General features: G+C 41.2%; 2 protein-coding genes and 4 pseudogenes across 5 annotated transcripts; 3 read left to right on the forward strand and 3 right to left on the reverse strand.

Moving 5' to 3' along the window:
• Window positions 1-6,819: 6,819 nt before the first annotated feature.
• On the forward strand, window positions 6,820-42,446 carry ADPGK (ADP dependent glucokinase). Of its 4 annotated transcripts, none has more exons than XM_090270050.1 (7): window positions 6,820-7,099; window positions 13,655-13,880; window positions 17,445-17,507; window positions 23,094-23,214; window positions 34,088-34,284; window positions 34,927-35,025; window positions 40,878-42,446. In XM_090270050.1, the coding sequence occupies exons 1-7, from the start codon at window positions 6,873-6,875 to the stop codon at window positions 41,430-41,432; spliced, it is 1,488 nt and encodes a 495-aa protein (XP_090126176.1). In that variant the 5' UTR covers window positions 6,820-6,872; the 3' UTR covers window positions 41,433-42,446. The 4 variants fall into 4 exon arrangements, with proteins under 4 accessions (XP_090126176.1, XP_090126177.1, XP_090126178.1 ...); XM_090270051.1 differs by having other exon boundaries at window positions 40,881-42,446; XM_090270052.1 differs by lacking the exon at window positions 13,655-13,880 and having other exon boundaries at window positions 7,041-7,099.
• On the reverse strand, window positions 29,185-30,081 carry LOC150015704 (insulin-like growth factor-binding protein 4 pseudogene; annotated as a pseudogene).
• A 12,357-nt stretch (window positions 42,447-54,803) lies between the features above and the next one.
• On the reverse strand, window positions 54,804-121,096 carry BBS4 (Bardet-Biedl syndrome 4). The gene is made up of 16 exons (XM_090270054.1): window positions 121,025-121,096; window positions 97,916-97,967; window positions 80,744-80,823; window positions 75,668-75,731; window positions 69,419-69,530; window positions 68,133-68,205; window positions 66,807-66,860; window positions 65,028-65,155; window positions 62,846-62,900; window positions 61,855-61,923; window positions 60,085-60,237; window positions 59,816-59,987; window positions 57,876-57,945; window positions 56,952-57,093; window positions 56,200-56,401; window positions 54,804-54,901 (listed from the first exon to the last, which is right to left on the reverse strand). Exons 1-16 carry the CDS (start codon window positions 121,046-121,048, stop codon window positions 54,852-54,854), a joined length of 1,500 nt encoding a protein of 499 aa, XP_090126180.1. The 5' UTR covers window positions 121,049-121,096; the 3' UTR covers window positions 54,804-54,851.
• On the reverse strand, window positions 71,576-73,059 carry LOC150015706 (tubulin alpha-1A chain-like; annotated as a pseudogene).
• Window positions 91,557-91,917, forward strand: LOC150015707 (large ribosomal subunit protein eL43 pseudogene; annotated as a pseudogene).
• LOC150015708 (protein FAM118B pseudogene) lies at window positions 98,153-100,271 on the forward strand (annotated as a pseudogene).
• Window positions 121,097-121,896: the final 800 nt, after the last annotated feature.

Raw genomic sequence — 121,896 nt, forward strand, 5'->3', positions numbered from 1 at the left:
TTCTCTCTAGTTCCAATCATGTTGTTGCAAATGGTAGAAGTTCCTTCTTTCTTTCAGTACTTATTCATTGTCATTTTTCCCCTTTGTACTCGTGTTCTTCTCTGTCTCTCTCTGTTTCTTCATCTTCTTAAAGCAGACCCTTTAGCATCTCTTGCAATGCTGGTTTGGTGGAGATGTATTCTTTTAGCCTTCTTTTGTCTTGGAAACTCCTTATTTCACCTTCCATTTTGAATGAGAGCCTTGCTGGGTAGAGTATTCTTGGTTGCAGGCCTTTGTTTTTCATTACTTGGAATATGTTTTGCCATTCCCTTCTGGCTTGTAGTGTTTCTGCTGAGAAATCTGATGATAGCCTTATTGGAGCTCCCTTGTATGTTATTAGTTGTTTCTCTCTTGCTGCTTTTAGGATTCCCTCTTTGTCTTTCAATGTTGGCATTTTAATTATGATGTGTCTTGAAGTGGGCCTGTTGGGGTTCATCTTCATTGGGACCCTCTGTGCTTCCTGGACTTGCATGATTCTTTCTCTCTTCATGTTAGGGAAGTTTTCTGTCATTAGTTTTTCAAAGAGGTTTTCTATCCCTTGCTCTTCTTCTTCTCCTTCTGGAATTCCTATGATACAGATATTATTACATTTCATGTTGTCCTGCAGCTGTCTTAGAGCCTCTTCAGTCTTGTTCAGTCTTTTTTCGTTTCGTTGCACTGTCTGTGAGTTTTTGTCTACATTGTCCTCCAGCTCGCTGATCCGGTTTTCTGCTTCCTCTAGCCTGTTTTTAATTCCTTCTACTGTGTTCTTCAATTCAGAAATCGTATTCTTCATTTCCTCCTGGCTCTTATTGATAGCTTCCATGTCCTTTTTGATGCTGGTATAATTCTCAGTAAGTTCCTTATAGTTCTTCTGGAGTTCACTGTAGTTTTTCTGGAGTTCTTTGTAGTTTCCGCTGAGCTCATTGAGCTTCTCTATAATCCATGCTTTCAATTCCATATCTGATAGTTGGCTCCCCTCTATTTCATTTAGCACTCTTTCTGGGGACTCTACCTTTCCTTTCGATGGGGGGTTGTTTCTCTGTCTCCCCATTTTTGTGACTCCTATTGTTTGTTGGTGCTTCTTAGAATGATCTGCACTTCCTGGATCTGCCCCTGGTGGCATCAGATCCTGTACCAGTCTGGGCCTAGGCAGCCTGTGGGAGACTTCCAGGGATCTACTGCCTTTGTCTGACTCCTTTAGTTGTTAATCTATTCAATCTGTGATTAGCCGTCAGGCTTAAGGACCGTGGGTGTGGCAGCTTAATTCCTGTAGGCAGGGCCTTTGCTTCCCCTCAGGCTGACACCACTTGGCCGGGAATGGTCTGCCTGCAGTGTGGGGATGAGTCAGCACTGGGACCCGGCCGGCCGCTTCCCCAGCTCTCCCCTCAAAGCCACCACACCAAACTCTCCCCAAGCATTTCCAGTCCTCTCTGCCTTTCCTCCGCTTGAGCGCAGGGTAAGTGGGGGCCAAAATATTTTTGTATGTGATCCGCTTAAGAGCTCTTTTTCTCCAGCTGTTTCTCTCCGGCTAGCAAGAAACCCTGTGTCTTTTCGCTTTTCTCAGCTGGATACTATTTTACTTTCCTCTCTGTTGCTGTAGGCTGGGAAGCTCAGCTGGGGGTTTAGACCCCCAGCTTCTGAGCTGTTTCTCAGTCCCTTCAGCTGCCACCCGTGTGAGCCCAGCCAGCCCTTCTGCGTCTCCGCACTCCCTACCGGTCACGTTGTGATGTAGTGTCCTTTTCTGTCTCTCCGTGTTTATCAGACTTCTCTCCAGCTGGTGTTCGGTTGGTTATTCCAGATTATTTCTCCAAAATTATGTTGTAAATCCAGACTAGTTCTGGGAGGAAGTTAGTGTAGCTTCCACTTACTCCTCCGCCATCTTGTTTCTCCAAAAAAAAAAAAAGAATTTCTATATACATGTATCAGCAGTGCATACATAGCAGTATTATACATAATAGTAAAAAAACTGGGAAAATTTTATATGTCCTATTTATAGTAAAATGAACAAATAAATTTTAGTTTTTTTATTCAGTAGAATATCAAGCCAGTAATGAGAGGCCAAAAAATAGAAAAAGCCACTGCAGAGTGATCTATGTAGAGATGTCTGTCCTTACAAGAGATCAGCAGGCTGAGAAGAAAATTACTGTACTTATATTCTCAGGAACCAACGATAGCAATGGCAGGGAATGTTTGGGCATGTGTCAACATGTAGCAGACACTGTGCTAGGCTCTTTTAAGATGCCTCTACTTCCCACAATCATTTGGTAAGGTAGGGGATGGCAGAAGTGGAGTTTAAAAGCAGGCATCAAATCCCACTTTTTTTCCATTGAAGTCTACTTGCAACAGCCATCACCCCCTCTCCTTTCTTTCACAACACTGGTTTGTACTGATGTACCCCTCTTCTGTGCTGTCATCCTAGGGATAGCAGAGCAAAAGATGGAACAAGCCCGGGTCCCTAACAACTCTAGAGCAACACAGTTAGATGTTTTGCTTCCTTTGATTATTTTTTCCTTTATTTGGAGAATAACTGTTAGGCTAATAGTTGTTGAACTTTTAAGCTCATTGAATCAAGAAGGAAATGCAGGTAGAAGGCAAACTTCCCATTTCCTTCCAAATGTACATTGAGAGTATTACAGAACCCAAATCAAATGGGTATACCACATGGTGCATGATCTGCCACAGGGCTGATTCACTCGGCCTGCATAGGGGCGCCAAGCAGGGGGACTTTGAGTGTGAAGGCGCTACACAGGCAGTGTGGTAGCAGTGCTGTGCACTGAGATGTCCGAGAGAGCACTGCAGGCCAGGCCCATGCTTCACCCTGTCCACTTACTCATAAGCCCTGTGAAGTTCAGAGGCCCTTGCTGGACAGGAGCCCAGATAGCTCTGCCCCTCCCACTTTCCCATGCTCAGCCCTTCTTCCTAGTCCAAAGCAGATAATCCCAAAGTGGAAATCCAGGGCCACCACACTGTCACATCCCCACAAGCTAAAAAGTTTCCTTCCCCCAATCTGTATAGGAAGTCCTAAGCACAATTATGCCCTCCTTAAGGCTAATGTTCTTGTCACCGGTGCCTTCAATACACTTCCTACCTTTCCCCATTCAGCCAGCAATCCATCTTTCTAGCTCTTCTGGTGCCTTCCTGAGGACAGGTTAGGGAAAAGGGAGTTTTTTTGTGCAAGGTTGTGGCGGGAGGCACCAAGCTCCCTCTTTTCTGATCCTGGGATTCTCTTTTGTCTCCTGGGAGTTTCCTATAACCATCAAAGCTGTGCTCTCACTCTGGCCTTTGGGTGTTGCCAGTGGTGAGCTGTGTCCTTGCCATCAGCAAAGGTCTGACACAGTGTGGACCTCAGAGAGCAGCTTGGATGAAATCCCAGAGGGCTGGAGCTGTGGGAAAAGTGGGTTAGGCCAGCTTTTGTAAGGATCGTTTGGTCCCACTTTAGTTTCAGTTGCAATGTAGGGACAAACTTGTTCCTTCAAATACTTTAGATCACATAGGTGATATTGACTGGTGTTTCTGTCAAAAACAAAGCCTTAGGCTAATTTGGGAACAAAAAGGACTCTGCTAATTCCATGTATAAATATGAGATCTGCTACTTGGCTTTCCAGGTCAGTGTCTTGATTGGGACGCCTGGAGCCTCTGTTTGCCTCCAAAATTCTGAAACTAAATTGGCTTTTTTTCTCCATATATATTTCAAGGTTCTAGGAGAGAGACCCAATAGCAAAAGAAATGTCTGGAAACAATTTGGGAGAAGAGGGTGTCTTGAGGCCCGCCCAACTCTTCTGTCTTTGTTTAGCCTAGGCAATGGATCCACAGCTGCCCACTCAGGCTATTTTGTATGATTGCCCTGGAAATCTAACTTCTGAAAAAAAAAATTGATTTGCAAAGCATTCCAGACTCAATAAATAGATAGATGATCAGAATCTGACATGACTATTTTTCACTAAGGAAATATATCAAGAGGAACTGTAATACCAAGAGAGCTGAATGCCTGCCCCTGAAACCCTGGTTAGGAGTAAAAAGGAACTAAGGTCATCGTGTGTATGTGACCAGAAGCCACAACAGGCTCCACCAGGACTGGCAGCTGTCCCTGGTATTCCTCACTTTCTGCAGCTCCTGCCTCTTTAGTACTCAGTTTGAATCAAGGTTGGCTCTGGGCACCTTGTCCCACCTTGCTGTCATCCACAATGCAAACCCACCCTGAGTGGCCAACAAACAGGAGTCCCAGAGTGCCTTCATAATGACAGGATTGGGGCTCATTGGCCATTGCAGTCCACAAGTGCCAGCACCCCATTTGGACTTTTATATGAGAAATAAACTTCCATTTTGGTCAAGCTGATTTTATTTTGTTTCTGTGGCTAAATCAAAAGTTCTAGTATTGTATATTGTAAAGTAGCTAAGAGAGTAAAAATAAGCTCTCACAGCAAGAAAAAAAATTGTAACTGCGAGTTCAAGGATGTTAACTAAACTTACTGTGGGAATCATTATGCAATACATATGTATATCAAACCATTATGTTGTACACCTTAAACTTATACAATCTTCTATGTCAACTATTTCTCAATTAAACTGGAGCATGTGGTCAGGCAAGCCTAGGAAGAAGCAGAAGGAATAGATGCAAAGTGCTGTCAGTTCAGCAGCTCTTCCCGGAGCCGGAAGGGTAGGCCGCAGGTGCTGTCTCTCCACATCAGTTTGGTGTGGAGCACTTTCCTGCTCCTCTGGGCCTGTCTGCTCCATGGCCTCCCCACAGTTCAGCTTCCTCTTCTCTCCACAAAACTTCACCTTGAAAACATATTTAACTGGCCTTATCTGACCTTCAACCCGATGTGAAATTGCAGGTCCACAACCAAAACCAATTCACTAATGTGGACCCTAACAAGAAAGATTCATTTCATGTGAACCCTGACAAGAAATTTATCTGCTGAGATGGAATGACTATGCTCAACTGAGGAGCCAAATTTTATAAATAAGAGCCTAGTAGCCATTTGTTGACAGGGGTTCGCAAGTACTCATGTGCGTTTCTTTAGCTATGAGTCAACTATTATAAGGGAGTCAGTTGTCTTTCCACCAATGAACTAAGCTCTACCCTGTCCAATCAGAACTGTTGCATAATGACCAATCAGGATGCGTAATGACAACTAATCATGACTATGAGATTTGAACCAATCAAAAGTGTACAGACTTGGATACCTCATTTACATACAACAGACCTAATTGGGAACACTACAGGGGCTTTTGCTATAAAAAGCAACCTCCCCTTTGTCTGGTGGTACACAGTTCACGTTGCTACTGGATTGTGTATGTTGTGGGATGCAACTCCTTTAGCTCAAATAAATGCTTTTTATTCTTTATTACAATAAAAAATTAATGTTGGTTTACATTACAGACTGTTGACTCTTCCTTGGTTTCTATTTTCAGTAGAGAAAAATGGTCTCTGGCCATTCAGTGGATTCACTGCATTTGAGTTAGGTTCTGGTTAGTCACTTCTGTGGTGATAGGAAAACTTGCCCACTTGGAGCCAAGTTTCTCTGGGGATTGATTGACTTGTCTGCGCAGAGTGAAGGAACAGGCAAATCTAAGGAAGACAGCTTCATGGCACCACAGAGATCTCATTGGCTCCTTAGCTTCTTTCATTTCCATGGTAGTCCAAATTTCTTCCTGTGTGAGCATCTCCTTTTAAATAGATGCTACAGTCAGGTGGGCTGAAGGAAGAGGGAGGTGGCGGATGATCAGGATGGGATGGGTATGTGGTGGTACAGTGGTGCTAGGGGAATTAAGTCAAATGCCCAAGATCCAAGCTAGAGAAATAGTTTCACTGCCAAGTACAAAGGTCAGGCACGGAGTGGAAAATCCTACACAGAGCCAAGTCAGGAGACAGCAGGACTGGAAAAATGGAAACAGGCCAGGGAACAAAAGGAGGCCTGGCATGGTGGCTGCTGAGATTGAGCTGCTGGTAAGCCTAGCTTCACGGGTTCTTAACCTAGGCTCACATACAAAGACGACCGGGCCTGCCAGGTTTAAGCCATTACCACAAGGAAGGAGAAACCAGGGTTTCTTAGTGGAGGTCTCTAACCTCCCTGTGCTGCACAAGATTGTGTGGATTTGTACATTTTCCTGAGTGTAAAAGGAAAACAGCGCCCCAAAAGGGTTATTTTAGGTTTTAATTTGGTCATCCAGAGAGGATGATCCCTGCGGGCTCTCCTCAGTCTTGGCATAGGCCACATGGCTGTAGGTCCTGGCTACCCTCCCAAGGGGCAGAATCCCCCGGCCACGTGTGCCCCAGGGGCTCGCTGCAGCGCTGCTGCCATCTGAGCCGATTCTTTCCGAGAGAGCCAGTCCGAGGCGTGAAAGAGGACGAGCTTAGTAAATGATGGAGAATGCACACAGGTGTGGAGGGACCGATTAAAAGGGGAGAGTGTGATTCGTACCGCTCAGAGGAACTGCAGGCGCAGCTCACATGAGGACACCGACTGGCTCAGATTAATGTAAATGTTGTGCACTTCTTCGTAATCCCTCCGTTTGGTTTTACTGGGGGAAAACCATGGTACCCTTGGCCCTCTATTTTAGGGTATAGTTGCAGTTCCGGAAAAGGATGCAGCGCCTCCATCTTTGCCCAACCTACTTGAGAGTCAAGACACCGCGCGGAAAAATGTTAGGATTTGAACTCAGTGAAAGACTACCGGCCCGTCTGGCGCTCGTAACTCCGCCCCCCCGGGAACCAGTGACGCGCCGGCGTGACGTGTCGCTCGTGTCGACGACTTCGACGCGCGCCGGGCCCGGAAGAGGCGGAAGAGGCGGAAGAGGCGCGGGCCAGAAAAGGAGTCTGGCGGATACGTTTGTGCGTCTCGGTCCCCATGGCGCTGTGGCGCGGCTCTGCGTACGCGGGCTTCCTGGCGCTGGCGGTGGGCTGCGTCTTCTTGCTGGAGCCGCAGCTGCCGAATTCGGCGCTGCGCTTGTTGTGGAGCTCTTTGCAGCTGGGGCCCGCGTCCCCGGGACTCGGCTCCCCTGAGGGCCGGTTGGCGGCCGCCTGGGACGCACTCATCGTGCGACCGGTCCGGCGCTGGCGCCGCGTGGCTGTGGGGTGAGTACCTTCGGGGCCTGAGTCTTTGGGCCAGTCCAGGAGCTGCGAGCGCTCCGGACCTCCGAGGGCCGTCTTGGCGGAGGTCGGGCGAGCTGGGAAGCTGGAGCCTGCGCGAAACAGGGGTTCCCAGAGGTCCCCGGCCCCTCAGCGCAGGTGTCCACGCTCCTGCCTCCTTGGCGAGAAGCGTTGGACGTCTGAAACTAGCCCCCTTCGTCACTGTTGCAGGCACTTACGAGACCACCTATTTCTTTTGGCTGGACCCTGCGCCCTTACTTGATCTCCGAAGTTTAGCCTTAAAGCCTCTTGGAAAAGCCCGCTTAGCCGGACACCTTCCTGTTCGAGCCACCTTCGATCCACTTTCAGCTCCTCCTGTTCTTCTGTCCACTGCTCTTCTGCAGTCTAAGTGATTGGCCTTACCCGCTTTTGACAGCTCTCTTCTTGCTTCTGAACTTCTTGAAGGAGTGGAGTGGTCGCTGCTTTGAGCTACCAACGTAGCCTTGCTTCCCCTTCCTTAACGCCCTGGCTTGGAGACCACCACTCCCCTGAAACTCCTTTCAGAGCTCACTGGTGGTTTGTTGATGTTCACATTCAGCTGCCATTTTTAAGTCTCCATTTAGTCTCTGCGGCTTTCCATACTTTACACATACTCTTGTCTTGGAAATTCATTTCTTCCCGACATCGTCGATATTGTATATTTAGGGTTCTCGCAAATCACAGTGCCTCCTTTCTTTGTATTACTCTCCGGGAATGTAATTATTTCCTTTACACTAACTTTAATTCCTGTCTCAGTTTGAGTTGAAGATCCAGCACCATGATTGTTGGGGCGGGGAACAGCAAGGTAAAGCAAAGTTATCCTGAAGACTAAAGAATAAGTCCATGTAATTAATATATAGCCTCGTGTGTGCTTTAAAGAAGTTAGCTAGTGTTTTATTGTTTCTTTGGATGTATCTCCTTTTACCTCTTTTTTTAAATTTGGGCCTTTTCACACATTTCCTATCAGTTTCATTGGCCTCTCTGGCTTTTTGCACATTCACCCAACTATTCATCAACTACACCGTATGTGTCAGGTCCACACTAGATTCTGAGGATACAGAGATGGATAAAGCAAGGTCCTTGCCTCATTTGTGGGAAACACATATTCAGTATTAGTCTGCTTGGGCTACCATCACAGAATACCAGAGACTGGACGCTTAAACAACAGAAATTTATTTTCTCACAGTTCTAGAGGCAGATGGGCTAAGGTCAAGGTACTTGCAAAGTTGGTTTCTGGTGAGTACTGTCTTCCTGACTTGCAGATGGTCACCTTCTTGCTGTGTACTTATATGGCCTTTCCTCTGTGTGTGGGCACTCTTGATGTCTCCTCTTATATGGATACTAGTCCTGTTGGATTGTGACCTCATTTAACCTTAATTAGTAAATAGCCTCTATCTCCAAATATAGTCATGTTTGTGGTTAGGGCTTCAACATATAAATTGGGGTGGGGTAGGGGGATGATACAGTGCTGTCCATAACAATTATGAAAAGTATTTGCTGAACTAGTAGTAAAAACAAGATAGCCTGTGTCCCAAAGAAGGATTACTAATTCTTCCTTGGATGAGGTTTAAGGAAAAGCTCCATCTGAGAAGGTGATGTTCCATTTACTATTACTGCATCATAAATCACCCCATAACTTTGTAGCTTAAAGCATGGACTTTTTATTATTATCTCTCATAATTCTGAGATTTGATTGGGTTCAGCCAGGAGGTTCTCGCTTGGGGTCTTGTACAGTTTCAGTCAGATAGTGGCTGGGGTTTGTACCTGAATACCCATAGGTTCTCTATGTAGCCATTTGGCTTTTCCACAGCAGGATGAGTGTGGATTAGGAGATAAGGTTCCAAAAAGACCGGACAGAGAGCCTTAATGCCTTTTATGATATAACTTAGAAGCACTTCTGTCACAGTCACAGGTCTAACAGATTTTAAGGGGAGGGGACATAGAATACACATTGATGGGAAGCGTGTCAGCGTCACATTGTAAAAAAGATATGCTTTTCCCTAAAGCATTGTTTATAGGAGCAAAGATTTAATAACTGCTTTTTTCTCTTGGTTGGAAATAGGAAAATGCATAAACAAACTGGTACAGTCACACAATGGAACAGTATATCACAGTTAAAATAAATTTTTAAAGTTTCATCAAATACCTGTGAAAAAAGTTAACTACAGAAGTCTGCATCATGACACACTTGTGGCCATCTAAGGAAATATATTCTGTTGCAGTGACTTACATGGGATAGGACCTGGGGAAGAAATGACATTTCTCCACATGAAGGCAGGGGAATAAATCCGCTTAGGCAGAGAAAGCCAAATGTGAAAAAGTACATAATTTGGGTACACCAAATGTCCTTGTGTTTAGGGCAAGGAAGGAACTTACGGTAGAGAGATGTCAAGAAATGATGCTGAGAAGGGCCTTTAATATCAGGGTAGGTCATGGATTTGTTTATAATTAGGTAAATGATGCAAAGGTCTTTGCTGAGAATAACCGGTGGGAATGTGAACAATAGGTTTGAAGCAGTGGTTCTAACCTGTTTGACTGTTTTATATCATTTTTGTGGGTAACACATCCATTGGTAACATTTCTCATTACCCAAAAGGATTTTTAGCCTAAAGATGGAGGTGTGCAAGGGGTAGGTGAAAGAAGGTGCAGTACTTGCACCAGAATCCCATGTGGGGTGTGCATGTTGTAGTTTGACTTTCCAGGAGAATGTACACACACAGGTTTACTCACACAACACACGATTTAATGTGATTCATAAAGAGGAAAGTACTGAGAACTTGACACTAGTTAAGAGGCCATTGTAGGGTCTAAGTGAAGGGAAAAGCCTTACATAGGAATGGTGTCAAATGTGAGATTTGCTAGGTTGAAAGTGCTAGAGTACAGAATGGCTGTCAAGAATGACAAGTTTTTAGTATTTGCGATCTTAACAACCTTCAGTAGGCAGCTACAGGTATTGGTCGCCCAGTTTTCACAGATGAGTAAAATGAGGCTTAGAAACGTTTATTTGCCCCAGACCACAGTTAGCAAGTGCGGGAGGCCCAACTCTAACCCATTATTGGCTCCCCTGTGTTCATGCCACATTGTTGCCATTAAGAGAGATTAAGAAAAAGGAACATGTTTGTGGTGGAAGGTAAGGAGTTTGATTTCAGAGGTGGGGAGATGTACCTACTATGGGATTTCAAATGAAACTGAGCCACAGCTGCTGACAGCAAGAGGCTGGAGTTGGAGCTACTGGGGAGCAGGGTTGCAGATTTTGGAGACACCGGCACTTAGGTTGAAGCCAGAGAGTGGTCAGCCTCACCCAGGGAGAGAACCAAAAGGGAAGGTAAATGGCAAGGGTGGCATTTGGGGAGGCACCAGCGTTTCAGGGGTCGGTGGATAGGGGCCAGAGAAATAAAAGAGTGGGAGTTGAAAGAAGATTGTCAGTGCCAATCCCACTACCACATCTTTCTAGAATGTGCCCCGCCACCCTGCTTCAAATCGAACCCTGGTACTAAGCCTCACTAGGTGAATGATGAACCCCTCATTCTTGGGAACAATCAGTTTATGTTCCCCCTACCTGGCTTCATCCTGACCTTTGAAACCTATCTTGCTCTTCTCCCCTGTTTAGATCTCCATTCTGACTAGATAAGCATTCTTACTGTGTCCAAACACAAGGTTAATCCCTTCGTTCACATCTTGGCTGAGCATGCTCCCTACATGGGCTTCAGTGTCAGATAAACTAGTTTGAAACTGGCTCCTCCAGTTACGGCCTTTGGAATGTAGGAGGACTCACTTTTCTCAGCTTAAAGTAGTGATGACTAGTTTCCTGTCTTACAACGTTTTGAGGTTAGTGTGATTTATGAGAATGCCTGCCTTATTTCTCTAGTGCACCATCCAGGGTTCAGCCCAGGGACCGCTGCCCCTGCCCTTTTGGATTTCTACTGTTTCATATCTTGTAGTGATTGTCATCAGCTCTTGTAATATCTGAGTGTGGTGTTACTGCTAAAAAATAACCCTAGGACATTCTACAGGTGGTGGAACAGAAGGAAAGTGGTAAGAACCATCCTTTAAGGAACTTAAAACCTAGAAGGGGGACCTGTGTCCCCTTCCCTGCCCCCAGCCTATCTCTAGGAATAGGTCAGGTACCTCCGCTCCCAGCTCCCTTTCTGCTCACCACTTTAGCTTCTTGTTTGAGCATTCAGCATCTGTTGCCTTGCTTTATTTTCCAGTTATTTCATCCATATTTGTGTTTTCTCCAAACTCACATTGTGCTCGTTTACACATTTCTTTCTACAGTGTGAAATTCTGCCTGTCACATGAGCATAGTTTTTTCTTCTGATTCTTATGCCCCTCCTTCCTTTTATTTCCCCTGATAATGAAGCACCTTAACCTGTAAATAATGTGCTTGTTTACATTTTAGTATGCTGTTGAATGAGGTAAGTGCAGAGAAAGATCCTTGCTCTGGTTAGTTTAATAAAATATAACAAGAAAGCACATGTAAAAGTATTGAGATTGGTATCTGGCACTAGTAGATGGTCGGTGATCTTTTTATTTTTGTAAGCTACCAAATACAAAGTTTTCCTCTATATGATTGTTTTCCCGCTAGTATTCATGACATGATTAGGGGGGTGGGTGAACGATGTTCCTATGGTAGTTACATTTAACTCAGAATTAGTCCTGTTGTGTTTTGTCTCGTGTTGCAAAATATGCTAAATGTTGTTCTTTCAGTTTTATATTTTTTGGTAACTTTTGCAAACTCAACTTCCTTCATTATCATCTTTGAGGAATCAAATTTTGTTTAAGGTCTCAGCAGAACTAGATATGAAGGTCATGTGTTTACTGAAGTCGTTATTTCCAAATATGGGTATTGCTCAGTATCTGAATTTTTGCTGCCCAGACACAGGACCGAAATCTATTTGGATATATTTTCTAAATAAAGCCGTTTGGTGGAAATAGTATCTCTCACTATCCAGACACTCTGTCTGAAACTTGGGAACCTGCTAGAGTGTGACAGGGATACCTGTGTTCCTATTAAGATTCTCCCTTCAGATATCTAATGTTGCATTCCATAAAAACACTCTAGGAGGTGGAATTGGGATGAGTTTACAAGGTGCCTTTGGTTTATTATTATGTAAGGCTGTGAAAGGAATGTGTTTTAGACATTGTTCAGCACCTGCCACATGCATGTCGCTGTGTTTTACACTCTGAAAGGCATGTTGACCAGAGTAATTATGTGCCTTTGACTTTAAAAGAATTAAGAAAATGGGTATTTAAATGTTTAAATTTTTGTAGGAAAAATCTTTTCAAAAACATGGGATCCTTGGGGGAAGAATTAATGAACTCTTATGATGAGAATACTATCAGTTTGTATCATGAGGAGAGATATGTCTCATCTTTGTAAGCCTTACTTGTGTGTTGTAAATAATATCTAGCCTATATATGAACCTTTAAAATTGTTATTTGTTAAGTTATAAAAGTAATGCATGCTTGTAAACATTAGAAATATATCTAATGAAAAATAAAATTCCTTTCCCTTACAACAATCTCATTTCTCCGAATTTGCAATCATTAATGATTTGCTGTGTTAATTTCCAGATCAAGAGATTTTTTTTTTTAGAGCACCAGAAGGGAAACATAACTAAAATTCAATCCATTGAGCCTTCTTTATTGATGAGTTTGCCTTCTGGTTTCAAAAGCTGCCCAGTGTTACCCTGGGAACTCAGCTGCCCTTAGCACAGGGGCTGTTTTGGCTGGCCTGCTGTGAGTCTTGCTCTTCGCAGGCTGGGAGCGGCCTGTGTGGTCATCCAGCCCCACTGCCAAGAGGGACATTTCCAAGAGGCAGGGGTGGAGGTGGGGGTGGGGTGGTAGGAAGAACTCATCTAGCTACACAGCTATTTGGCCCTTCTCATTTAAGGGATGACTTTTAGCAAAGAAACATTGACAATATGAGCCCGAACTGTCTATGCACACATAGGAGAGACTGTGCCAGACCACCTTAGTACTTTAGAATTTCCACGGAGCCAGTCTGATGATGCATCGCTTGCCTTTTACTTTGCACTTTTCCTAAGCATATATTATTTAATCTTCACAACAGCTCCATGAGTTAAATACTCATATTATGCCATTTTGTAGATGAGGAAACTGAGACAGAAAAATTAAAAGTGACTTGCCTAAGCCACACAGCCAGTGTGAATCCAGACAGTTTGGCTCTATTAGCATTTTCTCAGAAATGCTAATTTGTGTTACTGTGGTAGCTCTGTTCCGAAATGCTGAGCACCTGTCTTCTTTCTGTCTTTGTAACTAGTGTAAAAGTTTGCCAAACTATCATAGAGTCCTGTGTTCTGATCCTAAGTCATACATTCAGATAAAGTCTTCCCTCTGCTATGTGTTCTTTACTTTCCAGTTCAGTTTCAGATCCATTTCATCTGTTTTTCTGTTTGAATAAGTTCTCTGAAACATTTCCCTGTTGTGAAATACGAAGCAGCTGCCCCCTGGGGCTTCTGCTCATTCCTTTCACGTCTCTGTCCTCCTTCCTTCCAGAGTCAATGCATGTGTGGATGTGGTGCTCTCAGGGGTGAAGCTCTTGCAGGCACTTGGCCTGAATCCTGGGGATGGGAAAGATCACTCCATCCTGCATTCAAGGAATGATCTGGAAGATGCCTTCACTCACTTCATGGGGAAGGGAGCAGCTGCAGAGCGCTTCTTCAGCGATAAGGAAACTTTCCATGACATTGCCCAGGTTGCATCCGAATTCCCAGGAGCCCAGGTCTGTTTGGTTCACCAGTAGTAAGTTAAGATAGGGTGGGAGCCCTGACTGGTTTGGCCCAGTTGGTTGGGCACCACCCCACAAAGTGAAAGGTCATATGTTTGATTCCCAGTTAGGGCACACATCTGGGTTGCGGGTTTGGTCCCTGGTTGGGGCGTGTATGAGAGGCAATGGATTAGTGTTTCTCACATGGATGTTTCTCTTCCTCTCTTTCTCCCCCTCTCCTCCCCTCTCTCAAAATCAATAAATAAAATCTAAAAAAAAAAAAAATACAGGGTGGGAAAAGATGCCTTTTCTACATGTTTCCTAGAAGCAACGAAGCAACTTTTCCTCCGTTTACCCCGGGAGATGATTGTTGGGGATCCAATTCCGCACTGTTTCCTCTTTTGTAAAACTATATATCTGACCTTCCATTACCTTTGCTGCTGTTTTTAGTCAGAGCAATTCAGCCAGCATTTATGAATCATATTTACTAACATTTTGGTTCTGGTTCATCCATTTAAATTGCATGTTACTGAAGTTTAAGGTAGGAATGATATCTGCTGATTTGGGTATTGCTTGTGGGTGGTAACTTGCAGTAATATTAACGTGGCCTAGTCCTCCCTGAGCAAAAGACAAGGCCCCAAACCCACAGGGAACTATTTCCAGCTTTTGCCTGGGGATGGGGCAGCTGGGGCCTCACTCTGTTCTGCTGGTCCAGAGCAAGGTTTCTGCACCTCAGCATTATTGACATTTTGGGCTAGACAGTTCTTTGCTGTGGGGGCTTTCCTGTACATATAAGATATTTAGCAGCATCTCTGGTCTCTGGCCTCTAGGTGACAGTAGCACTTCCTCTTTTCCCCAATTGTGACAGTTAAAAATGTTTCCAGGGTGAGGAGAGGAGGAAGTAAAATCACCCCTGGCTGAGAACCACAGATCTCGATTGGTTCGTGGTTTTCAGGGTTGAGCACCTGCATCAGAATCTCCTGGAGAGGATATTGAAAACACAGATTCCTGGGCCTCACTCCCAGAGTTTCTGATTCAGTGTACATGGGATAGGACCCAAGACTTTTACCCTCCCATGAAGTTTCCTATTTATATTGATGCTTTTGTTCTGAGCACCTTGTCTACAGAGTCTTAACCTGTCAGAGATAGAACTAGGGGACCCCAAGCCCGTCTGGTGATCATACACAAAGCTTTGGGACCAGCATTGTCCAGAAAACTTCTGTGAGGCTCACACAGTAGAAAGCAGTGCTGAAGACAGGAGATCCCACCGTGGCTCTTGCCCTGGGCCTAGCACACCTTATGTCTCTTGAGGTTGAGTTTGTTTTTGTTTTTTGTATAACAAAACAGCATTAATAACTATTACATGAAAAGTGCTTATTTTTTATTAGTCACATGCGATAGGTTTTGCACTCCCCCCAAATGAGATCAAAGTTTAACAGAAACTAAAACTCACCATATTTTCATTACATGTATTCTTTCTGTGTTTCCACCTTCCAGCTAATTTCAGCACCAGATCCTAGTCATGCAGATTAGCCAGTCTGATTCAGTCCACCCTTTTCCCCTTGCTCTCCAGGTTGAGTGTTAGTTGTTTGTTTAAACATTTCTCCACCCCGCCCCACCCCTAATTCTTACCTAAAGCCTTCCTTTGGCTAGTCACCTCAGTCTGGGTGCGACTCATATTAGGGAAGTTCTTAATGCCATTTTTAATTGGTACCTTTCACAGGCTACTTATGACCACTTATTTTGATAATTTTTAAAATTTTTAAGTTTTCTTTTTTCCTTTGAAGCTGCCCATTTGAACATTGGAAATGGGCACGAGCAATACCCACCTGAGTTTCTGAAGGCGACAGCAGCTGTTAAAATTTCAATTATGATCATTTTGCAGCTGAACTCAGTGGTGAGATTCTGATCTCTCATGAAAGGATTTTGATAGCTCTAACATGATTTTGAGTCTGTTGCTTAAAAGTCTTTATGGTGGTATATTCAAACCACCCACTTTATTTCTATTGTATTTTCTTTTACTTGATTCTGGCTTTTGGTTCATAACGAAAATTTTTTTTCTACAGAACTTTACCTAGGTTTTAGATCATCCAAATTATTTCTTAACATTGTAAAATCTAAAATATGTTACTTATCTTCCACTAGGGTGACACTTCATGTCATGCCTTTTCAAGCTCCCTTAAAGTAGATTGACTGATAAGCAGCAGTTAATAACTATCACATGAAAACTCTAAAATCTGCCTCATAGTATCTTAATATTTCCCCTAAGATATTTAGTAAATTCTGCCCACATAGTTAAATAAAAAATTAAGGTAACATGTTAAAAGGCCAAATTTTAGCACTGTAAGTTTTAAATTTACCCATGAAAAGCTGTTACTATCCCACCTGAACCCAGTAATTGGTTGACAAAACCCTGGGATCGCAGTGGTGTCTAGCATCTAGAATTGAATTATTTAGTCTGTGCCTCTGTGTGGGACTAAAGACTAAGAAGATGAGGTGGCAGCATTCTGTTGAAGAGGTTTCTTAGCTTTCATAGTAGAACATCAGCTTTATCTCCTATTTGTCAGGTGTCCAAAGCACATGAACTCATCCTTAGTCAGCAGCATGGAATAATAGCCTTGAATTATCTGTCGTCCAGGTCTAGGTCCTCATCTGAGAGATGTGGTATTTAGGAAACAACATGGTCTCCTACGAAAGCCTTTGTGTTTTCTAACACATCAGTGTGTTTCTTCCTTTCTCAAAATTTATCAGACATTTACTGAGCACTTATTGTAAGAAAAAGACAGTCCCTGTCCTGAAGGAGCTAGATATGTACCCAAATGATAATAGCCCAAGTGGATAGGGCTGGAGTAGGGTTTGTTCAGAGTGTAAGGTTAGCAAGAGCTCTGTAATCCTGCCTGGGTGGGGTTTGTGGAAGCTGACTAGGCAGTGGGGAAAGGGGATTAGAGGGCACTGAAGAGAGGTGATACTGCAGCTGATTATTGAGAAGTGATTGGGATTTACCAGTGTGTATATGAGAGGGACAGGGTCGTGAAGTCAAAAATATGTGCTAAAGGCACAGAGAGAGGAAGGTGGACTTAGAGAACTGCAGGCATGGGGTGGAAGGGAAGGACAGGAGATGGAAGTGGAAGGAGAGCAGGGGCAGATTGGCCTGTGTGCCTTACGTAGGTCTTGGATATTAGTTCATTATAGTATTTATTGGATGACTATGAGGGGGAGAGTGACATAATCATAGACCCATTTTAGAAGGATTACAGTGTAGAAACAAGATCTGTGAACACTTTTTATGTTTATCTGTTCTGGGTGCCTGGAAACTCAAGGCCACACATGATCCACGGTTAAAGCAATTATACTAATTTCCATGATTAGTGTATTTGTTTTCTTCACCTTTCCTTGTAACTCATAGTCAGTTAACTTATGAGTTTAATGTTTTATTAACTTCATCTGTGTGTCCTTATAAAGTCACCTCAAATTTTTTTTTGGAATAAATAGACTAATTCAATGAATGAAAAAATGATTAAGCTTGGGTAACGTAGTTGTGCTTAAAATACTGTCTAATAACCTATAACTATCTTACAGCACTATGTAGGAGGAAATGCAGCTTTAATTGGACAGAAATTTGCAGCCAACTCAGATTTAAAGGTAGGTCAAATTCCCAGATTAAAACCTGTTCCTTTTACTAATTTTAAATAATTTTAGGAGCAAGAATGAATATGTCTTCCTGATTCAATGTATGGACCACCTACTATGTGCCAGACCCTGGGCCTCTTGTTAGGAGCCAATGTAATAATAGTAGGAGAGTTGTAGCAGCTACTCCTTCCTGAGTGCTTACTTTGTGCCTGACATTTCTTTGCATTGTATTGTCTTTAGTGATTTACGTAGATTATATCATGTAATTCTTGCAACAACCTCTAAGGCTAATTCATACTGTTGTTGGTGCTATTCATCGTCTTTCCATGTGAAGCTTGATGTGTAGAACAACACATCTAACAAGAAATGGAACTATTCTAACCTTGCACCCTAAGTTCACGTTCTTAAGTACTGTATCGAATAATGGTTAAGAGTCAGTGCCTAAGACTGGGGATTTTACAGTGATGAGAGCAAGCTTAGTTGGTTGTATTGCTGAACCTAGATCCAGAGGGTTGAAAAATGAAGTGCACCAGGTAGAGGTCAAGAGCGGGGGACGTCTTAAGTCTTCAGCCATTGGTTTAATAGAATTCAAAGTTAGTGCGGTTCAGAATAACATCTGAATAAGAAGGCTTTTTTGCTATGAGTGGAATAGGTCTGAGGGTGGAGGCCAGCAAGGAGGTTATTGCTGTTACCCTACTGTAAAATGGTTAAAGTTTGGATGAGATCAACCAGTAGAGAAGCTCGTCTGTCTAAAGCCTACTAAAGTACAATTACTTGATGCTAGACCATACTTGAGGACAAAGAAGAAAAATTTAACAAAGATGACTTCAGATTAAACAAACATGACAAAGTATAGAATAGACATGACTACTGACAATAGAGAAAAGGAACCACAAAACAGTTTGGGGGAACCAGCCTGAAATAGAAATATGGTCGGGGCAGAGAATCAAAAGCCCAGAGGTGGGCCCACTATACAGATAGATGATCGACAGTTTAAGGGGGAAATTTATATGGAACCACACTGTACAGCAGAAGATGGGTGCACTTAGATGTGGAGAGCATATTAAAGTGTGAACATTCACATTTTAAAAAGAAAGTTCTCATGCAGTATTAGGGTGGAAAATGTAGATTTTTTTGCAGTCATTATCTTTACAGATAGTAATTAACACCCAAGAAGAGAAGATTAGAAATTCCGGGGCTAATCTTCAGAAATTTACCAGTTAATAGATATAAAAAAAGAAAAGATTAATCATAAGCTTATTAGAGCATGTGCCCTTCCCATCAGAATCCTGGATGTTTGTGTGGGTCCCTAAAAGGCTACCGTTCTGACCCTTGAGAAGTTATTCTGGCCTCTGGAAGGACAATACCCTGGAAGTCCTGGGTTAGTGCAAGATTGACCTTTCAATATTGTCCTCCCCTTGAGAGAGCATTTGCTGCTGTTTCCTGGAGAAGTTGGACCTGGGACCAGTCTCATTGGAAAGCATTCTGGTGAAACAAGTCAGACCTTGGTAGAAGATTGAGGAAAGAAAAGGGATATATGTTACTCAATCTTCATAACAATCTGATGAAGCAAGGTGTTGTCACCCTTTTAAAGGTGAAAGACAAGGTCCAGAGATGTTAAGTAATGTGCCCAAGGTCACATAGCCAGGAAATGATAGAGCTGGGATTCAAAGGCCAGGCTTTGCGTTGACTTCACTGCCCGGTGCTGTTCTCCTTCAGTTTAACTTGCCAAAATGTGATCATCTGAGAACTACCAGAAGTTAAGAACTAGGTATTTTCTAAAGGTAATAATAATAATAATTGACATTTATATAGGTCTTACTATGCCAGGCATTCTTTCAACGTGTTATATACGAATATTTATACTCATTTAATCTTCAAAATACCCGGTAAGGGAAGTCATATTATCCCCATTTTATAGATAGGAAAAACGAGGCTTGGGAAACTGTTCAAGGTCACACACTTAATAAGGGGGTAGATCTGGAATTTGACCCAGGCACTCTAGCTCCAGAGTCCATACTTTTAATGACTGCTATATATTGTGTCTCAGAAATAGACCCTAGTGAATATAGCAAAGACAGATTTAGTGGAATGGTGGAATAGTAGAAGGGGAGAGTGCCTTTAGAAAATATATTTGTGAAGCACTTGATAAAATCCAGCACCCATTTATGATTAAAAAAGCTCTAAGCAAAGTAGGAATAAAGGAAACATACCTCAACACAATAAAGGCCATATATGACCAACCCACAGGCAACATCATACTCAATGGGCAAAAACTAGAAGCATTACCCTTAATACTAAAAACAAAACAGGGATGTCTGCTTTAAAAAAGGGCGGGGCAGGGGAGAGGGAGAGAGAGAGAGAGAGAAAGAGAAGGTATTTGTGGAATTTCATCAATAGGAATAATGTTGGATTTCATCAAATGCTGCTTCTGCATCTAATAAGATGATTGTATGGGTTTTTTTGTTTGTTTCGTATATGGTAATTACATTGATTTTCAAATGTTAAACCAACCTTACATCCCTGTAGTAAACCCCACTTGGTTCTAATATGTTTATTGTCTTTTTTATATATTGTTGGATTCAGTTTACTAAAATTTCGTTTTAAATTTTTATGTCAATTTCCAAGAGGGATATTGGTCTGTATTTTTCTTTTCTTGTATGTCTGGTTTTGACATCAGGGTAATACTGACCTTAGAATGAGTTGGGAAGTATTTCAATAATAAAAAAAAAAAGAGCCTGTATAGAATTGATATTATACTGTCCTTAAATGTTTGTAGAATTCACCAGCAAAGCCCCTATAGACCTGGGATTTTGATGGGAGGTTTTTTAACGACTTGGATATTTTTTTAATAGGTATAGAGAACTTCAGATTTTCTTTTTTGAGTGAGCTTCAGTAGTTTTATCCTTCAAGGAATTTGTCCATTTCGTCTTAAGTTGTTGAACTTATTGGCATAAAACTAATGATAATATTGCTATATCCTTTTAAGATCTTTAGAACCTGTGGTGATGTTATCACTCATTTCTGATATTGGCAAATTATCTTATTTTTCTTGATCAGTTTGGCTAGAGGTTTATCAATTTTATTGATCTGATCAATAAATAATGAGTTTTTAGTTTCATTGATTTTTTTCTTTGTTTTTCTCTTCTATTTTATTGGTTTCTGTTTACTTTGACTTTAACTTGGTCTTTTTCTAGTTTCTTAAGATAGAAGCTAAAGTCATTGATTTGAGATCTTTCTTGTTTTTTGATATAGGGTGTTTAGTGTGAAAAATTTCTCCTTAAGAACTTTTATTGGCATCCACAGGTTTTGATGCATTTTATTTTCATTTGGTTCAAATGTTTTCTAACTTCCCTTTGATTTCTGGAAATGGGCTGTTTAATAGCCCATAATGGACTACTTAGAAGTATATTATTTAGTTTCTAAATGTTTGGGGGTTTTCTAGATATATTTCTGTTACTGATGTCTATTAAGTCAATTGTAATCAGAGAATACACTTCTCTGACTCTTGTTAAATTTATTGAGAATTTTTGATGGCCCAGAATTTCATTTATCTTGGTATATTCTGCTGTTGTTGGGTAGCGTGTTCTATAAATGTCAATTAGACCATATTTGCTGAAATTGTTGTTCGAGCCGTCTATATTCTTACTGATTTTCTATTGACTTAACTTATTAATTATTGAGAGAGAGGTATTGACATCTTCAGTTATAATTGGGACTTAACAGTTTTCTTTGCAGTTCTATAACTTTATGCATTGTGTACAGTATTTTTAAGCTCTGTTATTAGGAGCATAACTGCTTAGGATTGTTTTATCCCCTTTGTGAATTGACCCCTTTATCATTACCAGGGATAAAGAAAATTATTTTATAATATTCTTTGCTCTTGACATCTGTTCTGATTAAAATAGCCATTCCAGCTTACTTTTGATTAGTGTTAGCACGATATATCTTCTTTCATACTTCTGCTTTTAACCTTTTTGTGTCTATATTTAAAACTTATTTCTTGTAGGCAACATGTAGTTGGGACTTCCTTTTTAAAAACTTTAAGAATCTCTGTTTTTTTAATTAAGTGTTTAGATCATTTACATTTAATGGGAATGTTGCTATATCAGGTTAGGTTTAAATCTGACATCTTGGTATTTGTTTTCTATTTGTCCCATCCCTTTATCTTCCTTTTTCCCTCTTTTTCTACACTCTTTTGGATTATTTTCTATGATTTCATCTTATCTTCTCTGACTTATTAGCTATAATTCTTTGTTTTTTATTTTAATGGTTGCTTTAGGGTTTATAATGTACATTAGCTTATCACATTATGATTTCAAGAGATATTAATGTACCACCCCATAGAATGTAAGAACTTTACAACAGTGGACTTCCGCTTCTCCCATCTTGTCTTTATATTATTATTGTTATATAGTTTGCCTTTACATATCTTATACATTTCATAGTATGTTAATATTTTTAAGCAGTTAATTATTTTAAAGATATTTAAATAAGAAAGGGACATTACTTATTCAGATATTGCTTATCCAGCACCGTTTCTGGCGCTCTTTATGCCTTTGCTTAAAGCTTTAGTTCCACCTGGTCTCATTTTCCTTCTGCCTGAGGGACTCCTTTCACATTTCTTGTTGTGCAGTCTGCTGGTGATGAATTCTTTTAGGCTTGTGTATCTGGAAACTTTTAAGGTAATTTGCTAAAGCATTTGTAAGGCTTACTTAGTCTTTTTTTTTCTGTTTTTGGGGGGTTTTGTTTTGTTTTTTGTTTTTAGGGATCACTGTCCTTTGTTTCCCAGTGTCCAATGTTTTGAAAACCATTGTTTTATATATTTTATCTGTTTTCCCTTGATATTATTTCAGGTAGGAGGGAAACTGTCCCTTCCCATCTCATCTTAGAAGCTGAGGTTCTAGCCAAGAATTAGAGGGGAAAAAAATAGTAGCGGCAACACTTTTCAGGATTGGCAAATAACTGATGTGTGTCAACAGCAAAAATTTATTCTCTCACAGTTCAGGAGGCTGAAATGTCCAAGATCAAGGTTCCAGCAGGGTTCAGTTTCTGGTGAGGGCCCTCTTGCTGGTTGCAGATGACTGCCTTTTTGCTGTGATCTCACATATCCTTTTTTCAGTGTGTGTGGTGGAGAAAGAGAGAAATATCTCTCTCTTTCTTCTATGGCTCCCAGTCCTACTGGATTAGGACCTTGCTCATATGACATCATTTAGCCTTAATTTCCTTCTAAAAGCTCTATTTATAAATATCACATTGGCAGTTAGACTTTAACATATGAACTTGGGGGAACACAAACGCTCAGTCCCTAACAGAATATATGGGATACAGCAGCTGCATAGGTACCTGTCTAACATGTGTGACGTGGGCCTTTTGTCAGCCTCTCATTTCTGGGTACATTGTAGCCATATGCTGAAGGCCTAAACCCTGGTAATAGCCCCCCATTGCATGCTTCCAAATCAAAAGCTTCCAAAATTACATTGGGATCCCAGTATTTTGTTAAAAATGTAAAGTGGCCTAGATGCGCCTTTTTGGTTATTATACAAATTTCATGGGAGAAGGGACAGGTCTGACAGACTACATATTTCTTGTCTCCAGGTTCTTCTTTGTGGTCCAATTGGTCCAAAACTGCATGAACTTCTTGATGACAATGTATTTGTTCCACCAGAGTCACTGCAGGAAGTGGATGAGTTCCACCTCATTTTAGAGTATCAAGCAGGTAAGAGAAATGAGTAAGTAATGGTGTAAGACACATCAGGGGCGTCTTACATTGTTAGTATGAGGTGTGACTGTGCTAAATTAGTAGGATCCTGTTCTTGCCTTACAAAGGTTTCTGGCACTGATACTGGCCGTTGACTCAAGGGAGAGTGCTAGAGTATTACAACAGTGAAGAAAGTTCCTAGTTCTATAAACAGAATTGATCTGAACCCAAGAGGAATCAGACTATGGAAAGCAGGCATCTTGAATAAAAATGAAAATGTATTCAACACACACCTGTAAAGTTTTTCTTTATTACTAAGGAAAGAGAAGGGCTGATAATATTTGTTAACCCCCTTGGACTCTGCCCTAGGCATTTCTGGCCAGCTGTTTCCAGCTGCTCAGGATTGATTCTAGGCCTCACAAACTCAATTGAAGCATTGTGTTTTCCCCTGGGTGTGTAACAGCACATCATTTCCCATTATATAGTGTTCCAGTGTTTATTACTCCAAACCATCCCCATCCTACCCTCCCCCAGTAGATTTTATGTTACACACACTACAGAGTTGATTCCTGAAAGAATCCTAAATACCTGAACATACTGTATATTTGATTCTGTGTATTTTGCTGTGGTATCTTTGCTCAGAAGTGAGGTCCTTTTTTTTTTCTAAAGTATATTTTATTATGTTGTTACAGTAGTTCCAATTTTCTTTCCCCTTGGCTCCCCTCCGCTCAGTACCTCCCTTCCCTCCAGCAATCACACCCCCTTTAGTTCATGTCCATGGGTCGTGCATAGAAATTCTTTGGCTTCACCCTTTCCTATATTATTCTTAACTTCCCCCTGTCTATTTTGTACCAACCGATTATACTTCTTAATTCCTGCACCATTTCCACATTTCTCCCCCTCCCCACTCCCAGCTGATAACCCTCCAAATGATCCCCATACCTATGATTCTGTTCCTATTCTGGTTTGCTTAGTTGGATTTTGTTTTTATTTTTTAGATTCAGTTGTTGATAGTTGTGAGTTTGTTGTCATTTTAGTGTTCATAGTTTTGATCTTCTTTTTCTTAAGTAAGTCCCTTTGACATTTCATATAATAATGGCTTGGCGATGATGAGCTCCTTCAGCTTTACCTTATCTGGGAAGCGCTTCATCTGCCCTTCCATTCCAAATGATAACTTTGCTGGATAGAGTAATCCTGGTTGCAGGCTGCCTTTCATCACATTGAATACTGCTTGCAGTCCCTACCTGCAAAGTGTTCCCTGAGAAATCAGCTGATAGTCCTATAGGCACCCCCTGTAGGCAACTCTCCACCTCTCTCTTGCTGCCCCTAGGACTCTCTCTTTATCTTTCACCTTTGGCATCTCAATCATGACACATCTTGGTGTGGTCCCCTTTGGGTCCAGCTCACCCGGGACGCTCCATGTTTCCCAGCCCTGTATGTCCATCTCTTTCATGAAATTTGGGAAATTTTCCTCATTTTTTTCAATGCTTGTTCCTCATTCTGCACTGGTTAACTGTTTTTTTCTTCCTTATGTTCCAAATCATTGATTTGAACCCCAGTTTCCTTCCCTTCACCATTGGTTTTATGTGGATTTTCCTTCGTTTCACTTAGCATAGCCTTCACTTCTTCCCTTATGCGTTTGCCGTACTCAAGCATATCTGTCAAGCCTGTGAGCATCTTTATCACCAGTGTTTTGAATTCTGCGTCTGTTAGGTTGTCTGTCTCCTCGTCACTTAGTTTTCCCACTGGAACCTTGATCCATTTCACCTTTTGGGCCATACTTCTCTGCTCATTCTGACAGGCCCCTTTGTTTGTTTGCCTCCGATTCCCAGGTAGAGCTGTCACTCCTGTTACATTGTAAGGGGCGGAGCCTTAGAGATTGGTCAGTGCAGGGAGACCTGTTTCACCACGTTGTGGCGATATATGTGGGGGAGGGGTTCAAGAGGGAATAATGCCACCTGCCCAGCACTCACCCCTTTTCCAGGCACCTCTCCCACTTCCACACCAGACTGGCACCCCTCTCGCTGCTGCCCTGGCCATCATTCCCAGAATGGGTGGGTCTGCGGACGTTCTAGGACCGTGGGGGCCCTTTAAACAGGAGGACTGCTGAGACCAGCAGTTTCTGCCTCCACCCCAACCCCCACTGGTCTGCACAATCAGAAGCAATGAGGCTTGATTTTTCCCGGTGCTGGGACTGTGTGCTGCGAGATCCAGTGAGTAGCTGGGAACGCTTTCTAGGTATCCCTCCTGACTTTAAAACATGTGACTGCGCTTTCCGCTGGCCTGCTGCTGCTGCTGCTGCTGCTGCTGCTGCCACTGCCACAACCACACCGGGTCCTCTCTGCCCCGGCTCCTCCCCTCCTACCTGTCTGGATGAGTATTTCTTCTTTATATCTTTGTTTGCTGGACTTCCATGTAGTTTTATTTTTGGAACTTCTGGTTGTTTCTAGTTTTGAGGTAGTTGTAGTCCTTCTTAGTTGTGGAGGGAGACACAGTGTGTCTGTCTAGGCCTCCATCTTGGCCAGAAGTAGAAGTCAGCTTCTTGAATTTCTGATTCAACGCATTAATTCAAGTTAAAGACTCAAGCATAAAAACAGTTAATTGGTACCTTAAAGCAGTACTTACTTAATATGGTTCAGTGAACTGCTTCCAAGTCAGACAATTAAGAGAACTTCACCTACTAGAGTAACTATAATTAACTTTAATGTAAGAGAAATATAGTGCTTGTTTAAAATTATGCCTTTCTCTAAGAACGAAAAAGGAACTGTTTCTTGTTTTTGGTTGTCTTTTTGGGTGTTTACTAGAGTGAGTCAGGAAGTTAGGAAGGGCAGGGTCTGAAAATCAGGGACAGAATGTTGGGGTAGGCAGTTCACATTTAATGATATGCAAGTTTCGCCTGAAGGTTGTGTTGAGGATTAAGAGGTTAGTGTATTTAAGGCACTGTGAGCTGCTTAAATGAAAGGCATGAACGAGACTGTTGCCTGGAAGGGCCTAGGATAATTAAAGGTATGGCTTTGATGTGCTGCCAGTTCCTTATTCTCCTACTTCCATTTCTGTTGGCTCTCACATCATGGACTTGGGACCTTTCTGGTTCCTGGTTTCTGTCATTTACCCTGGAGACAACAGAGTGGAGAGACCGGTTTCCTCACCAAGACAGTTGTTGTATTTGACATGTGTGCCTTGTATGTAATTCGGAGGATGGCACACCTCATCTTGTCAGGAGATTGTCTTTATCCTTGGGTTGATAAGCTTCACACTAGTTTTTTTGTTTTCTCAGCCATATTTTCTTAAGAGTTTTATTAAACTTTATGTGAAGTTATACTTTTATCAGCCCCTGGAGGGAACCTAATCTAGTGGTTGCAGCCATTGGGTCAGCTCTCTTAACAGAAACCCATTCCCTTCTTCTCTCTAACCTGGATGAATAAATTCCCAGAGGGAGTTTGTCAACTTTTTCCTCCTCCCCTTCTGCCAGACTTCTCTAGGGAAGCTTATTTTCAGGCTATGGACTACAGATCCAATGAGTCATTATGTAGGTTTTGCTGACTTACTGGCTGAAGGACAGGTTGATAAATTGAGAGAAATAATCACTTAAATAAATTCAAAGCTTTGTAAGAAGAGAGGGTCATTAGCTATTGTTAGAGGCTCACCCTGTCAGAATTTTAGTCACTTTGCTTCTCAGGCCACTCCATCAGTCCTGTGTCCTGTGGAAACAGCCAATGAATAGCTCTTCACATCCCTCCTTGTCTTCACTTTGCGGAAGCCCATTTATTTTTGCTTCTCACTTTTATGCTGAAGGAATTGATTTATTTTGAATGCTGTGTGGCTCTTTTTTTCCTAAGTTAGTCAATGCTTCTTAGCAGCTTCACTTTTTAAGGGCCAATGCCAGGTCTTACCTTATGGAGAAATGCAGTAGTCCCTCTCTTTATTGAGGTTCACTTATCGCAGCCTTACTGTATTGCAGGTTTTTTTAAAATATTATATTTAATTAGTTATCGTGGATTTTTTGCTATATCATGGGATTTTGCAGTACTGTATAGGTATGTTATTAAAATTACATGGTTTAAGAGTAGAATAAATATAAGGTTCCTACTTCACGGGGGGTCTAGAACATAATACCTGCAATAAGTGAGGGAATACTGTACTAATGTCGTGTATTTTTCCCCTTGCATAGAGTCTCATTAGCTGGGGTTCATACCCATATTTTTTGTTGTGGGCATTAGAGTCATCAGTCTGTTCTCTTATTCCTGTATGTTGCTGTTCATTCATGTGGCTGTGTGCCAGGGACAGTGAGGCAGTAGGAGTATGACGATAGTAGAAGACATGGCTCTGTCCACTGCAGGAGGTGGACCCCTGAACAAATGATAGCAAGGTCATGTGCTGAGTCCTATAACTGGGTGCAGCTGTGGTCCAGGAAGGAAGTAATTGGGTCTTCTTGGGGTGACAGAGTTAGTAAAGGCTTCATGGGAGGTCGTCCTTATGTCCAGTCTTTAAATGAAGCTGAGCTAGAATACTGCACTGAGCTCTGTGGACCACTGTTGAGTATTTTCTTTGACCTGGGCCAGGAGCTAAGAACAGAATTCAGTTTTAACAAATATAGCCATTGCGTTGGGATTTAGTAAATAGGTACTGTCTTTTGTTTTTGTTTTCGTAGATTTTTATATAAATGAACCACATATAAAATGTTTTTCAGAGGAAGGAATTCAAGAAAGCTGAACTCAAAAGCAAAGGAAGGATGAGTTCTCCCAGCTTTAACACTTGTTCTAGAGTAAGCCCTACACAGTCGTGCGTACACACACTCCCCACACACAGGCAGAGCTTCAGTTTGGAGAGGCCCATTGCATAAAGGAGGAAGAAGGTTGCTCACAACAGTTCACATATCACCTGTAAGATGAGGAGAAGCCTTTCTGTAGGAATATCCAGTAAATGTATTAGGATGGCCAAATAGTCCCTTATGTTTTTTCCATATGATGGCTTCAATAGTGCTTAGTAGTCTTTAACTTCATTCAGAACAATTTTGTTAGATTGTATTGTGACAGCTGTCATAACAGCATGCATTTTTTTTTTTTTTTTTTGTCTAGCATTTTTTATTTTGTTTTCTGTTTTGTTTAAAAAAAAGAAAGAAGGACAAAACATTATGGCCAACTGGTAGATCTCCTTCCACCAGTCAAGCCAGAAAATGCCCAGGAGGCAGGGTGCAGGGGAGGGAGGTGCAGAGGAAGCTGGTGTGGAGCAAGAGGGAGCCACAGGCTGGGAGCCACCGAAGGATGGAGTCATCCTGGTGATTTCATGGCTCTGACCACAAATGGAAGGAAGCAGAACCCAGGCACGCCCACCTCTACCACCCAATCCCAATATGCTTGTCCTTTTCTCCATCAGGCACATGCAGTCCAATCACATATTCTTTCCTCTCACCTTGACTGTTCAGACATGGACCCCACTGCCCAGCCCTGTTTTGCAGGCCTTCCTCTGACCCTCTTCCTTGCTCCATAGCAGGAACTCAGTTGCTAGGCAATTAAGCAAGTGGCACTATATGCAACCCAAGAGTTGGCTGGTCTCTGCAGGAAGAGAAGAGGAGCCTGGCAGCCCTTAGCTTTGGAAGTGGGTCTGGTTTCCTGACCATTGAGCCATCTGCTACCCCACACCTCCCCTATGGCCTCCACTCTATGACTAGATTGAGGGGAGGGATGGTGGTCAAGGTACATGTCTACTTTCCTCCTCTGGTGACAGGAATAGGACTTCTCCCCCAGACTTGTGCCCATCATATAGGAGGTGGCCTCTCATGTTCAAGTCAGAGAAAGTCAGAATAAGAGCCCCCAGGGCTGAAAACCAGAGCTGGTATGTAATTAATATGTAGTCAACATATGTTTTTAGTTGGCTGAATGAATGAATGAATCCAGGATCAATTTGGAAATATACAAGTGCTCCCCATTGCCGCTCTCAGACCTCTCAGGCTGTCTAAGCCCAAAGAGGATACCCCTAGGCTCTGGCTCACCCCAAGGACACACCCATGCTCATAGACACACACACACACACCCATGGGAACTTCTGGGCCAGGGAGCAGAGCCAGGGCTCAGACCTAGGCTCCAGGTCAGCTCTGCAGACTCCAGGGGAAGCGGTAGCAGGGGACACACAGCCCCTGCCCACTGGTAGGACTCGTTCATGGAAGCTTTCAGCCAGCTGGTGGCAGTCCAGCTCCCCCTTTGGCTCCAGGTCCCCCGAAAGCCTCCTTTCTTGCCGCGCTGTCCGTCCAGGGCCGAGTGGCATTGCTTGGGGTGGAAGTTGCCGTTGCAGTCCCAGTTGGGGACGGGGATGATGTTGAGGTCCTCGTCGATGTAGCTCTGTGAGGCGGCCAGCCGCTCCAGGGCCCGGCACAGCTCACCCTGGCAGGAGTCCTGGGGCATAGGCCGGGCTTCCTCCCGGGGCACCCTGATAACCTTCATCTTGCCCCCACTGTTGCTTCGGTCTCAAATTTTGGCCAAGTGCTTCTGCAGGCCCCTGTGGTCGTGGGCACTGCAGGGGCCGAGCTTTTGTTGGGTGGCCGTCCTCATCCTGGCAGAGGGCCGCAGGCTTTCCTGGATGGCCTCGGTCTCCGCCAGCTCCATGCGCATGCATGTCCGTGCAGCAGCGTGTGCAGGGGCTTCTCTGTCCCTCAGGGTGGGGAGCTGCGCAGGCCTGAGCCACAGTGGGGGGTGTACACCTGTCAGGGCATCCCCTTGCCCAAGGCACAGTGGCACAACAGCCACAGCCGGGTTCATGCACCAGCCCCTCCCAGCCCACGGAGGTGAGGCAGTGTGCCAGCTTCTCCTCGGAGCAGGGCAGGCAGCAGGGGGCTTTGTCTCCCAGGCTCGGCCCAGGCCCAGTGGCCACAGGGCAGAGGGGCAGCATGATTGGGCACAGACCGGGCGCAGGGACAGGCGGGGATTGCGTGCGCATGGACTGGCAGCAGGGAGCACACGCATGCTGTACCCCACGTACCTGAAGGACCTGACTGGAAGAGGGCAGGGAGATGGGGCGGCCCCGCTGGCGGTCCGACTGAACTGGGGAAGGTAGTAAGCACGCTGGCGAGGGGTAAGGGGGCTGAGTGGCTCACAGCATGCATTTTTTTTTAATGTTTTATTGATTGTTGTTACCGTTGTCCCAATTTCCCTTCCCTCTGCTCCCCTGCACCCGGTGGCCCCCCTCCCTCCAGTTGTCCCCCCCTCTTTAGTCCATGCCCATTGGTTGTGCGTATAGTTCTTCTCAGCCTCTTCCTGTCTACTCCACTCCCTCCTACTATGCTTCTTAATTCCTGTACCACCTCCCTCCCCCTTCACCTCCCCCCTCCCTGCTGACCTCCCCCCAGTATATTCCCCATACCTGTAGTTCTTTTCCCACTCTCGTTGCCTATTTAATTTACCTTTGTTTCGATTCCCTAGCTTCTGTTGTTGGTTCTTGTGATGCAGTTTTCATTTTAACGTTCATAGTTTTGATCCTCTTTCTCCTAAACAAGTCCCTTTAACATCTCATATAATAGTGGTTTGGATCTAATGAACTCCTTCAGTTTTACTTTGTCCTGGAAGCACTTTCTCTGCCCTTCTATTCTGAATGACAGTTTCAATGGATAGAGTATTCGTGGCTGTAGGTTTTTGATTTTCATTACTTTGAATATTTCTTGCCAGTCCCTTCTTGCCTGCAGCGTCTCCTTTGAGAAATCATCTGATAGTCTAATTGGGACCTCTTTGTACATGATTCATTTCTTCTCTCTTGCTGCTTTTAAGATTCTCTCTTTATATTTAATTTTTGACAATTTGATTATAATGTGTCTTGGAGTGGTTCTCCCTGGGTCCATTTTCCTGGAACTCTCTGTGCTTCCTGGACCTGTAAGTCTTGTTTCCTTCCCCAGGTTCAGGAAGTTCTGGTTTATTATATTTTCACTTAATTTTTCAATTTCTAGTTCTTCTTCTTCGTCCTCTGGCAATCCTATAATCCATATGTTCGATCTCTTATAGCTGTCCCAGAGGTTTCTGATCCTCTCCTCACTTATCCTTATTTTGTTTCCTCTTTCTGCACTGGTTGACTGTTCCTTCCCTATGTTCCAGTTTGTTGATTTGATCTCTGGATTTTATTTCCTCACCACTTGTCTCGTATGTGTTTTTGTTCTTTTCAGTATGAGTGGCTTTCTTTCCTTCCCTGTCCTATTCCATATCTTTTGTTAATTCTGTAAGCCACCTAATAACAATAGCTCTGAACTGAGCCTCTGAAAGGTTTCTTATTTGTTCGTCTGTCAGGTTCTTCATCTGCTGCCCGATGAGCTGCATCACTGGGATTTCAATCATTGTCTCCTTCATTTTGGCAGATTTGTGTTTTGTTTTGCTTCCTGGGTAGGCTGTGGGGGGCGGAGCCCCGTGTACTCGTCACTACCCGGCGGTCACTACCCAGCGACCGGCGGCGATCCCGACCTTTTTCACCGCGCTGTGACGCTTTGTGTGGTGGCGGGGGTCCAAGATGGATTCCTGCTGTTATTCTCTGCTGGGAGACCGGGATCCTTCCCCCCACCCTCTGGGCCTCACCGTCTGATGCAATGGGGCGGGGGGGGGGGGGCCTGCCTTTCCCCACGTTGGGGTCGTGAGCTGCCGGGGCTTGACTGCAGCCCGGATTGCTCCCCCTGCCGCTGTCCCCTCTGCTACCACAAACAGCACTGCCTGACCTTTCCATTCCAGTTCCAATTTCTACCCGTCCAGGCGAGCACCGCTGGTTTATAACTTCATACGTTGGGCTTCCATGTAGTTTTATTTTCTGGAATTTCTGGTTATTGTTTGTTTTGAGGTAGTTGTATTTCTTTCTAGTTGTAGAGGGAGACCAAGCGTGTCTGTCTAAGTCTCCATCTTGGCCGGAAGTCCAGCATGCATTTTTTTTTTTTTTTGTAATTATCAAAATTGGTGAATTTTTGTGCAGCCCCTTTAATATTGAAGATGAAAGAAAATAATGCAACATTGTCAGTGTATTATGCTTTATAATTTCAAGAAAGGTGAAGACGCATCTGAAATGCAAAAAGATTTGTGCAGTGTATAGAGAAGGTGCTATGATTGATTGAACATGTCTAAAGTGATTTGCAGTGTTTCTTGGTACTATTGACATTTTGCCAAATAATTCTTTGCTGTGGGGCTGTCTTATGCATTGGAAGATGTTTAGCAGCACCCCTGTCCCCCACCAACTAGAAGCCAATAGCAGGAGAGAGCCAACATATTCAAAATATCCAAATCAATAGTTATTGGTGAAAATGAAAAATGTGTTTTTTATTTTACAGAAAAAACATAACAGACTTTTTGGCCAACCCAATAATAGAAACCTAGTTTTTCTACTAGGTCAGCATATGGACTTTCATTTTATAAATGGGAGGAATCCCTTATGTGGAGGAAAAACCATGTAGACCTGGATTGTAAGTCCTTGCTCCAGAGTGTTTATGCTGGTGGTGACTGGCTTCTCCCTGCCCTCTTATGGGCAAGATGGTGAGCTCTACGTAATAAAGCTTCTGATCGCAAAGCTTTGCCAAGTGAGCTCGGAGAGAGCCTCTTTTTTCTTCCCTGCTTTAGGACTCACACTCCTCTCAAATACTTGGCAGGCTGCGGGGTCTTAATCAGTTAGTTCTCCACCTACTATACATCAGGATCTTCAGTAGTGGGACCTTGCCACCTGCACATGAAAAAAATTTTTTTTAATTGATTTTAGAGAGAGCAAGGAAGAGAGAGAAACACTGATTGTTGTTCCACTTGTTAATGCATTCTTTCATTGTTTCTTGTATGTGCTGTGACTGGGGATGAAACTACCACCTTGGCATATTGGGATGATATTCTGACCAACTGAGCTACCTGGCCAGGGCCAACCACCTGCACATTTAAAGCTGGGTTTCCCAGGGGGTTCTCATGCAAGGCCAGTACTGAGAACCATTCCTAAAGATGAGCAGACTCCAAAATCCTTCCTTCTGCCAGGGGACCTACCCAATGATGGATCTAATGCCCTGTGCGCGGGCTGTGACAAATGCTGTGGGAACCAGACATGTCTTGTTCCCTTGAAAGCTGGCAATCTGTTAAGGAGATATGGCACAAATGTTTGAAAAGTTAAGTAATGATCTAGGTTCAAAATAGTAGATAGTAGAAGAGATAACTCAAAGCACAATGATTATCAGACCATAGGGAAATCTATGCGGGTGCTTAAAATAGTGAAAGTATACCTCGGACTGGAGCAAGCAGAAACTATTCAGGGAGGAAGTAGCACTTGAACTTCATTTTGAACAGTCATTATTCCACAGCAGCTCTCTCAGGATGTTAGAGCAGCCAGAGGCTCTTACCTGCCAGACCAAGTGCCTGGAAAACATGGGTAGGGAAGAGGGAGTGCAGTCAGCTTGACTGCTGAAATTTCAGCCTGCTTAGGCCCCACCTACATGAAAGATGCTCCAGGCAACTGCTGTGAGGTGCAGACAGGGAGGCAGCATTGCAGGATGTGGGGACACTCTTGGTATGCACTGTATGCTGGTATTTGGGAGTTGTGCTACTTTTCGGTAACTGGTAACGGACACAGGCATCCTGTGTTTGAAAAGCTCAATGGACAGCAAAGCTTTTCTTGGGACTTGAAGGGAGCTAATTGCCAGCCTTTTGACAAAGGCATATAGCACCCATACTGTATTTCTGTGTTTTTGTTGGGTTGGGGTTTGGGGTTGGTTTATTTCATTACTGACCACCGTCTTCCTGAATGTAGTCTGGTGCTTACCTTAGCCCATTTTAGCGAGGGTCCACTCAGCCAGAACCCAGCCTGCCCAAAGCAAATGTGCCAGTGGGGCCCCTACAAGGCCCTGCAGCTAGGAGACTTAAAGCCTCTTCCTTTTCTTTCCATTGTGTTGACTGGGCTTTTCTAGGGGAGGAGTGGGGCCAGTTAAAAGCTCCCCATGCCAACCGATTCATCTTCTCCCACGACCTCTCCAACGGGGCCATGAATATGCTGGAGGTGTTTGTGTCTAGCCTGGAGGAGTTTCAGCCAGACCTGGTGGTCCTCTCTGGATTGCACATGATGGAGGGACAAAGCAAGGAGCTCCAGAGGAAGAGGCTCTTGGAGGTAACAGCACTATTAAAGAATTGCACAGATCTCAGCTAGTGTGTTTCTTCAGAATCCTGCCTCTTTTGGCCTCTGCAGTTTATGCTGCCTTGCCCTCAGTCCTGGCCTTCCTGTGACATAGCATGGCAGCTGGCTGTGAACCTGCCTTCTGCTCCAGGGAGGCACCTCACAGTATTCTTGCAGACATGTGCAGCAGCTTGAGTGGAATAGGTCAGAACATCTTACCTGAGTCTGTGTATCTGGTGCTAAACTGAATGTGGCTGAAAGCTACAGTGTCTGTAGTTTGTGTCCTTTGTGTTACGTGTGTCACCTCACTTCCCATCAGCTATTGCTGCAGATTCAAACAGCAGTTGAAGCCATCTGCTCAATTTAGATCCCCAGGACCAGGCTGACTACATGAACATACCGGGGCAGTCCTTTGTGCTCTCTGAGTCTGTGACCCAGCGCATCTCTGCAGAGCATAAGTGTCCCTGTTGGGAAAAGCATCCCTCATTCACAGATGCTGTGGAAACCTACCTGGCTCGGAGCTTTCATGAGGTTGCAAAGAAGACAGCGACAGTACACATTGCCTCTTAGGGCCTGAACTTTTCTTCCTCTTGCCTGACTTCCATATCTAATGGCAGTGCTGTCCTCTTCTTGCAGGTTGTGACCTCCATTTCTGACATCCCCGCTGGTATTCCCATTCACCTAGAGCTGGCCAGTATGACTAATAAGGAGCTCATGAGCAGCATTGTGCATCAGGTAACCATGTGGGCAGCACGTGGTACTCTCTTTGGCCCTGACTCATGGGGCCTTGCAGTGACGTGCCTTTGCCCAGCAGGACCAGCTCAGTGTGGTGTGGCTGTCATGTCACTCAGACCTAGGTCCTTGGAGATTGAAATAAGGAACCAGAACTGTTCTGAAGCAGGACCTCCTCCTAGGCTATAAATATGGCAGTGTATCAGTGGGTTCATGGGCTGTTTCTTCTGAAAAGGGAAAGTTGGGAGTAAATGGTCTACAGTAGAACTCAAAGGGGAAAACTGAAAGCCCCGCTCAGCTGCTTTCAACTGAACGTCAAGAGCTCAGAGAAAGGAAACTTGGGGAGCTTTACTCCTACACCACCAAGCATCCCATGTTCAACTCCTGCCTTGGGACAGCACCAGTGTTGAGCTAAACTTGAGAGGGTAATGCTTTGGAACACAGACCTGGGGAACTTGGGTTGGGATACTGGCTTTGCTACTGGCTAGCTTTATGAACTTAGGCAAGTTAATTAACTTTTTATTTTATTATTTAACCTTTTTAATGGGTGATATATTTATATTAAAAGCTATACAATGAAGTCACCCTCCCTTTTTCCCACCACCTGTACCCACTGTTAGTAATCTTAGTTTCATCTGTATCTCTCCAGAGTCACTATGTACAAATATATGCAAATATAGGAGTATATCCTTATTTTTCATCTCTTTAATTACAAAGGTAGCATAGCATACTGACTGCACTATTCTGCACTTTGCTCTTTTTCAGTAAGTGGATTTTTAAAAAAATTTTATAAGTTTATTTGAGCCAAACTGATAGCATATGCTAGGGAGCAAGATCTCGGATGCTCCCCACTACGTGGATTTTGGAGATCTCTCATTACTTGGAGAGCATCCTCAGTCATTTCACAGCCACGTGGTTAAAAGGGATGTGGGGTATCTCAGTTTATTGAACCTGAGTCATCTCCATGGGCATTTGGTGTGTTGTCCTTTGCTATTCCATACAGTGCTGCCACCAGTAAGTTGGTCCATGATTTTATTTTGCCCATTAGCAAGTACATGTGTATGATAAATTCTAAGAAGTAAAATTGGCTGGATTGGAGCAGAAAAAGCATTTGTAAGATTGAGATGGTCAAATTACCTTCCATGAGAATTATACCAGTTTACTTCCACTAGAATTCTTTATAAGTGCTTATTATTATTATTTTTTTCATATCCTTGAGACCAGAATGTGATTAAAACTATGCATTGTTACCAGTCTGACAGGTTAAAAAAGGTATTACAGAATACTTTCTTATTTACTTATTTTTTCTAATTCCAATATTATAAAATATTCTTTTTAAAAATATTTTACTGTTTATGCTATTGCCATTGTCCCAATTTTCCCCCCTTTACCCCCATTCCACCTAGCCTTCCCCCACTACCTTAGGCAATCCCACACCATTGTCCATGTCCATGGGTCATACATATATGTTCTATAGCTAATCCCTTCACCTTCTTATAACCAGTCACAGCCCCACCTCTTACAGCTGTCAGTATATTCCATGTTTTTATGCCTCTCATACTATTTTGCTCCTTAGTTTATTTTGTTCGTTAGATTCCACATATAAGTGAGATCATATGGTATTTGTCTTTCACTTACTGGCTTACTTTACTTAGCATAATTGTCTCCAGGTCGATCCATGCTGTCTCAAAAGATAAGGGGTCCTTCCTTTTTTCACTGCTGCATAGTACTCCATTGTGTAAATGTACCACAGCTTTTTGATCCACTCACTGACTGATGGGCCCTTAGGCTGTTTCTAGCACTTGGCTATTGTAAATAGTGCTGCTATGAACATAGGGGTGCATAGGTTTTTTTTGAATTGGTGTTTCAGGATTCTTGTGGTATAATCCCAGCAGTGGGATCACTGGATCAAAAGGCATTTCTGTAGCCCTGAGGAGGAAAGTGCTAAGTAAGAAAGATAGTGAGGTGGATATAGTGGTTCCCTTTAAGATAGAAAACAGGCTGAATGGACAGTTCCAGTCAAGATGGCTGTGTAAGTCAACACAGTATTCAGAACCACCCACAACCACATCAGAATTACAACTAAATTACAGAATAACCATCATTCAGAACCATCTGAAATCTGGCTGAATAGAAGTCCTGCAACTAAGGATATAAAGAAGAAGCCACATTGAGACAGGTAGAAGGGTGAAGGCATGGTACAGGCTGGTCCCACACCCACGTTGGCTCTTAAATATTGGGAGGGATATCTTGGCTGTAGATGGTCCCCCTAAGGAGTAAGGGTCCCAGCCCCACATCAGAACCCCCAGCCCAGGGTTCGAGTGCCAGGAAGAGAAGTCCCTAAAGACCAGTGGGAATTGTGGCTGATTGAGATGGAGGGCTTCTGAATCCCAGGTGCTCCTCTTAAAGGGCCCACAAACACATGAACTTACTCAGACTCATTCACTCTGAGCTCCAGTGCTGAGGCAGCAGCTTGAAATGCACCAGGGACATATGAGGAGGAACAGCCTTCTCAGAAGTGCTGGCAGATACCATTATTCCTTTGATAAGCCCTCTCCCCACAGAGCTGGAAGGTGAGTGCTGTATCTGAGTCTCCATCAACCTGGCTAACATTGGTAGCCCCGCCCTGGCTCCACCAAACTTGCAGACCTGCCCAAGCCATTTCTAGTAGTCTTCATACAAAGAGCCTCTCTTGGCTCATGCTTCGAACTTTCCTAAAATTTCTCAAATAGGCAGTATTAGGCCCATGAATACTTATACCTCGTACTAAGTGACCCCAGACCAGGCACTAGCAATAGCCAACTTCAGTTAGCAGCTTGGCCTCTCATGGGCACATCCAAGTCCAGCACAAGCAGCAGCCATCTGCAGATTGCTCTGTAGCTCGTGCCAAGTGGCCTGAGGCAGAACACAGGTGGTGGCTGACCTTGCACTTCCTGGGAGGCCCCAGAGCCAGTGATTCTGGTAGACAGCTTCAGACCACAGGAGATTACAACTCAGTCACCTCCATGAGTGACACATTCAAGGGGCACACTTGGCAGGTACCAAAGCCCTAATGAAGTGAGTCGGTCTCTATGGGGTTGAGCCCCTGCACAGCATTTCCTCTGCTGTAATTGTAGCTGGTCAGCCTGGGAATAAATCTCTCCCAGTGACATGCCAGCAATAGAATAGTGCACACAACTTGCATGGGGTGCACCTGGAGCATCCAGCTCAGTGGTCATGGAGGCTGCGCCACTGGTCTATCAGATACCTACTACATAAGGCCACCCTACCATGTCTGGAAGACATAGCAGCTCTATCTGTTACATAGAGACAAACACAGGGTAGCAGCCAAAATGAGGAGACAAACAGGTTCCCAATGAAAGAACAGGAGAAATCTCCAGGAAAAAAAACAATGAAATGAAGGCATGCAATCTACCAGATACAAAATTCAAAACAATGATTATAAGGATGCTCAAGGAAATAATGGCATAAAAAGGGACATGAAAACCATAAAATGGACAAGGCAGAAATGAAGGATACATTAAATAAAATGAATCTTTTACATGGAATTAACAATAAAGTAGAAGAAGCCAAGAATCAAATCAGCAGTTTGGAATATATGGAAGCAGGAAATACCCAGTCAGAACAACAAAAAGAAGAAATAATTTTTAAAATGAGGACAATTTAAAGGGTCTCTGGAGCAAACATCAAATGTACCAACATTTACATTATCAGGGTACCAGACGGAAAAGAGAGAGCAAGGGGTTGAAAATCTATTTGAAGAAATAATGACGGAAGACTTCCCTAACTTGGCAAAGGAAATAGACGTACAAGCCCAGGAGGCACAGAGATTCCCAGACAAGATGAACCCAAACAGGCCCACACCAAAACACATCATAATTAAAATACCAACAGTTACAGACAAAGAGAGAATCTTAAAAGCATCAAGAGAAAAGCAGATAGTTACCTACAAGGGAGCTCCCATGAGATTGTCAGCTGATTTCTTAACAGAAATTTTGCAGGCCAGAGGGAGTGGCAAAAATTCTAAGTGATGAAAAGCAAGGATCTACAACCAAGATTACTCAGGAAAGCTATCATTTAGAATCAAAGGACAGATAAAGAGCTTCCCAGACAAGAAAAAAGGTAAAGGAGTTCACCACCACCAAACCTGTATTATAAGAAATGTTAAAGGGTCTTCTTTAAGAAGAAGCAACATCAAAAATGTGAATAATAAGGGTAATAAATTCATATCAACAATTGCTTTAAATGCAAGTGGATTAAATGCTCCAACCAAAGGACATATGGTGACTGAATGAATAACAAAACAAGACCCTTACTTAAGCTGTCTGTGAGAGAATCACTTCATATCAAAAGGCGGACTGAAAGTGAAGGGATAGAAAGAGATATTTCATGAAATGGAAACAAACAGCTGAGATAGGAGTAATTATACCAGGCAAAATAGACTCTAAAATAAAGGATATAACAAGAGACGAACAAGAACTCAGCAGCTCCAATTCTGGATATTTATCCAAAGAAAACAAAACGCTAAATCGAAAAGACATACATCCATATGTTTGTTGTAGCATTATTTACAACAGCCAAGATATGGAAGTAATTTAAGTGTCGTCAGTAGATGAATGGATAAAAAAGAAGTGGTGCATATATACAAGGGAATATAATTCAGCCATAAAAAAGAAGGCAATCTTGTCATCTGCAACAACATGGATGGACCTAGAGGGTATTATGCTAAGTGAAATAAGTCAAAGAAAGACAAATGCCAAATGATTTCACTTAGAAGTGGAATCTGAAAAAACAAGCAGAACAGCTCTGGATGGGTAGCTCAGTTGGTTAGATCATCATCCCAATAAGTCAAGGTTGTGGCACATAAGAAAATCAACCAGTGAATGCATAAATGAGTGAAACAACAGATCGCTAGCTCCCTCCGTCCCACCCTGTCTCCTTTTCCCCTCTCTCCCTGCTTCCCTCTCAAAAAATCAGTAAAAAAGAAAATAATTCTATTTTTTAGTATATTTTATTGATTATGCTTACAGTTGTCCAACTTTCCCTCCTTTGAAAAAGTAGTCTTAAACAGAATAGAAACAGACTTACAGAGAACATTTTGATGGTTGCCGGATGGAAGGGTGGTTGGTGACATGGGTGAGAAAGGGGTAGGGATTAAGAAGTACAAAATAATGGTGACAGAATAGGCGTGGGGATGTAAAGTATAGCATAGAGAATGTAGTCAGTGATATTCTAATAACTGTGGTGTCAAATGGGTCTAGATTTATTGGGATAATCATTTAGTAAGTTATATAATGCCTAATCATGGGGTTGGACACCTGAAACTAATATAATATTGTACATCAACTATAACTTAAAAATAAAATAATTTTTTTAATTAAAAAAAAGTTCAATGACTCTGGTGTAGTCCCCTTTTTCATACAGTGTTATTACTGAATAAAGTCTTCACCCACACCTGCGTAAAAAGCTTAGCTCTAACATGAAACTGTTCTTGGTCCTTGGTATTGTTATACCCAGAACCGCTGACATTCAGGAACTGATAGTCACATCCCATCAATGGTAAGAGGGTCTGCTTTATATGCAAACTCATTTCTTAAGTACTGTTACGTAGGCACCATGGGAAGAAACACAAAATATGTACACCTCTGCCCAAGTGATAATGAAGGTGCAGATAGAGGTGTAATAGTGAAAACAGTGACTTTTGATCTGTTACTTCCCCACCACAGACTTTAGGGGCAGGGAGACTTGTAAGGAAGAAGTTATCCGTCCTACCATCCTTCCCTGACTGTAGTCATTGGCTGTGTCCTAAGATACTTTTCTGATGTGAATCAGAGACATCATTTTGTTTTTGTTAGCAGGTCTTTCACACCGTGACTTCCCTTGGGCTGAATGAACAGGAGCTGTTATTTCTTAGCCAGTCAGCAGCTGGACCTCACTCTTCTCTGTCTTCTTGGAATGGTGTTCCTGATGTGGGCATGGTCAGTGACATCCTCTTTTGGATCTTGAAGGAACATGGGAAGAGCAAAAGCAGAGCTTCGGACCTCACCAGGATCCACTTCCACACGCTGGTCTACCACATCCTGGCCACTGTGGATGGACACTGGGCCAACCAGCTGGCTGCCGTGGCTGCGGGAGCTCGCGTGGCGGGGACACAGGCCTGCGCAACAGACACCATAGACACCAGCCGAGTGTCCCTGAGAGCACCACATGAGTTTCTGACTTCCCATTCGGAGGGAGGCTCCAGGATCATATTCAACCCCGACAAGCCAGTGGTAGAATGGCACAGGGAGGGGGTGTCCTTCCACTTCACACCCGTATTGGTATGTGAAGATCCTATTCGAACTGTGGGCCTTGGAGATGCCATTTCAGCTGAAGGTCTCTTCTATTCAGAAGTATACCCTCACTATTAGGAAGGTTGTTGTGGATAATTTTCTGAAGGAGGACTAGCCAATTTAAGAATTATAGGAATTAAGTGGTTTGGAAAGTATGATTGAGGCATCAGAACAGTTTCTAGATTAAATCAAAGACAGCCAAAGAAACAACAGCAGAATACATTGTATCAGCTTCGTTTCAGTCTGTTGACAATTACACAAAAACATTTCAGGTTTTAATCAGAATTGATCTAATGAGACTGGATTTTGGTTTTTTATGTTGTGTGTTATAGAGCTGAAAACCTGATTCCCATATCCCCAGTGTATGCAGCACTCTCAAGCGTTTTATGCTGAACTTCACCCTGGAGCGCATGCCAGCTGGACAAAGCCCCTCCCGCCTGCTTCCTTCAGAAGCACATGCTCACTCGCTATGTCTAGGAAAGCCCAGTGTGAGCTTGTATTCTCTCTCCACTCGGTGCCCGTGGGCAGGGTCATGAGTTCCATTCAGTGCTATAATGAAAATACTTAATGAGCATATCTTCTCAGTCTTCTGCTCTCAAACATAAGACAGAGCCACAAGTGAGGACAAAATCCTTCCTCCTGTGTTTAATAGTCACAGTGAGGCGGGAGCCTGCGGGTGACTGAGGGAAGCAGCCAGTCTGCACCGGTTCAGAAGCATGGCTGGTCGGCAGGGTGGCCCTGCCCACTGAAAGGTGTGCCCTCCAGATTGTATGCCGGCTGGTCAGAGACCACTTCGCCTGCTCAACCTCATTGCCCAGCCCTGGCTGTACTTTCTCCAGCAGAAAACTGATCTTTGTTCATTCTGATCCTTGAAGGAATTTGCTTTTACAAACTGGAATATGCTTCTGTGCGTATAACTGATCGTGTGTGTTTTATATTGACACATCACATCTATTAAAGAGTTTGACCTCATAAGAGCCCCAGGATCATGAAGAAATTGGTCACATTATGTATTTATTTATTTTTATAAATCAAGGAGACTTCTATGTGCTTTCAAATATATTAAAAACAATTACATTTCAGGAATCCTAAGTCTATTTGCAATTGATTTTGTTTCCTCCACCACTCTGGAGCCAGATACAGTAGAAATCATTCTAACCTTGACTTGTGAGTTCTGTGTTACTCTACTCATGAGGTGTTTGGTTGTCTCGCCTTCCCAGTCACTGGCTGGGCAGTCCCTCACGCTGAGCCTGAACTATAGTTTGTCCTCTTATGTTTTAAAGTGACAGAAGATACTAGTATCAAGTAGCTAATCTAGTATGAAACTGCAGTTTGAAAAGTATGGTGAGCATTCTCAGTTTGTTCAAAGAGCAGTCTCGATGTGGCAGCTGGTGGCAGGGCGATGGTTTCACCCCCAGCTCACAGCAACAGCTTCTGGAATCTCAGATCTAGCTCAAGTTCTTCATTTGCGATCTCTCCTTCCCTACCTTGGGTAAGAAGGAAAGGCTTAATTACTCCTTCAAAGTTAACAAGCCTAACCCTGACCCATGTGGTTCAATTGGCTGGGCATCATCCTGCAAATCCAAAGGTCACTATCTCAATTCCTGGTCAGGGCACATGCCTGCGTTGCGGGTTCAGTCCCCAGTTGGGGCACAATCAGTGATCCTGTCTCACGTCAATGTTTCTTTCCCTCTCTTCCCCTCTTTCTATCAAAAATGAAGTTTAAAGAAAACACAAGTCTAGAGATTTACACAGCTTGAAATTCAAAACAAGTAGCTTCTTTAAGGAAATCTCTGGCTGCTACCTCAGTCTTCCCCCAAGCTCAATTAAAAATCATTAAATACGAACATTGTAGCCTACTTTTATTGGAAATAATTAAGCGAAAAGGAATTTATTTTTCCCAAGAAGAACTGGAGTAAGTCTTCATTAATGTTCTAAATCCGAAAATACTTGGAGGGTTCCAAAGTGTTCTCCGTGTGACCTTTTTCTCAGTTGGTCTCTTAAATTGTGTCTGCTCAGACGCTGTTATCAGTATATTTACAGCAAGTTCTCCCGTTTTAACTGGTGGTGTCAGTAAACACTAGTCAAGCAAATGTAGGCAGCGGACACCACAGAGCAGTGTTTTTCAAAAGATGGGTCTTAAATTTTTTAATAGTTGCTAAGACAGTTTAGTGGTTATCACAAAATATCAAAATATACTATATAGGGGTATTATGAATATTGTTTGGTAGAACTTTATATATGCCTGCATGAGCACATGTGTGTGTGAATGACCATCACCTAGAGCAGATCATGCAGAAGTGAGTGGGAAAGGCAGGGCATCCGGCCCCTCAACCCTTGGCTTTGACCTTATTTTACAATGGTTTTCACATAGGATTTTATGTGAAGAAAAGTTTGAAAATCCACTGGACTGGAAAGAATAGCTGCTGAAAAATGAGCCTTCCTAAAAATATTCTAACACTCGCTCTTGCAGTCAGTTGAAATTCACTTAACACTGGTGGGAAAGCTGTAATACACACACACACAAAAACATTATCAAGAGATAAAAATTTGACCAAAAATCAGTAATATCTTGTCATGCAGATTCAGTTTGCAATTTCCGTCAAGTTTGAGTGGGGCGAGGATAATTATTCATCAGTAGAAATCCCAATTCTATGGAGGGTTTTGAGATGGCAAGTATTGTGTGATATTGGACCAGTGTGCCTTACTTACTGAGCCTCACTTTCCTCATTTGTAAAACAGGTTAATAGTGGTCCCTATCCTTATAGGGTTCTTGATGACTGAAGGAGAGAATGATGTGCAAATAATTACTACAGCACATGGCACATAATTAAAAGTTTGATAATTGTCATTTACTATTATCATACCAGACAGGCAATTTTCTGGAACTCTAGAACTATTTTAAATCATTGAAAAACTGCCACAATTATAATTTCACATTTTATTTTTTGGTTAAAAATTTCATAACAGTGAAACAGCACAAGTTTTAATTACCATTTGCTAAGTTTTGACAAGTGCATATACCTATCTAACCCAAATGCCTGTCAGATACAGAATTTCTATCACCTCTTGCAACTTTCAAGTTATCCCTAGCACCACCCCAACCCCCAAAGCAACCCGTTATACAGCTTTTCACCATAAATTAGTTTTGCCTGTTTTGGAACTTCATAGAAATGGAATCAAAGTATTTAGTCCTCTGTATAAAGCTCTGTTCATTCAGCCTAATATTTGTGATATTAATCTATGTTGTTCCATGTAGTGTGTTGTTTTTTATGGCTAAATAGTATTCCACTGTGAATACAGTGTTTTCCACTTTGGGGCCTTTGTAAATAATGGTAACAAGTCTGTGTAGACATTCTCATTTTTCTTGGGTAAAAATTCATAGGCGTGGGATTGCTGGAATAAATATATATCTTGTGGTAGGTGATGGATCTTTCTCAAAAGCAGTTGGACCATTTTACTCCTACCAGATCTGACAGTTCATGTGCTTCTCATTTGTGCCAACATTTGGAGTTGTCAGTGATTCATTTCAGCCATATGATGGGTGCATTAGTGGTATTTCATTGTGGTTTTATTTTGCATACCCCTGATGATGACAAGCACATGTTTACATGTGTATTGGCCATTTTTACACAGTGTCCCAAGTTTTTGCCCACTTTTTTTTCAGTTGAGTTGTTTTATATATGTTGTTGCCTTAGTTGTTAGTGTTTTTTTTTTTCTTGAGTTGTAGGAGTTCATCATATATTATGGATATAAGTCCTTTGTCAGGTATACCAGAATATATTCCCATTTTATTGATTGATACCCATATTCTTCATGGTTTAATGATCTTCTGTGTCCTAAGAAACTCCTTGTAATGAATAAAGTCTCATACTTTTTTCTAGGAACTTTTTAATTTTAGATTGTACCTTCAGGTCTAGCTAGAATCCACTCCGAGTTATTTTACACGTGGTGTTAGGCTGGGGTCAGATTCATTTTTTTCCACACAGGTATCATCGTTTTCAGCACCATTGTTAAAAAGACCCTCCTTTTCCCATTGCATTGCTTTGATGCCTTTAAAAAGTCAGATGACTTTGTAAGTGTAGGTCTATTTATGGACTCTATTCTGTTTTATTCCTCTATTTGTCTATCCCAGTGCCAGTACCACATAATTACTGTTATGGTTAAGTCTCTATAAAAGTTTTTATTTGTTGATTTTTAGAGAAAGAGGAAAGGGGAGAGAGAGAGAGAGGGAGAAACATTGATTTGTTTTTCCACTTACTGATGCATACATTGGTTGATTCTTGTATGTGCCCTGACTGAAGACCAAACCTACAACCTTGGCGTATTGGGATGATGCTCTAACCAACTGAGCTACCTGCCAGGACCTGATTAAGTCTTGAAGTGAGGTAGTTAATATAAGTTGAATTTTGTTCAAAATTGCCTTGGATGCTCCAGGTCCTTTGTATTTCCATGACATTTTAGAACCAGCTTGTCGATTTCTACCCCAAAACCTGCTGGGATAATAATGATAGGAATATATGCTCGTAAACCAATTGGGGAAGAATTTTTACCTTAACAATATTTAGTCTTCCAGTGCATGAACATGGCCTATCTCCCTGGGAATATTTGCTCCTAACTATCCTTATGGTTAGAGCCTACCATAAAACAATTCATAGGACTTGATCTCATTAGCTTCCCTACCAGTCTTCATTTTCCCTTCATTCACTTTTCAGGCAAGTCTACATTTCATCAATTTTAAAGTTAAAGAATAAGATCAAAATAAGAAACCAGTAATTTTATTTGAATCATACAAATGTTTGCAACATCTTAATAAGAAACTCAATTTTGTTTTATCGTGTGTAATGCTGTATCTAACATCTCTATAATTACCATATATGAAGCTATACTACATCTCTCTCTTTTTTGTTTTGAAGTTCACCCATCTCCCATCCTGCTCCCTTTTGGCATCCACAAGCTTGTTCTCTATTTCTATGGGAATCTTTGTTTTGTTTATTCATTTATTTTGCGATTTTTTAGGTTCCACAAGTAAACAAAATCATATGGTATTTCCCTTTATCTGACTTACTGCAATACCTTCTAGGTCCATCTATGTTGTTGCAAATAGTAAGATTTTGGGTTCTTTTTGTTGTTGTTGCTAATATTCCAGTGTATATATCAACTAAATTTTCTTTACCCATTTATCTCTTGATGGACACCTAGGTTGCTTCTGTATCTTGGCTATTGTAAGTAATGCTGTAATAAACATAGGGGTGCATATGACTTTCAGTTAGTGGGCTTTTTTGTTTTTTTGTTTGTTTGTTTTTTGTTACTTGCAGATAAATACCCAGAAGTGGAATTGCTGAATGGTATGGCAGTTCCTATTCCTAATTTCTTGAGGAATCTCCATACTGATTTCCATAGTGGCTGCACTAATTTACAATCCTACCAACAGTATAAGAGGGTTCCCTTTTCTCCACATTCTTCCCAGCACTTGTTATTTTTTGATTTTTGATGGTAGCCATCCTAACAGGTGTGAGGCAATATCTCATTGTGGTTTTGGTTTGCACTTCCCTGATGATTAATGATGATGAGCATTTCTCCATGTCTATTGGCCATCTGTATGTCTTTGGAGAAATGTCTATTCAGGTATTCAGACCATTTTTTTAAGTATATTTTATTGATTATGCTGTTACAGTTGTCCCCAATTTTCCCCTTTTGCCCCCCTCCACCTGGTACCCCATGCCTCCAGCAATCCTCCCCCCTTAGTTTATATCCTATAAGTTCTTTGACTTCACCCTTTCCTATATTATTCTTAACACCCGCATCTCTATTTGGTTCCTACCAGTTATGCTTCTTGATCCCTGCACCTTTTCCTCCTTTCTCCCACTTCCTCCTCCCAGCTGATAACCCTCCATATGATCTCTGTACCTATGATTCTGTTTCTGTTCTGGTTGTTTGTTTAGTTTATTTTTGTTTTTACTTTTTAGATTCAGTTGTTGATTGTTGTGACTTTGTCATTTTTATTTTCATAGCTTTGATCTTTTTCTTAAATAAGTCCCTTTAGCATTTCATGTAATAATGGCTTGGTGATGATGAACTCTTTCAGCTTTACCTTGTGTGGGAAGCACTTTATCTGCCTTTCCATTCTAAATGATAGCTTTAGAGTAGTCTTGGTTGTAGGTCCTTGCTTTTTATCACTTTGAATCTTCTTGCAAGTGCCTTCTTGCCTGAAAAGTTTCTTCTGAGAAATCAGCTGATAGTCTTCCTTTGTAGGTAACACTCTGCTTTTCTCTTGCTGCTTTTAAGATTCTCTCTTTATCGTTAACCTTTGGCATTTTAATTATGATGTGTCTTGATGTGGTCCTCTTTTGGTCCAACTTGTTTGGATCTCTGTGCTTCCTGGACTTATATGTCTATTGCCTTCACCAAATTAGGGAAGTTTTCTTTTATTACTTTTTCAAATAAGTTTTCAATTTCTCCTCCTTCTGGCACCCCTATGATTTGGATGTTGGTACATTTAAAGTTATCCCAGAGGTTCCCTAAGCCTCTCCTCATTTTTATTTTTTTTTTCATTCTTGTTTCTTTCTTGTTTGGCTGAAAGTTTATTTTTCCTTTTGTTCCAAATCACTTATTTGAATCCTGGCTTCCTTACCGTCACTGTTGGTTCCCTGTGTATTTTTCTTTATTTCACTTCATATAACCTTCACTTCTTCCTTTATTTATTTATTTTTTTGCCACACTTAATGAGTTCTCTGAGCATCCTTATCACCAGTGTTTTGAACTCTGTATCTGATAGGTTGACTATCTTTGTTTCATTAAGTTCTTTTCCTGAGGTTTTGTTCTTCTTTTCATTTGGGCCATATATCATTTCGTCTTCAATTTGGCAGCCTCCATGTGTTTGATTCTGTGTAGTATTAGGTAGAGCTGTTTTTACACTCTGCCGTAGTAGTATGGCCTATTTAGCAAAGGCACCTGTAAATTGTGTGGGGTGGAGCATTAGGTAATTGTCAGGGCAGAGCAACCTATTTTACCACTGTGTGGCCCTGTGTGTGATGGGGTGCTTGGAGAGGAGACAGTGCCACTGCCTGGCTTCTGGTGATTTGCCTGGCACTTGCCCTGTTTCCAGTCACTTCGTCTACTTACCATATGCAATTGGTGCCCTTCCAGCTGCTGCCCTGGTGTTTGCGTATGTTCTAAGACCATGCTGACCATTTAAGTGGCGAAAATCTGGCCATTTCTTCTACCACCTGAACCCCCACTGATTTTTAGAGCCAGAGATAATGGGGGTGTATCTTCCCAGTGCTGGAACTCTGGGCTGTGAGGCCTGGCCTGGGGCTGGGGTTGTTTGCTCTCAGGGTACCCCTCCTGATTTTTATCAGCCACATGGGAATGTGAGACCATCTGTGCCTCTGCCTCTGTTTCTCCATGCCACATCGCCTCTCTGCCTTGTCTCCACAACTCTGCCCCTCCTACCTGTCTGAATGAATATGGCTTCTTTAAATTCTTGGTTGTTGGACTTCCATATAGTTCAATTTTCTGATTGTTCTGGTTATTTATTTTTTGAGATCTGGTTGTAATTCTTTCTATGGTTGCATGAGGAGGCAAAGTATGTCTGCCTACACCTCCACTTGACAAGAAGTTCCGGCCATTTATAATTGTATTATTTGTTTTTCAATATATGTTATTTTACTTTATTGTTGTTCAATTACATTTGTCCCAATTTTTCCTGTAGCTCTCCCCACCCCTGCCTACTGCCCAACTCCCACAGTCAATCCCCACCCTGTTGTCCATGTCCATGGGTCCTTTATTTGTTCCTTCACTAGACTACTCCCCTTCTTTCCTCTTTATCCTTGTCCCCTCTTCCCTCTGGCCTCTGTCAGTCTGTTCCTTATTTCCATGTCTCTGATTCTATTCTGCTCATTTGTTTGTTTTGTTCATTAGGTTCCTCTTGTAGGTGAGATCACATGGTGTTTGTCTTTCACCGCCTGGTTTATTTCAGTTAGCATAATACTCTCCAGTTCCATCCATGCTGTCGTGAAAGGTAGAAATTCCTTCTTTCTACTATGTAGTCTTCCATTGTGTAAATGTACCACAGTTTTGATCCACTTATTTACTGATGGGCACTTAAGCTGTTTCCAGCACTTGGCTATTGTAAATAACATTGCTATGAACATAGGAGTGCATATGTTCTTCTGAATTGATGTTTCAGAATTCTTGGGGTATAATCCCAGCTGTGGGATCACTGGATCAAAAGGCAGTTCCATTTTAAGTTTTTTGAAGAAATTCCATACTGTTTTCCACAGTGACTGCACCAGTCTGCATTTCCACCAGCAGTGCACTAGGGTTTCCTTTTCTCCACATCCTCGCCAGCACTTGTTGTTTGTTGATTTGCTGATGATGGCCATTCTCACTGGTGTGAGGTTGTATCTCATTGTGGTTTTAATCTGCATCTCTCTGATGACTAGTGATGTTGAGCATTCTTTCATATGCCTATGGGCGCCCTGTATGTTCTCCTTGGAGAAGTGTGTGTTCGGGTCCTTTGCCCATTTTTTAATTGTATTGTTTGTCTTCCTGGTGTTGAGTCCTATGAGTTTTTTATCTGTTTTGGAGATCAAACCCGAGGTATCATTGGCAAGTATACTTTCCCATAAGGTTGGTTCCCTTTTCATTTTGCTGTTTTCTTGATTCATGCAGAAGCTTTGTAATTTTATGTAATTCCATGTGTTTATTCTTTCCTTTATATCCTTTGCCCTAGGAGATATATCAGCAAAAATATTGTACTGAGGGATACCTGAAATTTTACTGCCTATGTTTCCCTCTAGGACTATGGGTTTGTGTGTGTGTGTGTGTTAATGTTGAATGAGTTCCTTATATATATTTGATATTAATATTTTATTAGATATATAATTTGCTAGTATCTTCTCCATTTCAGCGTTTTGTTTTGTTGATATTTTTTTTGCTTTGCAAACACTCTTTAGTTTGATGTAGTTTCATTTGTTTATTTCTTCTTTAGACATCCAAAAAGATACAAGACCTATGTCAGAGTTTACTGCCTGTGTTTTCTTCTGATTCGAGTATATCCTTCCATTTATTTGAGTTTATTTGTATATGGTTTAAGAAAGTGTTCCAACTTCATTTTTTTTTTTTACATGTATCTGTTCAGCTTTCCCAGCACCACTTATGGAAGAAATTGTCATTACCCCATTGTATATCCTGCCTCCTTTGTTGTAGATTAATTGACTGTATAAGTGAGTGTCTGTTTCTGGGCTTTCTATTCTAGTCCATTGACCTACATACCTTGCTTTTTTTTTCTTTTGCCAGCACCAAATGATTATTGTAGCTTTGTAGTCTAGCTTCAAATCAGGAAGGATGGCACCTCCCACTTTGTTTTTCTCAAGGTTTCTTTGGCTATTTGTGGTCTTTTGTGGTTCCATGTAAAATTTAGAATTAGTTCTAGTTCTGAGAGCAATGTCATTGGTATTTTAATAGGGATTGCATCAGATTTGTGTATTACTTTGGGTTATAAGGCTTTTAAACTATTAATCTTTCTAATCTATGAGCAAGGTATATCCTTCCATTTATTTGTATCTTCTTCCATTTCTTTCTTTAGTGTCTTACAGTTTTCAGGATACCAATCTTTCACCTCTTTGGTTAAATTTATTCCTAGGTATTTCATTTTCTGATGCAGTTGAAATGGGATTATCTTCTTAATTTCTGGTGATTGGTTGTTGGTATATAGAAGCACAACAGATTTTGTATCCTGCAACTTTATTGAGTTCATTTATTCTACTAGTTTTTAGGTGGAATCTTTAGTGTTTTTTATATATAATATTATGTCATCTGCAAACAGTGAGGTTTTTTTCTTCCTTTCTGATTTGGATGCCTTTTATTTCTTTTTATCTGATTCCTGTGGCTAGAAGTTCACATACTATATTGAATAACAATGGTAATAGTGGGCATTGTTGTATTATGCCTGATATTAGAGGAAAGTCTTTCAGCTTTTCTCCATTTAGTATGCAATTAGATGTAGGTTTGCCATATATGGCCTTTATGATGCTGAGGTATGTGTCTTCTATACCCACTTGGTTGAGAGTTTTTATCATGAAAGGATGTTGAATTTTGTCAAATGTGTAGGGGACCACTCCTTGTGGTTTTGGGAATTGTAGCCCAAGCCGTGAGCCCCCCACCCCCCGGAAGGCCTCTTAAGTCTTAGCAGAAATTTGAAAGGCTATGCGGCAGACAGGACCGAAAGCCACTCAGAGGGCTCCCATAGGAATTGGATTTAAAGAATGCATATTATGCTTTAGAGCTTGCTCTGCTTGTCTTATCTCTTAGTTAACTATAAACAATGTGTAACTAAAAATGTATGAAGCCTTGCACCTGATGTCAGCAGGGCATCAGGATGTTTAGCACACCCTGACACAGACTGGTCACTGTGTTCTGTATATTGATATCTGTAATCAGTAACTGTCAACTGTAACCCAAGCATCTGAAAGCTTATTGATGATTAATAAGTCTTGACCTTGTATCTCCCAAATCCCCTCTTCAATAAAAGGCACAGGGAATGGAAATAATGCATAGTTTTGTGCTAATATTATTCAGTAAGAAGGGCATTCTTTTCCTTTACTAGTCTGTACTTCTTTCCTGCCTCTAATGTAAGCCATCTAAAATCACAGTTTTACCCGCAGCTATGTACTTGGACTCCTTTTCCTTTCTGTTTAAAATTGTGATGACATGAGCAACTCCCATACTAGAAATTAGAATAGCTCCTTTCTCACCAAAGTGAATGAGAAATTGCAACTCCACATGCCCAAATGACTGTACAGATACAACCTAGTTTTTCTTTTTTAAGAAAATCTATGCTCAAATCAATGTAGGAAGCATGTGTTTCTCGATTGCTATCCCTGAAATGCAAGGTGCCATTATGTTCTTGCCCCAAGGAGGATAGAAACACTGAAGAGTCCTGGGGGGACTTCCGACCAAGATGGAGGCCCAGACAGACACGCATCTGCCTTCACAACTAAGAAGGTATACAACTACCTCAAAACTAGAGACAACCAGAAGTTCCAGAAAATCAAGCTGCATGGAAGTCCGACAAACAAAGATATAAAGAAGAAATACTCATCCAGACAGGTAGGAGGGGCGGAGCTGGGGTGGAGAGGACATGCTGTGGTCGCAGCAGCAGCAGACTGGCAGAAAGCACAGTCACATGTTTTAAAAAGTAGAGAGGGACACCTGGGGAGCACTCAAAGTTTGCAGGCAAGAAGGGACTGGCAAGAAGTATTCAAGGTGATGAAAAGCAAGGACCGACAACCAAAATTACTCTCTCCAGCAAAGCTATCATTTAGAATGGAAGGGCAGATAAAGTGCTTCCCAGACAAGGTAAAGCTAAAGGAGTTCATCATCACCAAGCCATTATTATATGAAATGTCAAAGGGACTTACTTAAGAAAAAGAAGATCAAAACTATGAGCACTAAAATGACAACAAACTCACAACTATCAACAACCAAATCTAAAAAATAAGAACAAAATCTAACTAAGCAAACCACAATAGGAACAGAATCCTAGGTATGGGGATCATTTGGAGGGTTATCAGCTGGGAGTGGGGAGGGGGAGAAATGTGGAAATGGTGCAGGGATCAAGAAGCATAATTGGTCGGTACAAAATAAACAGGGGGAAGTTAAGAATAATATAGGAAAGGGTGAAGCCAAAGAACTTATATGCATGACCCATGGACATGAACTAAGGGGGGGATAAGATTGCTGGAGGGAAGGGGGGTACTGGGTGGAGGGGAGCAAAGGGAAAAAAAATTGGAACTACTGTAACAACATAGTCAATAAAATATACTAGGAAAAAAAAAAAAAAAAACTGAAGAGTCCTGCTCTTTGCATTCTCTCAATTTCCACCCTGCTTTGCTTAAAAAGAAGACCTTTTGCCCTTATCTCCCCAAATGCTGAATTTTTTTCAGATTAGTGTAATGAATTCAGTTCTGCCCTATAAAAATCTGTCTCTTCCCTATACTTTGACATAACAGCAGTTTAGTCTCTACTTCTTCAGTCTTCAAGCCTTGGGTCTCTGTTGCTGCCACTAGTTACACCAAAAGTACATCACTGTTTGATGGTTAATGGTTAAAAACAGGAGCTGTGCATTCTGACCTGGTTTAAAATTCTAATCCTGTCACTTACCTTTCCCAGCTTCAGCTTTCTTCGTTGGAAAATGAGAATACCAGCCCTTCTCTGTTGGAAGGTTTCGGTAAGATGGGTCATACCCTTCCTGAACTTCTCTTCCACCCCCTTTCCTAACACCACTCTCCTGGTTTTCTCTTACATCATCTGCTTCTCCTGTTTCCTTTGTGGGCTCTTTTCCCCTTCGGTACCGGGTTTTCATTTTTGGTCCCCCATCATCTTAGTCCTAGCTTTCCTAGGGTGACTCCTTTCAAATCTATGGTTTCAACTATCACCCAAATCCCAATTACTCCTGAATCTATCTTTGAACCAGATTTCACACCTGAAATCTAGCTATACAAGTATCTAATGGCTATGAGGATTTGGATGTCTCAAAAATAAAAATATAAAACCAGACTCCACACACTTGATCCCAGTTCTCCAGTGTCCCTGTGATCTGTGTAACTCCCCAGCAACGGGTATCCATCCTACTCCCAATCAGGTCCCAGTTTGTGTTGATTTTACCTCCTAAATCTCACACCTCCTTCCTCCTCTCCGTCTCTCTTATTTTACACCCTAATTATTTCTCACCAAGACCTTTTTGGTCATAGGCACACCAGATTCCACAGTGATACAGAAATGAGTTTTCTCAGTTGCTCAGGGTACCAATCCCAGTTCTATCACATACCAGCTGCATGGATAAGGGTATCGCTTCTGTTACCTTACTGTTTATTTCTGATATGAGAACTAATGAGTTTTCTGCTCAGGTAGCTGCTACTTCAATGTTAAAACACACCCAGTCATAATATAAAGAATTCCAAACATAGTTCGATATAGCAGTAGGTCAATCCTCCACCTTCGAATTATGATGATTAAAGGGCACTTTAAGTACAAAATGGGGACTGGCCCTGAAGCAAATTGCTGACCTACTGTCCATCGGGGTTGCAGTAAAGGCTGTGCTGGCACCAAGCAGGAACTTGGCATGAGGTTCCTTCTCCAGTTTCAAGCTTGATTTTGAAATAGGTAAGAGAAAACTATAATCATAGCATCTTTTCAAAAGCTTTTATTATAATCTCTTATTTTTATACCTGAAAAACAACTTTCCCAAAGGGATGATGATACATAATCTTTATTCTAAAAAGGATATATAGTGTACTGATAGCATTTCATCAGTGGTATCATTGAATGTCTTAAAATTCCTTGATTAAGCCCTGACTGGTGTGGCTCAGTTGGTTGGGCATCATCCCACAAAGCAAAAGGTCAGCAGTTCAATTCCTGGTCAGGGCACGTGCCTGGGTTGCCAGTTTGGTCCTTAGGGCGTGTGCAAGAGTCAACCAATCAATGTTTCTCTCACATATCGATGTTTCTGTCCTTCTCTTTCTCTCTTCCTTCCCCTCTCTCTAAAAAAGAAAAAAAAATTCCTTGGTTAAAAAGTTCTTCCTTTTATTTTTTTAACCCTGGGTGCTGATATCAGAGCAGCCCTTCCCTCCTACTTCTTGTCATCCTGATATGATCTGGCTCTATATTCTGACCTCTATCAAGAACAAGATACAGGCACTTGTTCTGGATTCCCTTGGGCAAGTACAACTAGGATACTCAACAGGCTCAGCTTCCATTTACAGAGTTTTCTTTCTTTTCTTTTTTTTTTTTTAATTAAGACTTCTAGAGCTAAATTATAAATGCAAGATTTGTGTTTCCCTTGGGGACTGACATCCACAGCCTGATGATCACCTCAGCTAAGCCAAGGCTTCGTCATGACAATGCTACTGCACAAAGATCTGTCTCTAACTTTCCTCCCACAAAGAAAGGGGTCAGTCAGCCAGGAGATAAAAGTCCTTTCCAAAGCAAGGAGCATCAGGTACCCTGCTGGGTCTTGAAGCTACATACATAGAGGCATGAGCCTTGCTCTCAATTCCTAAAGAACCTATCTGGGATGGCTTCTCTTTATTTACTGGGTGATAGGGCCAGTGGGAGTTGTAGTGGCTTCAGGATCCTCATGATCATCACTACATACCCTGCATTCTGTGGTGCCCAAGAAACATGCTGGCCTCCACTCTATTTGTGTCATGCCACCTTTGTTAATCTGGTACATCCTCACCAGAGAAACCCCTACTCTGGGGTCATCCTATCCTTTTTCTCTTATTTGTGTTGGTGCTTCAGCTGGACGTGCTTCTCTGATGGTGGCTAGGGTTCTTGGTTCCACAACTCCAAAAGAAATCATTGTTTTCACTGTTAAATTTCAAGACATTCTGTATATTCTGGGACCAGTGGTGTATCTTTGCAGCTGTGAAGTAGGACCACAACTGAAGAAATAAAGCAAGTATCGTGTTTGCCTTCAATGACTCACTGAAAGAAATATTTAATTACCTGCACCATGCCAACTCATAATAAGGCAGTAAGGATTAAGGCAAGACTACATAACAAAGTACTGTGATATATTTCTAAATACGAATATTGTAAAGTCCCAGTGTATGAACCATCCAATTAAGCCAGTAACTGTTAACCTAATACACAGCTTGCCTTATAGATAACAAGAGTACATTTGGCCACCCTGTGGGTTTTCTCCCTCTTCTAGGCAACATTCCATTGGACATTGCTCCAAGTCTGAAAAGTGCAGGCTTCACTCAAAGCAGTAACCTCTTTGTTGGTACATGTGGCTGTACCCATGCGGTCTTCATGTTGCTCTGTGACCTCCTACCTGAGGGGAGCTTCCTGTATGCCGCCGCTGAAGACATGGCCTGTCCTAGAGCTTGATTAGAGCCCAGAGGCTGCTGGAAGCAGGCAGCTTTGCTGTTTGAAGTGGTCCGGTGCTGTGATTTGGGATCTTTAGCTGGTTTAGTCCAGACCAGTGCCTCCCCAACCTGGAGAGCAGCGCCCAACTTCTGAGCCATCTCCACCATCTTATGCCCACATGGGAAGAAAAAAAGAACCAAGGTATGACCAGCAGAGACAAGCCCACCCGCCTATTCTTAGGCCTTTCACCTGGGGGAGGGCATTAGCTCAAATAGTGACTACCGGTACTAGCATTTATGGGAAAAAGTACTTATTGCAAGAAAATCATTCTCAAACAGTAGAAAACACAGACTGCCCTTAGTGGATGGCGAGGGAGTTCACACAGGATCTCAAACTCAACAATTCAAGTTTGGTGTGTTATTGAGCTCAACTCTACCTTTCCTAAAGTGGGAGGAAGCTGCAGAGACCTAGGCCTCACCTCAGATAAGTGGTATTACCAATAACAGATTCAGTAAGCCTGAATTTCCTTTTACTGTTTTCTTCTAGAAAAGGTTTTTTTTCTCTGGCTGTTACTAATTGAATAATTCATGCTGCCAGGAACACCAAAGCCAAAACAAGCATGAGCTTGTAACAGGTTATATTTGGATTATTTGGGCCTGATTCAAAAGTTTCCTGACAGCTTGCTTTATAACTCCTGGGAGCTAATAAAAGACATACCTCAGAGTCAAATTCCAGAGAACTACTGTCCTTGATTTGGTTGACTTTCTTCTCCATCTCCTGATACTGGGCCAGGGCGTCCCTCTTCTTGCCCTGGTTGTACAGCAGCACAGCATAGTTGAGGTTCACTAAAGGGTTATACCTGTGGCAACCAGACAGGCATTCTGTGGAGCTTAGGCTTTGCAACCAATGGTCATTTGGAGATGCTCATGACACAAGACAAAGCAAAACTGATTATAAGTTGAGATTTCTCCACTGTGCAGTAAGATAAGAACACACATGCTGTGTGGACTTGGAGGGGGGGGGGGACCAAGAAATAATTGCCCAGCCAGCAAAGAGAGTATTTAATTACCTGCACCATGCCAACTCATGATAAGGCAGTGAGTACTAAAGCAAGACTGCATAACAGAAAGTACTGTTAATATATTTATAAACATGAATATTGTAAAGTCCCAGTGTATTAACCATCCAATTAAGCCAGTAACTGTTACCTAATACACAGCTTGCCTTAAAGAAACAAGAGCCAGTTAGGCCACCCTCAGCAGAGACCACCGAAGGTGAGTTGAAGAAGGGACCCCAACACCGCTGCCTAGCCGATGCCAGCAGAATAAATCCCAGGAGAGTCAAGGATTAAACTAAGCCCAGAGTCACATCTCATATTCCAGCTAGCCCATGGGTATCAGCAATCCAAGTCCACTGCCAGCTCAGACTTCCTCTGGCCTCCTGACTGCTAACCTTGAGACTGGAAGCACTTGCTTAGGCAATGCCAGAGCCAGTGCCAGCTCCTGCTGGGCCACTGCATGCTTAGTATCACATGCACACTTAGGCGGTGCGCAGAGGCTACAGAGAGCAAGCACCTGGCGCCACCTCGTGGCTCTGGAGCCTGGAGCCCTCCCCAGTACCATTTCCTACTGAGCAGCTTACTTATCCAGGTGGACTGCTTCTTCGTAGGCTTTCTTGGCATTCTCTGTGTCTTTGAGATTGGTCAGAGCCACTGCAACAAAGAAAGTGAGGACCGTGGCTGGAGAGCCCCGCTTAGAAAGCAAAAGGAGTATTTCAAGACCACAGTTCATTCACCCCCGCCACACTTAACTGCCCCTTTTCCCTCTCAGCTCCTGGCGCCACCATCTACTCAGTCACTCAGTTGTCAATTTCTCTGAGTCCCACTTTCTGCAGTTTCTTTTTCTGACATTGCACAAATTGTTTCAGGCTGTGGCAATATGCCCATCTGCCTCCACCCACCTGCCACCATGATGCCAGGTTTCTCGCTGATTTACAAACAAATCTGCACATGTCACTATCCCACTTAAGAATCTTCACTGGTCCTCCATCACCCATAATCATGCTGTTTAAATTTTGTTTAGCACCAGGACACTCTCACCTTTTTAATCAGTATTTTCTGGAAGCCTCACCTATAAAACAGTAACAGAGCCGCTCCTGAAGCCCTGCCCACTCCACCTCCCCACCAATATGCCCTCAATTCTAGAAGACACTTAAGAGGAGATCAGGAACAGAGCTGGGAAAAGATGGCCTCGAGGATCAAGTCTAAAGCCCTTGCGCTGTGTTTGTGGCCCTCCATCAGGTGATGCCCAAGGTACTGTTCCTGACGCATCTCCCCACTGACATCTGTAACTCTACTGCCCGCTAATTAACGGCGGGGTACATGGTGCGACTGAATTCCAGCTTATCCTTCAGAACAGTGTCAAGGCCCTCTCCATCATGTGATATTAGAATTGCTGCTTGTGCCTTACAGTGTGGCAATTTGTTTACCTTCCTGTCCACATTACAACTAGGCTAGCCTTGTATTCATCACTCAATTTACTTTTGCAACTTTTCTCTTACAAATAAGAACCCCACAATAATGACCAAAAAGCACCTGAAGACCAATGTCAGTGAAAACATGCAAACTGCTTTGGGGCTTATATTTTAGTAAGTTCAGTATATGGAGAACTATCTTCTAGAAAGAACATTTAGTGAATACTTTTGTATTACAGTTGTTGTTGTTGGCAGCCGTCGTCTCGAGAGACGATGGTGTAGCTTCTGAAGAGTCTATCTGCACCGCCGAGAATGGCTGTGCAGTCCGACTCGGGAGTGACACAGTATCTGTCTCCTTCCGTGTTGAATCGACATCTTGCGATGACGCTGGAGTGTCCTCTCCAGTGAAGCTGAAGCTACAGAGCCTGGGCAGGGTGATATGGAGGGTCTGCTGTTGCCCATGCAGCAGATCCCCCCTCTCTTCGCAGCTGAAAGGTCCAAGGGAAAGACGGAGTCAATACAGCTTGGCTTCAGGTGCGCCGCAGGAGTTGCCGGTGTTGACTACAACGTCAAACCGCCTTAGGGACTCCGGCTCCGGATTTTCTGTCGGGGTTTACTCCCCTAGCCTTTCCCCTGGAGAGGTATGCCGCAAGGCAGTGGAGGTTTTTTGGAGTCAGAGTTTTCCTTCTCTGTGTATTACAGTAGCTAACAATAAAACCATTAGTTAATATTCACTGGTTATTTAATCATGTAATCCCCTCATCAAACCTATAAGATATATCTCTTACATTTATGAAATCTGGAACTTAGCTGGAAGATATATATACTGTCAAGTCAAGGGAAAACATTTTGGTAAAAGATAAACTAGAGATGATCTTGATTTAACCTATTGGTCTCTGAGTGAAATTCCCGCAAGTTAGAAGCAACCAAGTGCTTCGTCGTCATTTTCTTCATTGTTTTTCAAGCTCTAATACAGCAATCCAGATTCCTACGGGATCTATAAGAGAATGGCTTCTATAGGACATTTAGCCTCTGACCTCCAGTGATTCTAATTCATTTCCCCCTTATTACACACTGTGGAGAGGGTTCTCCAAATAATTGTCTCTTACCAGCCAAGAGCATGTAGAGCTCCCCCACCTTTGGCTGGAACCTGATGGCCGCACTGAGAAAATGGAAGGCTGACGCATACTGCTGCATGGTCAAGTGGACAAGGCCCAGATTATAGAGGATCTTCCAATCAAAGGGCGCCAAGTAGTTGGCTCGTTTCAGGCAGCTGATAGCCTGCAGGAGAGAGGAGCACTCAGTGAGGGTGAGGCAAGCTGGGCAGACCCCGAAACGGCGTGCGTGGACACAAACAGGAAGGCGAGGAGACACTCACTGCTACGTATTTCTTCTTGCCAAAGAAACACATTCCAATGTTATTCCAGAGTGGAGGACTTTCTGGAACAGCACAAGCTACAACTCTGTATTTGGTGAGGGCAACATCATAGTCTCCATGGGTCTGCATCATGCTGCCTGCTGCCAAGATGGCCTGAAAATATAGGACATGGAAAGCTGATAATTCAGTCATTCCCAAAAGGCTACAGCAGCAAAGGGGCCTTCCTGGGTATGGATACTCTGCATAACATGATTGAAAAACTTCCAGGGACATATTATAACATAGTCAAGCTATTGGGACAAATGATCATAAGAAATGTCCCTATACCCGACACTGTGGCTCTCTTTGGCATGGTATAGAAAAAGAAAAGATAAAATGTCACTGACTTGCCCTGGTGGGTGTGGCTCGGTGGATTGAGTGCCAGCCTGTGAACTAGGGGGTTGCCAGTTCGATTCCCAGTCCGGGCACATGCCTTGGTTGCAGGCCGGGTCCCCAGTTGGGGGGTACATGAGAGGCAACCACAGACTGATGTTTCTCTCCATCTCTTTCTCTTCCCCTCCCTCTGTTTCTAAAAATAAATAAAATCTTTTAAAGAAAAATGTCACTGACTTTACCCAGCTCATTTGTTTCCTACTTCTCACCGGGGAAGTCAGTATTTCTGCGCCTCAGAGCCCTTTCAGTAACCACTGCCTTTAACCTGCTCCCTGCAGCCCCTACTTGGTACACCGAGTGCTGCTGCAGACAACTCAAATACTCCTCTCTTTGTCACTTAAGGCACAGCTCCTTCTGCCACAGGACAAAGGGTTACTCAGCTTTAGGCTTCATCAGTCCAGGTGTCAGGTGGGGAGCTCATGGAGTCAGGCTAATGTGATTCTAAGACAGGACTGAGGCTATTTCCTTCACAGCCTGTTTTGCTGCGTCTCCCTCAGTGACACTCATCTACTTGATGATCTTCTCATCCCTAAAGACACATCTGAATAAGGGTTCTAATAGCAAATTCATTACGGATCTGGAAGTCATTTCACCAGAAGTTATTTTTGACAGTCGTTGTGGAAGCAGTGCTAATTTCCTAAATTTGGTACATAAAACTTTACCAGCACTACAATGTCACTTTCTGCATAAGTTACCGGCCTGTCATAACAAATGTGCTCTTTTTTAAAAAGAGTTTTAGAAAGAGGGGAAAGGAATGAGAAAGAGAGGGAGAGAAATATAGATTGGTTGCCTCTTACACGCCCCCAACTGGGGACCTGGCCTGCAACCCAGGCATGTGCCCTGACCAGGAATTGAACTGGCAGATTTTCAGTCCACAGGCTGGTTGCTCACTCCACTGAGTCACACCAGCCAGTGCACAAATGTATTGTTCAAAAAAAAAAAAATTTTTTTTTTAATGTATCGATTTGGGAGAGAGAGGAAGGGGGTGATGGGGAGGGGGAGAGAGACAGAGAGAGGAGAAGAGAAACATCGATCTGTTGTTTCACTTATTTATGCATTCATTGGTTGCTTCCTATATATGTGCCCTGACCAGCAAACTTGGCGTATTGGGACAACACTCCAACCTATTAAGCACAAAGGTGCTCTTTTGAAAAACAGGAAACAGAGCATCAACACTTTACAATATTTTCAAATAAGAAGAGCCATGTTTATTTATAATTTTTCTCAGAAAAAGGTAATTTCTCAGGTATTCAAAATGCTTTCTTGGGCCAGATCATCTCTAGGAGCAGTGGGACCATCTATGTGAAGGCTCTGGGGTTTGACAGCCTACAGTAGTACCTTGTAGTTGGTTGGGTCATAAGTCAGTGCATTTCCAAGGTGTTCAAATGCCTTCTGGTAAATGCCAAGCTTGGAGAAAAAGCAAAGCAGAGAATTATATCAGCAGGGAGATGGCAGTTTAAGGAGTCTGGTCAAACACAACCTGAAGTACCTGACTTTTCTGAGTTCTCTTGACAAAAAGAAAGCTACACATACCAAATAGAAAAAGAAAACTAAAAATCCCCACATTTGTCCCCTGATAAAATCAAAGTATCTATTTGCCAGGGGCCCTCTCTGCCACACTGGTGCTGCTCCACACTAATGTCTCTTGGCAGGAAATGGGCTAGTTAGCCTCATCTCTCCTGGGGCCAACCTCCGAAGCCAAAGCCAGGAAGGCCTGGGGTTAAACTCCTAATTCCTTTTAAAGAAAAATGAAAGAGGCAGAGCTGGAGGCAGGATCAGCAAAGCAGGGAACTAGGGAAGTAGATGGGGAATGGGATGGGTAGAGAGGTCCCAGAGGAATGCTGGGCTCCAGTTCTCAGGCTGATAAGGAGAACTGATTGAGCTAAAAGAACTTCGTTCACACTCAGGAATGTGGAGGGGAGAGGAGACAGACTTCTTATTCTAGATAAATGCTTTGCCTTCTCTTTCCCGTAGGACCTGGCTGGGAAGAAGGAACAACAGAAATGGCCTTAGCCCCAAAGCCCTGACAGTGCTAACTTGTGTCACAGTTTCTCTCCCCACAATAAAATAACAATTCCCATGACCACAGTTATTTCACATGTGCTCTTTCCTTTAAAAATTATAATTGCAGTTTTAATTTGAATGCAGAAAATTAAGTCAATTCCTTTAACATACAAAGAATATAATAACGCAGGCAGTAAGGTTCATGTGCTTCTTATGAGCTTTAGTGAAATGTGTTAAAGTAAATCAAAATGCAAGGAAACCACAATACACAAATCCAAAAGCATTTCTAGCATCAGTGCATGAAGGAGTAAAGAGTTCTCCTTACCTGTAAGTAGAGTAATCCTAAAGTTGTAAGAAGTTCTGTATTTTCTGGTGAGAACCTGTAACACAAAGATCAACACAGAGACACTCAGAGGGGAAACAAGATGTGAATGAGACTCAGGCACATGGACAGTAACATGCCCTGTGGCACACCTGAGAAACACTACTGCCTGTCCCACTCCCCATGGAAATTCCCCAGGGTGACTGGGAATTGCCTTCAATAGTAGGCCATCTCAACCCTGGCTACAGGGAGGATGGCTCAGCAAGAAAGAAATGAGACTTAGAATCCAGACTCCTTTACAGGACCTTCTCTTAGGGTCAAAGTCCTAAGAAAGAACCCATGGAATATTTTGTGTGACTGTCAACTGTCTTCATTACACCGACAGAATGAAAGAACAATGCTTTATAAACCAAGTCAGTCTGTAACGTATCTAGTCTTAGCCAGTTCCCTTCTGGTTGGATTTCTTTTTCTTTCTGTTCTCACTCTACTCACAATGGTAGCCTGCATAATTTTTTTTTTGTAATTTAGGATCCCAAGGCCCTAATGCTCTGCCCTCTATGTAAACAAAAGGCCACATTAAATAACCAAATTAAACAGAAGAAGAAAGACATACCAGCTCTAGGAAAGAATTAGGCATTAGAATTTGGGGAGTAAACATTGATATTTATCCTTCACTGATATTTCTCTTTGTTACAGAACCAAAGCAGCACTTAGCTGAGCTGACCTGACTATAGGATCATCAGAAAGTTTCAACAGTAAAAATGCCAAAAGCAAGGAACAATGTCTCACGCTTCTAAGGCATGAGTTAGGCCTCTGGTTACCTATGAGGAGACCAGATCAGAAGGGCCAGAGCCCCACCCAGGGAGGCCTGAGCTGGCCAAACAGAGCTTACTTAGTTCAACTGAGTATTTTCCCTTCACTCTTTGCCATAATAAATATCAATTTTGCTCACCTCCCTCCCCCAAACTAAGTAACTTCCACGATGCTGGTGGCGTCCACCCCCCCACCAAAACATAACTGCTGTCTCCAAGCTGTGGGTCTCCACATTCTCATTGAGACTCCGAATGCTTGGCTGTCCCCTTTTCTGCCTTTGAAATTTTTGTGACTTAAGTCACCCTTCAGATTTATGTGAGCTAATCTTCCAGAAGGCAGGGATCACAGATCAGGGCTGCCACCAGCCCCACAGAAGCTTAACATATGCTATGTGGGCGCCTTCCTGCTTGTCCACATACACTTAGCCTCTTAATGACAGAAGTTCTTTCCCATAAGTTAACAAACCAAGGGATTTTTATATCTTTTTAGACACAAAATATGACTGAAGAAAATTCAGAAAGCTGTGCTGTGACTGATATAACCAGAAAAGTGACTACAATGCAACTATGGTAGAAGACAAAGGTAATTAACAAATTAACAAGTTAAGTTTAGTTCAAGGTCTAATTACAAGAAATACTAGACTCTGTGACCAGGCAGTCTATTAAGTGACCAAACAAATGAGACACTAAAGCATTTTGCTACAGCTATCCCACTTAAAACAAGACAAGGTCCTATAAAGAAAAAGCAAGACAGCATGAGTTTCTAGAGGAAACTTGGAACACCATCCTGGCAGAGCCTGTCAGTTCCATCATCAGCAGGGGTTTGGCCTCCTCTAAAAAAACAAGATATTGGTCTCATGCTAATAACATCCTCCCCCAGAGCATGTGTGCCCATTTCCCTTGGTTATGGCCACCTCACTAATTTTGAACCATGGAATGAGAACCGGAACGCTGTGTGCAACTTCTGGGCCATTTGAAACACTACGAGCTCTTTATTCAGTACTTAGTTTCCTGCACCACCTCCCCCAACCGCAACCTGACATGGATGCTATAGCAAGTAAGCCTCAACCATGCAGTTAAAGACAACAACCTAAGGAATGGTGGGTCAATAAGGAGGGAACCTGGATCCCAGACTGGCCATGTCAAGCAGAGCTGCCCAGCTAGGTTAAACCAGCCATATTAATAAGTGAGAAAGAAACATAAATCTTCCTTATTTAAGCCATTGGGAGCTCTTAACCTTAGCTTAACATTTACTCTTATTCATACAACTAGTTATCAGTTACACATATTCTGTATTAGGCTTGGGAGTTCATACATCTGCTCTCATTTTTGAAAAAGTTTTTCCTTGCTCTGAAGGAACCAGACACACTTACTCCACTGCTTTCTTATAGATTTCGACGGCTTTGTCCAAGTTCCCCTCCAGCAAGTGAATCTTCCCCAGCATTATGTAAGTCAGATCATGCCTGTTAAGATGTAGAGCCTGGTGCAACTGGTCTTGTGCCTAACAAGATTGATGAGATAAAGAAAACCAAATCACTACCACGAAAGGACAGTGGGTTTGTGTGGCTAAGGTAAAAACAGAGCTCTGCTGTACCAGTGTAGGAACACCACATTTAAGCACAAAGCCCTCACTACTCCAAAACAACACATGCCCAAACTGGACTTGCTCACAGGACAGCTGGAAGCATGGAGTATCGGCTCTGGAACCACTTGGAAGAGTTTATACAAGATGATTAACCTTTTAGAGTGTTTTCTGCCTCTTGCTAATCATACCCATGACTAATACTTCACAAGTCAGAAGGGACATCATAGTATAGTGCACAGCACTGCCCAGCTGCACCGGTGACCGACTGCACAACCTTTCCCAGAGCGGACCTCATTTTCCTTACCGATATTTTGATAAATGGATCGTTCTCATTTATTCACTCAATATGTATTCACTGAGTGCCTTTTGTCCTAGGTGCTAGGAATACTAGAGCTAACAAGACAAACTCCTTGCTCTGAAAGAGCTTATATCCTTCTAGTAGATGGCCAAAGGGGCTTTTTTTAGTCATTCACTGATTCAACAAGTATTTACATAAATGTCAGATGTTGTGTTTGCTCTGTTAGCTTTACAGTAAGATCTAAATATAATCTCTCCTTTACAGGTCTGACCAAAGACCAATCCTGCCTCTCCCTTAATAATCCTACTAACGGAAATGTACTTGCTTGGAATGTCCTCTAAAGAGAAAAATCTCCTAACCAAGTATATAACACTGTAAGATCTGACCAGAAAACCTAAGAGATACACTAAATATATATATTTTAATTTATATATATTATTATATATTTCACAGGAGTAAAAGTTACTCTCACACCTCAATTGCTGATGTACAGATTTTGTTTTCACACCCCTGAGGGACAGATTAAACACTGTCAAATGGATATTAACCAACTCGGATTCTCAGTCCTGTTGGCACTGGAGAAAAGAAAGTAAGACTTCACAATCACTAAGTGGAAGTTTTATGAAGGAAACTCTATGCAACCCCACTGTCATTAACTTCCAGAGCTCTCAATAATTTAGTCTGTCCTTCAGTTAAGATACATTTTTTTTCATATCTGAGTACCAAGGTAAGCTAAAATGTTTTATCTGATATAGAACCTTAGAGCCTACAGCTTAATCACAATGAAATATAAATTCTCATGTGGAAAATAACCTTAAAAACTGAAACTCTTAGAAACCAGGTCTACTTATAACTTAAAAATTCATCTCTAATGACCTTAAAAACTAAAACCAGTTGCTGTCAGTGCATAAAAGAGCTCATATGGTCATGATTACACTTTCTGTTATCTAAGTTTTATTGAACTCTTGTTTCTATACTAGAAAATTAAACTGGGGGTAGAGAAAAAGAAGAGAGGAAAAAGCAATTAGAGTACCATTCCCTCATATTTCTAGAATGTTTCATTTTCTTGTTAAAAGCAGGGCGGAAAAGGTGGATAATGACAAATAGAAAAATGGGGATAAATGTAGGTGGCACTTTCAATTTTTACTTCCAAAAGTCTCTGCAAGCAGTAGGAATAATAAATACACAATGAGCACCTTTGTAACACGTGTACCCTCAGTGAAATCACCAGCTAACTGCTCAACTGCCCCCACCATTTCTATAAATTACCTTGTTGAACTGTTTCAGATAAATGTAGCAAACTCCTAGATTATGACAGATCTCCTATACACAAAAGAAAAGAAAACAGCTTAGGTGTAAATTCCATAGTATGCATTAGAGTGAAACAACAAACGCCTAGAGATTGTTATTGTTCAGCAAAGTTTGAACTAAAATATGCATTACAGTAGTTTTTTTACTGTATTTCATACTTAAAATAAATTTAATTCTAAAAAAATGGGTTCCTTAATATTAAGAATCCCCACAGATTATAAGAGATAAAAGCAGAACAAACAGGTGATATCTTGGGGTACATACCCAGCCCATCCCCATACTTTTTTTCTCTAAGAGATGCCCCTGCCCCACCATAAGGAGACAGGTATACGTATATGTGTCTGTCAGTCCTCTTCCTAGGGACCTAAGAATGCACTAGGCGATGTGGGCTTGGGGACTGACAGCACCATCTGGAGGGCACTATGATGGAGTATCCAAATCTGTCTCTGCCTTTTCTTTTGTAAATAAAGTTTTATTGGTATTGTCTATGGCTTTCACACTAGAACCTCAGAGAGTTGAGTAGTTGCAACAGAGACTATATGAAGCCACAAAGCTTAAACTATTGACTAGCTGGCCCATTACAAAAAATTTTTACCAACTGTTGATCTACAAAAAGAAAAAATGAAAAAATGCAGAGTAGCTAGCCTCGTTGCTGGCAGCTTTCCATTCTAGTTCATTCCAAGACCAACCTGTATTCCTTGACCTTGAATTCTATAGAATTTCTTGAATTCTCTTCATTAAATCTCTCTAAATTTAGCCCTGACCAGCATGGCTCAATTGGTTGGGCATTCTTTGGTACACTGAAAGATTGCCAGTTCGATCCCTGGTCAGGGCACATGCCTGGATTGCAGGTTTGTCCTCAGCTGGGGCAAGTAGGAGAGGTAATCAATCAATGTTTCTTTCCCTTTCTTTCTCTTTCCCTTCCCCTCTCTCTACAAATTAAAACTAAAAATCTTTAACAACAACAAAAAACCTCCCTTAATTTAAGACAGCTTTAGAGAAAGAATGCTTCTAGAAGAAAAGTGAGGTTATCAAGAGGAATCAGACTAATAACAAACTGCTCAGTAGTAACACACTCACTACTAGAAAACCATGCAGCAACGTTGCTAAGTAAAATGGAAACATGATTTTTGATCTTATACCTAGCCAAATCACCAATCTAGTGTGAGGATAAAGGCATACTTGGGCATGTAAGAATTCAGTAATAACAACAAAGACAGCAATATGATAAATGGAACCATTAACATGTTACTAATAACAAAGAACTTAAAGTTCCCTACTTACCCAATCTTCCTGGTTAAGTTTAGCTGCTTCATTATACACTTCAGTGGCAGCTTTATGTTTTCCCAGAAGAAATCTGTAGAAGAAATACATTTTCCATAATAATTGCTTTTGTTTTAAATCCACACCCAACGATATGTTTTTATTGATTTTAGAAAGAGAGGAGGGGGAGAGGGAGAGAGAGAGACATCAATCGGCTCCCTCCTGTATGCACCCCGACCGGGAATCAAACCCACAACCTAGGTATGTGCACTGACTGGGAATAGAACCCTCAGAGACAGGTCACTGGCGTATAAGATGATGTTCCAACCAACTGAACCACTTGGCCAGGGCTACATTTTTCCATAATTATTAACTCAAAGCTTTTCTAACTCTAACCCCACTAGTCCTACATTTGACTCATAGTCCATCTGGCAGAGAATTCTGGAAGCCTCATCCCTATGAGTTAGTTGTGCTGGTTTAGCCAGTGAGGCTTCTATATGGCAAGAGCAACTTTCCAGGTAGGGACTACACTGGTAGCTGTTCCAGGGCCTTGGTCCCAGTCTACACCAATGTAGTGAGTCTTCCGTAGTTTACTTTCCACAGTGTACTACAAATGGAGACCAAAAAAGAAGCAAGGTAAATAATGTAGCATGTTAAGCAAGAGCTGCCATCATTTATCACTATCACCTATGAGGAACATGACCTGCCCTCCCAAGCCTAAGTCTCTATCCCTGATATTGGATAATGGTTCTGGAGAAACAGGGGAAGAACAGGCTTTATGCAAAGATAGTGCATGTATAAATCACAATGTAGGTAAGAAAATAGGGACAGGAACCCACAAAACACTTTCCTGCACTAGTAAAGCTATTAGCTATATAGCTTAGAAAGACTCTGGAAGTTGCTTGCATTCAGGAACCTTCAGGGCATCCACTCAATGAACACGTATTAAAAACCTACTGGTGTCAACAGAATATTATGCTAAGGGTTGGATGAGAAAGTTTCCATGGGTTGGCAATAAAATTAGAGGACTAGGGGCACAAAATGTCACTATTTATATGATAACCAGTATCAGTGTTCCCCTGTCAAAGTAGAATAATACAGTGTTTGAAATATTCAGTTTCTTTAAACAAGTTATTTTGTCAAATTTTAAAGTTAATCTATACTCTTCAAAGTGAATCCCACTATACCTATTAAAGAGCTCTCTCTTATGTATGAGCCTGAAGCGGCCTGAAGCGGCCGCTGCCTGAGAATGCTCATTACACAGTTTTCTGTGAGCACCCCAGGGTCTACAGGTTGCCAATACTCACAACGATCTGGCCACCTGCTTGAGGTTATCAGCACACTGAGGGCTGAGAACAGCACAGGTCTGAAAGAGTTCTAGGGAGTCTTGGATATTTCCTTCCAGGCGAAATATCAATGCTGCCAAGAAACAAAACAAAGAAAATAAAATCATGTTCTGGGAAGAATGGAACCTGGTATCAGAAAAATTAAAGAAGTGGAAGTAGGGAATCATAACAAAGAAATTCTTTAGAAAATTGTATCTTTAATACAGTTGGATATGACTTCAGATGGGTTGAAACAAATAGCAAAGTTGTTGACATGCTAAAACCTTTCTCCCTTTTATTTTTTTGAGACCTAAATGTTTTCATTTTTGTTTTTAATTTTATCTATTTATTGTTAGAGAGAGGGTTAGGGAGTGAGAAAGAGAGGGAGAGAAGCATCATGTGTGCTTGCTTCTCATGCATCCACACCTGGGGATGTTCACCCACAACCCAGGCATGTGCCCTGACTCGGAATCAGACCAGCAACCCTTTTGTTCGCAGGCTGGCGCTCTGTTCACTAAACCACACCAGCCAGGGCTGAATGCTTTATTGTAAGAAATACCTTTACTTTGACTCAGTTAACAAGGGAACTTTCAGTATGATGAGTTCTTCACTTTCCCTTTCATTAAGGGAATAAATATGGTCATTCTTAAAAGAGGGCTGAGAAGACATTTAAATAGATTATTTTTCAGAGACCGAAGGGGGAGGAGGAATATATCCTTTTCAAGTTTGTTACTCAATAAAATTGGCAAATCTTTCAGTTCAGTGATGGCTAAAAGGTATGCATTGGCTTACCTTTCCTAGTATTGATAGGATTTACAAGCTGACCAGCTTCACAGGCACCATTAGGCTTAACAGACAACAGTTTTTCATAGTCCTCTAGTGGTCCATTGCTTGTGTCCCTCTTCTCAGAAGCAAGAGAGCCAGTAGGGACCTCCTTAGAGGTCTTACCAGGCTCTTTCTTCATGGCCTTCATTCATGTCTTGAATCTCAATTTTCCTTCTCTCGTTTTCTTTGTTGAATGATGCCCTATTGTCTTTAATATTAAGGAATCTGGTCACCATTTCCACCTTCGCCTCAATAATGCTTGAGTCTAGCAGGAGAACTTGATTCAGATCGTTTAAACTTTTCTGATTATTCTTGAGTCCTTTATGAGCAAGAGCTTGTCTACAGCATCACATTCCCGTTATCTGAAGCACCTGCTCACAATCCTGCTTTGCCTCTTCAAACTGCCACAGCTTCAAGTAACAGAGAGCTCTGTTTGTATAAATGGCACATTCCTTGTTAATCTGTATTTACATTATTTACCAAGGGCATCTCTATAGTTTTTGCCCTTTACACATTGATTTCCCTCCTTAAGTATACATTTTAAACACTTTTTCATCTGTGCTGTGCAGTTGACGATGGCTCTAGGAATCTCCCACTTGGCCACAGGTCACCACGCTCACAGTTGCATGGAAGTGGGCGCAGAAGGAATGGGAGACAGCTTCTCCTGCCGGCTCAGTCCATCCAGACCCATTAAAGTTCTTGTTCTTCTGTTAACACTGTTATTTGCTATGTGGATTCCGTAGTCTGTTTGCGAGACACGGTTCTATAACCCACGCAAGCCTTTGGACGTGGCTCCCAAGGCCACAGACCACCGCGCCCTGAAGGAGCGGGTTGGTTCGGAGCGCTGTCCCAGACCCGTTACAACCTTTTTTTTTTTTTTCCTTTTTTAAAAATTATTGACTATGCTGTTACAGTTGTCCCAATTACATTTCCCCTGCTCCCCTCCACCCTGTGACCGCCCTCCCCCCAATTGTACCCCCTTTTAGTCCATGCCCATTGGTTGTGCATATGGTTGTTCTCAACATCTTTCTGGCTATTCCACTCCCTCCTACTGTGCTTCTTAATTCCTGTACCACCTCCCTCCCTTTCCCTCCTTCGCCCTCCCTCTGACCTCCCCCTAATATGTTCCCCCTACCTATGGTTCTTTTTCCACTCCCGTTGCCTACTTAGTTTGACTTTGTTTCGATTCCCTAGCTTCTGTTCTTGCTTGTTGTGATACAGTTTTCTTTTCTTTTTCTTTTTTTTTTTTTTAAGACAGGGAATACTTTATTCAAACCCTTCAGAGACGCGGACTAGCTGGGTCTGTAACAAAGCTTCATGTTTTAAAGCATAGGCCAGTAATTGTATACACTGCTACATACAAGTTAACTGATCAGACCACAACTTTTCATGTTTGAAACAGAATAAGCTTCCCTGTAAAAGCAGCACCGTTGATGTTTTAACTTTAGTATTCCTCTCCTTCTTCCTCACCCTCTCCTTCAACAGAATCCACACCAACCTCTTCATAATCCTTCTCTAGGGCAGCCATGTCCTCACGGGCCTCAGAAAACTCTCCTTCCTCCATGCCCTCACCCATGTACCAGTGGACAAAGGCACGCTTGGCATACATCAGGTCAAACTTGTGATCCAGGCGAGCCCAGGCCTCAGCAATAGCTGTGGTGTTGCTCAGCATGCACACAGCTCACTGTACTTTAGCCAGGTCTCCACCAGGCACCACAGTGGGAGGCTGGTAATTAATGCCAACTTTGAAGCCAGTGGGGCACCAGTCCACAAACTGGATGGTACGCTTGGTCTTGATAGTGGCAATGGCAGCATTGACATCTCTGGGAACCACATCACCACGGTACAACAGGCAGCAAGCCATGTATTTACCGTGGCGAGGGTCACATTTCACCATCTGGTTTGCTGGCTCAAAGCACACTCTGGTGATCTCTGCTACAGAAAGCTGTTCATGGTAGGCTTTCTCAGCAGAGATGACAGGAGCATACGTGGCAAGAGGGAAGTGGATGCGGGGGATAGGGCACCAGGTTGGTCTGGAATTCGGTCAGATCGACATTCAGGGCTCCATCAAACCTGAGGGAAGCAGTGATGGAGGACACAATTTGACCTATCAACCTATTCAGGTTAGTGTAGGTTGGGCGCTCAATATTGAGGTTTCTACGACAGATGTCATAGATGGCCTCATTGTCAACCATGAAGGCACAATCAGAGTGCTCCAGGGTGGTGTGGGTGGTAAGGATGGAGTTGTAGGGTTCAACTACAGCTGTGGAAACCTGGGTGGCTGGGTAAATGGAGAACTCCAGCTTGGACTTCTTGCCATAATCAACAGAGACTCTCCATCAGCAGGGAGGTGAACCCAGAACCAGTTCCCCCACCAAAGTTGTGGAAAACCAAGAAGCCCTGAAGACCTGTGCACTGGTCAGTCATTTTCTGAATTTGGTCCAGGACGAGGTCAATGATCTCCTTGCCAATGGTGTAGTGTCCACGGGCATAGTTATTGGCAGCATCTTCCTTGCCTGTGATCAGCTGCTCAGGGTGAAAGAGCTGGCGGTAGGTACCAGTGCGAATTTCATCATTGACTGTGGGTTCCCGGTCTACAAACTCTGCCCTGGGCACGTGCTTGCCAGCACCTGTCTCACTGAAGAAGGTGTGAAGGAGTCATCTCCTCCCCCAATGGTCTTGTCACTTGGCATCTGGCCATCGGGCTGGATGTCATGTTCTAGGCAGTAGAGCTCCCAGCAGGCATTGCCAATCTGGACACCAGCTTGGCCAACGTGGATGGAGATACATTCATGCATGGTTGCTGCTTTGCGGCTGCCGAATGGATGATGGAGAGGAAGAAGAGAGATTGTTGCTTCTTACAGCGCGACTCTTAAGCGGTCGATGTAAGAGAACATTACAGTTTTCATTTTAATGTTCATAGTTTTAATCCTCCATCTTCTAAACAAGTCCCTTTAACATATCATATAACAGTGGTTTGGATCTAACAAACTCCTTCAGTTTTACGTTGTCCTAAAAACACTTCCTCTGCCCTTCTATCCTGAATGACAGCTTCGCTGGATAGAGTAATCGTGGTTGTAGGTTTTTGCTTTTCATTACTTTGAATATTTCTTGCCAGTCCTTTCTTGCCTGTAAAGTATCCTTTGAGAAATCCGCTAATAGTCTAATTGGGACCCCTTTGTACATAATTCTTCTCTTCTCTCTTGCTGCTTTTAAGATTCTTTAGCTTTAATTTTTGACATTTTGATGATAATGTGTCTTGGTGTGGTCCTCCCTGGGTCCAGCCTATCCAGAACTCTCTGTGCTCCTTGGACCTGTAAGTTCATTTCCTTCCCCAAGTTAGGGAAGTTCTGCTTCATTATTTTTTCACATAATTTTTCAATTTCTAGTTCTTCTTCTTCACCCTCTGGCAATCCTATCATTCGAATGTTCGTTCACTTATAGCTGTCCCAGAGGTTTCTGAGCCTCTCCTCATGTTTCTTACTTTTTGTTTCCTCTTTCTGCACTGGTTGACTGTTTGTTCCCTCCCTATGTTCCGATTTGTTGATTTGATCCCTGGCTTTCCCTTCCTCACCACTTGTCTTGTATGCATTTTTGTTCATTTCAGCAGGACTAGCCTTCATTCCTTCCCTGTCTTGATTCAGCCCCGCTGTTAGGTCTGTAAGCTGCCTTATGACTATATCTCTGAACTGAGCCTCAGAAAGATTTGTTATTTGTTCATCGGTCAAGGCTTTTATTTGGTTTTCGTTAGCTGTGTGACTGGTATTTCAATCATTAATTCTGCCATTGTGACCATTTTGTTTATCTTTCCTTCTTGGGCAGGGCACTGTCACACCTGCTACCCTATATTGGGTGGAGCCCCTTGTGCTTCTCACAACCTGACAACCTTTCTCATCACACTGTGGGGCTTTGCGTGGGGGCGGGGGTCCAAGATGGATTCCTGCTGTTACTTTCCACTGAGGAACAGGGCCGCCTCCCAGTGGGGTCTGCCTTCCCGGGCGTTGGAATCGCGAGCCGACGGATCTAGTCTGCAGCTGGGGCCGGCTCCTGGGCACTTCTCTCCTCCCCCCAAATACAGGTGTCTGCTTACCGGGTCCTGCTGTTCGCTGCTGCGGCTGCTGCCTCCAGCACAGTTCAATTTTTCTTAGCTGCGGGTTCGCACTTCCTGCCCGTCTGGACAAGCACCACTTGTTTATGACTTCATACGTTGGACTTCCATGTAGCTTTATTTTCAGGAACTTCTTATTATTTTTGGTTTTACAGTAGTTGTAATCCTTGTTAGTTGTAGAGGGAGACAGAGCGTGTCGGTCTATGCCTCCATCTTGGCCGGGACCCTGTTACAATCTTAAATGCAGTCACTGCAGTTTCCTTCCTTTGGGTGACCTGCAGTTCCATTTGAATATAAGATACTTAGATCTCCACTTGCACTTCCTGCAGGCTCCAGCTACACCTTTGCGACCTGCCTGGTTTTGAACAGTTCAGAGGCAGCAGGCATGGGAGGAAGGCAGGGAGTAGTGGCAAAAGGACTAGATGTGGCTTTCTCCAGCTGCCTGCCACCCTCACTTTTGCCCATCAGCTTCCAGCTGTTGCTCCTATCAGCTGGGAGACCTCAGTGGGAAGTGGATGCGGGAAGTGGGAATCACGTTTGCATCAATCACCAGGAGCCCTGGCTGGTGTGGATCAGTGGATTGAGCACCAGCCTGCAAACCACAGGGTCACTGGATCAATTCCCAGTCGGCACATGCCTGGGTTGTGGGCCAGGTCCCCGGTTGGTGGTGTGCAAGAGGCAACTGGTTGATGTATCTCTCACACATCAATGTTTCTCTCCCTCTCTTTCTCCCTCCCTTCCCATCTCTTTAAAAATAAATAAATAAAATCTTTTTTTTTTTTTAAGTGAGTTTGCATCATAAGGAGACATGATCTTGGTGGCTGAGGGGTGTCCAGTGTGGAGGTGCAGCCAGGCTAAAACCTTTTTAAATAAGGTGTCTGTGCTTTATCCTGTATATCTCTAGGGTTCTTCTCTTCATCCTGTCTGACCTTATTAAAAATCCTCAAGTCTTTCCTCATCTCTTTTAGCTTGACTACAAGGAACCCTTTCAAAAGCCTCTTCTGGGCCTAAAACTGCTGCATGAGGCAGGAACCCTAACATCCATTCTGAAAAACACCAACCAGAAACTAGAAAAGGGGTGAAGGATGGTAGTAAAAATTTTTAAACAAACCAGTCATTTCTGAGGTCAAATCTAGCAGAGGAATTATGTTCTGATTTCAAAAACAATACTTAAAAAGATCTTTGTGGCACACTTACTTGAATTTAAGCATTTCATAAGTTTTTTGCTTTTTCCAGAACCTAGGCAAAGTGTGCATTTCTCTAGCAAGAAGAGAAGAAATATATACAATATGTCTTACCTTTGACATAGATAGCATATTCACATAACCCCTGGGTCTCTTGAAGCTGTTCTTTGATAACAGCCTGAAAACGGATAAAAAAAATACATCTGAGAAATGGTTAACTGTCTTTAAGTGTTTTTAAGAAAAGGCAGACATGGGCAAAGAAAAGGTGTAAGAATCCAGGATACTAATAATTACTAATTTAGTAGTTCATTCCTATTTTCTTAAAAGTCTCAGTTCTTTTGTTATGATCACTTACTCTAGAACGGGTTGGCAAACGACAACCCACAGGAGAACACTAACCCGCAGAACTACTTTTGTATAGCTCGTAAGCTAAAAGGGGTTTTCATTGTTTTAAAGGGTTATAAAAAAGTAAGCCCTGGCTTGGTGGCTCAGTTGGTTGGAGCATTGTCCCGTGCACCAAAAGGTTGAGGGTTCGACGATCTCCTGTCAGAACACAAACCTAGGCTGTGTGTTTGATCTACAGTCGAGGCATGTGCGGGAGTTAACTGATCAATGTTTCTTTCTCACATCGATGTTTCTCCCTCTCTCTCCTACCATCTCTCTTTAAAATCAATAAAGCATATCCTCTGGTGAGGACTTAAAAATAGATAAGCTTATTAGACAGAGATTGTATGTGGCCTACAAACCCTAAAATATTTACCATCTGTCCCCTTGCAGAAAATGTTGGCTAACCCCTATCTAGAATCTATCTAGTCAAGCTAAGAAAAAGAAGAAAAGATCTCCAAGCACCACTGTAGATGCTAGGGGCTCTCTGATGAGCAAAACATAGGCTCTACCTTTCTACTTATGATGGGATAAGCTGCAGGTGCTATGGCAGCTCAGAGGGCAAGCACCTGATTCTAACTTGGAGAATCAGGTAAAGCTTTCCAGAGTAAACAGTTTCAAATCCTGTGCTGGCAGGGGGTGGAGAAGCTGAGGTAGCCAGGAGACTCAGAGACAGAAAGGCTTCAAATGCCTTGCTAAAAGACTGATGGCAATGGGAAAATATTGATAAATTTTAAGCAGTAAGTAACCTGATTCTATTTTCTTTATTAAATAAAAAACATTTTTTGGAGACTTCCAACCAAGATGGAGGTGTAGACAGACACGCTGCATCTCCCTCCACGACTAAGAAGGAATACAACTACCTCAAAACTAGAAACAACCAGAAGTTCCAGAAAATCAAACTGCATGGAAGTCCAACAAACAAAGATATAAAGAAGAAATACTCATCCAGACAGGTAGGAGGGACAGGGCCTGGGCAGAGAGGATGCAGTGTGATGACAGCAGTGGCAGCAGCAAGCCGGCAGAAAGCACAGTCACAGGTTTTAAAAAGTCAGGAGGGACACCTGGGAGCGTTCCCAGCTCCTCACTGGACGTCGCAGCTCCCAGTCCCAGCACCAGGAAAATCAAGCCTCATTGCTTCTGACTGTGCAAACCAGTGGGGGTTGGGGTGGAGGCAGAAACTTCAGGTCTTAGCAAAGTCCTCTTGTTTAAAGGGCTCCCACGGTACTAGAATGTCCGCAGACCCACCCACTCTGGGAACAACAGCAGGGAAACAGCTAGAGGGGTGCCAGTCCAGTGCGGAAGTGGGAGAGGTGCCTGGAAAAGGGGTAAGTGCTGGGAAGGCGGCATTATTCCCTCTCAGACCCCTCCCCCACATACAGCGCCACAACGTGATGAAACAGGTCTCCTTGTACTGACGAATCCCTAAGGCTCCATCCCTTACAGCGTAACAGGAGCAACAGATGACTCTACCTGGGACTCGGAGGCAAACAAACACAGGAGCCTGTCGGAATGAGGAGACCTAGAAGTATGGCCCAAAAGGGGAAACTAAGCGACGAGGAGATAACCAACCTCACAGATGAGGAGATAGACAACCTAACAGACGCAGAATTCAAAATACTGGTGATAAAGATGCTCACAGGCTTGACAGATATGCTTGAGTACAGCAAACGCATAAGAAGAGGTGAAGGCTATGCTAAGTGAAACAAAGGAAAGTCCACACAAAACCAGTGATGAAGGGAAGGAAACCAAGGTTCAAATCAATGATTTGGAACATAAGGAAGAAAAAAACAGTCAACAAGTGCAGAAAACTTCCCAAATTTTGCGAAGGAGATGGACATACAGGTCCAGGAAGCACGGAGGGTCCCTGGCGAGCTGGACCCAGAGGGGACCACACCAGGACACATCATGATTGAGATGCCAAAGGTGAAAGATAAAGACAGAGTCCTGGGGGCAGCAAGAGAGAGGCAAAGAGTTGCCTACAGGGGGGTGCCTATAGGACTATCAGCTGATTTCTCAGAGGATACTTTTCAGGCAGGAAGGTACTGACAAGCAGTATTCAATGTGATGAAAAGCAACCTACAACCAAGATTACTCTATCCAGCAAAGCTATCATTTAGACTGGAAGGGCAGTTGAAGTACTTCCCAGACAAGGTGAAGCTAAAGGAGTTCATCATCACCAAACCATTATTATATGAAATGTCAAAGGGACTTAAGAAAAAGAAGATCAAAACTATGAACATTAAAATGACAACAAACTCACAACTATCAACAACTGAATCTAAAAAATAAGAACAAAATCCAACTAAGCAAACCAGAATAGGAACAGAATCCTAGGTATGGAGATCATTTGGAGGGTTATCAGCTGGGAGGGGGAAGGGGAAGAAATGGGGAAATGGTGCAGGTATTAGGAAGCATAATTGGTTTGTATAAAATAGACAGGGAGATGTTAAGAATAATATAGGAAAGGGTGAAGCCAAAGAACTTATATGCATGACCCATGGACATAAACTAAGGGGGGGTGGGATTACTGGAGGGAAGGGGTGTGATGGGCAAAGGAGAGCAAAGGGGGAAAAAAATTGGAACTACAGTAATAACATAATCAATAAAATATACTTAAAAACAAACAAACAAAAAAAAACTTTTTTGTCCCTGGCTGGTGTGGCTCAGTGGATGGAGCACCAGCCTGTGACCCAAAGGGTCACTGGTTCAATTCCCAGTCAGGGCACATGCCTGGATTGTGGGCCAGGTCTCCAGTTGGGGGCACACGAGCAGCAACCACACATTGATGTTTCTCTCTTTCTCTTCTCCCTCCCTCCCCTTCTCTCTAAAAATAAAATTAATAAAACCTTTAAAAAACCATTTTGAAAAATAGAAGAATAGGGGGCAAGATTAGAGGAAAGGTTGGTATAAGAACTCATGGTAATTTAAATTAAAATAAAGGGTATTAACTAAGGTATTGAGAGTGAGGGAAAGCTGACAATTTCAAGAGACGGTAAGAGAAGTATCTCCAGAATTTGATGATTATCTATATTAGGGAAAGTGTGTCAGGGGATTCTGACACAGACAGCTGGGTACCTATCCTTGAGACAGGGCACAGGAGAAGAAATAGGTTTGGAGGGAAGCAAATAAATTCAGCTACAGAAAAGATGAATTTGAAATGCCTGTGAAATATTCACTAGGTATCAGATTGGTCTGGAGATGAGGACGAAGTGTGGGGAATAAGCAGAAAAAGGAGTCAAGGAAAGGACCTAGGAATAGCCCCAATTCTTAAGAAATAAGCACAGAATGGCCTTTATTAACAAATCAACAAACAAGTGCTAGTGAGGATGTGGAAGAAAGGGAACCCTAGTACACTGTTGGTGGGAATGCAGACTGGTGTAGCCACTGTGGAAAACAGTATGGGATTTCCTCTGAAAACTAAAAATAGAACTGCCTTTTGATCCAGTGATTCCACTGCTGGGATTATATCCCAAGAATCCTGAAACACCAATTCAGAAGAACATATGCACCCCTATGTTCATAGCAGCACTATTTACAATAGCCAAGAGCTGGAAACAGCCTAAGTGCCCATCAGTGGATGAGTGGATCAAAAACCTGTGATACATTTACACAATGGAATATGTACTATGAAACAGAAAGAAAGAAGGAACTCCTACCTTTCACAACAGCATGGATAGAACTGGATAATATTATTCTAAGTGAAATAAGCCAGGCAGTAAAAGACAAATACCATATGACCTCACCTATAAGAGGAACATCATAAACAAAACAAACAAATGAGCAAAATAGAACCAGAGGCATGGAAACAAGAAACAGACTGACAGCTACTAGAGGGGAAGGGGGAGGCAGATAAGGGGGAAAAGAAGGGGAAGGGTCTAGTCAAGGACATGTATAAATGACCCATGGACATGGACAACAGGGTGGGACTGACTGTGGGAGCAGGGGGTTGGGCAGGGCAAGGGATAGCAACAGGGGAAAATTGTGACAACTGTAATAGAACAACAATAAATTTTTAAAAAGAAAAAGAAATAAGCAGAGTAAGAGAAGCCAAAAAAAGGAAACAGAGAGAGTGGTCAAATAAGAAAACAGGAAACAGAGGATAATACTATAAAAAGAAAGAAATCTTTCAAGATTCAGACTGGTACTAAACATTGCTAGTTCTGTGCATTGCTATAGGTATAAATGCCACAGGTATTAATTAAAAACCACGACCTCAGAAATATTACAAATCTCTGAATACCAAGAATGTATTTTGCTTGTTAATATTACTGTCTGCCAGCAAATGTGTAACACATAGTATGTTATATAAAGATACAAACAGTTTAGAGAAAAGGAAAAACAGTTGGTTTTTAAGGATACAAATAATGATCAAGCTTACCAGAATAAGACAACTGTAAAATAAAGCTAAATAAAATAGCATTTTTCACCTATCCAGAAATCAAAAAGTGAACTCTGTTGAACATCTGCCCTCCACCGTGAGATTAACAAATCCCAGAGAGTGACTGCCCTTCAGCCTGGTCTTTAAATGAGAAGACATATGGAACATACTTGATCCTGACCCACAACTTGTACTCAAACCCCAGCCAGTTCACAGCCAATATGAAGACCCATGAACAATAAATAAATGCCTATTATTGGAGGCAACTGACATTTTGAGGTTGTTAAGCAGCAGCAACATAGCAAAAGCTAACAAGTACACCAAATGTGGAGAAACAGAAATTCATACATTATTAGTGGAATAGACACTGTAACAAACTATGTGACAGACACTACCTCTACTTTTCTGTCATTGCAATCTCTCACCTTGCACGCTTCATAATCCTTCCGGATATAGTGGAGATGTATCAACCAGTTCTGCTTCTCCAAAATAGGAAACTCCAGAGCTAGGCAGCATATTTTGACAAAACAAAGAACACGGTCATTATTAGGTTTTCTCCTTTATCACTGTTCCTCACATCTAAACTAACCACATTCATTTTGCAATATCAAATTAAACTCTTCATGCTGCTGACCATAAGAATACAATGCATCAAAAATGTATGGACAATTTAAAGATACATGTCCTACTATTACACATTAAATATATGTTTCTGCCTTGACCAGTATGGCTCAGAGGGTTGGGTGTCGCTCTGCAGACCGGAAGATCACTAGTTTGATTCCCAGTCAGGGCACAAGCCTGGGTTGCAGGCCAGGTCCCCAGGTGGGGGCACACAAGAGGCAACCTATAGATGTTTCTCTCCCTTTTTTTCCCTTCCTTTTTTTTGCCCTTTGAATTCAAAGGTTTAAAATATAGATAAAATTCATTAAAAAATATTTTCTATGCTACCAACTAGAAGAATTAATACCAACCTTAGGACAGTGGTGAACTCAAGGAAGGGAGAGAAAGGAATGGTATTAGAAAAAGATAAAAAGGAGACATCAACTCCTTAATACTTTATTTCTCAAAAAAGTAAAGAGCTCAAAAGTATACATGGCTAAATGTTTTCATTTGTCAAATCTGACCAGTGAGTAGTACATGAGTGCTTGTATTTTTTAATGTACTTTAATACATGTTTGAGATTTTCCTTGATTTTTAAAAAAGTTCAAGAAAAAATAAGCAGGGGAAGAGAAGGCAATTGTTTGTAATCATCTGTAATCATTCTCTTCCAGAACCTTAGAAGATACATCAACAGAAAACCTAAGACTGATATGTCCAAAATATGACAGGAAGGGAAAAAAGCTTATTGTGACCCAGAGTTAATGCTTCTGGAACACAAAAATTAAGAAATGAAGTTGCTTACTCCTTCCCAAGAATAGAGACTATCAATGGACTTTGTAAGATGAAATCATGGATATGATTTTACATGCCAAAAGAAAAAGATAAAAATTTTAAGCCACTGCCTTTCCCCCTTTCAATTACCCACCTTCTCCGAGTGGGACCACTCTTCCTGTTGTCAACAAGGGTCTATTGCTATTGTTTGATGACTTCTGCGTCCTCCTTTCTCTTCCTCCTACCCCATCAGTCATCAGATCTTAGCCATGCATGTTCTGCCTAACCATTTCCAGAATTAAAATTTCCTAATAAAAATGTAAAAATTACCAAGTTTAAAGTCCAGCGTCTACGTGTGTGTGTGCATATGAAGTGGGTAAAGAAATATACTGTAATAAATAGTTCTTGGAACAGTGGCTTACTGAGAAATCTTGGATCAAGTCTCAATTTTATGTATGACCAATGACTCTGTCACAAATCCTCTAAAGGAAAGAAGTAAAAGAGGAGACAACGAACCTTTTAATTTACAATTTCACTAAGTATCATTATTTCTACAGCTTAAAGAACAAAATTTATAAAATGCAAAGTGGGGTCTTGCCTATTACTAGAATCTTAAAATAAAAGATGAGCAATTTTAACCCCAGGGCCAGTGCACCCAGTAGAAAGCTACAGACCATGTTGGAGCACCACCACCCTGCCCCTGCATAGCTAATCCTCCACAGAGGATGGAGGTTGGTTGTCAGTGATCACAGCCAATCCTTGCAGCTGACTGGCCTGGGCAATTCCTCCCATTGACCTGCCTACAGTATCCAAGGCTCAACTACAGGAGGAGGGTATACTCAGCCCACACAAAGGGCACACCTCGAGTACCCAGCTTGAGTGATAGGGGAGGCTGTGCCACTGGATCCTACAGGACACCTAATACATTAGGCCATACTACAAAGGCACGGAATCATAGCAGCTCTAATACATAGAAACACACACAAGGAGTCCTCCAAAATGAGGAGACAAAGGAACACAACGCAAATGAAAGAAGAGATCAAAACTCCAGAAAAAGAACTAAATGAAATGAAGATTAAGCAATCTATCAAATGCAGACTTCAAAACACTGGCTATAAGGATGCTCAAGGAACTTAGTGAAGACCTCAACAGCATAAAAAAGATCCAGTCAAATTCCCTCCACACCCAACCAGTACCACTTCACCCATGCAGAGCCTTCCTTCCACACAGCCAAATATTAATCTGTTTTAGCCTGATGGACTCTACTGGCCTTACCCTGATGACTCCCCAAGACTCGAAGATTATGCCCCACTACAAAGGTCCACAGGTCCCAGGAGGGTGGTGGCTGGCTTTGGTGAACTCTAAACTTTTGCTGAGTGGCTGCAGACCCAGCAATGAGTTTGAATTTCTGTCGTCCTGATAAACATAACTTGCCCTTACCTGGTTACTCACTGAGAACCTATTTCATGTAACTCGTGTACTGCCAAAAGCTCTTTCAGTGACTGAGCCTAAGAGGCAGCCAGCAGGTAGAGGCAGATCTCGGGGTGCCTTGGTCCTTTTGTTGACCTGCCCTAGGCTCAAAGGGGTGGAAACCAGCCTCAGTACACAGCTTGGCTCCTATCACGTGCACTCAGGCCCAGCAGAAGCAGCCACCTACCATGGATCACTTTGTAGCTCTTAACAGGTAGCCCAGGGCTGGTCACAGGCAGCATCGGACATTGACCTGAACCAGAGGCCCTCCCAGGAGGACCCCAAACCAACACACCCAGTGACAGGCTTCAGAACACATCAGAACATGACTGTATTAGTTCCATGAGTGGCCTACCAAAAATGAGATCTTGGCAGGCACCAGAATACATTGAGGCAAATTCTACTTTGTGAAAGGGTCTTAATATCTGAGAGGGGGGGATAGTTATTTTTTACGAACCAGGGGTATGGACTTGGGGGGGCGATTGCTGGGGGAGGGAGATGCTGGGTGGAGGGGCATAAAGGGGAGAAAACTGGAACTGTTGTAACAATATAATCAATAAAATACATTTAAAAAAATATTTTAGTAAAAAAAAATTCTACTTTGTAAGGTCAGCCCTGACATAGGAGCTCATACACTGTGCTGTGGGTCAGTCCTCACAGTCAGCCAGCCTGAGTCAATCCCACTCATGGACAGGCCAACAAATCAAAACTCAACTATAATAGGAGTACTTACATAACTCACACAAGGGACATTCCTGGAGCAGCCAGCTTAGGTAATTTGGTAGATTGTGCCACTATGTCCCAGAGGACACCTACCATATAAGGCCACCCTACCAAGACTGGAAGACATAGCTTATCTATCACAGAAACAAACACAGAGAAGCAGCCAAAATGGGGAGACAAAGAAACATGCCCTAAATGAAAGAACAAGAGAAATCTTTGGAAAAGGGACTAAATTAAATGAAGGCAAGCAATCTACCAGATATAGAGTTCAAAACAATGGTTATAAATGTAACAGAGGGTTCAGGCCAAACCGCCAAGAGAAGGCAAGGGTTGGAGAGAAAACGCCAAGAGACTTGCCCTCCCTGTGAAGGGAGGGGGCCCCAGTGGACAGAGGTTGCCCGAGGCAGCTCAGCAACTCGTGACTCAGCAGAAGGGAGCTTGTACAGAGCTTGCATGACTGGAGACCTTTGCCCCCTTGCTAAACATGGTGGCCAGAAGAGGGGCAAAAGCAAATATGGCCAAGAGTGGCCCTCATTGTTTGGAAAGCTGGACATACTCACTGGCTCTGGCACACATGGAATTCTTGGAGAGAGAACATTAAAAACAGAGTGTGCCAAGAAGCACGAAGTTGGTTGGCTCTTTCCCCTCCTCCAGCTAGCCTGGTTGGCTGCAGGGAGCCTGAGTTATGGTACTTTTACGAGTGGGAGAAGGAATTTCAGGTGCATTCTCGAATGGACAGAGGGTGGCAGGGCTGTTTGTCTTTGGGTATTTTAAATGGAGCAGGGCTGTGAGGCAGAAACCTGCCACTGTTGCAAAACTATATAACCTTTAAATAACCTCATTCCTTTTCACCAAACTCCTGTCTCCAGAGTTATTCTTCTAGATGGTGAGCAACAGAATCACACTGACTGCTCTGGAACAGCACAAGGCTGTCCAATAACAAAAATGGCAACACATCAGCAGAGTGTGGGCCTGTAAGCAGAGCTTAGATCTGTCAGACTAAAATATTCATTTTAGGGGTTTAATAGAGGGTGAAAAACAAAACTGAACCAAAGTTTAAGTGCCTTCTTCTGCTTATGGCAAGTTTAATTCAACAACCTGAGTCATGTTTCAGAGAACTGAGATATTTGTCTGGTCCAATGATCTTGGTGATAAAACTAAATGAGACCAAAGTTTATGTGCTGCCTTCTGCTTACAGCAAGCTTAATTCAACAACCTGAGGCATGTGTTTCAGAGAACAGTGATATCTGTCTGGTCCAATGGCCTTGATGATAATATTACGATAAACAGATTTCTGTTACAGATTTTTGTTCTTGTGTTATTTTCAGTTCTTGAATTTATGTAGTGGATGTAATACAAATATCTAAATAGCTACTTTTTATGTCATACTCTGGCCTTACCCCCCTTACCATTGCTACTCAGATGTTTTAAAAATTAAATAAATGATTCCTTTTATCAAACTCTGCCTCCAGACTTTTTTGTCTGTTGGCAGGAGTGGTAGGACCCTACTGGTTGAGTTTGGTAATAAAAATAGAAAAAACAATGGTTATAAGGATGCTCAACAAACTCAGTGAGAACTTCAAAAGCATAAAAAAAGACATAGAAACCATAAAAAAAAAACCAATCAGAAATAAAGAATACAGTATCTTAAATGAAGAATACACTATAAGAAATCAGCAGCAGACAAGCTAAAGTAGAGGGCTGAATCAGTGATTTAGAAAACATGGTAGCAGAAAACACCCAATCAGAGCCGCAAAAATAAAGAAATTTTAGGGTTTACACCTGAAACTAATAAAATATTGTATGTCAACTATAATTAAAAATAAAAAAATTATTTTATCCCTGACCAGTGTGGCTCATTTGGTTGGGCATCATCCCACAAACTGAAAGGGCATGTGCCTGGGTTGCAGGTTGAGCTCCCAGTCGGGGCATGTTCAAGAGGCAACTGATCAATGTTACTCTCTCACATTGATGTTTCTCTCCCTCTCTTTCTAACTCCCTTCCCCTCTCTCTAGAAATAAATAAAATATTATTTAAAATAAATAAATAAAAATAAAAATGACTTTTAAAAAAATGGAGAATTCACACTACCCAATTTCAAAACTTACAAAACTTTAGCATTCAATACAATGTGGTACTGGCATAAAGACAGACATACAGACCAATGGACTAGGATTAGAAACCCTGGAAATAAATTCTCACATGACTTTTGACAAGGGTGCTGCGGAACAGAGACCGTTCTACGACATGACCGCTGTTTGTTCTGCAAGCTGAACTCAGGCCTGAATGGTGGTTGCTTACTGCAAACATCTGAGGCTGTCTGAAGGTAACTGATGTTCATTCTAACATAAACCAGCACTCCTCCCTTGCTTCCTGCTACACGCTGGTTTCTGGAACACAATGTTGTCCCGACCTGGTCAACCATGTCAAGTATTTTCCCACACTTGGTAGCATTCACATACTGGTACTTGTGACTCTTCCTTCTGTCTACCTTTATCCTTTATAATCCTTGGGTGCCTGCTAAGTGCTCAGAGAAATATCCACTTCATCTTTCAGCCACTCAAGGCACACCTCATATGTATGTTTCCCTTAATAAACTATTATTTGTCAGGAAAAAAAAAGTATTTTACAAACAAGTATATATTAAGGGACCTCTGAGACAATGTAAAGCATAACTATATCCCCATCACTGGGGTACCAGAAGAAGAAGAGAGAGAGTAAGGGATTGAGAACCTCTTTGAAGAAATAATGACTGAAAACTTCCCTCACTTGGTGAGAAAAAAAAAAAAAAGACACACAAGTCCAGGAAGCACAGACAGACCTAAACAAGATGAATACAAAGAGGCCCACACCAAGAGACATCATAATTATAATGGCAAAGGTTAAAGACAAAGGAAGAATCTTAAAAGCAGCAAAAGAAAGATAGTAGCCTCCAAGGAAGCTCCTATAAAACTGTCAGCTGATTTCTTAACAGAAAGATTTCAACCAGAAGAAAATGGCACAAAATATTCAAAGTGATAAAAGGCAAGGACCTATAACCAAGACTACTCTTCCCAGCAAGACTATCATTTAAAAATTAATAACTTCCAGTCAAGATAGCAGCAAAGGTAAACACAGCTCGCCTCCTCACACAACCACATGAAAATTACAACAAAAATATAGAACCACCATCAACCAGAACCATTAGAAATCGAGTTGAATGGAAGTCTGACAACTATGGAATTAAAGAAACTACATCTATCCAGACTGGAGGGATGGAGATGTTAAACCGCTGGTCCCACATCCATGTGTGGTGGATAAAAATTCAGGAGAGATATCTTAGGAGCAAAGAGTCCCAGCCCCACACCAGTCCCCCCAGCCCAAGTTTCCAATGCCAGAAAGATAGGTCCTCATAAATTCTGGCTGCAAAAACCAGTGAAGATTGAGTCAATGGAAGAAATTTCTGGAGTCTCAAGCAGTTCCCTCTAAAGAACCCACACATGGACTTACTCAAACTCACTCCCTCTGAGCTCCAGCAGCAGGGCAGCAGCTTGAAAGGCACCAGTGGCATACAGGGAGGAAATGAAGTGTCTGGCATCAAGGCAAGAGCTGGGGGACAGCTTTCTCCCAGACAGAAAGGTGGACGCTCCCCCTGTTGCCCCCACCACCGAAGAGCCATAGATCCACAGAGCCACAGAGCTGGCAGGAAGGTGCGATACATGAGACACCATTAATCGGGCTAACACTGTTTGTCCTGCCCTAGAGATCTCCTGACACTTCGTCCCACCCAATCTATAGGCCCACTAAAATTGTTAACTGATATTTCAGTATGAATGGCTAGTCTTGGCTCATGCTTCACAACTTCCTAAATCATATCAACAAGCAACAACTGGACTCAGTAAGCCCCCAATCCCTATACCTCTTGCTAAGTGGCCTCAGGCCTGGCACTAGCAGCAGCCAGCAAGATTCACAGCTTGGCTTTGCCTGAGAATCCCAAGCCCAGCAGAAATAGCAGCCACCTCAGATTGCTTTATAGCTCAGGCAGGGTGGTCCCGGGCAAAACATAGGTAGGGACTGACCTTGCCCTGCACCACCTCGTAAACCGCAGAACCTGTGCACCCAGTGGACAGCTACAGATCATGTCAGAGCACCACCACCCTGCCCCTGGACAGCTCATCTTCCATGGATGGTGGAAGCTGATGGTCAGCAGTCACAGCCAGTCCCTGTAGCTGACTGGCCTGGGTAAATCCCTCTCATTGATATGCCAACAGCAATCAAGGCCTAACTACAAGAGGAGGGTGTACTCAGCCCACACAAACAGCGCACCTCAAGTACTCAGCTTGGGTGATAGGGGAAGCTGTGCCACAAGACTCTACAGGACACGTACTAAATTAGGCCACACTACCAAGACAAGGAGTCATGGCAGCTCTACCCAATACATAGAAACAAACACAGGGAGGCTGGAAAAATGAGGAGACAAAGGAACATGGCCCAAATGAAAGATCAAAACTTCAGAAAAACAACTGAACAAAATGAAGATAAGCAATCTATCAGATGAGGAGTTCAAAACATTGGTTATAAGGATGCTCAAGGAACTTAGTGAGGACCTCAACAGCATAAAGAAGATCCAGTCAGAAATAAAGGATAAACTAATTGAAATAAAGAACAATTTACAGGGAAACAACAGTAGAGTGGATGAAGCCAAGAATCAAATCAATGATTTGGAACATAAGGAAGCAAAAAACAACCAATCAGAACAACAAGAAGAAAAAAGAATCCAAAAAAACAAGGATAGTGTAAGCAGCCTCTGGGACAACTTAAAGCGTTCCAACAGTCTCATCATAGGGGTCCAGAAGAAGAGAAAGAGCAAGAAATTAGATACCTATTTGAAAAAGTAATGAAAGAAAACTTCCCTAATTTGGTGAAGAAAATAGACATGCAAGTCCCAGAAGCACAGAGAGTCCCAAACAAGATGGATGCTAAGAGGCCCACTCCAAGACACATCATAATTAAAATGCTAAAGGTTAAAGATAAAGAGAGAATCATATAAGCTACAAGAGAAAAGCAGTTAAATTATGTACTGGGAGTTCCCATAAGACTGCCAGCTGATTTCTCAAAAGAGACTTTGCAGGCTAGAAGGGATTGGCAAGAAATATTCAAAGTTATGAAAAGCAGGGATCTACAGCAAGATTGCTCTACCCAGCAAAGATATAATTTAGAATTGAAGGGCAGATAAAGAACATCCCAGACAAGAAAAAGCTAAAGGAGTTCATCATGACCAAACCATTATTATATGAAATGTTAAAGGCACTTATTTAAGAAAAAGATAAAAAATATGAACAATAAAATGGCAATAAATACATATCTATCAACAATTGGATCTAAAAAACAAACTAAGCTAACAAGAACAGACACAGAATCTTGGATATGGAGGGGGTTTTGATGGTTGCCAGATGAAAGTGCGAAGATGGGGAATGGGTGAAGAGGTGAAGTAATTAAGTACAAATAGGTAGTTACAGAATAGCCATAGGGATGTAAAGCACAGAATAGGAAATGGAGCAGCCAAAGGACTTATATGCATGACCCATGGACATGAACAATGGTGTGGGGATTGCTTGAGGGAGTGGGCAGTGCTGGGTGGCAGGGGGAAACAGGGAAAAATTGGGGCAATTGTAATAGCATAATATACTTAAAAAGAAAATAAATAAAATAATATTGAAGGAGAAATAAATGCTTCCCAGACAAGAAAAAGCTAAAGGAGTTCATCGCCACCAAGCAAGTATCATATAACAAGACATGTTAAGACTTTTTTAAGAAGGAAAAAATAAGGAATATTAATATGTATTATAAAATGGCAATAAATATGTACCTATCAATAATCACTTTAAATGTAAATGGATTAAATACTCCAATCAAAAAACATAGGGTAGCTGAATGTGTAAGATAACAAGCTATATATACTGTCTACAACAGACCCACTTCAGATATAAAGACACACAGACTGAAAGTAAAGGGAGAGAAAAAGATATTTCATGCAAATGGAAATAAACAAAAGACTGGAGTAGCAATATTTATATCAGATAAAACAAACTTTAAAACAAAGGCTATAATGAGCCAAGGACAGTATGTATAGGACAGGCAATTACACTTTTAAATAGAAGGCCCAGGGAATAAATTATCATCCTTACAGAGTTGTGATGATTGCATGACTGTACATATAAAGGGATTCAATTAGTGTATGATATATAGTAAGCCCTAAATAAGTACTAGCTGTTGTTGCTGTTATTTTTATTACTATTACAATTAGTTATTTCCAAAGATGAGGGAATTCTGTATGCCTTAGAAATCACTAGAACCTGTGCTTCCTGAATTTATAGTTAGAATTTTTCCTGTAGAAGTTGGAATTCTTATATTCCAAATCATTGCTCATTCCAATTTCTCAAACAAACAGGAATACTGGTTCTTATATGCTTTCCCAAGTATTATAAGACTTACTGATGTGAAAGAGCCTCTTACAAAGGTAGGCATGTAAGTGTAAAGTACAGCCTCGTCTATTTTACAGCAGAGCAAATGGTCATCTCCAGTGGTACAGTTTAGGTACTTGAATTACCATGGGTCAGGAGGCCTGCTAATGAGGTGAAGACAAGGTAAGTCCTGTCAGCTGGTTGTAAAAAACGCCTCACTCCCACAGGGCCCCTTCCCACCAACATTGATGAAAACAGGTCAAACCTTTCCATTGGTTGTAAAAAGACCTCGTTCATATCCCCAGCTCTCACACTACCGCTCCACCTTTACCAAGACAGCTGGACTAGAAGGCTGGCATCCTGGCAACAATAGTCCCTTGGCCCTTATCTTCTCCTGCACCCGTTCTACTCTTGGGACATCTCTTTATTTTCTTCCCCCTGTAAGGATGCACCAAACTTTATCTTAAACAATTCCATAACCGAATAAATATGACACCATCGCAAAAAGTTTTCTTGACTGTAATGTGCTCTAGGTGCTATATTCTCTTAGGAATGGCTCAAATTCAAACTTACATTAAACTTTGATTAATGCTAGGGAGTAGCATCCTGGCTATATGAAGGCTGAGAAGAAAATTATTATGCTTTGAGTTTATAGCTGAAAATTTTTCTAAAATAACTAAGGCTTTGCGTGTACAGTATAAATGAATGCTTCTTCGGCAAAGGATCTCTTCCAGAACTAGCAGACACAAAGCACATAGAACTTTTACATGTAGAATTCTGATCTTGATTCAGTACCAACCTTCTACACAATCTACAGTAAGTTATTTAACTTCTCTGATCCTCCATTTTACCTTCTATAATTTTCACTGGAAAATTATTTACCAAAAAACCTGGAAGTGGTCATTCAAGAAATGGTAATCTCCTAATGTTATAATAGGAATTATAAAATGTTTCTACCTCAATATGTTATGTAGGACCTCAAAAGTTTTAACAGAACTTGAAAAGAACATAAATGCAAGACATCTTTATTACTATCAATTTGAGCTCTGTGTAAGTCAGGGTCTAACAAGGAAACAGAAACCACTGCTGCCCAGCTTAGGAGCAGAAAGTGGAAGCTAAGGAAAAAGAACCTGAGGAGTCTGATGATAACATGGACTAGGGTCTTTTTGACTAAACCTCTTTTGTAACATGTTCAGTAAAAAGCCAAACTCAAACAAAAGAAAAGGTCCTCATGGGTTTCAACCAGGTTTGTGGCAACAGGACACAACGCACCACGGAGGTTGAAATCGTTGGTAAATAGGGGACCCCATATGGCCCCTCTCTAAGGAAAATGGTGAAGAAAATTGAAATCAACCAGCACCCAAGTTCACTTGTTGTTTCTGTGGCAAAACCAAGATGAAGAGACAGCAGTAGGGCCTGACACTGGTTCCTGCATTAAAATAGTCACTAGTGGTAACCAGACCTACAACACTACTTCAGCCTTCACAGTAACGTCTGCCATCAGACAACTGAACAAATTGAAAGACCAGTAGAAGCTCCACAATTTGAAACATTGCTAGCCTATAATAAATGGGTTAATTTATGTAACAAAAAAAAAAAAAAAAGAAGAGGAAAGCAGCAACTCAAACAGATACTTGTACACCAATGTTCATAGCAATGTTATTCACAACAAGTGGAACAACCCAAATATGCAACAACAGATAAATGGATAAACACAATGTGGTACATACATACAGAAGAATACTATTCAGTCTTAAAAAGGAATGAAGTTCTGACCCATGCCACAACATGGATGAACCCTGAGGACATTATGCTTAGTACAATAAGTCAGACACAAAAGGACAAATATTTTATGAATGTGCTTAAATGAAATATCTAGAGGAGGCAAATTCATAGACAGAAAGTAGAATAGAGGTTATCAGGGACTGGAGGGGAAGGGGAAATGGAGAGTTTTTGCTTGATAGGTAGTCTCTGTTTGAGGTGACTGATGAAAGAGTGTTGGAAATAATAGTGATAGTTGCACAACATTGTGAATGTAATTAATGCCACTGGATCACACACTTGAAAATTGTTAAAATGGCAAATTTTACATTGTATATATTTCATTACAATTACATAAACCAATAATATTATATACCAAAACCACCAAATTGTGCACTTTAAATGGGTGAATTGTATGGTTAAAAAAGGAAAAAAATGAGGCCTATCTATATGTGAATGAAAATAAACAACTTGTTATATGCTTGTGAATTTGATTGGAAAGGCTCTCTCCCATAAGAAATACATTTTTTTAACCTTTTATTTTAAATAATTTCAGGTGTAGAGAAAAGTTGAAAAAATAATGCAGAGAATTCCTACAAAACCTTTGACCACAGCCCCCAAATATAAAGACTTTACCCCATTTTCTTTATCATTTTCTCTCTATATATAAATGTTTTTATGAAATATTTTTCAGGGTGTTACAGAGCAGATTCCCTCTTTACTCCAAAAAACTTTATTTCCTAAAAAACAAATATATTCTTACTTAACCCCACTAAAATTATCAAAATTAACATTGATACAATACTAACATCTACCTTTTTCAAATTTTAACAAACATCCTAATAATTTTTTGTCACAAAAGTCTTCAATTTTAAAACATTTTAGCCCTGGCTGGTGTGGCTCAGTGGACTGAGTGCTGAGCTGCAAACTGAAAGGTTGCCTGTTCAATTCCCAGGCAGGGTACATTGCCCAGGTTGCAGGCCAGGACCTAGGTTGGGGGCTTGTGAGAGGCAACCGACTGATGTATCTCTTGCAAATTGATGTTTCTCTTCCTCTCTTTTTCCCTCCTTTACCTTAACTCTAAAAATAAATAAATATTTAAAAATTTTTGTTTTAAACTTTTTAAAAGATGTTTTTTTGCTGTCATGTCTCTTTAATCTTTGTCTTTCATGACCTTGACATTTCTTTTTAAATCAGGCTGGTATCTTGTAGCCTACTCCTCAATCTGGGTGTGACTAATATTTACTCATGATTAAGACTGAAGGTATTATTCTTGGAAGAAATACTATAGTAGTGATTTAAAAGGCATAGGATATTGATTTGTCCATTACTGTGTTTAACTTTTATCACTTGGTCAAGGTGGTGTGTGATAGGTTTTCCACTGTAAGGTTACTAAGAAAGCATATTATGGAGAGATACTTAAAGACTTATGAAAATATCCTGTTTTCTCATCAAACTTTCACCAAAGATCATCTTTATAGTGAGTGTGTGTGTGTGTGTGTGTGTGTGTGTGCATAAATTGAGTTTGTGTTTTATCCATTTGCTATTGAGTGTTTGGTCTTCTTTCCCCATGCCCCAAGTTTTAAGAGGTCTTTACACATTATGAATATTAGCTACTTTTCTGTACTGTATGCTGCAGAGATGTTCACCCAGCATTTAATTTCACTTCTGTCTTTCCTTATTGTGCCTTTTTCATGCAAAAAAAAGTTTATTAAGTAATATTTATCAATCTTTTACTACCTCTGTCAATATTTTTTCCTTACTGATCTCTGACCCATTTAAAGTTTATTCTTATGTATGGTGTGAAAGTATGTTCCCAGCCCTAGCCAATGTGGCTCAGTTGGTTGCGCGTCATCCCACAAAATGGAAGGTTGCCGATTGATTCTGGTCAGGGCACATGCCTTGGTTGTGGGTTCAGTTCCTGGTCAGGGTATGTACTGAAGGCAACTAATCAATGTTTCTCTCTAGCATTGATGTTTCTCTCCCTTTCTCTTCTCTAAAAATAAATAAAATATCTTAAAAAAAAAAAAGTATATTCTCTAACCACTATAGAATTAAACTAGAAACCAATAACAAAAGATATCTGGAAACATCTCCAAATATATGGAAATTAACCAATACTTTTTAAAATAGTGCACGGTCGAAGTGGAACACAAAGGATATTTTTTAAATATTAAGAACTGTATATTTAATTTATCAGACAATCAAGAAACTGTGAACAATGACTATTTGGTAATATTAAAAAATTACTAATTTAAAAATAAAAAGTGTTGTGCAGTGGCTGGTGTGGCTCAGCTAGTTGGAGCATCGTCCTGTAACCAAAGGGTTATGGTTCGATTCCAGTCAAGGCACATATCCAGGTTGCAGGTTTGATCCCTGGTCTGGGGCATGTATGATCCCAGGTCCAGGTGCATACAGGAGGCAACCGATCAATGCTTCTCTCTCCCATCGATGTTTCTCTCTCTCCCTCTCCCTCTAAAAAGCAATTTAAAAAATGTCCTTGGGTAAGCATAAAAGTAAAAAGAGTTGTATAAAAGTTAAAATATAACACTTGAAATGTGTATGAACCAGTTAAGCAGTGTTTAGAGGGACATATAAATGTTTATAACAGAAAAAAAGAAAGATCTCAAATCAATGATCTAAGTTTCTACCTTAAGAAACTGAATAAAAGAGAGCAAATGAAACATAAGAAAAAATTAGATGAGAGCAGAAACCTATGAAATTGAAACAGAAAAACAAAAGAGGAAAAAAATAATAAAGTCAATAGCTAGTTCTTTGAAAAGATCAATAAAATGTATAAACCTGTAGCCAGACTAATCAAGAAAAAGAGACAAAACAAAAATTACCAAAAGCAACAAGAGGGAACATCATTACACATTCTACAGCTACTAAAAGGAAAATAAAGGAGTATTGTGAACATAATGCCAATAAATTTGATAACTGAGATAAAACTAACAAATTTCTTTGAAAGAAAAACATTATCAACACTCTCTCTAAAGAAATATATAGCTCTGGCTGGTGTGGCTCAGTGGATTGAACACTGGTCTGCAAACCAAAGGGTCGCCAGTTCAATTCCCAGTCAGGACACAAGCTTGGGTTTCAGGCCAGTCCCCAGTTGGGGGCACTCCAAGAGGCAATCACACATTGATGTTTCTCTCCTTCTCTTTCTCCTTTCCTTCCCCTCTCTCTAAAAATAAATAAATAAAAATCTTAAAAAAGAAATATATAACCGTGACAGTCCCATATCTATTAAAAACATTTATTAAATAAATTTAGTTTGTACTTAAAAACCATCCAACTGAGAAAAATCCAGGCCTAGATTGCTTCACTGTCAAATTCCAGCAAACATTTAAGAAAGAAAGTAACACTGAGCCCTGACCAATGTAGCTCAGTTGGTTGGGCCTCATCCTGCAGAGGGAAAGGTCACAGGCTGATTTCCCTGGGTTGCGCCTAGTCCCTGGTGAGGGTGTGTACGAGAAGCAACTGATTGATGTTTCTCTCCCACGTTGTTGTTTCTCTCCCTCTCCTTCTCCCTCTCTTTAAAAATAAATAATAAATGAAACCTTTATTAAAAAAAGAAATAACACCTATTTTATACAATATCTTCCAGGAAATAGAAGCGGGAATAGTTTCCAACTTGTTTGAGGCCAGCATAACCCTGACGCCAAAGAGCCAAAGTATCACAAAAGAAGAAAACTAAAGACCAACATCCTTCATGGACACAAATGCAAAAAACCTTACAAAATATTAGCAAATTGGATCAAGCCATATATAAAAAAGGTTAATACATCATGAATATTTGATTTTTATCCCAGGAATGCAAGGATAATACAACTTTCCAAAATTCAATGTAATCCACCATACTGATAGATAAAATTATGGGTATGGAAGCCAGAAACTAAGTGCAGATTAAGAGCCAGAAATTACGTGCAGATTAAATATCCTTGATGTTTTAGGGGACTGTGTCACCACCTTGCACAACTCCAAAGGCATCATTTTTATTGCAATCATTGTATTCTATGTGAATGATACCCCTGCCACTGTACAATACAGTGGTATAGCAATTGTATAAAATGATTGCACAAAAGGCAATGCAACCTTGAGCTGGGCTAACAGAAATAAAAGATCCAAATGAAGAGATTTCATCTTCCAGATGAAGAGATTTTATCTTTCAAATGTTCCATGTGTCCCTGTTCACACCATACCTGGAATACTCTATTTAGTCCTGAATTCTGTACTTACAAGAAGGCCAACACATTTCACCAGAGGACCAAAGCAATAATAGGAAAGAGTTCCAAACATCTCATGAGAAGATTGTTGAAGAAACTGGGAAGTGTTTAACTTTCAAAAGAAAGGACCTAGAGAGCACACACTGCACTTTAATTATTTGCTTATAGTCATATGCCCTGAAGACTGTCAATACCCTGAGGGCCAAATCCATGCCCCATTTATTTTTGTATTCCAAAAACCTATCACTGGTCCTGGAACCTGGTAAGTATTCATATTTATGAGGGGTTCAAAAACAGGAAAATTTAAACTTTAATAACAGAAATCAAAAAGTGGTTGCTCTGCATTGGGGAAAGGAGAAAGAATTGATTCCAAGGGGTACTACAACACTATTAAATTTTATAGCATAACATGTAAATGGGTCCCTTTTCCCCATAGCTATAGTTTGTATCTCATTAGCCTGGAATGTGCATGCGCCAATTCTTGATTGATGTATACTAATTACAGTTCTCCTGGTCTAGCAATCAATGGAACCTCTGGGTTTGACTCTGATGTAAGTGTGAAAAGAATATTGGAGATACATTAACTAGCCCCACCTAACTAGTCAAATCACCATGGTGATTAAATGAAGTGACAGGAAGATGACTTTCATCATGCCCAGAAATGATGTAAAAAATATTAGCAATTATGTTAAATATTTGGCAGAATTACACTTAATTTCACAAATAATCTAAATTACAGATGTACTGCTCTTCCAGTGAAAGATGTGTTCTTGAAAAACTCTTCGAAAATAAATTCCTGAGAGGCAATCATATTTCCCTACAACTTGCATTATAATTTCAAATAGTAACAGAAATGCCCAAGTAAACTAAACAAATTATTGGCAGAATCAACTTTAAACTCAATAGACAACAGCAAAGCACATGCTGCAAAGGAAGTATAGCCTGATGACTATAACTCAGATATTCAGACAAGAGTAACACACAAGGCTGTGACCAAGACATAGCCCTTCCACTCAGCCTTGGTTTCCTTATTTAGTAAATAATGAATAAATAATAAAATAGATGGCCTCTTCTACTAAATAAAAACTTCAGGAGTGGGAGAAGATCCAATATATGTAGTCACCTACAACTAGATGAAAACCCTCCTAAGACTATAGGTTAACAAATGAAAGAATCTTGTTACGCTATATAAAGTATATATCAGACCCTTATCAGAGTGTAAAATGCAGTTCTTTACAGTACAGGGCCTTACCAAGTTAGGCTTCCCAGATTCAATTTTCATAAAACTTCACACTTAACATACACATGAGATTATTGAAGCCTGATATGTACTTATGGGAATTTTAGAGGGGTTTTTCCACGAGTAGAAAATTAGTATACATTTACATAATAATAAAACTCCACTTAATGTTTACAGGTAAAACCAATATCCTAATATCTAAAAACTCCATAAAAGAAAAGCTAAATATGGCAAACATTTATACTAATAGTGCTTTTGTCAACAATCACAATTTTAAAAGACCTAATGCATATAGAATAGAACAAAGAAATAATAAAAGAAATCTCCAAACACATATATACAATGAAATTGCACACAGACCTTTTTTTAGCCCAGGGTTTTGAGATTCAGCAGATGCAGGAAACTGAGTTCTCTGAAATGAAAGAAGCCTATGTTAAAGCACCACCATAAATCTTGCTAACTTAAGCATTCAAATAACAATCATCAGTAAGTAGCTCTCCAATCATGCAATTAATCCATTAACTGCATTTAGGTACAAATAATTATTCTGAATATCATTTAGAAAACAAATGTCAAGCCAACTATTAATAATGTAAAATGCATATTTATTATAAATACATGTATAATGTATAATTATGATGCCTGATAAAATGTGCACAAATAAGTGTACTAAGTTCTTAGACACTATATATTAGTATTATACTTAATGCTATAGCCCTGGCTGGTTTAGCTCAGTGGATTGAGCGTCGGCCTGCGAGCTAAGTGTCGCTGGTTCGATCTTCCAGTCAGGGCACATCAGAGAAGGAAAACTCTGACTCCAAAAAACCTCCGCTGCCTTGCGGCATACCTCTTCAGGGGAAAGGCTAAGGGAGTAAACCCCGACAGAAAATCCGGAGCCGGAGTCCCTAAGGCGGTTTGACGTTGTAGTCAACACCGGCAACTCCTGCGGCGCACCTGAAGCCAAGCTGTATCGACTCCGTCTTTCCCTTGGACCCTTCAGCTGCGAAGAGAGGGGGGGTCTGCTGCATGGGCAACAGCAGACCCTCCATATCACCCTGCCCAGGCTCTGTAGCTTCAGCGTCATCACAAGATGTCGATTCAACACGGGAGGAGACAGATACCATGTCACTCCCAAGTCGGACTGCACAGCCATTCTTGGCGGTGCAGATAGACTCTTGAGAAGCTACACCATCGTCTCTCGAGACGGACGGCTGCCGACGACGACGACTTAATGCTATCCTTCTCAGCAACTAAACCAAAAAAAAGTGACAACTTTAATAAAAGGAAGCTTATGAGTTAGAGCGGCAGCCTTTGGAGCAGACACAAGTATACCTTCTCAGAAGATTCACACCAGGGAAAGCAGTGACAATGAAATTCTCATTCTTTACACAAAACTGGATAGCTTCTACGGGAGCCAGGCCTCTGATATAGACAAGATTTTTGGATTCTTCAGTGATGGTGCCTCCTGCCCTCACCTCCAAAAAACTGCTTCCAAGATTAAAAGTCAGAAGCCTTAGGAACTTGTCAGTGATTGGAAGAGACATTAATGCTGCAGTTGTACCTCAGGTTCCAGGCCTGAAATCCTAGAAGAGGTTACTTAAGGCCTTACTGGATGCTGCCATTGATTTTGATCTTCCAAATGAGGAGAGCAAAAAGTTTCAGAAATATCTCCATGAAGACAAAAATCTTGTTCACGTTGCCCACGACCTTATTCAGAAACTCTCTCTTCATACTAGTAATGCCAAGCCATGTTTTTCAAGGACTGTTTATTTTTATGTTTTAAAGATTTTATTTATTTATTTTTAGAGAGAAGGGAAGGGAAGGAGACAGAGAAGGGAAGAAACATCGTTGTACAAGAGAAACATCAATCGGTTGCCTCTCACACACCCCAATCAGGGACCTGGCCTACAACCCAGGCTTGTGCTTTGACTGGGAATTGAACCAGTGACCTTTGGGTTCATAGGCTGGCACTCAATCCACTGAGCCACACCAGCCTTCCAGGACTGTTAATATGAAGTATTTGATGACTTGGAGTTCAAGATGGAAGATTCTGGAAAAGAGCTATTTCAGTCAGTTCCCCACCTGATGGAAAATGGAGCTGTTATTGACTACAGATTTTAACAATCAAATCCCTTGACCTTACTGATAGAGAAAAGGTCCTAGAGTGGGCTCAAGAAAAGTGGAAGCTAAGCATGTTACACATCTATGGGGCCTGGTGGCATGTCCTCCATCCAGCTGGGTATCAGAATGTGCTCAGGAACACTCAAGTTACAAGAGAAATTCAGAAACTACAAAAGCCAAGTAATCTCTTTTCCAGGGTTGTGACTGGACTGTGGATGACACCACTTTCCAAGCCCTTTTTTTGGTGGCCATCAAGCCTAAATCTGACTTAGGACATCTCCTGCTGGTTCAGAAAGGAGATGTAGATGAGTTCAAGAAGCTTCACAAAAGCATGCTGGACAAAGGGATTAAGGTCATCTGCTATGGAAATGAACACGCTGATTTCCACAAGGGGCAGTTCAGTGGGGATGATGAGAGAAGGTCAGCTAAATGCCTCTCTGTAGCACACAGTGAACGAGAGCCCCCAGTACATGAGAGCGCTTCAGAAGTCACCACCGTAGATCAAGCTATAAGGCCCTACTGTGGACAGTGTTTAACAGTCACCTTACAAGAACCCAACACAGTTCCTAGGAAGAACCAAAACCCCAAAAGTTAAAGGTTGGGAGTAGAGTAGGGAGAAGGGAATGTTTCAACTTAATCCTTCGTGCCAGCTGGTTCTTGATCGTACGCAGCCTGTTCCAGCTCAAGAATACCCAAGTGACAACAGCACCCAGGTGTAGCCCCCACCCACACCCCTAGGCTGGACGTGTCAACACAGCAGATTAGTGTGATATCCATGGACTGAGGCTGCTGCTCTGTGTGAAGGACTTGGGATGTAGATGGCATGGAATCACCCTGGCTCTTGTTGCAGTTTTGTACTCTGTTCTTGGTTTTTCACTTAAGTTTAATGGTTTTTTAAAAACAAGACCTGAAGCTTTAGTTTTCTAGATCTTTTACTGTATACAGTATTTTACATACTTGAGCTGTATTAAAAGCTTGTTCATCTAAAAATTTAAAAACATTTTTAATTAAAAGGGAGCTTAGAGGTTATTTATACAGAAATTATCTAGCACTCAATACTAGGAGGGAGTTTTTTTTAAGGGATACATCATATTAAATAATATAAAACATAACATCTTACATTATAACCTTGCTGAAAATCTTCAAATGGATTTTCCTACCTCCTATGTTTGATATGATATGAACAAAAAAATAATGGCTGAAAAATCTCCAGAAGTAATGAGAAACACTAATTTTTTGATTCTGGATACTCAACCAATTCTGACCAGGTTACATGAAAATAAATTCACCCTTAGACACATCATAGGGACCTGCACCAGAGACAACAGAAAATTCTTAAAAGCAACCAAAGAAAAAGCTATGCCCACATTACCTACAAAGAAAGTATAATTATTTTGACAGATGACTTCTAAATAATTAAAACTGAAAGTCAGTATCACATTTTAAGACACTATAATTACTGAAACACCAATTCAGAAGAACCTGTGCACCCCAATGTTCATAGCAGTACTATTTACAATAGCCAAGTGGCGGAAACAGCCTAGGTGCCCATCGGTGGATGAGTAGATCAAAAAATTGTGGTACATTTACACAATGGAATACTACTCAGCAGAAAGAAAATAGGAACTCCTGCCATTTGTGACAACATAGATAGAACTAGAGAAAATTATGCTTAGCAAAATAAACCAGGCAACAAAAGACAAATACCATATGATATCACCTAATACAAGAACCTAATGAACAACACAAACAAACGAGCAAAACTGAACTAGAGGCATGTAAACAAGGAGCAGACTAACAGTGACAAGGGGGGAGAGGGGAAGGATCTAGTCAAGGAACAAGTATGAACATGAACAACAGGGTGGGTACTGACTGTGGGAGCTGGGGGTATGGGGCAGGGGAGAGCAATGGAGGAAAAATTGGGACAGTTGTAATTAAACAACAATAAAATAAAATAAAGAGAAAGAATAATAATTACTTCCAAGTGTTAGATGCTAAGTAAAATAAATGTTAATCTAAAAACAAGGTCAGCAAAAACTATAGCCTACAGGTCAAATCCAGCCTGTTTTTGTACAGCCCATGAGCAAAGAATGGTTTTTACATTTTTTAATGGTTAAAAATACTTAATATTTTGTAACATGAAAATTACATAAAATTCAAATCTATCAACAAAATTTTCTCAGAACACAGTAACACTCACATGTTGATACATTGTCTGCAGTTGCTTGTACACTACAAACTGCCTAGCTGAGTTACTTGAGAACCTGTATGGCCCACACATTTTTTTAAACATATTTTATTTATTTATTTGTTTGTTTATTTATTTATTTTTAGAGAGAGGGGAAAGGAGAAAGAGAGGGAGAGAAACATCACTATGTGGTTGCCTCTCACTCGCGCCCCCAACTGGGGACCTGACATACAACCTAGTCATATGCCCTGACTGGGAATCGAACCAGCGACACTTGGCTCGCAGGCCGACGCTCAATCCACTGAGCCACAGCAGCCAGGGGGTTGGCCCACACATTTTAAAATACTTATTACTGGTCCTTTAAAAAACACTTTGCCAACCCCTGTTCTTTTAAACACTTAGACCAATCAAACTAACTTTCAAGAACAATGGCAGATTAAAATAACTATCAGACAAGTAATATCTGAGTTTTTAAACTCACCAAATAGACTCAAAGGCTATACATTAGGGAAAAAGGAAAATAGCCCTTGAATGAAGGAGTGAACAAGCAAAGGAAACTATTCTAAGTATCTACTGACTGAATAAAACAGAGTCAAAAAGTATAATTTGTGGTGTTGAGAAATATAAAAAGCACAAAAATGAACAACAATAGCATGAATTGGCAGAAGGCAATGAGCAATAAAGCATTCAAGGATCCCTGTATTATTCAACTTTAAGTTTGAACTTTAAGTATATACTATTTTAAAAACTGAAATACTCACTAAAGGAAGACCAAAGAATAGAATACGTAACTTCTTAGGAATGAAATGAGAGAAGCACAGGAAGAAAATAAGAAACTCAGCCCAAAAGAGGAGGGAGGGGTTGCATGAACAGAAGAAAAAAAAAAAGAAATTTCCCAATGAAAAGACAGATTATGAGGATGAATTTTTTTAAATATAGATTTATGCTATTTGTATAAAGACAAATCTAAGGGAAAAGAAACACAAAGTAAAAAGATGGCAAAAGTTACACCACAGAAATAGAAACAAAATGAAAACCAAAGTAGCAATATTAATATTAGACAAAATAGACTTCAAGAGAAAAAGCTTTATCGGAGAAATGATAATGAAGTAAAATAGATTGAAGACTGAAATGAAAAAGACAAATTTTAAAACCTTTCAAAACATAAAGTTAGGGAAGGATTACTTCAACAATATATAAAAGCAGAAACCAGTTAAGAAAAAACATTAAGAAAACAACCCCATTTACATTGCATCAAAAAGAATAAAATACCTAGGAATAAATTTAACCAAAGAGGCAAAAGACCAGTACTCGACAAACTATAAGACATTGAAGAAGATACAAATAAATGGAAGCATACACCATGTTCATGGACAGGAAGAATAAACATCCTTAAAATGTCCATACTACCCAAAGCAATCTATAAATTCAACGTAATCCTATGAAAATACCAATGGTGTTTTTCACAAAACTAAAACAAATAATCCTAAAATTTATATAAAACCACAAAAGACCCTGAACAGCCAAAGCAATCTTGAGAAAAAAGAATAAAGTTGGAGATATCACGTGAGTGGATATCAAACTATACTACAAGGCTAGAGTAATCAAAGCATCTTGGTACTGGCATGAAAACTAAAATAGGTCAATGAAACAGAAGAGAGAACCCAGATATAAACCCACGCCTTTATAGAGGCAAGGATATACAATGGGGTAAAATACAGATAGTCTCTTCAATAAATAGTGCTGGGAAAAATGAAACTAGACCATTTTCTTACACCATATAAAAAATAAGCTCAAAGTTGATTAAAGATGTAAATATAAGAGCTGAAAACATAAAACTCCTAGAAGAAAACACAGGCAGTAAACCCTTTGACATCACTCTTACCATTTTTTTTTTTTTTTCTGGATAGGCATCCTCGTGCAAGAGAAAAACAGAAAAAATAAGCAAATGAAACTTTGTATATCAAAATAAAAAGTTTCTGCACAGCAAAGGAAGCCATTAACAAAACAAAAAGACAATGTACGAAATGGGAGAATGATACATGCTATAAAGGGTTAATATCCAAAACATGTAAGGAACTCATACAATATAACACCAAAAATAAATAAGGAAAAAATGGAAGTGGAGTAAGTAGCAGTGTTGTCCGCTTTCTCCTATCGTGGAAGGATTCGGCTTTCAGATAGAGTGAACAGGGATGGGAACATTGGAGCAGCGTGGGAGAGGGCAGAAACCAATGCCCACACTCTCCAAACGGAGTCATCAGGCTTCCCAGCCCACAGCCTCCACTGCACCGAAAGGGATCTGCTTGGAAACTGCGCTCCCACCATAGGCGCCCTGACCAGCAATGTCTGGGAGGGAGTCAGTGAGGTTTGGTTAAACAGTCAGAGGCGCCAGAAGACAGAAGCCAGCTCTGACTTCAAGAAACTGTGAATTGAGACTTGGTAGGGACCTCCTAGACAGGCAACCCTGCGCCTGAGGATGTGCACACAAAGGTTCTGTCAAACAAAAATGCAGACTAGTGCTGCAGTTTGGAAACTACATGGAGACTTTTTTTGGAAGGGGAGCCGAAACAAGAACTGAGACTGGGCAAGGACCACAGGTGTGCACACCAGCTTGCCAGCATAGTAGCGTTGCTAAACAAAAATGAAGAGCACTAGAGGGTACCACAGGACCAGCAGGGGGGACCCTACTCAGTGTAGCTCACAGCAGATCTCACAGCCAGCCAGCCAGAAAGGAAGATATGAAACCTGTGGAATTTCGACCAGGGGCAGATCCAGAAAGAGCAGAAAGCGGTAAAAACCAGATATTACTGGGACAAATTCCACCCCAGTATTTTTCATGAGTTATTTTCTTGTCCTCCCAGTTTATGCATTTAAAGTCACTAGTTATATTACAGTTTATTCCAAATATCGTATGTTGCTCCTCCCTTCTTATCTTGGTCTTAAATTCTATTTTCTCTCCTACTACCACTAGTATCCATTCTTTCAGCTTAAATTTGACAAGATTTTCCCTCTCTTAGCCTGGTTTCGACTCCCCATTCTCAGTATACCTACCCCCTCTATCATCTCAAATTCACTTCCCTTTCCTTCGAATAACTCTTAAACTTTTCTTTCTTTCTTTTTTCCTTCTTATTCCCATTCCACCTATATCAATCATAGCCCAAAGGCTGTACTGAAGAAAAGCTCTTTCTTTAATCTGTTTCCTACCTTCTCTCCCTCTTTTCTTATCTTTGTTTGTTTGTTTTGTTTATGTTCCCTCTTGCACTAAATATATAACATAATTTCTGTATAAACCTAATACTAACACTTCCACTCTCTCACTTCATTCTGCCTTCTCCCCTCCCTTTTTCAACATACAATGTAAATATTACTTACTGTCTCACAACGCCTTGTCCCTACTCACTACTATTATTACTATTATTACTCTTCCACCTGCCCTCTCAAAAATCATCTTTCTTTCAGTTAGCCAACTCTAATTTGTTTTTCCTTTAGTATAAGTCATAGTCTCTTTACATTTATACTAATACTGGCTCATTTGCTGCTGGTAGTGTGATTGTGGGTGAGGAATATTTTTGAGGGTGTGGGTTTCTTTCCTGGGTTGTGTGTTTATGTTTTAACAGCATCTCCACAAAAGAATTCAAGACATGGTGGGCAGAGTGACTCTCAGTCAGCTAGCCAGAGGGAAGTTTCCACCAAAGAGCAACAAAACAACAACCAAAACAGAAATACAACCAGACATCCTAAACAAATGGCATAAAGGGCATCCCAAGAGCATCAAGCTCAGGAGATCAAAGAGACTGCACCACTGAATCACCCAGGTCTCTTATTACAGAAGGTCACACCACAAGGCAGGAAATCAAATTAGACAAATCTAAGAAACAAAAACAAACAAGAGGAGTCACTTAAAATGGGGAGACAAAGAAACAACCCTCCAATGAAAGGAAAAGAGGAATCCTCAGAAAGAGTGCTTAGATGAAACAAACACAAGCAAACTATCAGACATGGAATTGAGAAGAATGATTATAAAAAAGCTCAATGAACGTGACAAACTCAGAGAAAACTACAAGGACCTCCAGAGGAACTCTAGAGAACTCCAGGGAAACTACAATGAACTCCAGGGAAGCTAACAAGGAACTTACTTCAAACTACACCAGCATTAAAAAGGACATAGAAACTATCAATAAGATCCAGGAGGAAATGAAGAATATAACTCTGAACTGAAGAACACAGTAGAAGGAATAAAAAGCAGGCTAGAGGAAGCAGAGGATTGGAACAGCGAGCTGGAGGACTACATAGAAAAAAATTTCCAGACAGTGCAACAAAACTAGAAAAGACTGAAAAAGAATAAAGAGGTTTTAAGAGAGCTGCAGGACAACATGAAACATAACAATATCTGTATCATAGGGATATCAGATGGAGATGAAGGGGAGCAAGGGATAAAAAATGTGTTTGAAAAGTTATGACAGAAAACTTCCCTGACTTGAGGAGAGAAAAAGTCACACAAGTCCAAGAAGCCCAGAGGGTCCCATTGAAGATAAACCCAAAGAGGCCCACTCTAAGACACATCATAATTAAAATGGTGACATTCAAAGACAAAGAGAAAATTCTAAAGGTAGCAAGAGAGAAACAGCAAATAACATACAAGGGAGCTCCAATAAAACTATCAGTGGATTTCTCAACAGAAACACTACAAGCCAGAAAGGAATGGCAAAAAATATTTCAAGCAATGAAAACAAAGGCCTACAACCAAGACTACTCTACCCAACAAGGTTCTCTTTCAAAATGGAAGGTGAAATAAGGAGTCTTCTAGACAAAAAGAAGGCTAAGGAATACATTTCCACCAAATCAGCATTGCAAGAGATGCTAAAGGAACTGCTTTAAGATGTATAAAAAGAGTAAGAAAGAGAGAACACAGATATAAAGGGGAAAAAAAATCACAATGAGTAAGTACCTATCAATAATAACCTTAAATGTAAACGGATTAAATGCTCCAATAAAAAACATAGGGTAGTGGAATGAATAAGAAAACATGACCCACATATATGCTGTCTACAAGAGACCCACCTCAGAACAAAAGATCTACACAGACTGAAAGAGAAGGGATGGAAAAAAGTATTTCAAGCAAATTGACATGAAAAAAAAGTGGGAGTAGCAATATTTATATCAGACAAAATAGATTTCACAGCAAAGGCCATAAAAAAAGACAAAGAAGGACATTTCATAATACTTAAGGGAACAATCCATCAAGAAGTTATAACCCTGGTAAACATATACACACCCAATATAGGAGCACCCAAATATGTAAGGAAAATATTGGAAGACTACAAGAAGGATATCAACAGCAACACACTCATAGTAGGGGACTTTAACACCCCATTGTCAACAATGGACAGATATTTGAAGCAAAGAAACACCAAAGATATTGAGGCATTGAACAACACTCTAGATCAAATGGACTCAGTTGATATATATTGAACTTTTCACCCTAGAGAAGCAAAATATACATTCTTTTCAAGTGCACATGAAACATTTTCAAATATAGGCCACATGGTAGAACACAAAACAAACCTCAACAAATTCAAGAAAATTAAATTCATATCAAGCATCTTCTCAGATCACAAAGGCCTGAAACTGGAAACCAACCTCAAAAAAAAAAAAAAAATTAAAAACACTCAAATTCATAAAGAATGAAAAATATGCTATTAAATAATGAATGGGTTAACAATGACATCAAGAAAGAAATCAAAAATTTCTGGAAACAAATGAAAATGAACACACAACAGTCCAAAACCTATGGGACACAGTGAAGGCAGTCCTGAGGGGAAGTTCATAGCAATATAGGACTATCTAAAAAGGATAGAGGAAACTCTAATAAAAAATCTAACCCAACAGCTAAAAGAACTAGAGAAACAACAACAAACAAAGCCCAGAGCAAGTAGAAGGAAGGAAATCAGCAAGATCAGAGGAGAATTAAATGACATAGAGACTAAACAAACAATTCAAAAGATCAATAAGACCAAGAGCTAATTCTTTGAAAAGATAGACAAAATTGACAAGGCTTTAACAAGCTCGTCCAGAAAAAGAGAGAGAGATAGAGAGAGAGAAAGAAAGAGAGAGGACCCAAATAAATAAAATCAGATATGGAAGAGGAAAAATCACAACCCATACCACAGAAATACAAAGGATTGTAATAAATTACTACGAACAACTATATGACCACAAATTTGACAACCTGGGTGAAATGGACAAATTTCTGGAAACATATAACCTTCCAAAACTGAATTTAGAAGCAGAAAGCCTGAGGAGACCAATAACAACTAGTGAAATTGAAGCAGTAATCAAAAAACTCCCAGCACACAAAAGTCCTGGGCCAGATAGCTTCACAGGCAAATTTTACAAAACATTTAGGGAAGAACTAACTCCTACTCTTCTCAAACTATTCCAAAAAATCCTAGAAGAGGGAAGACTACCAAACTATTTCTATGAAGCCAGTATTACCCTAATTCCAAAACCAAGTAAAGACACAACAAAGAAAGAAAACTACAGGCCAATATCACTGATGAACATAGATGCTAAAATCCTCAACAAAATAGACTTCCCGCCAAGATGGAGGCCTAGACTGACATGCTCTGTCTCCCTCCACAACTAAGAAGGGAGACAACTACCGAAAAACCAGAAATAACCAGAAGTTCCAGAAAATAAATATAAGTTCAACATATGAAGTTATAAACAAGTGGTGCTCGTCCAGACAGGTAGGAAGGGCAAAGCCAGGGTGGAGAGGTCAAGCTGTGCTGGTGGCAGCAGCAGCTATGCCAACTGTGGCGGGACAGCGGTAAGCACAGACAGCCGTATTTAAGGGAAGGCAAGAAGCACCTGGGGAGCACCCCCAGCTGCAGACCAAACCAGTCAGCTCGTGATTCCAACGCCGGGGAAGGCAGACCCCCATTGCCTTGGTTGTGAGGCCCAGAGGGCATGGAGATGTACGAAGAGGCTCCCAGTCTATCAGCGGAGAGTGACAGCAGGAATCCATCTTGGACCCCACCCCCACACAAAACACCACAGTGTGGCGAGAAGGGTCGCCCGGTAGTGATGAGTGCACGGAGCTCTGCCTCCTATAGCGTAGGAGGTGGGACAGCCCTGCCCAGGAAGTAAAGGTAAACACAAAACAGTCAGGATGGCACAGATCATGATAGAGATCCCAATCATGCAGCTGACCAGACAGCAAATATCTAATCTAACAAAGCAGCAGATAGGAAATCTTTCTGAGGCACAGTTCAGATCTTTGGTAATACAAATGCTTACAGACCTAACAGCAGATCTTAACAAGACGGGGAAGGAATGAAGGCTAGTCCTGCTGAAATTAATGAAAACACATATGAAACTAGTGGAGAGGGAAAGAAAACCAGGTATCAAATCAACAAATCAGAACATAGTGAAGGAACAAACAGTCAGCCAGTGCAGAAAGAGGAAACGAAAAGTGAGGAAAATGAGGTGAGGCTCAGAAACCTACGGGACAGCTATAAGCAGGCCAATGTCAAATCATAGGGTTGCCAGAAGGTGAAAAAGAAGAACTAGAAATTGAAAAATTATGTGAAAAAATAATGAAGCAGAACTTCCCTAACTTGGGGAAGGAAACAGACTTACAGGTCCAGGAAGTACAGAGAGTTCCAAAAAAACTGGACCCAGGAAGAACCACATCAAGATACATTATAATCAAAATGCCAAAGATTAAGGATAAAGAGAGAATCTTAAAAGCAGCAAGAGAGAAGAGAAGAATTATGTACAAAGGGGTCCCAATTAGACTATCAGCTGATTTCTCAAAAGAAACTCTGCGGGCAAGAAGGGGCTGGCAAGAAATATTCAAAGTAATGAAAAGCAAAAACCTACAACCATGATTACTCTATCCAGTGAAGCTGTCATTCAGAATAGAAGGGCAGAGAAAGTGCTTCCAGGACAAAGTAAAACTGAAGGAGTTCATCAGACCCAAACCACTGTCATATGAAATGTTAAAGGGACTTGTTTAGGAGAAAGAGGATCAGAACTATGAACATTAAAATGAAAGCTGTATCACAACAACCAACAACAGAAGCTAGGGAATCAAAACAGAGGCAAAGTAAGTTGGCAATGAGAGTGGGAAAAGAATTACAGGTATGGGGAACATTTTGGGGGGAGGTCAGCTGGGAGGGGTAAGTGGGGAAAGGGAGGGAGATGGTACTGGAATTAAGAAGCATAGTAGAAGGGAGTGGAGTAGACATGAAGATGTTGAGAAGAACTATATGCACAACCAATGGGCATGGACTAAGTGGGGGGCAACTGGAGGGAGGGGGTGGTCACTGGGTGGAGGGGAACAAACGGAAAAGAAATTGGGTCAACTATAACAGCATAATCGATAAAGCATATAAAAAAAAAGAAGAAGAATGCTCAACATCACTAGCCATCAGAGAGATGCAAATTAAAGCCACAATGGGATACCACCTCATACCAGTCAGAATGGCCATCCTCAACAAATAATAAACAAAAAGTGCTGGAGAGAATGTAGAGAAAAGAGAACCCCAGTGCACTGTTGGTAGAAATGCAGACTGGTGCAGCCACTACGGAAAACTACATGGAATTTCCTCAAAAAACTAAAAATGGAACTGTCTTTTGATCCAGCAATTCCATTGGTAGTATTACACCCGAAGAATCCTGAAACACCAATTCAAAAAAACTATGCACCCCTGTGTTCATAGCAGCACTATTTACAATAGTCAGGTGCTGGAAACAACCTAAGTGCTCATCTGTAGGTGAGTGGATTAAAAAATTGTGGTACATTTACGCAATGGAGTACTATGCAAGTGAAAGAAAGAAGGAACTTCTACAATTTGCAACAGCATGGATAGAACTGGAGAGTACTATGCTTAGCGAAATAAGCCAGGTGGCAAAAGACAAATGCCATATGACATCACCTAATACAGGACACTAATGAATACCACAAAGAAATGAGCAAAGTAGAACCAGAGGCAAACAAGGAACAGATTGATAGTGACCAGGGTGGATGGGGGAGGGGGAAAGAGGGCAAAGAAGGGGAAAGGTGTATTCAAGGAAGTAGTAAAAATGACCCATGGACATGGACAATGTGCTAACAGGGTGGGGATTGACTGGGGGGTGAGGGGTGGCGGGGTGGGGGGAAGCAATGTGGGAAAAAGCGGGACAAGTGTAACAAAAATAAATAAATAAATTTTTTAATTAATTAATTAAAAAATGGCCAGAAGACCTGCTTCTCCAAAGAGGACATTCAGATGGCCAAAAGACATGAAAAAATGCTCAACATCACTAATCGTCAGAGAAATACAAATTAAAACCACAATGAGATACTACTTCACACCTGTCAGAATGCTTATCATTAATAATAAACAAACAACACGTTTTGGGGAGGATGGGGAGATAAGAGTAACCTCAAGCACTGCTGGTGCAGTTGTAAACTGGTGCAGCCACTGTGGTAAACAGTATGGAGGTTACTCAAAATATTAATAATAAAACTACCATGTGACCCACAAATTCCACTTCTAGTTATTTATCCAAAGAAATATAAAACACTAATTGAAAAAGATACATGCTCCCCTACTTCACTGTAGTATCATTTATGATAGCAAAGATATGGAAGCAACCTAGATGTCTAATGATAGACAAATGGATAAAGATGTGGTACATATATACAATGAAATATTACTCAGCCATGAGAAAAATGAAATCTTACCATATGTGACAACATGGATGGACCTAGACAATATTATGCTAAGTAAAATAAGTCAAACAAAGAAAGATAAATATATGCTTTCATTTAATTGTGCAATCTAAACAACAAAATAAACAAACAAAACAGAAACAAACTCACAGATACAGAGAACAAACTGATGGTAACCAGATGGAATGGGCTTGAAGGGATGGATGGATGGAAAAGATAAAAGGGATTAAGGAGTACAAGTTGCCAGTTATAAAAACAAGTCACAGAGACATAAAGTGCAGCACAGGGAATATAGTCAATAACATTGTAATAACTATGTGTGGTGTCAGATGGGTACTAGGCTGAGCAGGGTGATCACTTCATAGGGTATGTAAATGTCTAACCACTATATTGTAGACCTGAAGCTAACACAATATTATATGTAAACTGTGATTGAAAAAAATTTTTAAAATAAAAAGATCTAAATATTCAACTACATTAAAATTAGTAACTTCTGTTCCAAAAAGGAAGTAAAGACAGAAAACTAAGATATTTGCAATACAAAACACAACTGAAAAAAAAAAGCCAGAAACTGTAAATAACTACAAATCAATAAAAAGAGCAAATAGAAAAAAAAGCAACACCTGAACCAGGCACAGCACAGCAAAGAAAATGTGAAAACCAACGGTGCTCTACCTTATTGATAATCAGGGAAATGTAAACTAATCTCACATAAATTCTTCATTTCATACCCTCCATATTGACAAAAGGTTAAATTGAAACAATATCGAGGATTTAAGCAACAGGAACTGGTGGTAGAAGTATAAATTGTTATAACCACCTTAGAATTTCCTATAAGTAATGAAGTTGAAGATGTACATACCCCATGGACCAGCAATCCATTTGCAGAAATACACTAGAGAAACTCTTATATAAGGAGACATATATGAAGTCTCTCTGGAAGAAGTCCAGCCATTGTTAATAAAACGAAAAGAGTTTGTGCAACATCAATGTAACCTGGAAGCCAAGGAGAGTGGACTGGAATGTGCATGTGTGAACAATAACAACTTCACTGTACTAGTCAGTGGGGGTGGTATGCCGTAGAGTGAGCATGTGTATTGCATGACCATTGCATTCAAAATAATTGAGCAAGTAAAGCAATGAATCTGCATCAAATTTTGCATTAAGCTTGAACACTCCATGGTGGAAACCTATCAGATGTATCAGAAGGCTTTTGAGGATGATGCAGTGAGTGCAGCACAAATAAAAGTGTGGCACAAATTGACTTCCGGCCAAGATGGAGGTATAGGTAGACACGCTTCACCTCCTTGCACAACCATAAGAATAATAATTACCTCAAAACAAAAAGCCAGAACATCCAGAAAATCGAACTGTATGGAAGTCTGACAACCAAGGATTTAAGAAGAAATGTTCATCCAGTTGGGTAGGAGGGGCACAGATGGGGAGCAGGGGTGGAAAGGCCATGGTGTGGTGAAAGTAAGGCGGTGATGGCAGGACAGTAGCTGCGGTTAGCAGAACAAGTGGTCCCACATTCACCTGTGGCAGATAAAAGTCAGGAGGAACAACTGGGGAGTGAACCCAGCCCCAGGCTAGACCACGCAGCTCATTGTTCCAGCACTGGGAAAATAAAACCTCAGTTTCTGGCTGTGAAAACCAGTGGGTGTTGGGGCAGCAGGAAAAACTGCCCATCTCTCAGGAGAGTCTGTTTTGAGGGCCCCCATGGTCCTAGAGTCTGAAAACCCACCCACTCTGGGAACCATGGCCAGAGCAAGTTAGCACGGCACCAGTCACATACAGGAATTGGATAAAGTGACTGGAAAATAGGCGAATGCTGAGCAAGCAGCATTGTTCCTTCTCTGATCCCTCCCCCACATACAGCACCACAACGTGGTGAAACAGGTCACCTAGCAGTGACAAATACCTAAGGCTCCACCCCTTACAACGTAACAGGTGCAGCAGCTCTACCTAATACACAGAAGCAAATACAGGAAGGCTGTCAAATAGTATGGCCCAAATAAAAGAACAGATCAAAACTCCAGAAAAAGAACTAAGTGAAAAGGAGATAGCCAACCTATCAAGATGTAGAGTTCAAAACACTGGTGATCAGGATGCTCGGCCACAAAATAAAGGAAGACGTGAAGGTTATACAATGTGAAATAAAGAAAAATACACAGGGAACCAACAGTGACAGGAAGGAAGCCAGGATTCAAATCAACGGTTTGGAACATAAGGAAGAAATAAACAGCCAACTGGAACAAAATGAAGAAACAAGAATTCAAAAAAAAAAAAAAAAAAACGGGGAGAGTGTAAGACTCTGGGACATCTCCAAAAGTGCCAACATCCAAATCATAGGGATGCCAGAGGAAGAGGACAAGCAAGAAATTCAAAACTTATATGAAGAAATAAAGGAGGAAAATGTCCCTAATTTGGGGAAGGAAATAGAAATACAAGCCCAGGAAGCACAGAGAGTTCCAAATAAGCTAGACCCAAAGAGAACCACACCAGACACAACTTAATTAAAGTGCCAAAGGTTAAACATAAAGAGAAAATCTTAAAAGCAGCAAGAGAAGATATTACCTACAAAGGAGTTCCCATGAGACTATCAGCTGATTTCTCAGAAGAAACTTCTCAGGCAATAAGGGACTGGCAAGAAGTATTCAAAGTGATGAAAAGCAAGGACTACAACCAAGATTACTCTATCCAGAAAAGCTATCATTCAGAATGGAAGGGAAGATAAAGTACTTCCCAGACAAGGTAAAGATAAAGGAGTTCATCATCACTAAGCCATTATTATATGAAATGTTAAAGTGACTTATTTAAGAAAATGAAGATCAAAACTATTAACAGTAAAATGACAACAGACTCACAACTATCAACAACTGAATCAAAAACAAACTGAGCAAACAACTAGAACAGGATCAAATCATAGATATGGAGATCATATGGAGGGTTATGAGTGCGGAGGGGGAGAATGGGAGATATGGTGCAGGGATTAAGAAGCATAATTGGTAGGAACAAAATAGATGAGGGATGTTAAATATAGGAAAAAAAAAATGGAGAAGCCAAGGAACTTATATACACTACTCATGGACATGAACCAGGGGGGACTGCTGTAGGGAAGTGAGTACTGGGCGGTGCGGGGCAAAGGGAAAAAATATTGGGAAAACTGTAATAGCATAATCAATAAAATATACCTAAAAAAAAAAGAGTGTGTCACAAACACTTCAAAGATGGTTAAGAATCTGTTGAAAGTGATTGACATTCTGGAAGGCCTGCAACAAGCAGTACACATGTTGAATGTGTATGAGCTGCAATCAACAAAGATCGGCGACTGACAGTGCAAAAACTAGAAGATGATCTGGAGATTCCATAAATTACTGTGTCCGAGATTTTGATGCAGGATTTTGGCATGAAATGTGTCATGGCGAAATCTGTTCTGTGGCTTCAGCTACCAGAGCAGAAGGAACATCTTGCTGCAGTTGCTAATGACTTGATTCAAACTGCTACCAATGAACCAGAGTTCCTCAAGGTCATAACAAGAGAAGAATCATGGGTCTATGGCTATGAGCCAGAAATGAAGGCCCAGTTCCCAATGGAAGTCACCTGGTTCTCCATGCCTGAAGGAGGCAGGGCAAAGTCACAGCAAGGTCAAGACCATGTTCATTGTGTTTTTTGATTGGAAGGTGTCGTCCATCACAAGGACACCTCTCCAGGAAAAACAATTAATATGGAGTACTACCTCAATGTTCTTGGTCAGTTGAGGGATGCAATACAAGAACAGCAACAGCTGTGGGCGACTAGTGACTGGCAGCTTCATCATGACAACACATCAGCTCCTGCGTCACATCTCATGGAGAGTTTTTTTGAAAAACATCCAATCACCCAGGTTACTCAGCCCCTCTACAGCCCAGATCTGACACTCTGCAACTTCCGGCTTTTCCCAAAACTAAAATCACCTTTGAAAAGGAAGAGATTTCAGACTGTCGATGAGATTCAGGAAAATATGATGGGGCAGCTGATGGTGATTCTAACAAAGGATTTTTCAGTGTTTTGAGCAGTGGAAGACATGCTAGCAGAACTGTGTGAGGTCCCAACGTGCCTAATTTGAAGGGGAGTGAGGTATCATTGTCCTATGTACAATGTTTCTTGCATCTTGTATCTTCTTCATGAAATGTCTCTATTTCTCATATTATATGGCAGGATGCTTTCTGGACAGACCTCATATAAGAATGTCTATAGCCAGGTCTGAGACACTCTTACTTTTGAAATTTTGCCTTACTCTAGTCCTAGCTAGCCCTGTTCATAGCAGCATTCTTTTTAATAACTAAAAATCGGATTAAAAAATAAAAAGGCTGAACTTAATAGGAAATAGAAAAGTGGTTCCTAAGGTTGGAAGAATTTCAGTTATAGGATGAACAAAGTCTAAGGATCTAATGTATAGCATGGTGATTATAGTTAACAATGTATTGTGTTGTAAACTGAAATTTGCTAAGAGAGTAGAACTTAAACGTTCTCACACAAAAAAAATGGGGGCTGAGGTGACAGATATGTTAATTAAATTGATGGTGGGAATCCTTTTACAATGTATCAATATATTTATATCAGGTTATCTTCATGCACTTTAAATATCTTACAACTTTGTCAATTATACCTCAATACAGCTTAAAAAAAATCAGAACCAACCCAAATCTCTATTTAGTATAATGGATAAAGTAATTGTATTTTCCTATAATGGGATACTACACATCATTAAGAAATGAACAAACTAAACATTAGTTTTTAAAATCCAGTATAGGCCCTGGCCAGGTAGCTCAGCTGGTTAAGAGTGTCATCCTCATGTGCCAAAGTTGTGGATTCCATCGCCGGTAAGGGTATATACAAGAAGCAACCAATGAATGCATAAATAAGTGGAACAACAAATCGAAGTTTTTCTCTCCCCCCCACTTCCTCTCTCTAAGAAATAAAATAAACTCAATATATTGTTTAGGGGTATTAAATATGGTAAAACCATTTTTAAAAAACAAAATAACATAAAATTGAGGGACAAGATTACTTCTGATGGGGAAGGAGGAAAATGCAGCAGGGGAGAAATATTCAGTGGATTTTAAAGTTATTGTTAATGACTTATTTCTTAATCTGTGTGCTAGAAACACAAGTTTCCATTATATTGTTATTTAAAACCTACATACAACCTTTTATTCACTCTTTTAGAAGATACAGTTCATAACAACAAAAATTAATCCTCAAAATACAAGATAACAATTTGTTCTTTTAGCTATTTTATTGTCTTGATTTAAGAAGCAGAAAACTTAATACTAAAACAACCCATTTAAAAATGGGAAAAGAAAAATATGAAAAAATATAAAAATTGGCAAAAAATTTGTAGAGACAGCTCACCAAGAGATATGGACAAATAAGCACATTTTAAAAAGTACTCAGTATCATTATCCATTATGGAAATACAAATTAAAACCAAAATAACTATGAATACACATCCACTACAATGGCTAAAATTAAAAAAAAAAAAAACAAGCGTTAACAAAGATGTGGAAAAACTAAAACATTCTTGCATTGCTCATGGAAATGTAAAATGGTACAGCCAGTTTGGAAAAGTTTTGGCAGTTTTAATTTAAAATATAAATTTACCATACAACCGAGCAATCCCATTCCTACAGATATGAAAACATACCCATGCATAAACTTGTATGCCAATATTCATAACATTATTCATAATAGCCAAACCAGGAAACAATCCAAGTGTCCATCAATTAGTGGATAAACAACATGTATATATTCATACAATGAAATACTGCTTAGAAATAAAACTACCGTTACATATAACAATATGAACTTCATAAACATGCTAAGTTAAAGTCGGCCACATAAGACTACATATTGTGGTTCTGTTCTATGGAATTGCTAGAAAAGGCAAAACTATGGAGACAGAAAGCAGATCAACAGTGTGCTGGGGTTGAGTAGGGACTGGCTGTTTGGTGTAATGGACATATAGTTGTGCAACTATATAAAGTTACTAAAATCAATCAAACTTCATGTTTAAAATGGGTAAATTTGCGCTGGCTGGTGCGGCTCAGTGGACTGGGCTCCAGCCTGCGAACCGAGAGGTCAGTCACTGGTTCAATTCCCAGTCAAGGCTGCGGATCAGGTCCCCAGTGGGGGGGCATGCAAGAGGCAACATATCGATGTATGTCTAACATATCAATGAATGTCTGGGCACATGGATGTGTGTCTCACACACTGATGTTTCTCTCCCTTCTTCTCCCTCCCTTCCCTTCTCTCTAAAAATAAATAAAATCATTTAAAAAATAAATAAAACGAATAACTTTTATGGTATGTGTAATTATACCCCAACAAAGCTGTTTTTAAAAAGCTGAAGAATTCTACTGTTTTTGATCTAGGATTTTTTTTTTTTTAACTTTGGGAACATACTAAGTATAGAATTTTAACAGTTCAAAGGCATCTTCATGAGTCAGCAACCTTCTTCCTACACAAAGTAGAAATAAAATAAATTATATATATATATATATTTTTTTTTTAATGTGTCCCTCAAGACTTTCCAGAACATTCTAGGATTCTATTAACCCACTTGATCTCATTTATAGCTGGGATGTATGTAGAATAAATTTTTTTTTGTTGTTCTTTCTTCATTTATGTAGTTCTGTGATTGTGTATCTAAGAAATATTTATGTAATGCTTGATATGTGGTAGGTACTCTATTTGAACCAAATCAACTAATACAGTAATTGAGGCAGAGTTGCCTCCAACGCCCCGGCTCAGTTGGAAACTGTTCTGTTCAGCAGAGGTTTCACGACCACGTCAGAACAAATTTATCCAGAACACTGTATTTTGTCTGGGGGGTAAGGGAGGCAGCTGTTCACTCTAGTAGAGAAAGTGCAAGACCTCCATCCCTCATGCTTTTTATTGAGAAGGGTATGCATGGGAGATACAAGGTCAAAATTCATAAATCATCAATAGCTTTTAGGTGCCTGGATTACAGTTAACAATAACAGATTACATGTACCACCACTACAGAGGGCACAGTGACCACTCTGTGTCAGGGTCTATTAAACATTTTGGTACCACACTGGCATTAGGTGCAAGGTTTCATACATTTCTTGCTAGAGACTGTTTATAGTTAACTAAGAGATAAAAAAAAAAAAAAAAAAGCAGAGCAAGTTCTAAAGCATAACAAGCATTCTTTAAATCCAATTCCCATGGAAACCCTGTGAATGGTTTTTGGTTCTGTCTCCCGTGCAGCCTTTTGTTGAGACTTAAAGACAAGCCCGGGGAGGGGGCGGGCAGCAAGTCAGGCTCATGGCCAGGGCTACAATTTCCTAAACGACAAGGAGCGGTTCCCCACAAGTAATCATTTTTATTGTGTTCTGAAAGGCTTAAACTTTACTGGAAGAAAGTAGTTTATACAAATACATCAAATAATAGGAATTAGGGAATCACAAAAAATATTATAAGTCATGGAAACCAGTGTTATTTGCTCAGTTTTTTAAAAAGATCTCCGAACCATTTATTATAGTCTTAAATAAAATATAAATATCAGTCCCCATTTTCCCTCCCTAAGGAACTAGTAATAATCTAAATAATTTGGGTAGCAAATCAGAATTTCTGTGTGTCCCACACTGGGCTAGTTTCACTCCATTTTGCTAGGATGTCACCTGGCCTCCAAAGCCTTTACTATAGCATTTGAAGACTTCTATTTATGTGTTTGTTAAAAGTTCTCTCTGTGAGTTTTTTAAGATCTTGTCTTCTCCACATCTATATATCCATATCTACAGATCCATGTGTTTTTATCCTTTGTGTCACAAAATTAAGATCACACAATATACTCCACTTCACATCTAGCTTTTATTTAAACATGTACCATGGAAATCCCTCCAGGTCAGCATATATAGTTCTAACATTCTTATAAATGGCTGCATCTTATATATGGAAATATCAGAAGTCATCTAGTACCTCACCAATGGGCATTCACTGTTTCCAGCTTTTTGCAACTATGAGCAGTACTGCACTATATATCCTTGTACTATACACATATGTTTTGCTTCTATTTTGATAGGATATAGGTCTGTGAGGACTGTTGGGTCGTTTTTTTAAAATGTCAATTTCTCCAAAACACAGAAACTCAAATTTCCATGCAGTGGTAACTTGAAAAGACATAATTACTGTAAATAACACTGCTATCAATAAATTTGACAATAATGAAAATAATTAAACTTTAAGCTCAAGTGCTAAAGTCATATCAAAAGAAAAAAGCCATTCCATTAAAAATATTATTTGAGACCTAAAAGCACAAGACAATTCTGGCACCACAAAAACCCAGTTCACATACTATTGGTGAACACTTTTCTATACCTGCAATGAGAATTAAAATATAAGCTATATTTGTAGCAATGCCATATTACCATGATAAAATTTTAAATTTTACATTTAAAATTATGTAGACGAAGTATTTTTTGGTATGTTTCCAGTATCTAAAACCTAGTAACACTAACCATTCTATTTAATTTTTTAAAAATTGTTAGCTTAAAAAAAAATCTTTGCGCTGTCCTGCTCTGCACTCAAGTTTCCTGATTACACTAAAATAATTTTATTTCTCTAATATAAAGAGACTAGAAAACAAACAGCCCCTCCGAGAGATAATAATAGCCTTGCTCTTTAACAGCCAAAACTTGCGTTTTCCAGGACGTTTTACAAACGGCAATAAATTCCGAAGGAATAAGTCATTTTAACCAATGCGCAGAACAAGCTCTGAAACCCAATACTAAAAATAAGGTGAACAAAGTTTCACGCTTGTAATTTTATAAATTATACCTAATTATGAATATACGCCTCAAAAATGAGTGCTACTGGGTTACACCGAATTCACTTGGGCCATTCTGTAATGGCAACTCTGTGGAGATTAATCCCTTAAGAGTCCTTGCCTAAACTTAATCAAAGGAGACAGCACAGCCCCGCCCCACCGGCAGAAGGTAGTGACGCTGAACGCCTGCAGGTTTTGTCACATTCAATCCCTAATCCAGGGCCTTAACAGAAACTGCCTGCCTCTGCACAAGAGGTGTTTCTGCCTTTCCAAACCCAGTAAGACAGAAAAGAATGGGCTAGAAAAAAGCCATTTTTTATGAAAAGCTCCCTTTTCCGTCCAGTGGACCCCAAGGGGAACCACGGCCCCGGCGCTGCAAAGGAATCAGCCCTGCTTGCAGGCGGACCACTTCCCGGAAGCTGGCCCGTGGGTCTCCGCCCGCCGCAAGTCGCCAGCCCGGCTCCACACTAGTCCAGGGACAGCCGGTTAGAGAGAGGGCCCCTGACAGTCTGCCTCGCGCTCGACTCGGCTCCGCCCCGACCCGTAAGGACCTGTCTAGTGCAGTCCCGCCTTGGGAGCCAACCATACATAATCTGCGCTCACCGTCGCAGGTCTCTCCTCAGCCATCTTGGCTCCGCCCAAGGCCGCGCGGCCGGAAGTAAGCAGTTTCCCAGACGACCATACGTAAACTGTAGACTGGGGAAGTGGGAGGGGCCTGAACAGAAAAGGGAGTAGGTAGGAGGGTCCGGTTTCGCCTGCCCCCGCTGGTGGTTTTCTGGAAACTGGGGAAAGGCTGGGTGCTGCCCCACGGATAGTCTGGGCTGATGAGGAAATGCGCAGTCATCCCTGGGCGGCCCCTACCACTGCCGGCCCTTGGTCAGCATGGTACTGGGGAAACCCCTGACCGCCCTGGCTGGAGTGACCAGCCACACCTGGGACAGCAGTGCAACTTTCCTGCCGCATGACCTTGCTTGGCTTTACAGTCATAGCATAACCACATTTTGGTCAATAAGGAACCCTAAGATTATATTGGAACTGAAAAATTCTTCTCACCTAGTGACATCAGAGCTGTCCTAACATAATGCAAGGCATTACATGTTTGTGGTGACAAACCTACTGCACTGCCAGTCATATAAAAGTATAGCACATACAATTAGGTACAGTACATAATACTTGATAATGAACAACTATGTTACCGGCTTATGTACTTACTATACTTTTTATTGTTATAGTGTACTACTCTACTTATAAAAAATTATGCTGTTATAGCAGCAGCAGTCTCCTACATCTTGTGTTTACTGGGACTCTTGATTGCATAACTTTCTATTGTGCTTGATTTAATCTTGTGTTTTATAAATTAGGTGTAACCTAAGTGTACAGTGTTTATAAAGTCTGTAGTAGTGTACAGTAACATCCGAGGCCTTCACAGTCACTCACTATTCTCCCACTGACTCTTCAAGCAACTTCCAGTCCTG

The sequence above is a fragment of the Furipterus horrens genome, unplaced genomic scaffold (genome assembly GCF_987537825.1).
Source record: "Furipterus horrens unplaced genomic scaffold, mFurHor1.1.pri manual_scaffold_3, whole genome shotgun sequence".
Lineage (NCBI taxonomy): Eukaryota > Metazoa > Chordata > Mammalia > Chiroptera > Furipteridae > Furipterus > Furipterus horrens.

Bases quoted from the DNA above. Each gene is read 5' to 3' on its own strand.
- ADPGK (XM_090270050.1), top strand. From the start codon at position 6,873: ATGGCGCTGTGGCGCGGCTCTGCGTACGCGGGCTTCCTGGCGCTGGCG. The intron at 13,881-17,444 runs GTCTGTTTGGTT...ACTATCTTACAG, and splicing joins CCGAATTCCCAGGAGCCCAG to CACTATGTAGGAGGAAATGC. The intron at 17,508-23,093 runs GTAGGTCAAATT...TCTTGTCTCCAG, and splicing joins CAGCCAACTCAGATTTAAAG to GTTCTTCTTTGTGGTCCAAT.
- BBS4 (XM_090270054.1), bottom strand. From the start codon at position 121,048: ATGGCTGAGGAGAGACCTGCGACG. The intron at 66,861-68,132 runs GTAAGTAGGGAA...TTTTGTGTATAG, and splicing joins AACTTAACCAGGAAGATTGG to GAGATCTGTCATAATCTAGG. The intron at 59,988-60,084 runs GTGAGTGTCTCC...TCTCTCCTGCAG, and splicing joins GCAAGAAGAAATACGTAGCA to GCTATCAGCTGCCTGAAACG.